Consider the following 127,897-nt stretch of genomic DNA (forward strand, 5'->3'; position numbering starts at 1 on the left):
CCTCATGCAGGGTCTGAAACAGGTTTCAAGCTGTTTTCTTCTCTCTTTTTTAGTTTGCCGTTTTAAGTTCAGAGGAGCTACCAGTAAATTCTTGCTAATGTCAAAATAGACTCCATAGGAACTAAAAGCCAAAAGTTAGGACTGGAACTGGCACAGTGGTGGCTGAGAGGGTCAGGTTCCCAAGGATTTGAGTCCCTGTTCTGCCACTGACTAGTTGGGTGACCCTGAACATGTTTCCTTGCCTCTCAGAGCTACAGTTTTCTCACCAGTGAAATGAGGATAAAAAGAGGACATATCTCACAGGTAGGGCTGTTGTGTGATTTAGTTGAGATTAATACAAATGAGGGCATAAACCTTGTGCCTGACACATAGTGCTTACTACCTACATGGGCTTTTTTTTAACATGGAAAATTATATATTATTATTTTTTTGTAAATTGAACTATAGTTGGTTTACAGTGTTGTGTTAGTTTCTGCTGTACAGCAAAGTGTATATGTATTCTTTCTTAGATTCTTTTCCATGATAGGTCATTACCAGCTATTGTAGAGTACCCTCTGTGTGTGCGTATTAGTCACTCAGTTGTGTCTGACTCTTTGAGACCCTGTGGACTATAGACTGCCAGGTTCCTCTGTCCATGGGATTCTCCAGGCAAGAATACTTGAGTGGGTTGCCATTCCCTTCCCCAGGGGATCTTCCTGATGCAGGGATCAATCCCAGGTCTCCTGCATTGCAGGCAGATTCTTTACTGTCTGAACTATCTGTACAGTAAACTCTTGCTGATTATCTATTTTATATGTAGCAGTGTGTATCTGCTAATCTCAAACTCCTAATTTGTCTTCCTGGCTCCTTCCCCTTTGGTAACCATCAGCTTGTTTTCTGTGTCTGTGAGTCTGTTTCTATTTTGTAAACAAGTTCATTTGTATCATTTTTTAGATATCACATATAAGTGATACCATTTGTCTTTCTCTGACTTACTTCATTCACTTAGTATGATCATCTCTGGGTCCATCTGTGTTGCTGCAATTGATGTTATTTCATTCTTTTTTATGACCAAGTTATATTCCATCGATATATGATATGTCGCAGAAAATTATGTGTTCCTAATAGCTGAAATAGTTGGTATCATTTATTTGTTATAGAAGTGGAGAAAAGAAAAAGAGCAATCACAGAGAGATATAAGACACAAATGATTCTGAGGATTCTTTGGCGACTTGGTGCATTTACATGCTTTCAAGTTAACTCTAAAGTTATCTACGAGACAAAGAGAATAATAGGTTTTCCCTTGAGGTGGATCCTCTGTAAATGAAATTTAAAGCAGTATTCCCTTTCCTTGCCCATCAGAATGGAAGGTCCATATGGGCAAGGCTGTGTCTGTGTGTACATCATGATGTCCCTGCTGCTGCTACTGCTGCTGCTAAGTCGCTTCAGTCGTGTCCGACTCTGTGCGACCCCATAGACAGCAGCCCACCAGGCTCCCCCGTCCCTGGGATTCTCCAGGCAAGAACACTGGAGTGGGTTGCCGTTTCCTTCTCCAATGCATGAAAATGAAAGTGAAGTCGCTCAGTTGTATCCAACTCTTAGCCACCCCAAGGACTGCAGCCCACCAGGCTCCTCCGTCCATGGGATTTTCCCTAGGGACCGAAAAATAATTGTTAAATAAATGGATGTGGAGTGAGGGAGCACTGTTCTCTAAAGGACAGTCAGATCAGTTTCAAGCAGTAACACTTTAAAACAATAGTATAAGACCCAGAACATATTAGCTAAGGATAGGCCAGTATTATAGGATCACAGAGTAAAATAAAGATCAGTTGACTCCACAACTCAAATGCTCAAACTTTACTCTAACCTTCTTAAAATGCTGATCTAGCTAGAAGCCAGGCATCTGGTAACCACAGTGATCCCCTCCTTGGCCCGACCTTAGCTATGTTTCATTCTTTAGCACGGACTCCTGAAACTCATTCTCTTTTGCCTCACAGGACTCTGGTATTGGAAAAGCATGATAGCTCTGTGCAGGGTATGTTTTTGTAATGCTTTTTAATCTTTGAAAAATTACACAAGCAGTATATCATTTTTTAAATGAGGGAAATGCTCATAAATAAAAAGAAAAATGAATTTTCAAAGATTGTTTTTTAATGATGTATATTTTTTTTCCTAGAGTGTACTTTTAAAAAGGAGTAATCTTCAACTCCTATATAAGGCAGCAGTGTGCTTTCTATATAGTGCATTTCTCAGTCTAGCAAAAGTAAAATGTTTCTTAGCACTTTGCCTTAGAGCTCAGCAACGCTTAAGGGCTTGCAGTTCCGTGTCTTCAAACATACTCAGGCAATCAATATTCTCCAATACTGGATGGCTGGACTTTGGCTGGAGAGGACTGTTCGGTGCTGAACATAATGGGAAGTCAGTAAATGTTCCAGACAACTGCCCAGTCACTAGTTTTCCAAGCACGCACTTCTTATTTCTGCCTCTGTGCCTCAGTGCACACTCACGGTGGCAGCCAGCCTCTAGGATGATCCCCACTAAACCCCACCTCTTCATATTCACACATGTGTATAGAGCTGGTCGATGTAGTCATTAGGATGTTGTAGAAATGATGGAGCCTGGCTTCCAAAGCTAAGTCATGAAAGCGCTGGCAGTTTCTCCTCTGCTCCCTCTTGGGCTTCCCTCGTGGCTCAGCTGCTAAAGAATCCGCTTGCAATGCGGGAGACATGGATTTGATCCCTGGGTTGGGAAGGTCCCTTGGAGAGGGGAATGACTACCCACTCCAGTATTCTGGCCTGGAGAATTCCATAGACTGTATAGTCCATGAGGTCGCAAAGAGTCAGACACGACTGAGTGACTTTCACATTTTTCTCTCTTGGATCGCTTGCTCTGAGGAAGAACAGCTGCTGGGAGGATACTCCAGCAGCCTTGTGAAGAGGTCCACATGGTGAGGAACTCCTGTTAATGGGCATGTGAGTGAGCCATTGTGGAAACATCTTCTAGCCCCAGTCAAGTCTTCAGGTGACAACATCCCCAGCAGATATCTTGATTATACCCACCCTGAGCCAGGGCCACCAGCTAAGCCACTCTGAAATCCCTAACCCACAGAAACTGTGTGAGATAATATTTATTTCTGTTTTAAGCTGCTAGTAATGTGTTCTGCTTTGAAAGTAATTAATACATTCACTCTCCTGCCTAGAAGGCTTACTCCTTTCCTTTCCTAATTCTCTCTCCCTCAAGGCTCACATCAAATTCCTCTTCCTGCCTGTATTCTCCAGCCCAGAGGGATCTCTCCTTCCTCTCTCCTTCCTTCCTCCTCTGATCACCATGCCTGCCATTCTTATTTGGCACTAACCAAAGCTAGAAGGAAAGACCGCGAAAGCCAAGGTTGACATCTGTTGTGGCTTTGTTAGTAGATGACCACATAATTTATCATCTATTCCGAGATACTTCTGGGAGTGAAAGGGGTAGCCAATAATAATGATCTTGGGGATCAGGAAAACCTAGGACAGTTCTAGGGCAAACAGCAATGTTTGGTTACTTCATTCATAAGAGGTGCCAGCACCTCCCCAGAAATATAGCAAGAGAGAAAAAATTGTTCAGTAGAGTTGTGGTTTTACTTGCTCAACACTTGAATGTACCAAAAAAAAAAAAAAAGGTAGCTTCTTTATTTTTCCACAATACATCTTCCCTACATGTAGTGAAGGGGGGATATATGATTTTATGCCAGCCTGGGACCTTCAGTCTTGACATGGCTGAGCAGAGAGAGAAATATAGCCAGAATTCCCAGCCCCATCTCCCTTCCCCCCGCCCCCCTCACCGAAAACACCTCAACTCCCTCACCACATGGGGGACAAGTAGAAAGTGAAAGAGAATCAGGGTCTCCTTTAAGGAATGCTTGGCCTTAGCTGCTACCTGCCCCAGGGACCACAGAGGGGCAATTTGTCCGGTGGAGCGATGTGGAACTGGAGCCACCTCTCACAGGAGTGGGGGCTATGCCTTGCACAAGGGAGCCCGCAGAGGGGCTGAAATCTAGCCAGAGCTTTACTAGGTGAGCTGTGAGCCCCGCGGCTGTGTATGTCAGGAGGAGGCTTTTTCTAGTTTGCACAAAGGCATTCCATAGGCCAGGACAGACCCTGGCAGCACCCAGAGTCCAGGTTATTTGCTGTTGGCTTTACACTCTGCTTGTGGCAGCTTGTTGCTCCTGATCGCAGGTTAGAGCTGGTTCCAAGCACTTTTGGCACCTCCCTGGCACCTCATCAGGCCCATGGGAGATTCTGAGTCTCCTCCCATGCCCTGTACAGGCCACAGAGCGTCAGGGCATCTTCTTTAGACTGCTCTACAACTCCTCCACATACCACCTGCACACCACTGCTGCTGGCCTGAGGGACACAGGGCTTTAAGCCAGAGGCAGGGCCCCACCTCCAGGGCCTGGCAGAGTTCCTTGCACTGTGCCCTGGATATGATCCATTTACCCCGATGTTCTCATACTTTTCCCATCATTTACTTAATGTTTCTGAATCTCGTCTCCCTGGAGTCATCCGATTTTATCAATGGTCTGCAGGTTCTTCCTCCTTACCACCCTCCCAGGGCAGCATGAACAGGTTACTGGGAATGACAAAATGCACTGATTAAGAGCCATTCCTCTCCAGGCTTTTCATGTGGTAGCAAACACCACATAGGAAGTAATGGGTGTGGCCCACTGGGTCCTGCAGAGGCTCCGAACCCCAGAGGGCTGCTCTGGAGGACTAATAGGGTCCCCAGCCACGCAGATCCTGCCGGGCTCTTCTGAGGGCAGAGGGGACCAAGTCTCCTGGAGAGTACAGAGGCACACACTCTGGCTGAAAAGCCCTTCTTAGAGCCCTCTACCTGACTTGGTGAGAAAGGAACTGAGTTATTGGGAAATACCTGCCCCACCCCCACAAGACCCTACCTTTCAAGGCCATTGTCTCCCTGCAGGGGTCAAGAACCTCAGCTTAGATGCTAATGCTGATCAATGGCCTCTTTATTCAGAAAGATCTTTCTTCTCCCCTGAGGCAGTAAGGGTTCTGGCTCAGCCCTAGAGCAGAGCAGCACCAAGAAAACAGTTTCCAGGATAAGTGGCAAGGTACTACGGTATAGCACAGAGAACTATATTCAATATCCTTTAAGTGTTAGTCGCTCAGTCATGCCCTACTCTTTGCAACTCCATGGACTGCAGCCCACCAGGCTCCTCTGTCCATGAGATTTTCCAGGCAAAGATACTGGAGTGGGTTGCCATTTCCTTCTCCAGGGGATCTTCCCAACCCAGGGATCAAACTGAGGTCTCCCGCACTGCAGGCAGATTCTTTACCAACTGAGCTACAAGGGAAACAATTCAATATCCTATGATAGACCATAATAGAAAAGAACATAAAAAAAAAGTATATATATATATATTTATAACTGAATCACTTTGCTGTACAGCAGAAATTGACACATTGTAAATCAACAAGACTTCAATTAAAATTTTTATTTTTTAAAAAAAGAAAAAATAGTTTCCAGTGGGAAACTGAAATACACAGGCATAATGTTGGTGAAATAGGATCCCTGATATAATAGTAATGATGGGACCTCCTCTCTTGGTGGATGGGGGAGCAAGGGGAGCAAGGGTTTGAGTCCCATTACCTTGCGGCTAGTTCAATTCAGTCGCTCAGTCATGTCCGACTCTTTGCGACCCCATGGATTGCAGCATGCCAGGCCTCCCTGTCCATCACCAACTCCTGGAGCTTGCTCAAACTCATGTCCATCGAGTCAGAGATGCCATGCAACCCATCTCATCCTCTGTCGTCCCCTTCTCCTCTGCCTTCAATCTTTCCCAGCATCAGGGTCTCTTCCAATGAGACCTGGAAAAGACCTTGTGGCTATTCTGCCTTCAAACGGAGCAGATTTCTGTTACCTCCAGGGCTTTTGTTTTGCTGATTGGTTTATGCTTCCCTGGTGGCTCAGAGGGTAAAGTGTCTCCCTACAATGCAGGAGACCCGAGTTCAATCCCTGGGTAGGGAAGATCCCCTGGAGAAGGGAATGGCAACGCACTCCAGTACTATTGCCTGGAAAAGCCTGGTAGGCTACAGTCCATGGGGTCGAAAAGAGTCAGACATGACTGAGCGATTTCATTTTCTTTCTTAATGCAAATGAAGGGCCAGTCAGTGGCTCTGGGTGAGGCAGGAGAGGGAGCCGCCCCACCCCGTACCTGTCCCAGGCTCTCCGCCCCTTTTCCAGTCAATACTCAGGCGTGAGCTTCACCTAAATACAATACCTAAGTAAAATAGGTGTACATTTTTGTGTTCTGTCCAGTTTCCTTAGCATTATGTCTCTGACACTCATCTGTGTGACCGTGGGAGGTAGTAGTCTGCTCTTTTGCCCTTGCTATGCAGTATTCTGTTGTAGCAAAACACCCTCAATTTATTTAGCCTTTCCCCACTTCATTTGGATGGCTTTAGTTCTCACACACAAAAAGGCTGCTCGGAGCATTTTTTTCATTCCCCTTTGTGGACCTCACTCATTTCACTCCTTATGTGGGATTTTTTTTTAAGAAAAACATTCTTATTAAAATAATTAACTTGTTTCTGATAAAAGTCATACATATTCATTTAGAAAATGGAATATGCAAAAGTGCAGATTTTTTAAAAAGTCATCATTGATGTACATTCAATTTTGTACTTGGCTGTTTCATTCCAAATACCCTGAGCATTTTTTAAAAAATGACAGTCCATGTAAGTCTTAGGCTCTTTTTCATTCCTTCTGCCCTCATTTCCTTGTATTGCCATCAGCTGATAATCCCAATGATTCTGAGAAAGTTTTGCCCAGGAGAGAAAGGAGAGACTACAGACAGCTAGCCACATACCCTGTCCACCCCCAGGTAGAGGCAGGCTCTCAGTCTAAAGTGAGATCGTGCTCTATTTGCAGAGCAGGTCCCTCCCTTCATCACCACTGCTCTGAGCTCTCACAAATGGACCTAATAAGATAGAAGCACCGGCTACAAATTGAGAAGAGAATGAGAAGTGTGGCTGTGAGATTGGAAAACAGAGTGTTCGCAAATAAGGATAGCAAGTGATGAGTATGGAAAGCAGTGTCACTGCCTTCAATCCGGCGCATGAACCATTCAGTTCAATAGGAGCCACGGATTCACGTTATCCTAACTTAGAAAATTACAGGGCAGACACAAAGCTAACGGTTTCCAAGTTCCTGTTTCTCTTAGCTCATTTCGAAATATTGGCAAACTTTTCTCCATCTCTTGTTTTGCTCATTTTGGCTGATTATGTTCGATTATAAACCTAAGATTCTTGAAGCACGTTTCTGAACTTCTGTTTCCTCACCTGTAAAAGAGGATTAAGCTCATTTTTATCTCTTAGATCAGGGTTTTTCTTTCTTTCTTTTAAACATTTATTTGGTTGCCCTGGGTCCTAGTCTCAGTACCTGCGATCTTCAGTTGCAGCATGCAAACTCTAACTGCGCCATGTGGAATCTGCAATAGTTCCCTGGCTAGGGCTCAAACCCGGACCCCTGCCTTGGGAGCATGGAGTCTTAGCTACTGAACCACCGGGAAGTCCCAGATCAGCACTATTGATTGACATTTGGGGCCAGAAAGTCTTTGCTGTAGGGGCTGTCTTGAGCATCATAGGATGTTTAAGCTGCATCCCTGGCCTCTACGTACCAGATAACAATTGCCATCCTCCCTTCCCCACAGTTGTGACAAGCAAAAATGTCTCCAGATAGTGCCAAATATCCTCTAGGGAGGGGAGGGGAAAATAATCTCTGTTTGAAAAGCACTTGTTTAGAGCTGCTGTAAAGCACTTGGAAGTATGTGCTGCAAGGTAAGTGCTGGGTGAACCTTCGCCATCAGTGTTGATGAGAAGGTCCTGGCAAGGGGTGGACTCGTAGCTGGGGCTACTTCGCAAACTGATCTGCTTGTTTATTTATTTCATCATTATTTCTTTTTGCATCTTCCATTCTCCTGTCTTGAAGAGTATGGTTTAAAAGGCTTTTTAAATTTTTTATGAAAGGTGCCTTAGTTTGTGGGTACAAGTATCAGAAGTAAAACTCAGAAGTACTGGCATTGGTAAGTGGCTTTTGAAACTGGAGAATGTCAAAGAAATGTAAATCACACTCTTCTAGGAGTGTCTATCTTTTTCCAAGAGCTTTCGCAACCATTAACTCATTGGACCCCACCACAGAGTGTTCTAGCTGAGCTCTAACAAACTGGATCGTTTCTGTTTGTGGAAAGGCAGCTGGTGGGAAGCCATAGCTTGGTATGAGGGATTGGGGTTGGTGTGGGGGTGTGTCTTTGCTTATTTCTGCTGATGGAAGAGAGGAGATTATTTGGTAGACTATGAGGCCTCGGGAACAGGAGATGAGGAAGAGGTGGGATGCCATTGATACTTTCATGTGGCCTTGAGGCATCTGAATGATGAGAGCAGGGTGAGGGCGAGTTGAATCCTGCAGGAGAATCCTGCTGCATCCCCAGAGAAGCTGGGGAGGGGTGTCCTCACTGTGCACCCCTCTGCCTCAGACACTGCCAGCTGGGGCTCCCAGGGCTCCCTGAACCCAGTTGCCGTCCAGACACCCTGAAGGCGAGGTGGGGTCAAGGCATTTCAGGTCACCTTCATGCTGGAATTCAGTGCCACAGCAGCGACAGAAAAAACCAAGGTGTGTGACTGGGGCCTCTTCTCTGATCTTTCAGACCCTCCTAGGGTCTGTTCTCACCTTTGGCTCTGCTGCTGCTGCTACGTCAGTTGCTTCAGTCGTGTCTGACTCTGTGCGACCCCATAGACGGCAGCCCACCAGGCTCGCCCGTCCCTGGGATTCTCCAGGCAAGAACACTAGAGTGGGTTGCCATTTCCTTCTCCAACGCATGAAGGTGAAAAGTGAAAGTGAAGTTGCTCAGTCGTGTCCAACTCCTAGCGACCCCATGGACTGTAGCCTACCAGGCTCCCCCGTCCATGGGATTTTCCAGGCAAGAGTACTAGAGTGGGGTGCCATTGCCTTCTCCACACCTTTGGCTCTAGTTCTATCTGTTTGGGGCCCAAGGACACCATCTGGAGTCCTGCCATGGGGTTACTAAGCTGAGGCCAGTCAGTCCCACAGTAACTGGGGGCTGCTGAGGCTGACAGCCACGCCTACAGCCCCCCTCCTCGGCTACAGCCACGCCCCCGACTGTGACCACACCCACAGTCTCTGTCCTGCTCCAGTCACACCCACCACGGGGCTGAAACCACATGCCAGGACGTTCCTCCTCACCACTGCTTTCAGCCGAGTGGCTGCCACCAAGTTTCTGAGAAATGAGTCACAGGAGACTTTAACTTGGGGGGAAATCTTGTGCCAGCTTTATTTGGATGTTGCAAAGGCCAGTATGATGAGGCCAACAGCAGTGTACCTGAACACTAAAGCTTTCAAAACTGCATTCACAACTTTGCACTTTCTAGGCTCTGCACTACCCTCTGCGCCGTCTGGGACCAGCTCCCTGTTTGTTCTCTTTGAGTGGAAGACAGATCAGCCATGAGTACCTGGCACTGTTTTATATCTCAGTGTGGCATTTGGTAAGGCACCTAAAGGACCTCTGGCCTTCCAGATGCGTCTGAGCAGCCCAATAAAACTTAATTGCCCATTCTGTCCCTTTGTACCTTGGATCCTCACCAGACCCAGCATACCAGAGCCAGCTCAGCCCTGAGAACTGTGCCATGCCCCTTGGAAGCCCTCAGTAGGATTTGGACTGGCTGGCCAGCTCCTGCCTCTAGAACATGAGCTCTTCAAGGTCACAGACTGTGTCCGCTTAAGTCCTTGTTTACAAGACAGAAATTGTTAGCATGCGAATGTTCTGAAGTCTTCTGCCTCAGCCCACCAGAACAACCTTGTAGTTGACAACACATCTCCTCCCTCTCGCTGAAGAGGAGGGATTCTTTCAGGTTGGTGAGAGACTAGGTTATCTGTATAATAAAGAAACTGAGAAAGGAATGGAAAGGAAAGTCTATAAGTGAGTGGTTCTCCAGCCATCTGCATTGGAACCACCTGGGGATCTTGTGAAAATGCAGATCACGATTCAGTGGGTCTGGGCCAGAACCTGAGACTCTGCATTTCTGAGGAGCTCCCAGGTGATGCAGATTCATTCACAGCAAGGGTGTAAAGGACTGGATAGCAAGGAGATTTGCACAGAACTGGAGATAGAAATTCTGTGGAGCAGCGTCAGCATGTGAGAGAAATGGATAGAAGAGAAAGGGGTTTGTTTTTTTTTTTTTAAACATTGTCACAGCCTCTGTACTGGGCTCTCATCATTCTCAAGAAATGCAAGTCCATTCATTGTTTGTCAGCTGCCCATATTCCTCAGCTAGTAGCTCTCCCATATCCTCTGATGGAATGATGAGCCAGGTACTGCCCATCCCTAGCACATGACTGCCAGAGAGGCCAATGGGAGCTCCTGCTCTGAAATCTGAATCATGGATTCAGGCCCAAAACACGCACAGTTGGAGTGTTCTCATTCCGGCTGAGGCAGCTGAGTGAGATTTTTGGACATTTTCTGCTGCCAAGAACCTTCTGGAGATACCGGGTGCCTGATAGCTGCAAGCCTGAGTCTTTAGTCCTCCCTTGTTCTAGCATACTCTCTAGTATCCTTCCAGGAAGTTCTTTTTTTGTCTAGATCCTCCAGAGTCCATTTCTGTTGCTTGCAATCAAAGCACCCAAAGAGATATGCTATTTAATCAGTAGGTCGTTTTGAGCTATTGTTTTGAAATTAGATTTCATTTCCTAATTCTGTGTGTGTTTTAATTAGAAGACCATTTCACCACTTCGGCTGAACCCATGGGTGCTGCCTTCACACTGTTTACATTTGGAGACCATGCTTAGCACTGTGCCTGAGAGAAATGCAGTAGATGCTCAATGAATGCCCGTGGAAAGAATGAGCAGTCACTTTACAGCATCTGCACTGAGCCCTGGCATCTGTCAGCTGCTCCTCTGCCTGGGGACATGTCAGAACGCCATCAGGCACTAAAATAGCAACAGCTTATAGGAGAGTGTGTTCAAGCTTGCACCAGCACCAGCTATTAAACTTCTGACCTTTCACTTGGATTTTCTTTCTCCCTGTATTTTTTACAAGCAAAGAGCTATAGGAGGTCAAAATGGAGTGAGGTCTTTGTTCCAATGAATATATTATGGATCAATTAAGATATTCCCACTTAAATGAGAAGCATGCCTGTATTTCCACTGTGGTATTTCCAGTTGTGGCAATTATTGCTAAAAAGAGGTGAACTGTATGTATACTATAAAGATCATTCTAGCCTGTGGAGGCATAAAGCTCTTCCCTCAAGTCCATCCCAACTGTGCTATGAACTAGCTGTCCTTGGGCAAGTTATGGTCTCAGAGCCTCAGTTTCCTCATCTGTAAAATGGGCACAGGGGGTATTAGCATCTTCAGTGGGTTGTTATAAGCACTGAACAGGGCAATGCATCTAAAGGATTTATGTTCATTAAGGCAATACATATAAAGAGCTTGGAACAGTGTCAGTACTCAGTAAGTGTAGCTATTATTAAAATTTATTTTTCACCAAAGCCGGAATGTATAATCCTTCTCTCCCACTCTTAAATAGAAGTCTTAAAAAAAGGCTTTTGATCCAATTATGGTAAAAAAATAAATTATCATATACATGGGGAAAAGACAGAAAGAAAACATACTACCATTTCAATGTTTGTCTATGGGTGTGACATTATATATAATTTTTCTTTCCTTCTTTCAGCTTTCTATGCTTTCCAGATTCTTTGGAAATGTGCATGTACATTACTTTTATGACCAGAGGAGAAGCCCTGACAAATGCTATCTTTAAAAGAGAAGAAAAAATATTGAGGCAAAGTGCAAGATGATTTTGTAGGAACTGGATGAAAAAAAAAATCCCAAGTTAGATGGAGAAACAGATGTTTTCTGGTCAAGAGCTTATTAGGAGAGAAGTGACATCAATTTGGGTTCACATCAGCTCAAGTGGCAAATCATAATGCAAAATGAAAGTACATTCAGAGGGGCTGAACCCACACTGGGATTTTGTCATGTGAATCATCAAGCTAGAAATGACCTCAGGACATATGACCCCGCCCCCTCCCCTCACCTCAGGAAAGCTGGCATGAGCTATGGTCCTCTAGGAACTGTACATATATTTCCTTCCTCCTAAGCTTCAGGCAGGCTCAATTTAGCCCTTGCAGGTGCCCCCAACCAGCGATCTCCAACCCAGTTCTCCTCCTGTCTGGGAGAGCCTGGGAGTTGGCCCAGAGCCTTCCTGCTCTCCCTGGGTCCTTCCTTGCACAAAACCTTGTCCCCCTACCTGCTCTCCCTGGGTCCTTCCTTGCACAAAACCTTGTCCCCCTAGAAGTCAGTAATGTCAGCTGTATGATAGGGATAGGAAGGATTCAAGGAGGTAAGGCAGAGCTGGGAGTTCAAGGGGTGGGGGTGAGGGAGGGGAGGGTGGACAGTTCTCTTCTGGCCTCAGAGCCCATGTTTTATTATGTCTATGTTACGCTGGTGGGGAAAGTGACTCACAGTAAAGGTAGCCTGTCTGCAAAAAAAAGGTGATGGAAATTTGGAGTTGGGGACTGCGAGCCAATGAAAAGGCAGTTGGGGGCGAGTACTGGGGATGGAAGGAAGGGAGAGATTGAGAGGAGAGGGTTCAGGGGAAAATAAAAGCAGCTCAGGGGAGCAGTGATCAGCAAGGGCGTCTACAGAGCAAGAGAAACCCTGACAGCTGAAGAACTCGAGGACCAGGCTGGCGGAGATTCCCTTTAACCCATCAGCTGTGCAGGACTGTCACTCCCCTTCTATTACCCACAAGCTTTTGGGAACTAGCCATGTGTTCATGGTGCTTTGGGACGTGGAGAAAGTGAGGTGGTCCGGAAGTAACAGAGAGGAGGACACAGGATGGCAGCCTCAAGAGCAATGAATGATGGTTAAGTTCTAGGAAACAGTAGTGACCAAAACTACAGCCCTCATGACCAGAGAAGGTAGATCTTTCTGAAAGTGTGTGGAGGTTTTGAAGGAGACTTGCCAAAGCACTACCATGGAGGTTGAAACCATTTCCCTAGTTTATTAAAGGAAAGGGTGATTACTGAATTCCAGAGAACTTGGGGCTCTCCAAAGGGGAGGTGTCCATGTGATGAGTGTTAGCAGAGATAATATGAGTAGAAGTGAAGAGTATTACTCTTAGTATTGGTACTGGCATCAGTATCATTATTCCTTTGCTTCCCTTAAATCCTCAATTAGCTCCTGCATCCATTCTCTTGGGGCCAAATCAATGAACCATGCTAAGATCCTGCCTCCAGGCATGTTGATGAGCATGGCATGTGGTATCAAATTAAAAGCCCCCCGAGGTCCGAAAGATATGTTTACTGCTCTCCCCTATCCCTTCCCTGTTCATATACCAGGTGACCTTATCATAAAAGGAAAAGAAATTGGCTCGGAAAGAATTTCCCTTCCCAAAGCCATGTGGGTCCCTAACCTTCCTAGATTGCTGCCAGCTGAAGGGTCATCTCTTGCTGCATAACTGATCACCCCACAACTGAGCTGCTTAGAGTAACGATACACCCTTGTTCTCTCACAGTTTCTGTGGGTCAGGAAATAGGGAGTGGCTTAGCTGGGTGGTTGTGGCTTAGGGTTGCTCAAGAGTTTGCAGTCGAGATGTTACCCTGAGCTGGAGTCATCTGAAGGTTTGAGACAGGTGGTTCTGCTTCCAAGGTGGCTCTCTTACATGGGTTGCCAGTTGACCTCAGTTCCTCACTCCAAGGACCTCTGCATAAGGACACTTGAGTGTCCTCATGACATAGCAGCTGGCTTCCCCCAGAGTGAGTGATGCAAAAGAGCAAGGCAAAGTAACAATGTCTTCTTTTATGACCTAGCTTCAGAAGTCACACTCTGTCATTTCTGCAATATCCTATTGGGTACACAGGTCAGCACAACTCAGTGGAGGAATATCCAAGGGCATAAATGCCAGGAAGTGAGAATCACTAGAGGCCATCGAGGGCTGGCTACCACTTCCAGATACCAGCTGAAACTGACTAAGCCACTATTCACAGAACCACTGTTTGTTTCTTCTTTCTACACAAACATGAAATAGGCAATTTTCAGTTATGTAAATAGTTATAATGATAATCCCACTTGACCTTTATGCATCAATTTCATCTTTTGAGAGCTATTACTGCTCCACGCTACAGATGAGAAAATGAAGGCTCATAGAAGTAAAGGGACTTGCCCAGTATCCCAAAGTTAGAAAGTTCTGGAAGCCTGGGAACTGAACTTGTGTGTTGTAGTTCCTAATCCAATGATCTTGTCATCATACCACGGCTGCCACAGGCTTCCAGGACACCAACCTGTGTCCTTGTCTTCCAGGGAAAATGTGAACTGGAGAGCAGTTGTAGTGGCAAAGGAAATCTCATTTTTATTTTTAATTTTTTTATTATGCAAGTGATCCATGCTCATTTGGAAAAGCTACAGAATAAAAATGATTTTTTAAAAAAAGGAAGAAAAGACTCTCCCATTCTTAGTGTATTCCCCAAAGAACAAAGGAAATGATTTTGAAGTACATTAACAGCATCTCCAGGGCAGACTGTGAAGGAAACCCCATCCACTTGGCTTCACCTGAGGGGAGACAGGATGTGAAATATGACCTTGTGAGTGCAGTGGGCTGTGCGTGTGTGTTTATGTGGTGTGTGTGCGCACATGTGTACATGCCTGGTACTTTTCTGCCCAGACCACTTGGCACATCAGCACTTAGACAAGTTGGTGGAGGATTTATTACAACCTTAGCAAAGAGTGTTTCTGCAAGTGAGAGGCAGGGCAGCCACGGCTCCAGGAGGCAAAGTGGCTCACCCTCTGGTTTGGCTCAAGTTCCTCCAGGCAGGGGAAGGTTGTTTCAGTTTAACTTCATCCATTTGGTTTCTACTCTGCCCTCTGAGAGGTTGGGGCCCTGCAGTGCTCCTAGAGCACTGCAGGGCCCCCTTTCATCATCTTCCTTACACATAAAATGTCTTACTTGTGACCAGCTCCCTTGCCTGTCTCCCAACCAGAAGGTCAGCCCTGAGGAGGGGGCTTCATCTGCACAGTTCACCTGCATCTACCTTGCAGCACCTGCCACTCTATTTGGCAGGTTGTCACGTTTCAAAACATGTCTGAATTGACTGCAGGGTTTGGGAGTATACGTATGAGAGTTGCTAAGAGCATCCACAGTGTGTATCTAGAAGGAGCTGGACCCCACTCAAGCAGGCGGTCAGCACCCTAGCACCTTCTTGATGTCATCTATTTGTAACCCCCCAAAATCCTGTGGTTACCACCTGGAGACAGAAGAGCCAGGCCTACATTTTTTTTTTTTTGGAAGAATTGTAAGAAGTATTCTATTGAATTAGGTACCTGTTCTGTCCTCAGCTAAAGAGGTGGAATAAAATTGACTCCATTTCATCAGTCTTGCTTAGTTTTAGCTTATGAAGACTCCTCCCTCCAAGTACAGCACCTTGGAGGCAATGAGACGCAGCATCACTAGCAGCAGACTTGGAGTCAGATGACTTGGTAATCAAATGCCATGTCATCTATACATTTCAGCTGTGCAAGTTGCACGAGTTTGGTGACCTCTCTGAGCCTCGGTTTCTTCATCTGTGAAATGGGAACAATAACACAAAATTTGTGGTGTTGTGCTGCTTCAATGAGGTAAAAGTGAGAGTTGCTAGCACAGTGCCTCGGCACACTGTCTATATCTGAGTATATGTACTTTTCCCTCTGGGTGTATCTCTTTTAACCTTGAAAATCTGAAAACAGTGCCAGTCACACGACACCTGAAGATTTTGCCTGAGGACTGCATTGATCAGTTTTATCCCTGAACAGCTCCCACTGAACTGCATTTTTATTCATGGACATAGAACCATCTCCTTGTGAAATTAAGAGATGCTGGAGCGCAACTCCAGAAAATGAGGCTAAGCGCCATCCCCACCCCACCCTCGGAAGTCCTGGAAGCCCACTCTCAGCACCAGTCAGGACCAGCGAGAGCTGGAAAGGATACCTGGGTCCTGAGGGAGAAAGTGAACAGGCTCTGCCTCTAGGGATCTCTTATCTTCTGCTTCGGCTGGGTTGGAGAATTCCCTTCTGTAGTGGAAGTCCAGGTTTGAGGGCTGAAGCTGAAGACCAAGGTTTGAGATGGTAATCCCCAGGACCAGGATGTTAGGAAGTGAGTTAAGTCTATGCCCTGTGGCTCCGCTGCCTCTGGACTCCTTCCCTCTCTTTGAGCATCTTTCCTGTTGAAGGGCCTCTGGGAGCTTCAGGCTCCTCACTGTGGCTTCTCTTCCCATTACAACTTATCCATACCAAGTCTGACTAATTGTTTTGATAATCAGATCCATGTTAAAGAGTTAATGGGTCACAGTTTGCAACATGTGACAACTTACCTAAGGTCTTCTTGAAGATCCCACCTACGTTCTTTGGATGGGAGGACTGGAAATCATGTCCATCCTGTCTCCAGCATCTAACTGATCCAGCATCTTTCCACGGCATCTGACAGAGCAATCACAAGGGTTCAGTATTTGTCATCTTTGATCAACACCAGTATCCCAACCCCAATTTGTGGATGAGAAATCTAAGAATTTGAAGGATGAAGTGACTTCTTTCTCCAAAGCCTCTTGGTACCAGAACCTGGGGATAGAGATTGGGGCACAGATCTTCTGATCCTTTTCCAACTGCCTGTCCCTAATTCTAAAATCATCCCACTCATACTGTGATCTGTAGACCAGCAGCACTGGTGTCACCTGGGAGCCTTTTAAAAATTCAGAATCTCAAATCCAGCCTGAGCCCTACCGAAACAGAATCTGCATTCTAACAAGATCCCCAGTTGATTCATATGCATTTAGACTTTGAAAAGCCCTGGGCCAGAACTCACTTTTTCCCCCTGGTTCCTTTCTCATCATTACTTCAACTCCAACAGTCTGCGAACCTCTGGGGCTGAATTTAGCTCAGTCTCAACACACAATATGCAAGGTGTTCCAGTGTCATTACTTACAGCACAGTTTTCCGGTGAAAAAGAGTCCTGCCCTGTTTTCTGACATTTTTTTCCTTTGACTTATTTAAAATTCTAAAAAGGAAAGCCTCATTAATGGAGTCCCTTTTAGAATGGACAGAAGATTCTACCACCTTAAACTTCTAGCAGAAAAGGTATGATAGACACTTCATAAATAATCATAACTGGGTGGTGACATGTATGTGAAAGCACTTAGTAAATTACAAAGCAGGGCAAAAATGTTACTGATTATAATTCCTAGGCTGTAGGAGCACAGAATGAGATCCTTCATGAGCCCATTCAGGGTGAAAATGTTTTTCAGGAATATGATGAGAAATTTTAAACTTTTCTAATTATTTTTTATTTTATTAGACATCCAAAGAGCTACACTAGTGGTTATCAACCCTGGCCATGCATCGGAATATTTGGGGGAGTTTCACTTTAAAATACGTGAGCCTGGGCTCTGGACCTAGATTCTCTTGTCTTGAGGATGGGACTGGGCAAGGGTCTATTTTTAAACTCTCCCAGGTGATTCTAATACACAGTGAAATTGGAGAACCGTTGAGCTGGAAAGTTGTTATTTCCAGGTTTACGGTAAATAAGTGCGAGTGAACATTTTATCCATATTTATGATATGGCTGAAGTCCAAGTTTTCTAATTTCTACATCTTAATGGTAACCAAACCACCAGGAGATATCGCTAGAATTGAAATACTAATGGCTGCCGATTCTGAAGGGTATTATCTTGATAATGACCATTTCATTCATTGTTCATTCTTTCACAATTTCATGTCATTGGCCAGTTAACATAACAATATTGAGGACTGAGTCAAATCCTGATTGTTTGTGTATAGACTTGTACTCCAGTGTCAGCAACCAAATTCTCAAATTCCATGTAGTTTTTACTCTAATGATTAGACATTTTGTCAACACAGGTTTGCAAGAATATCGATGAGAATTTAGGGACCTAAATTAGGGACCTAAATTCTAGGGAATGTTCTTTCCTGCAGTTTTCTGTTGAGTCAGTTTCCTGCTCTGAAAAATGAGGGTGTTGGACCAGTGGTTATAGATATCTGGCTGACACTTGGATTCACCTGAATAGCTTCATAAAGCCATAGATGTCAAGATCCCAGAGCTATCAAATCTAGAGACAGCTGGAGCTGGGGAGAGGAGTGTTGTAAAGAAGGGTTTTTAAAAGAACCCTGAAAACTTACTGGACGATCAGACATGTTTGGAGCCTCTGAACAAGATAAGCTCCTAAGTTCTCAGCTCTCAGAATCTATGACATTATACCTATTTAGTTAAATTCTTATGTCAGAAGAAACTGATCTGGGGTTGAGGCCTGACCAGAGGGTAGGGTCTACAGAGAAATAAAACAGAAAATAGGAAAAATAGTAAGAGGCATCATCTTTGCCTCCTCTATGTGTCTGAAGATTTGTGTTTGTGGAGCTTCTGTTCAAGTCTTATCATCATAGTCATATTGTTCAGTGATGAGGTTTCATTTCTTCACGTTGTCTTTAAAACTTTTGAAAAAGGTGCCACTTGGGAACAATGATTTTATAGGGAATAATCGCTTTCCCTGCTATCCACCTCATCTCACTTGTACTCTAAATCTGAGTTTCATTGTGCAAAGGACTCTCCTTGAAAAGTTTGTTTAAAATGCAGATCTCTGGGCCCTCCTCTGATTCTAACTCAGGAGATTTGGGTTGGGTCTCGAAATCTGCCTTTTTATGAGCATCTGAGACATCCAAACTGCATTTGATCTCCCTATGAAACTTAGTTTGCAGCCTTTCTCAAACTACCCTTCTGGTAAGCATCTCTTAGGTCCTTCAGCCAATGAATGGATAAATAAAATGTAGTAAATCCATACAATAGAATATTATTCACCCATAAAAAGGAATGACATGGCTACCTGCTACAACATGGATAAATCTTGATAACATTATGCAAAATGAAAAGTCAGACATAAAAGGCAACAAACTGTGTAATTTATTTATGTGAAATATCCTGAATAGGCAAACCCGTAGAGACAGGGGTTTGGAAGGAGAGAGGAATGCAGAGGCAATGCTAATGAGTAGGGGGTTCTTTATGGGGTAATGGAACTGTTCTTAGCGATGGCTGCACAAATTTGTGAATATATTAAAAATAGCTAATTGTATACTTTTAAAGGGTGAATTTTATGGCATGAGAATTCTATCTAAAAAAAAAAAAGTCCCTAGAAGATTGTTTAAAAAAGCAGATTCCTGGGTCCTACCCAAGATCCACTGATTTAGCACCTCCAGGGCAGGAACCTAGGAATCTGCTTTTTAAATAAGCTCCTCAAATGATTCTTATCAAAGCCAAAGTTTAGGAGGAGATCCTTGGTGCCCAGCAGGCCTTGAGCTGCCCTTCTTTATGGACGTGGATACTCCGTCTGTGGAGAGCAGCTCCTAACATGACCCCTGCGGCCCCTGCTTCTGACATCCTGCTCCCCTTGGGTGTGGACTGGGTTTACTGACTCCTTTCTAATAAACAGAATGCAACAGAATTGGTGAGATATTATTTATGATTTTAGACTTCTACAAAAAATGTAGCTTCCATCCAAAGAAGATGGGTCACTGTAAACACACACACACGCACACACAGAAAACATGTGATGGTAAGGATGTGGAGAAATTGAGACTTATATGCACATTTGGTGGGAATATTCAATGATGTAGCTGCTGTGAAAAACCAGATGGAGGGTCCTCAAAAACGACAAATAGAAACACTATCTGATCCAGCAACCCCACATTGGGGTATATCGCCGAAAGAATTGGAAGCAGGATCTTGAAGAGATATTTGCACACTCATGTTCACAGCTAGGCTATTCAGAATAGCCAAGGGGTGGGAGGAACCCAAATGCCTACTGATGGATGAATGGACAAAGAAAATGTGATATACACATAAAATGGAATATTATTCAGCCTTAAGAAGGAAATCCTACCACATACTACAACATGGATGAACTTGAAGACCTTGTCCTAAAGTGAAATAATCTAATTACAAAAGCCCAATACTGTGTGGTTCCACTTATATGAGGTACCTAGAGAAGTCAGGTTCAAAGGGACTGAAAGTAGAATGGTGGTTGCCAGGAGCTGAGAGTAGTGGAAAATGAGGTGTTGTTCAACAAAGACAGAATGTTGGTTTTGCAAGATGAAAATGTTTTGAAGATATGATATACAACAATGTGAGTATACTTGATATTACTGAATTACACCCTTCAAAATGGTTAAGATGGCTTAAAAAAAATTGGCTTCCATCTCAGCCTCTCTCACTCCCTCTTGGTACGCTTACTCTCTGGCTCTGGTTCTCATTCAGGTCATCGGCTGCCATGTTGGGAAGACCCTCAGACATCCTATGGAGAGATCCACATGGTGGGGAGTAGAGGCCTGCCAACAACTCTCTGTGTGAACTTGGAGGTAAATCTTCTGAGGACTGCCAACGTGTGAATAAATTTGAAAGTGGATCTTTGACACCCAAGTAGGGTCTTCCTACTAAACTTTAGCCCTAGAAAACAGCTTGACTGCAACCTCCTTAGAGATCAGAGGGCACTCAGGTAAGCTGCATGTGTTTTCTGACACATGAAAGCCATGGGATAATGAAAACGTGTTTTAAGCTGGTAAATTTGGGGCAATTTGTTATGCGGCAGTAGGTGACTAACACACCATCCAATGCATTTTGCTCAGTTAGATTGCAGTGCAGACCCCACCATGTTGGTCCACCTGTAACTCTGCTTTTCAGGATAGAAAAGTGTATGTATATCATGGTAGGTCAAATAGTAGAAATCCCAAAATGTCCACATCCTAATCCATGGAACCTATGAATATGTTAGGTCACATGGTAAAAGGGAAATTGCAGATGTAATTAATAATTAAGCAAATTGCAGATTGTAATTAATTACAAACTTTAAAATAGATGATCTGGATGATCCAGTGGGCCCAGTCGAATCACATGAAGCCTTAAAATCAGAGAACTTTCTTTGGCTGGAGGTAAGAGAGATTTGGCAGAAGTCAAAGATGGAGAGATTTGAAGTGTGAGAGGAACCCCGCCATTGCTGTGCTGGGGAGAATGTGTCCAGAGCGAAATTGAATGTGGGCAGCCTCTAGGGGCAAACACCAGCTCCCAGCCGACAGCCAGCAAGGAACTGAGATGTTGGCCCTGCAACTGTCAGGGACTGAACTCAGCCAAAAACCTGAACGAGCTTGGAAGCAATTCATCCAGAACGTCTCCAGGAGGAATGAAGTCCTGCTGACACCTTCATTTTGGCCTTGTGAAACCCAGAGCAGAGGAATCAGTCCAGCCAACTGGGACTGTGGATCTAAAAGGTATGAAAAAATACATTTGTGTTATTTGGGGTAGTTTGGGTAGCAGTGGAAAATTAATGTCTTTACATTATGATATTACACTATGAAAATGGTATTTATTGGGCTTGAGTACTTTCCTATCAAGCATCACAGCTATGCAGATGTTTCACAGTGTTATTTATCATTTTCTACTTAAGCCGCTAAAGCACTCATTCACTATTTCAGTGCCTCTCTGTACGGCAGGCTTGAGCGTTCCATGCATTGTTTTTCAAGGCTCTCTGGGAAAGACACTCCTTCTTTGGGAAACTGGTGTCTGGCTGGAGAAAGACTGAGTGCCTACTGGTTGTTTCTGAGGCTACTAATCAATACTTACCATTAGGACGACAACTCCATGCATCACTAAGCTTTGACCTCTGTGCCCCAGAGCAGTCCCAAGATGCCAATTGATGCACAGGCAATATACATATTCCTCAAATGCCATACCCATTTCATAGACTTCCATGAATTAAATTTTAGAGGCTTCAGTGATGGCAAAATAATGTTGCTAATGTACCAGCACGCCCAGAATATTTAGAAAGGGTGATAGGATGAAAGTAATTATGTTTGTGCCTTTTAGAAAGATGTTTTGGATGGATGCTGCATTTGGATTGATGGCCAGCTGTTCTTGTCTTCTACACAGCTGGGCGGTGCTGGCATAGGGTGTCTCTTAAGTCAGCCGTGAAAATAAGTACATACCTACAAGCCCAAGACCTGAAAGCAAACAATTGGCTCCCTCTAGAAATCACAAGGCAGGCCTAAAAAAGCCTAAAAGAGCTTTAACTGCACTTTCCCTTTATCTATAACTTTTGGCACTTTATTTCCCCAGAAGTATGTGTTTTTCAGCGAACTCTTCCTTATCGTCTACTATCATATAACATTGAGGTCTTCTGAGTAAGAAGGGGAGGATACTTCAGTGTTCCTGGATCTGTTCAAATGGGATCAATTGCCAAACAGTTGTTTGGATTAAAACCAAATGGTTAATCTAATCAGGCTTTTAAAAGGCAGTTATTTTGATTAAAAGAATCATATCTGAATGGCCTTTGGCAGCTTTTTATATCTAATCAGTGGGTCCCACACATTTAGCCCTTCTGTAGAACAAGGGGGTGTTGATTGCTCAGGTGAAAAGTGGTTTATCAGAAGAGAAGACTCATGAAACCCCATTGAAGGAAGGATAGCTGAGCCTCATAAGAACTGAAAAGCATTAAGAATCCAAAAGGGCAATTCTGTAAAGCAATTATACTTCAATTAAAAATAAATAAAAAATTTTAAATGCAAATAAAATAAAAGAAAATAAAGAATTCAAAAGGGCTACTGCCTCCGTCTCTTTCTGGAGCTGCCTGGCCTCCCATCATTGCTTTACTCTGAAATTCTCTGCTTAATGGTTGATGTGCCCAAGGCTAAAAATTCTGTCAGCCTTGAGTTTATATCATTGTGAGTTCTGTACCCATCACCGTCATGACAGACTTCATCCAAGTCTGAATTCAGATGTGTTCAATTTTAAGTTCCCAGGGAAGAATCTTATTGGTTTGGTGTGGTCAAGTGTTTAGTTCTGGTCTAATCAACTGTACCCAGGATGAGTCAGGTCATGAGACATGAAAGGCTTGTCCCACCAGGTGGTGGATGGGGCAAGGAGAAAATGATAGATGCTTCCAGAATTTTTTCTAAACTGGTAATAACAGATGCCTGTTTTCTACTTCTCTTCTTGGATGTGTGTGCTCAGCCATGTCTGACTCTTCGCGACCCTGTGGACTGTAGCCTGCCAGGCTCCTCTGTCCATGGAATTTTCCAGGCAAGAATACTGGAGCACGTTGCCATTTCCTGCTCCAGAGGATTTTCGCAACCCAGGGATCAAACCTGTGTCTCTTGTGTCTCCTGCATTGGCAGGAAGATTCTTTACTACTGCACCATCTGAAAAGCCCACTTATTTTCTTACCAGCCTGCAGACTCTTCAAGGGTAGACGAGCTTTTTTCATCTTATGTCTTCACCACTACTTCAGCACTACTTAACTCAGTGCCTTATATATAGATGTTCTATAAGTAAAGAAAGACAAAGTTGCTCATGCCAACTTCTAGTCATATGTACTTCTCAAAGTTCTAACCATACTGGTCATAACCTAGCTGAGTGTTTAGGCAGAAAAAGTAGGATCAGATAGGCTGACCACTCTTGCACTCTTCTCTCTAGCACTGCCTCGGTTAATAATGACTAGTATGTACTGCCCATTTTCCAAAGAGCTAACATAAAGTGCTTTATACATCATATCCCATTTATTTGCTGTGATAGTCCCATGAAGAAACTGGAGTTCAGAGAAGTTAAGTAACTTGCCCAAGGTCACACAACTCCAAAGAACTATGGCTAATTCTAAACCTAAATCTATAGCCCTGTTCTCTTAAGCACTGTCTATGTCTTCCTCCTGGGCCAGGAGGAGTTAAGAATGAGGCTGAGAGATGAAGCTAAGAGGAAAGATATTGGCTGAGTCAATGCCAATTTTGTGAACTAAACAAAGTTGTTCCATGCTAACAGGTTTTGAAAGCTTTTTGAACATGGCCTTGGGCCTTTCATGGTTCTGAGTTTTTCCTACAGCTCCTCTTGATTGAGTCTTTCTAGGTTGAGCTGCAGGACTTAAGTAATTCAACAACAAGAAATGAGTCCTCAGAATTCCCTTCCTTCCCTTTTAAGCTGGGTGAGAAGTTGTCCCTCATCTTTGTGCTTTTAACCGCTGGAAAACGTTCCAAGGAATCCAAGACAAGACCTGAGTCAGGGCTGTCATTTTTTTATTGTACTTTGCACAGTGAGAGCTAAAATCCAGGCTGCCCTCCACTTATCAAGTCATAAACCCTGATACTAGGCTGGCTGTATTGCTTAGAGGGAGAGGTGCCCTATTCTAATTCCAAGCTAGGGCACCATGTGGGTGCACTGTGGTCCAGAAGCAGTCTTGGATGGATTTAACATTGTTTCAGATCCTCCTGCTTTAGGTTTGGATTATGATCTGTGAGGATGCCATTTCTGGATAATACCTCTAATTTCTGTGTTGGTAAGAGGAATTCAAATTCTGTTAAGTTCTCAAGTGAAAGAGGTGTTGACATTCGTGCCTAGAACTGAGTTTCCACATGTTGGTGAGAAGGCAGGGTCCTCTCCTTGGCACTTCCCAGCTGGTCTCTCCACCCACAGCTCTAAGATTGCCACAGGGCAATCTTAGCAGTCTTGGCAATAGTGGGGAAAGAAATTGAAAACTTGGTTAGCAAAACGACTCGCCCCAGCCTTACAGCAGGCCAGTGTTAACCTAGTGAAAGGCTGGCTTGCCTTAGAGCTCTATCTTTCTGAGGACACTGAAAGTACTTCTGCCCAACCCCCAGGATACTATGGGCACAACTAAAGGGTTACATGGTATTTATGGCCTCATTTCTTTCGTTTCTAGATAATGTTAAGATGCCTTCCAACAGGAGGCCATGATTTAAATTAGGCATGTGTGCTCATCCTGAAATACACACACTGGAGTATATTTGGAACAGAGATAGGATTTTAAAGAAAGAGAATTTTGAGTTTCAAGATCCCCTCCCACCTGTCCCCTCACCCCAGTCTCATTCAATACCTGGAGATATTTATAACACAGCATTACCTTGGTATATAGTGGTTAATAAAACAATCAGTCTGCAGGGACAGAGCTGGGTGGATTCAGATCTCATCCCTGTCTCTCACCAGCTCTATGACCTTACGCAACATGCTTAAACACTCTCCAAGACTCATTTTCCTCATCTGAAAAACAGAGAGTTTCTTCTCTGTTTCTTCTCCATAACCGCATTGGGAGGTTCAGTGAGATAACACATGTAAAATAGTGAGGACAGAGCCAAGAACATTTGCATCCATAAATGACAGCTCTTCTACATCTCAAGATGGGAAACTAAATTCTGGTTGAGAACTTGTTGAACACCTGAGACAGTTTTTGTCGCCATTTGTTGGAGGTCCCCTGTACTCCATGTGAATGCTTTCAGAATTCAATCCTAGTCCCCCAAACCTTGTCTGCATTGCTTCTCCTACCAGGAAGCAGTTCTGGCTACTGTGATGTGCACTTAGCCGTGAACATGCCTCTCCCCCTTGGTCTCCAGGCCCCAGAAGTGCAGTGTTAGGCCAGTGAGCTTGTAAACAAGAGTGCAAAGCTGGAAGGAATGGGCTGTCCATTGGATGTACTTGGGATGCAAAGTTGTTGGAAAAATGAAATACTGAAAACGCAAAGCACTGGTGGAGAGAGAAAGCTCATGACAGCAAATTTTCCATTCTTAGATATGATCACTTCTACCTCCAGGATATAGTAAAACTTCCCAGTGGCTTCTTCTTAATCTAAGGAGGCAGTCAGTGAATGCACTGACTTTGGGAAGAGGCAGCCCTGAGTTGGCTGTTACTAGGGACCTCAGGCAAGTTATTGAACTGCTATGCACCCCAATTTTCTCTTTGATAACATGGGAATATTAATAACATCTATCTATCTCACTTATGTTTTGAGGATGAATTGAGATAATCAGTGTAAAGTGTGTGGCATATAGTAAGCACTCAGTAAAAGTACTTTATGGCCAGCATCATTGTAATTATTGCCTATACATCTTGGTGATGCCCTGTGTATGATCTGCAAAGCAATCAGCCTTCTGTCAAAAGTTGGTAAATAAACGGTGGATGTCATGTCTCTGTTGTGAATATCAACTGTAAAACCTAATTGTTCTTTTTAAACTGAGGGCTTGCCCCATTCTGTAAAGTCTCTGGTTTGCTGGCCCATGATCCATCCTCACCCTGTGAAAGAATGCTTTCCTACAGCAAACACTGCTGGTTGCCAACCCAACTGTTAATTGCCCTTTTTTCTTGTAAACAGAACACCAATTCTACTCAGGCAGCCATGTTTCATATGCCTAACCCTGAGGGAGGAACCATGATTTGGGTAAGCCATTTATGGCTGGCCCCTTTACCTTTTTCTTAACTGGTCTAGAAGAAGGCATGTGATTGAGTTTCCAATGAAACATAAGGGAAAATCTCCCAAGAAAAGGAGAGAGTAGTGTGGGGTGAGCCTCATTTTGGCCCCTGCTGTCTTCCTTTCTGCTTTAGGTACTGTCAGCTGAGGATGTGATGCTTGGAGCTGCAGTTGCCATTTTGTGACCATGTGGTTATAAGCATGAGGGTGTCAGAGCAGAAAGAAAAAAAGAGGCCAGCTTCCTAATGACATTGCTAAACTGCTAGACTGACTCTGGGGATTGCTTGCTTTCAAATTTCTATTTTCATACACAATAACTGTTCTTATGATTTGGCCTATTGTGAATCTGATTTTCTGCTACTTAATTGATACCCTCCTTTTCTGTTTGCCAAGTCTGGAAAATGACTGCTATACAAATTTTGCCTACATATAAAGACATTCAGTTTCCAGTTTCTTTTCTACATTTGGATAATCAAGTGTCTTTAAATAAATTCCACACTCACCATTATAGTGAAACTGTTCTTGAAAAGGTCACCAATGACCGCTTGATTGACATGTCCAACAGCTTCTAATTTTACATCCTGCTGAACCCCTGATCCATTGGACAGCTTGACCACTTTCTTATTCTTAAAGTGAGTCTCTTCCTTGGCAGATGTCACTGCTCTACTTCTCTGGTCCCTTCTCTGTTTTCCCTTCTCTTCCTGCCCTTCAACTATGGATGAACCCTGACATCCTGCCCTTTGCCTTTTCCTTCTCATCGTTCTCCAGGCATTTCCCCTGAATGCTTTCTCCAGTTCTAAGCCTCCACAGACCCAAGCCACCACCATAGTCTCCAGGTGCAGGTCTTTCCTCAGCATCTAATCCACCTTTCTCTCTGTGCAAAAAATGTGCTCATTTAGATGTCTCCCAGGACTATAAACACCATATTGCTAAAGTGAACTATGTCCCCTACAAATTACTTCTCCTCTATGACACACCTCACTACTCACACCAGCCCTCAGCTGGAAATCTCAAACTCATCCTCAGCACGCCTTCCCTCTCAACATTCAGCTAATCATGGAGTATAAGAAGGTCTCTACTCTCAGGAGTCTGTGGCAGGTTCTTTATGTTCATGGCCTCCATCTCCATTTGTCATCTCTGTATCACGAAAGCCGCTCTTGTGCCTCCAAGCTCTCCCCTCTCCAATCATCTGCATCATTGTTAGAGTAGATTTTCTCAAAGCAAGTGGAATCATATCTCTGGATTTGAAATTTTCCAAGTGGATAGATGTGTGTGTACGGGGGCGTGGGTAGGGGATTGTATCAGTCCGTCATGCCCTCCAAATAAAGTCCACACTGTACATTATGTAGCATAGAAGACCCTTTAGTCTCTCTGAGAACAGCCTGGGATTTGTGTTTCATCTCCTACCATCTCCCCTCTACCTTCCCTGCATCCTCAGCTTAACTCCTCTTTCCCTTTACTGTGTCCTCTGATTTCATGCCAGACCCCCATTTCCCAGTGTTCTGAACCACCCTCCAGTTCTTAAATCCAACTGCATTTCTTCCCCCAAACATTCCCTGAGCCTGGGACTAAACCAGAGTTTCTCATCTTTGGCACTGCTAACATTTAGGGTTGGATAGCTCTTGTTGTAGGGGCTGCCCTGGGCATTATAGGATGTTTAGTAGCTTCCCTGGCCTCTACCCACTAGATGCCTGCAGCTCCCTTCTCCCCACAGTTGAGACAAGAAAAACATGTCTAGAGACTGTAAAATATTCTTTGGAGGAAAAAATGCAACCATGTACCACCGAGAGCCATTGAATTAGATCAAGTTTCCTTCTTATCACCCCATAGCTCCCTGTTCTTTCCCCATTGTATCGCCTGTGGCACATTTTTAGAATGACCTCTCTGACTGTCTCATTTGTTTCAACAGACTTCTGTCTCCAAGAGGGCATCTCACAGGGCCTGTCCCCAAATAGGCATGCCGTGCAGCTTCATGAAGGAGGCGGCTTCATGATGGGAGCCACCTTGCCTGTGCTCACCCTGGTGCCCCGTGTGGCGCTAGCACACAGTGAGGCTCACAGATACCTGCTGAGTGAAGGAGAGACTGAAGGAGCCCATTCAAACGCTCTTTCTGTGGCGAAACTTTTGCCAAATATTTGAGTGAATGTTAGATTTTTTTTCTTCTCTTTACCCTGTAATATTGTGTATGTGCCCCAGCACTTATTCCATTGGATAATAATTACAGCCAAGTTGTTAATAAATGTTAGTAGAAATTAAACCATGCCCTCTCTCTTCAGGCCTCTTTCCAGAAACAGGAAAACTAGGTCCATTCCTATACCCAAGAAATGCATGATCTCCCTTTTCCTTAAACTGCTACCCTTGTTCTGTCCCCGGTTGCTCTCAGCCACACCCTCCGCACACGCTCATCCATCTTCCTTAGCTGACTTCAAAGAGAAGGACGGTCTCAGAGTTGCTGAGAATTAAGAACCAACTTCTACTTCAAGGCCCCATCTTGCCCTGCTCTTCTCCGATTGTGCTCCCAGCTCTGGCAATGAATTCTGAGAGGTCTTAATAACAGATGGTGCTCGCTCATAGCCTCTCCTGGGGATGGGAAACACCAGCCCTGCAGCAGACCCACCACCTGATGACTTGAAATACAAGAGGCTACGGTAGGCTCTTCTGGAAAGGAGCTGTGATATTATTCAAGCAGACAGACATCCAGACTCGTTCACAGCGCTTTTCAGGTCTGTTACATCCTTCTACTTCTCTGTATTCTATTAGTTTTTGAGAGCTTGATATTGGAACTCCAATCAAACTAAAAATCTTAATTTATTGACTTAAAAAAGTAATTGTAATATATACTGGAAGTATATGTAACCTTGTTCTGTATTTTACAAATCTCCTGCAAATGTGTCATCCCACTTCAAAATTTTTAAAAAACTGAAAAAAAAAAAAAAGTCAAAACAGGGATCAAAAGGGAGAGCAGCCTGCTTGGGCAAAGAGTAGGACTCAGAGAAGAGTTGGGTGGTTTTTCCTGCACAGTAGATGGTTAATATGCATTTTTTAAAATTCACAAAGGCCTATAGGGAGAAGATGCCGAAGTTATTATTTATATTTGGCATCCAACCGTCCACATAAATAAGAGCACAGGGCCCGGTGTTTGGTTTGAGGTCAGCTCCGTTTAAACAGTCAGGCCAGGTGCAGACCCACACGCTGGACCTTTGAACTCAGTGTGTTGCAATCCAGATGTTCGGCAGAGGTGATGGACTTGGGTCATGGACAGTGAGAGGGTGTGCAGTGTTCTTCTAGCATCTTCCACAGGGAACCCTGGACAGTAGACTTGGCCCGGAGCCCACTTTCCTCGCCAGAGTCAAGAAACAGTAGCAGCTGCAGTTGTTGCTAGGGATGAGGGATCATCCACTGGGGAGTTGAGATAGCCAGGAGGGGGAGGTGGGTAGCAGGAAGGAGGTCATGAAACTGACCGTGCTTAACCACTGCCCACATTTGGATTACTTGGAGACATTCTGCAACAGGAAAAATGTTAGGCTTTTAATGACAGCCCTGACAAACATGATCCGTATGACCAAATCAGTCTCAAAAGCAACTGCTATCATTTATTAAAGGAGGATTTGCCAAATTGCATGGTTCTTCTAGGGTTTTCCAAATCCCACACTTTTGCCTCAAAAATGTGCACAGAGTAAGAGGGGTTTGAACTTTTTGAATTTAATGCAAAGCACATCTGTTGTTTGGGTTTTGTTTGTTTGTTTGTTTTTGCAGTTTCAAAATATGTTATATAAAAAAGAACCATATAGCAATAAAATGGTAATGTAAACACAAACCCTCCAAAAGGATGCAACATATTTCTAATGAAAGGAAACAACCACCTTCGCTTGATTCACACAAAAATAAGAAAATGATGAAGAGGGGCTGTTTCATTCACAGATTGTGGAGTCCTACTGTTTACTGCTCTCTGAATGAGTATTTTTGAGGCAAGACTTAAAAAAAACAGGAATTTTCAGAATGAAGGAGCTCCTGGCATAGCAGAAAGGATGCTGATGTTGGCAGCCAAGCAACTTGAATTCCGGTCTTGACTGCTGACCCCTTGTTTCCTGGCTTCCAACCCTAGCACTCCATTCAAAGTGCTCTTGTCAAGGGTACCAGCGACCTTCTAATTGCTAAATCCAAAGGGCATTTTTCAGTCCACTTCTGACCCGACCTCTCTTCAGCAGATGACATAATTGCCCACTCTTTCCTCCTTGAAATCCTCTCACCCTGTGCCTTCAACAGCACCACCCCATCCTGGTTATACTTCAGCTTTCCCCGTCAGCTCCTTCTCAGACCCTCTCTAGGCCCTTCTCTTTTCCACCAGTGGCTACTAGCAGCTGCTGTGTGCTGACGTCACACAGGGCTCTCTTGAGTCTTTTCTTATCAACGTTTCATTCTGGGAGCTAGGACTTAAGGTTCCACTTTACAGACAAGGAAAGCAAGGCTCTGAGCAATGAAGTAATATTCACCCCAGATCACGTAGCTGATAAGTAGCAGGACTGGAATTCCCATTTAGGGTTCTTTGAATCCAGACTCAAATTCTAAACTACCACATAGTCATTTCTCTTCCCCAGGCAGCCCCCTAAAAACTGCTGTTCCCAGACCTCTGTTTGGCCCCTGTTTCTTCTCTCTGCCCCATCCCTGCAGAAGTTCCTCTACAGCCTTCCTCTCTCAGCCCCTCTGTGGTATCTTCAGCCAAAATCTGTCCTCTGATCCACGTTTCCAAGATTTCTCCATTTGCATATGCCACAGTCACCTTGTAGAGGTGGTGATGGTGAACTCACTGAAGGCCACTCCATTCCAGATACTTAGTCAAAGCCTACGGATTGTTTAAAGAGTGGGTGCATGACCTGATTCTGCCAGGAGAGAGTTCTGGGAATGTTTAGGAAATTTTTTTTCCCTCTTAAAGAGATACATGAAAAATGGTTCCTTTTCTTCTTCTAGGTGTTGTATTGCCTTGTAATACTGGAGTAGTGACAACCATCAGCAACCATAAGGGAAAGATGGAACCTGGGTTCTTAACAGCCAGTTGATGGCATCTTAACTAGGACAGGAGCTTCCAACTATGTTAAATAATACATCTTCTCATTGTTTGTATGGGTTTTTCTTTTGTTGTTTTTGTTGTTGCTACTTGCAGCCAAAAGCATCCTAAGTAAAGCATCAAATTCATCATATCCATAACTCAACTCATTATCTCTTCCTCCAAACAGCCTCCTCTCATAATACTCCATCGCTGTTAATATCGCTATAATTGACTCATTCACCCAAGTCAGAAAACTGGACATCATCCTTGATTCCTCCCTCTGCTTCATCCACAAAGTGCAATCATGAATTAAGTCCAAGAGATTCTACTGTTGAAAATCTCTCATTTTTTCCTTTCCATTAACCCTCTCCTGTTCTTTTCTTTGTCATTTTACTGGTTAATTGCCCCCTTTCTCAGTCTGACTCAAGTCACCACCATCTATACTACTCTCAAGAGATTTTTAAAACTCAGTACTGATTCTGCAACTTCCTTGATTAAAATGTGTCAATAGTCTACCCTTGTCTTCGATATGAAATCCTTCCAATCCACATGGTTTCTTAGATGCTTTAAGATGGGGCTTACTTCTCTGGACTCTCACTTCTACCACTCCACACACGCTCCGAGTTCTAGCACACTCGTATCTGTGGTCCACTAGCCAAGTATCTGGAGAAGGCAATGGCACCCTACTCCAGTACTCTTGCCTGGAAAATCCCATGGACGGAGGAGCCTGTTGGCTGGAGTCCATGGGGTCGTGAAGAGTCAGACACGACTGAACGACTTCACTTTCACTTTTCACTTTCATGCATTGGAGAAGGAAATGGCAACCCACTCCAGTGTTCTGGCCTGGAGAATCTCAGGGACAGGGGAACCTGTTGGGCTGCCGTTTTTGGGGTCGCACAGAGTCGGACACGACTGAAGCGACTTAGCAGCAGCAGCCAAGTATCACCGCATGTTTGGTTCCCTCGACCTCAGATGTCCTCCCTGACTTGTTGCCCTAGACAATCCTTGCTGGCTGGATGTTCTCATGCACCTTACTTTGCCGCTAATATAACATAGCAGGTGTGCATCTCAGTCATGTGAGAACAATATCTTTCCTTATTTTTATCTCTCTCGCCTTCATTTTGACCTGAGCCCCCATCCCAACTCAATCTCGGTCCGTTTGGTGCTTCCCTTTTCTCCAGTATTGAATCCAAGTTCTAGACTGTCTGGTGTCAGGGTGCTGAGGAATGTGACTCCCTGGTCTCAGGGCATCCATTCAGCACAGGTTGCCATAGAGACATCCCTAGTTTTCTCTTCATGGCCGCTTCCAGTCTAGGTGTTATCTTGGCAATGCCCACTCCATGCTGGGTCCCTGGAATCTCTACAAGGTGGCTTTTGGTATATCTGCATAGATGGCCCCATACCTGCTCTGAGATCTTGCCACCTTCCTGGAGGTCTGCAGACAGACACCCCTGCTGTTTGGCCCCTGCCCTCTCCATCTCATTACCTCTTTGCCTTCTGTCTCTCCGGCAGCACCTGGGAAGTTTTCTTGTCTCATAAAAACATTTCCAAAGACTTCCCTGGCAGTCCAGTGGTTGAGACTCTATGCTTTGACTGAGGACACACATCGGGGCACTAAAATTCCGCGTGCTGCATGGTGCGGCCCCCAAAAATAAAATAACACTTCTGTCTGCTTTCTTCTTCTGAAGATTCGCTTGTCCCACACTTCCCCTAAGCTTCCCTGGGAACATGGAGAGTTTATAATTAGGGAACACAAGAGACAGAGACTGACAGGCCTTTTTTGCTTCTACTGTGTCACACTGCTTCCTCTCAGAGAGGGAATTAACTGCTTGGGAAAGGGGGAAATGCCAGGAGACGAAAGAACACAAGGCCAATTACAATCACCTGGCCACCGCCGCCTTCCCCCACCCCTGTCATTTTCTGCTCAAGGCCCATTGCTCTCAGCCCATGCGCTCCAGCAGCTGAGGCCTGCCATGGCCTCTCTCCCAGGATTGTCAGCACCTGAAAGCTGGCACATGGTGGGTGCCTTGTAAACAGGCTAAAATCTAAAGCTAAAAGTAAGAGTGAACTTTGGAGTCAGGGAGAGCCAAACGAGTCCTGCCAGCTGCCTTCCTTTTTGAGTGACCTGGAGCCAGTTACTGCATCTCTGTCCATGGGCAGTAGCCACGGGGAGGCAAGAGGAGGTGAGAAACAGTGCTCCTCAAAGACAATGTCCCTCCTCCTAGCCTGCCCAGATTCTGGCTGGACAGTATCATCTCCTCTCAACCATCATGTGGCCCACACTTCCATATCAGATGCCTCTCCTCTGCAGATGTATTTAGTGAGACCAAAGCTTTGTGTCCTGACCCCTCGAGGTGGGTCCCTCCACTCCTTCCAATGAGTGACTTCCAGGATTCTTGAGTTCCAGGCATTTAGTTTGTGATGAAGGATAAAGAACTTGGAATTCTGGTTCTGCCACGCCCTAGCTGTGGGAAACTGGACAAGTTTCTGAGTCTCAGTTTTCTCATCTGGAAGATGGGAATGATGATAACTAACAACCCAGGCTGCCTGGGTTCACATCCCTGTGTGTGTGTGCATGTTCAGTCACTCAGTTGTGTCTGCCTCTTTGTGGCCCCATGGACTATAGCCCGCTAGGCTCTGCTATCCATGGAATTTTTCAGGCAAGAAGACTGGAGGAGGTTGCCACTTCCTATTGCAGGGAATCTTCCCCAATAAGGACTGAACCCGCGTCTCCTGCATTGGCAGGTGGATTCTTTACCACTAGCACCAACTGGGAAGCCCCTGCCACTTTCCAAATGTACAACTGACTTTTGTCTTAGTTTCCTTATATATAAAAGAGGCTCCATCACAGAACCTACCGCACAGGGTTTTTGTTAGCATTCACTGAGTTTAAAAACCTAAATTGTTAGGAATTCCCTGGTGGTCTAGTGGTTCAGACTCTACCACCCCCCACCCCACAAAGAAAAACCCAGAGAACGAAAACAAAACAAAAAATCTTAAATTGTTTACCATCTCAACTGTAAGTACTCTGTGTATGTTGGTTATTATGATCCTGCTGTGGCCTCTCTTTACTGCCCACAAACTCATGACACTGTATTAGTCTGCTTGGGCTTCTGTAACGAAATACCACAGATGTGGGTCAGGGCATGGCTTAGACAACAGAAATGTATTGTCTCGCAGTGCTGGAGGCTGGAAGTCCAAGATCAAGATGTTGGCAGGTTTGGTTTCTCCTGCTAGATAGCATATTGAAAAGCAGAGACATTACTTTGCCAACAAAGGTCTGACTAGTCAAGGCTATCATTTTTCCAGTGGTCATGTATGGATGTGAGAGTTGGACTGTGAAGAAGGCAGAGTGCCGAAGAATTGATGCTTTTGAACTGTGGTGTTGGAGAAGACTCTTGAGAGTCCCTTGGACTGCAGGGAGATCCAACCAGTCCATTCTGAAGGAGATCAGCCCTGGGCGTTCTTTGGAAGGAATGATACTAAAGCTGAAGCTCCAGTACTTTGGCCACCTCATGCGAAGAGTTGACTCATTGGAAAAGACTCTGATGCTGGGTGGGATTGGGGGCAGGAGGAGAAGGGGACGACAGAGGATGAGATGGCTGGGTGGTATCACTGACTTGATGGATGTGAGTCCGAGTGAACTCCGGGAGTTGGTGATGGACAGGGAGGCCTGGTGTGCTGCGATTCATGGGGTCACAAAGAGTCGGACACGACTGAGCAACTGAACTGAACTGAGGCCTCTTTCCTTGGCGTGCAGACGGCTACCTCCTGGCTGTGTCCTCACTTGACCTTTCCTCTGTGCATATACATCTCTAGGGTCTCTTCCTCTTCTTACAAGGACACTGGTCAGATTGGATTAGGGCCCACACTAATGGGCTCATTTTAGCTTTAACGCTGCTTTAAAGGACTCTCTAAATGCAGTCACATTCTGGGGTGACTGGGGTTAGGGTTTAACATATGAATTTATGTGGGGGACACAATTCAGTCCATGACAACATGTAAACAAATCCTACGATTACATGTTCTGCAGGGGAACCTCTTAATCTAATTCTTGATAATGAAGTCCAGGGTGTTTGGCTTTAGGGGATTTCTTCTGTGGTTTAGTACTGAGAACCTGCTCTCAGAGAAGCAGATTTTGAAGCCCCTGTTTAAAACTGGCTCAGGGGTCTGTGACTTGCCTGATCTTCATGGAGCATCTTCATGCTGAGGAAGAGGATGGTAACTCACATTGGGATAGCTGTGAGGACCAAGGGCATCATACGGGTGAAACACTCCATAACCTCCACACCCACAGGTTTTTGCCTCTGCCCTAAAAAGCAGAACTAGATGGATTGTCTTGACTCTCCTTTCCATTCTCAAAATTCTATGACTATGATTCTAAGGGTGGAAATGCAAGCATCAAGAACAAGCTGCTGTGGAATCAGTTTCTGGGCCCAAGGCATCAGTAGATATACTTGAATCAACGCAGGAAATCACACCCGTCACAGGGACCCCTTGCTCTGCATATTCTGAAGCCCCAACTGCAGCAGTGCTGATGTGTATCATTCAGTCCCATGGTCCTGGCACATGTGGCTTTTCTGCTTTGGCAAGAACTCACAGTAACATGGGACCATAAACTAGATGTGCTGGGGCAGAGAACCTCTTTGTCTTTAAAGGGACCCTGCAATGCTGTCAAAAAAGACCACCTGAAGTTCCATCTCTGCCACCTTCCTCAGGTTCCCTCTAAAACCGACTGGTTATTTTTCAATGAAAGTTTTGCTCTAGAAGCAGAGATGAAGGGATGGAGCTGGGGAATCAATGTTTAGTTTGAATTCAAACCCTGTCCCTGACTCTAGGCACTTCACTGACTCAGTTTCTTCATCCGTCAAACAGTCATAACAGTTCTTGGCTCACTGGGGTGTTTGGGGTTTCCATGGGGTAACAAAAGTGCTTCATTCATTCCACCAGTAATTTTTGAGTAGTCACGCACGACTTAGCAACTAAACAGCAACAACTGTGTGTAGGAACATTTCCTACCCTCTTTTAGGCACTAGGGATACAGAATGAAAGCAAAGCCATCATCCGGAGAGAAATTAAATTCTAGTGGATGCATCAGGCAAAAACAAATAATACATCATGCTATGCCAGGACGTGTAAAGCATAATGAGGAGACAGCACTGATGGGGGTGGTAGGGGGGTGATACCAGGTAAGATGGCTTAGTCAGAGAGATTCTCTTTGAAAAGGGGGTGTTTAGCAGATACCGGGACCATGAGAGAGATGGAGCCATTGGAATATCTGAGGAAAGAACAGGCAGGAACACCCTAAAGGATGGCTGCACTTGGCAGGAAACTGCAAGAGGTGCTGAGTTGGGAGTGGATGAAGTCAGCAGGCCTCGAAGACCAGGGTCAAAATTCTGGGTTTAATGCCATTTTAGAGCACTATATGTAATTTTTAGTTATTAATTCCATTTAGCTCATGAATCACTCAAGAAAATGTATGATTTATTAATTTTTTTATATACTGTGAGGTTGGAAAAAAAAACAGAATGTTTACTTTGTCATCTCAAAATTGATTAAGAAGAAAAGATCAACATCCTTGATACATTTTATATCAATTAAATGACTATTAAACGTAAAGACAGAAAATGTTAGGGAGGGAAAAAAAGGTTCTGAATTTTAACCAAAGTGCCACGAGAAGTCATTGGAGGACTCTGAGCAAGGGGAGTGACTCTGTCATCTACATCTTAGAAGGATCCTCTGACTACTGTTTGGAGAAGAGACTTTAAAGAATCATGGTAATCACTAAGCTGACTGTCAAGTATTGCTTGCACCTCCTGGGTACACGGTGGGTTGCATTTCCTATTGCCAAGTGGGGCTATCAGACTGAGTTGAGGGGGCAGAAGTCACAAGCGTCACTTCCAGGGAAAGCAGTCAATTGCAGGTACGAGACCCTCCAGGGCTCGTTTTCCTTCTGTGTGAGCAGTCAACAATATTGGAGGTGAAGCCTGGGTTTGGAGGTGGACAGAGCTGCAGCTGGCCTGCAGTGGGTACATCCCTTAAGTGAGAAATCAACCTTCATCAGGATAAATCATGAAGATCTGGGAACTGTAACCATAACCTAACTGAATCTATCCTAGCAGGTTCCAGGAGCAAGAGGGAAAGTAGGGAGCCATATAGAAGGCTGGAAAGTGATCCCAGCTTAACCTGGAGTGATAGCAATGGGGATGAAGAGGAGTAGTCAGATTCAGGATATGGATTTGCTGAAGGACGGGAGATAGGGTATAAGGCAAAGAGATGAGTCATGGATGCCTCCAAGGATTATGGCCCGAGTAACTGGGTGAATTACTGGAAAGAACACCTAGGAAAGCACAGGGCTTACCCACAGTGTTAGGCACACAGCAAAACTACAAAATTGTAGCTTTGCGGTTATTACTATAAAGAGGGCAGGCAATGTGGAGGCTGGGGACCTTTTCAATTCCAAATGATCAAAAGTCAGATTTATTGAGGCATAATTTATATGGGCTTCCCAGCTGGTGCTAGTGGTAAAGAACCCTCCTGCCAATGCAGGAGATGTAAGAGACGTGGGTTTGATCCCTGGGTTGGGAAGATCCCCTGGAGGAGGGCATGGAAACCCACTCCAGTATTCTTGCCTAGGCAATTTCACGGACAGAGGAGCCTGATGGGCTACCATCCATAAGGTCACAAAGAGTCGGACATGACTAAAGTGACTTAGTACAATTTATATACAGTGACAGCTACTTTTTTGGGTGACTAGATCTGAGTTTTATAGACATGCATTTTGTCTTAGCCACCTCCACAATCAAGATGCAAGTTACTTCCATTGCTTCCCCAATTCCCTTTTGCTGTTCCTCCTTGTGTAGTCAAATCCTCCCTCCACCCCTGGCAACCATTGATCTGTTCTTCATCCCTGTAGTTTTGGTTTTTCCACAATGTCACTTGAACAGAATCACACCCTATGTGACCTTTGGAGACTGGCTTCTTTCACTTAGGATAATGCATTTGAGATTCAACTGTGCTGCAGAGACATGTCCAGAGTTTATTCCTTTCCCTTGCTGTGTAGTATTCCATAGTGTGGAGGTACCTACTGCTCATTGTTTCTCATTCACCTGCTGAAGGGTATTTGGGTTGTTTCCAAATTTTGGTGATGAGGCATCAATATCTGAGTACAGGTTTTTGTGTGAACATATGTCTTTACTTCTCTTTGTAAATGTCTAGAAGTGGGATTGCGGGCTAGTGTATGTTTACCTTTGTAAGAAACTGTCAAATTGTTGTTTCAGAGGAATCATACCATATTGCCCTCCCACTAGTGTTGTTTGAGGGTGGCTCCATGTCTTCCCCGGCCCTTGGGAATGTCAGGATTTTTTATTTAAGCCTTTCTAAGGTACAGTGGTATCTCACTGTGGCTTAATTTGCATTTTTCTAATGAATAATGATGTAGAGTGTTTCTTCACATGCTTATTAACCATTCATACTTTTTTTTGACAAAATGTCCATTCAAATCTTTTCCTCATGTTTCATCAGATTACTTGTTTTTCAATTGTAAAAATTCTTCATATATCCTGGATGTAATTCCTTAATCAACTATGTGTTTTGCAGATATTTTCTCCCAGTCTTTGACTTTTCATTTTCTAAATAGTGTCTCTCAAAGAGCAGAAGTTTTTAATTTTGATGAAGTCCAAGCTACCAACTTTTTCTTTTATAGATCATGTGGTTTTGTTTGTTTGTTTTTTTGTGTGTGTGTCTAAGAAATCTAGGTCTATCCAAGGCCACAAAGGTTTTCTTCTTTATTTTCTTTTGGAAGTTTTAGGTTTTGCACTTAGGTCTCACCTATTTTGAATAAATTTTTGTAAATGTGACATGATATTTCCTACTGTGCAATAAGCAGATCAGTAAAACTTGCTATCTCTGATGAGCATGTGCACAGGTGACAGTGTAGCTTGTGGAAAAATCTGGTTAAGTTTCAAACACAGATGTTCTGGGAAGCGACACCTCTTTCTGACTCCAAGGTTGAGTCTTTAGAAGTTAATCCTATCTTCAATAACTCTCTACAGATGTCTTCAGTGGTACCAGCACAGGCCTGAGTTTTTCAGCGAAATGAGCTAGGTTTTCTCCAGTTCCTAAGATACTGTAGGTAGGTAGATGCTTCAAGAAACAATGTTTTCTCTTAAACCACCGATGGAATATTCAGTGCAAAGTAGGGCATTAAATCTTAGCAATTGCAATAGAAAAATCTTAATCTTCCTAGCTTCTGTCCTTCTTGGGTGACTTTTTCATTCAAGTGATACTGGTTTTTTTCTTCCTGTTTCACTCAATAACACTATCTTGGAATGTTTCATTAAAGTTATTCAGATCTTGGTACACTTAAAATATCAAAGATAAAATTAGTGAGGAGAGAGCGTTAGGAAGCCAACAGAGAATTGTCCACTTGTGATTTGGTCAACTGAGGGCATTTTAAGCAGGCAAATACCGTCTACTACTGCCAACACTCATTAAAAAAAAAAAAGGAGCATTTAAATGACCCAAACCTTCAAGAAATGAAAAAAATTGGAAGGACATAATATCAGAATAAAAAATAGTGTTTGCTGAGAACCAACCAATTGGTAATTTATTTGGACCTAGTATAGTATTCATACATTTATCCCTTTAGCTTTCTCATTTCACTGCAATCTCACCCCAAACTATAGTTTGCACTCAGACTAAAGGAAGATATATCATGGAGAGAGCAAGCCCTAAGGTATTGGAGAAAGGCTTTTTTCTCTCACTTAAAGTTCCAGTCTTAGTATTTAGATTTTCTGTCTGGGAGTAAAGACAGGAGAAAGCTGAGCTAATAACACTTCAGACCTTTCCTTTGACAGGCACCAGTAGTTTTGCATCTTTCTTGGGCATAAGAAAGGAGGGAAGTTCTTTATGAACTGCCTTCTTGTTCAACTTCCAAGGAGATCTAATCCTCCCACTGTGTCCCCGCTCCAAGGGATCAGCCTCTCCCAGGCCCTCATTCACGAAAACAGACCACAGACAGTCCCCAGCCGAGAGTCCTCTTAAACTCATCTGTGGCTTCAGCAGCACTTAGGATAAAGACTGTACTTTCACCTTAGCCCACCCCACCAAACAGGACATAGCCAAGGGCTACATCTTCAGTCTCGGGGCTCCTCTGTTGTAGGGCTCCTGGTACAGCTGCTTGCCTCAGATTTCTTCAAAGCTCCACATCCCTGAATGTTCTTCCTTTCTCTTCTAGGCAATCTCGCCTTGCATCCTGTACTTTGCAGTAGTTGTCACAATCATAACGAATTACTCAGATACAGTTGGCCTTTTCAAGTAGAATGCAAACTCCAAAAGAACAGGAATCAAGTCTATCTTGTTTATCTGATCTTCTTGTCCCTGGCATGTGGCAAGGCACCAAGTTGCTGTGCAATAAATTACTGTTAAATGAAAGAAATCCTCTTCAGTGCATGTTTACCAGGCACTGTTCTAGGCATTTATATATAACAGTGTGTGTGTGTTGGAGTGGGGATGGTGGTGCGGGGGAGAAAAAGAGGAAAAAAAAATCCTTGCTGCTACAGAGCTTCTATCCTACTGGGCAAAGATCTGCTAAACAAGATAAGTAAACGGCATGGTATGTTAAGCAGTGATAAGTGCAAAGGACAAAAAAAGTAAGGCAGTTAAAGAACACGTAGAGGGCTGGTGGATGATATTTTTAGATTAGATGACTTGAGAAAATCTCACTGAGAACGTGTCTTTTGAGCAAAGACATGAAGGAGGCAAGGCATCTGTAAATGTGGTTATTGGGGTAGGGTGTGGAGGAAGAGCATTCCAAGCATAGGGAATAGCAAGTGCAAAGGCCCTGCGGTGGGAACATGACAGTCCTGGAACAGTCAGTGTAACGGGAAGTGGTGACTAAGGAGGAAGGAAGCAAAGTGTCCAAATGTAGTCTTTTAATCTGCCCTGTGTATCCACGGAATCATTTACACCAGACATTTCTTGGAGAGTGCTTCTGACCATGTCTATTCTAAATTCACGGGTTTCTAATAGTTTTAAAGCAGTAGAACCTCACTTTCCAGCGAAATATGAAATGGAAGTTCAAGATAGGAAACAAGGGAGCAAGAGGGTGGGTCTCTGTCAACTCCCACCCATCCCTTCACCTCACACTAGTTCAAAGCAACATGGTGGAAGAAGATTTGCTCCCCACCCAGCTCAGGTTGAATGCACTGCTCTAGAATCATAGTCTGATGCTCTGTCTAGAGCCATGCTGTTCTCCAGCATGAAGTAGAGTTGTCTGGCTCCTGTAACCGCAAGGAGACTCACAGTACATATTTACCTCCAACATGTGAATGAACTTAGCTTCTACAGTTACAACCACATGGTGTGATGTGTGGGTGTGATGTGTGGGTGTGATATGTTCCCAGAAACTAGTTCTCTATTCTGGAACTTCTTTTTTCTTCAAATCAGGTTTTAAAACTTTTCTTTATTTAAAAGAGGTAAAACAGGTCAAACACACAAACACAAATACACTAAAAGGTTGGTCTCCTGTGGATAGCTAAATGACCGTGTATTTGCAGTGGAATTCTACACACTTAAGCAAATGAAAATGAACTACTAGGACAGGCAACAGTATGGATTAATACCACACATATTTTGTTGAGCAAAAGCTGCCAGCCAGATACTTCAGTGTATACCGTATGATCTTCAGGCAAAGCTAGTCTGCAGGGAGGAAAGATGGAAAGATTCTATATCTTGATCTGGATGTTGCATGCAAAGGTGTAGTGGATACATGTAAAAATTCATGGAGCTATCAAAAACAATTTGTGCGTTTTACTCTAGGTAAACAATAATAAAATCAGTGTCCTTCCCACTACCTGTGGCTCCCAGCTACCCTCCCCAGAGGCGGCTACTCCAGCTGGGATTTCTTAATTCCCTTTTTCTCGCTGTACCTTCATGCTAGGGGCAGAGTCCTGGGAGCATGCCAGGCAGACACCAGAGGCCAAGGCTGTGGGCACCCGGCCATGGCTTGTGTACATGCCCCTTGTCTTTCTCTGGCCTCTTTGGCCCTCAGCCCCATCCCTCCCTCCTCCTCTTCCTCCTTTTCTCCCTGAAGGTTGGCCGGGGAGGTTGCTGACCCTGCCTAACAGTGTTGTCCCTCCTGGCCCTCCAGGGTGTGCCTCCCCGGCAAGGACACCGTGTGCTGATCAAGGTTATCACTGACACATTCCCTCCCTCTTAATGTTCTCTCTCTTCTGATCCCTGGACTGATCCTAGGACTTCTTGCTCCGTGGGTACTCTGTCTCAGGGAAGTTAGCTTCCCCGGTGTCCTGCCCTGGACAGCTTCCCTTTTATAGGGCAGCCTTGATAGCAGCCCATTCTGCGTTTGCATACAAACTGGGGGGAGGGGAGCTATCTCAGTGGAAGCTGAGAGCCCCTCTTATTTTCCCTCCACACCCCTATCCCCACCCCTCAATTTTTAGCAGCATCCTCTGGCCCTGTCCCTACCCCCACCCAGGGCTTCCACCCAGCCAAGCTTTTTATCTTATCATCTGGGTCCTACCTCTACCATGATTCCCCATTGCCTGAGGGCAGAGGGGCCTGAGTCACGTTCAAGTCAATTTGGCAAGCCTTCTTGGAGCAGGCTAAAAGGTAAAGGGTACTACTTGTTCCTGGCCTCCAAGAAGCTTCTAAAGCAGGGGAAATGGTGCACAACCCAGGCCCAGTTATAATAGTTCTCAACCACTACTTTCTATTGGTCCTTTCTAAGTGCCAGGTACTGACCTGCTTGCTTTCGTGCATTAAGTCCCTGAATTTTCCAAACAACCAAAAGAGGAGACGGGCACTGAGGTACAAGGTTTAAACTGCTGGCATGTGGCTGCTGGCATTTGAACAGTAACTTCCCTAGGGAAACGCCCCATTTAGGCTCGGGGGGTGGGGGTGGGGGGTTCAAGCAGAAGCAGAGTGTCGGGCCCTGGGGGACATTTAGTTGTGCCACACCTCTTCCGCACAATTCCCTCCTGCTTCAAGGGCTTGGAAAGGGGCTTCGGGGCGGTCTATCGACTCGAGGCAGGGAATTTACGAGAGGCAGGTACAAAGCTCAGCGTGGCAGAGGAGCAGAAGGGAGCACGGGAACCCGGGCCAAAAGAGGCCCTGCCAGCTCCGGGGGCACTGCAAGCCTCGAGGCGTTGCGAGCGTCGCGGCGGTTGAAAGCCCTAGCGGCTCGCGCAAACTGCGCCCAACTACTTCCCCGGGGCGGCTTTGGGGCCCGGGGCCCTGCGACAGCCCTACGGGGCGGCCGCGCGGGGGCCAAAGCCCAGAGTGGGTACCCGGGCGCGGCCACGTGCGCCCTGCCGGGCTCGCACGCTCCGCCACGCCGGGCCGCGGGGCCACCAGCAGGCACGCGCGCCCCCAGCGCGCACACACTCCGGGGCACGCACACCGACGGCCCGTCCCACGTCCACCACGCCCCGCCCTCCCCCGCGCCCCGCCCCCGCCCTCGCGGCGCCGGCCGCCGCCTTCCCATTGGCCGCCCGGCGAGTGACGCGCGGCGCCCGGCCCCGCCCCTCGTCAGTCACTCGGCGGAGGCGGCGCTGGCGGGGACTAGTCTCGTCCGGAGACTGGCAGCGGCGGCGTCGGCGGCGGCCGGAGCTCGAGCCCCAGCGGCTGAGGGCGGGCGGGCGGGCGCGGGGGAGGGAGGGGGGCCGGTCCGCGACGACTCTCCGGACGGCGTTTCTCCTCCGAGCAGCGCGGGTGTCGGATTTGGGGGGGGCGGGGGTACAGCCCATCCATGACCATGGGCGACAAGAAGAGCCCGACCAGGTACCTGCTCCGAGCCGAGGGGGCGGAAGGGGAGGGAGGGCTGGGGGCGGGCGGGGGCCGGCGACGACTAGGCCCCGGAGCCACCCGGGGCGGGGGGAGGCGCTGCTAAGATGGAGATCCGGGGGCGGGGGGAGGCGGCGGCGGCGGGCGGTGGCGGCGGCGGCGGGAGGCGGTGTCGCTCCCGCTCGGGGCCGGCGGCCGTGCGCGCCGCAGCCATGGCGGCTCCTCCTCAGCCGCCCTCCGCCGCCGCCGCCGCCGCCGCCGCCGCCACTCCTCCCAGACAAAGGGAGATTTAACCAGGTGGGGAGGGAGGGAGGGCGCGAGCATGGGAGGGGAGAGGGAAGGAGCCAGCCCACTCCCCGCCGCCGGCCTCGGGCTGCCCCTGCGCGCCCCCTCCAGATCCGGCCCGCGGCTCCCCTCCCGGCCCCCCCAGCCCCACGCTCAAGTCCACAAGTCCGCCCGCTTCCTGCGCCCGCCGCGGCCCTTCCCGGGGCGCCGCCGCCGCCTACTGTGCGAGGCAGCACAGCCCGGGCCCGGAGGCTGCAGGGTGCCGGTGGGGGCGCCCCGTCCCCTCCCCCGGTCCCTCCTCTTGGCCCTGAAAAGGGTGGGTGGGTGGTCGTCTTAGAGAAGTTTCCAGCGCCGGATTCCTGGGAAATTACGACGGCTCACCAGCGCCTGTGTTTTTGCTGTCGCTCCCCCTTTTTCCTGCTCCCTGACTCTTCCCTCCCCTTTCCCCCTCTCCTCACTCTTCTGAAGGCCAAAAAGACAAGCAAAACCTGCCGCAGACGAAGGCTTTTGGGATTGTAGCGTCTGCACCTTCAGAAACAGCGCCGAAGCCTTTAAATGCAGTATCTGCGATGTGAGGAAAGGCACCTCCACCAGGTACTTGAAGATCTCTATTACCTTTTGTTAGAGGACTTTTTTTTTTTTTTAAATCAAGATTGGGGAGAGGGTTGTGAGCTCTACTTTCTGCCCTCTTTCCAACTTGTTGATTACAGCTTTTTCTGCATTTGCAGGTTGGGGGGGTGGTGTTGTGTGGTTTTGATTGTGTGTAATTTCATGTTGGGTGCAAAGCCTCGTGTTCACTGAGTGATTTATGGGAGAGAATTTTCCCAGGTTTCGTCTTTTTTCAAACTGACGCTGGATTTATTTGACACTTGTATCCATTGGCTTATTGGTATTGGCTCCAAAAGACAGGAAGCAGTACTTTTGCTATGGATTGTAGGACATTGGACCTTTTATTTTTGCCATGTGCAGAATGTTTTTAATTTGCCTATCCTGATTTATTTTTCTCTTCCCTGAGAAATTTGGTGGTGGTTGTACAGTAATGGGGTTGTTGTGCTTTTCCTGTCTTGAACTGCAGCTGTCTCCCCCCACCCCTTGCACTTGACAATAAATGGTGGGGTTTGATAAAGTGCGTTTTTTGAAAGACCGAGCTGCCAGTTTGTGTGTGTCTGTGTTTTTTCTGATTAGCTTATGAGGGATGGTGATGGAGGACGGATTTTTGGAAAATGTGTAATGAATAGTGTGGATATACTGAAGTTTGTTTAGAGCTTTATTATAATGAAAAGAATGTTGAAGGAATTCCTTTTCATTCAAGTGAAGGTAGTAAAGTGGTATCAAAACGAGTTGAACTACTTCAGATTTAACATTTAGATATACTTGAATGAAATCTCAAAGCTGATTTTTTAAGTCTTTCGGTCCTCTTTTAACTTTTATCTTGTATTGTTTCGGTGATTTTAGTTTGAAGTTAAACTATTCTTTATGTCATTTAATGGGCAGACATTGGGGGAGTGTGTGTGTGAAAATGAGATGGAATGAGTGATTTTCCTGTGCATCTTTAAAGTCGATTGCTGAAGGTCTCATTTAATCAGGTACTTGTTTTTGAATTGGTAATCTTCCAACACAACCGTGTAATAGTACTGCACAGTTCTAACTGGATGTTGTTCTTTGACTAAGTGAATGTGTCCTGTTAGGGTTTGGTTGCTTTGTTTATACCTGGAACTAAATAGGATATTGAGCAACCTAAAGAATGTAACTGGGATGAATTGGTCCAATTACTGGTGGAACACTTCTGTGAATTTCACTGACTGTAAGTAATGAGACCTTTAAGTAAAAATACTCCAGGGCTAAAAGTATTTCCCCATAGGTACTTTTTAAAGTAAATTCATATCAATATTTGGTATTGTTATAGAGCACATTTAGTTAAAAACACCCATTGGGAGCGCAATAGATCTTGTTTTGCTACTTAAAACAGGGAATTCCATCAAATGACATGAAAGTTTAGAAATGTATTTGTTATTTAAAGCAATAGTGATTGTATTTTATTTGAGTAATGTTTTTTTACGTGTAGAATCCCTCAGAGGCCAAACCTCTTTATTGTGGTTTTGCTTTGAGTGTTACCGTAGATGATGTTAAAGTAATGACTAGGAAACTCCTAAGAACTTGAGAACTTCACTAGTGAAGAGAAATAAATTCAAAAGTTTACATCCAGTGTATTGCTGGGAATAATTATCTCATAACAAAGTGCATTTCAGTTTCTACATGTATTAAAAAAAAAATCTGACTCATCAGCTTTTGGAAGCACGTGGAAGGTGTTGATTTTAAAAACAATGTAGATGTTTAAATTTTCTTCAGACCCATAGATGACAACATTAGAATTAAGTTTTTTAAACAAATATATTAAATTCTTAATAATGAAAATACAGGAACATGATACTCATCCGTTGTCTTTAAGAGTCTATGATTTTTTGAGGTCTGTGGTTGTGTAGGATTTGAACACAGATTTAAGAGATCTGAGGATTTAGATTCTTACCCAGCTCATGATACTTTTACATAACTTAATTTCATGTTGGTGGTTGTCAGTATTTTGGTGTGTTAGAACTAAAAGTCTTTATAGAAGACTGTTCTAAAAGTCATTAATAAGGCAAATAACATTTTGGCCTTCCTATGCTGTGAATGGATTTCATGTAGAAGGGTGAATTCGACAGGTTTTTGTCTTGTGCTATCCAGTGTATTAACTGTTGGCTGATTTCTCTGTGATACTAGTTACTACTGCTTTGTCTTTCCCCCCGGCCTTTTTTATTTGTAATTTAATTGATACAGCAAAGGTTTGACATTTGCTGCCTTTTATAGTTTTATTTATTTAAAAAAAATTTTTTGCCAGACAGCATGTGGGATCTCAGTTCCTGACCAGGAATTGAACCTGCATACCCTACAGTGGAAATGTTAAGTCTTAGCCACTGGATCACTGGGAAGTCCCATGCCTTGTGTAGTTTTAATCAGATGTGGTATTAGAAATGGCAGTTGAAAACTTGTTGGGTTTTGGATACTGGGTAATAAGCAAATTTTTTTTTATTTTTAGTGTAATTTTTAAGTAATGGAAGGACTTCTAATCTGCTGACTGGTATAGTAATTTGGTTTTCTCGCTCTGGGCTGATATTTTATAACAGCCTTGACAGTTGGGTAGCTCGTGGTAATTCTGGAGTTTGTTCATCATTCATGTCATTGTTGTTGCCATCATCTGACAATCAAGTAAGGAAGTCAGCTTTGAATTAATGGTAGTCCAGTAGGATCCAGACTGTATTCTTTGAGAATAGAATTGATATTCTTCAGTTTGATTTGGAAAATACTGTCACTCATCCAAAGAACATTTATTAAGTTGCTAGGATGTGAAAGATTCCTGCTCAAGACATTGAAGACAGGAAGGGGTTTTTTTAGAAGGTTGGTAAGACATGTATAGGAATGACCATAATCCAAATTATAAAGGCTCTAGGAGAGGTATGCATAAAATGCTACAGGAGGTCTGAGCAATCTGGCTTGGGCATCAATTAGAAGAATTCCCCTCCCTTCAGTTCTTCTGGAGAAGAATTGATTTCTACAGAATTACCTGCCATCTTTCACTGTTATTGCCATGTGTACCAGATAAATTTAATTCTGCAGGTAGAGTCATGAAAGTGATTCAGAAGGTCTTTTCTTCTTGTAGCAGCACAGAGCAGAATGAAAGGTCAGAAGCTCCAAAGGAATCTGTTAAGGGAAGAAAGAAGAAATACTTTGTTGGCTACTTGGAGGTTCAGAGGGCAGTGGAAATCTTTATTTTGGATTTGTTTTGCATCTCTTTAGTTCTTAAATACACTCCTTTTCCCAACTATTGCATTCCACTCTTTATTTTTTTTAATAGCTTTATTAAGACATACTAAAAGATTGACCAGTTGTATAAGTTTTTAATTCAGTGATTTTTGCTAATTTTAAACATTGACTATACAGCCATCACCACAAACCAGTTTTAGAACATTTCTGTCGCTGTGAATGGCGTCCTTAAGCCTGTTCTGTGATACACTTTTAAAAAATTACTTATTTAGTGAGTGATTTATTTTTGGCTGTGCTGGTCTTCTAGTTGTAGCAAGTGGAGGTGCTCTCTAGTTGAGGGGCTTGGGCTTCTCATTGTGCTGGCTTCTCTTGTGGAGCATGGTCTCTAGGGCTTGTGGGCTTCAGTAGCTGAGGCACCTGCAGCTGAAATGTTCGTTTTCCCACCATGCTGATGTACTCTGAGCTTTTCAAGATAGAAAATAAAGGAGTGTGTATGGAAGGTGGTGGTGAGTGGGAAGAAACACTATCCCTTCCCTAGGTGATAGCCTAAATAGTATTTGCCAGCCCACTTTGCAAATCTCATGAAAGAGGATATCAGCTTTTAAAAGGGAAAAAAAGCCCAACAAAACCACAAACTCACAAATTTACCTAACCGTTGTTCTTCTAAGTTGAAGTTCTTGAGTACTGGACAGAGTAATAACTTCCTAGACATCTTGATAAATGTATTTTACTTTTGGTCTTGTTAATTCTCTGAATGCAATTATCTGTAAGTAAATATTGTAAAATAAAAATTACTAGGATACTGCTGCAGCTCTTCTTGATTAGTGGTGCCTTGATAATAGTGCTGCACTGAATACTATCCCCCTGAAAAATGCACTCTATTTAGAGCTTTTACAGACAAGTAATCAAGTGAGGTTAGGTGTGTAATAAAATGGTGTGGCCTTAAAGAAAAGAAAAAAAAAAAAGCCTGGTACTCGGGATATTGAATGGGAATTGGTAGTACTCAGTTGTCTGTGTGTAAAATAATTCCCTTGTCCAGGAACTCCCTGATTCTTTGCAGTTGCAACTTTGGAGGTTTTCTCCCCCTAAATTGAGATACCCTGACAACTTTAGAGTCTCTTGACTTGTCATGAAGTTCTTTAGAAGTTTTAGGGGGAAAATGCACGTATTTAGTGAGACATGAAAAGTTTTCGTCTTTGCCGAAAGCTTCAGAGGTGCATCATCCTGTGATACTTTTCAGATAGGAAGACTCCCAGAAAGCTGGAGAGTCTCCGCTCTGGCCTCACCTAGAGTGGAGCAGGGCTTCCTTCCCCAATAGTTCTGGGTCATCTGCCACCGCGGTTCTGCTTCTTAGACCACGTTGGGTTTTTTTTTTTTTAGTTTTACAATTTTTATTAATGTTTGGCTGCCCTGGATCCTTTGTTGCTACGCTTGAACTTCAGTTGCGGGGAGTAGGGACGACTCTTGATTGTGGTGATTCTCTTGTAGAGCACAGGCTCTAGGGTGCATTCGCTTCGGTAGTTGCAGGATGGGTTTAGTCGCTCTGCGGCATGTGGGGTCTTCCCAGAGCAGGGATTGGGCCCATGTCCCCTGCGTTGGCAAGTGGATGCTCAACCACTGGACCACCAGGAACTCCCCGCACTGGTTTTATTTTAGTGTTTGCCTTTTCATAAAATTTCTCCATAAAGTACATAGAAAATGATCCGTCTTCCAAATCATCAAACTTTGTTAAACATTTCAGCCTCATAGTTGGTGCAAAAGCGGGTACAGGTTAGAGATTATTCTTAACCCAGAAACGAAGTGATAATTTATTTTGTGTTTGCTGTTAACACTGGACTTAACTGATTTATTGTTACTGACTTGATCTTATGTATACTTGGTGACCTTAAAGTATCAATAAATTACCTGGGCAGTTGTGATTGACAAGCTTTTATTGAGTACACAGTCATCTGGGCTCTGTGTACGTGGTGTACAGACAGATGAGATCTTTGTTTTCATGAAGCTTAAAGTACTGTGGAGAGGAAAAGAAAATAAACAAGTGAACAGAAGAAAAAGATCGTTTCAGCTGGAGATCAGTGCTCCAAGGAAATTGGAGCAGGATAGGGAACTAGAGTGGTGAGAACTGGCTGGAGCAACAGCTTTACAGACAGTATTGAAATGCACACTGGCCTTTTTAGGAAACACTCATGCTGCTTTCTTCTGGAACAAGGGGATAACTTTTTTTTTTTTTTTTTTTGGAGGTTTACCTGCACCAGTTTGCTCATTTGGTTGGGGATAGTTTATAGAGTTTGAGCCTTTATGCCCAGGCTAATAAACTTTTAGTTAAACTTGTAGACGAAAGTCTGGCCAGCTGCCTATATACTGTTGCAATTGACCCTTGAACAACTGGGAGATGAGGGGTGCTGATTGCTATGCCTCTGTGTGTAGCTGGACATTAACATTTAACAGTTGTCCCTTGGTATCCAGAGGGCATTAGTTCTAGGACCTGCCTTGGTGGTGGTGGTTTAGTTGCTAAGTCGTGTCCAACTCTTGTGACCCCATGGACTGTAGCCTGCCAGGCTCCTCTGTCCATGGGATTTCCCAGGCAAGAGTACTGGAGTGGATTGCCATTTCCTTCTCCAGGGGATCATCCCAACCCAGGAATTGAACCCAGGTCTCCTGGATTGCAGGCTCAGTTTTGCAGCTGTGAATTCAACCACGCACGGAATGTGCAGTACTGTAGTATGTGTTTATTGAAAAAATCCGTGTATAAGTGGACCTGTGTAGTTCAAACCCATGTTGTTTAAGGGTTAACTGTTCCTCAAATAGGAGATGTTAAATGGATTCAGTTATGTGTTATTTTTTCATGCATCATGTATTTATTGTGTACTTTCATAGATGCTGAAGAAATTCCAACTAATTGTATGTAGTTTAGCGAAATAGTTATCAGCACTAACACTGTTCTTAGTACTTGAGGAAATAGTGGATCTCTAAACGTGAACTAAAACATTTTGCAATCACTGTAGTTCTCATTTGCCCTCTTGACCCATCGCCAGGGCCTTTTCTCTTTGTGACATCTTTTATACTATCATTTGCTCTTCTGGTGGTTTTTTTTTTTTTTCTTTTTGCTTGTTTATTTTTAAGTGAACTTTGTGAATTGTAGCATACATACAAAGATGTGCAGAAACCATACTTGTAAGACCTGATGACTTTCACAAAGTGAGCATACCTGTGTAACTAGCAGCCAGATTAGGAAACAATATTAACAGGACCCAAAAAGCCCTTTGGGCCCCCTTCCAGTCACTTCCCCCATCCCAACCGTGTGCTTGCTTTTGACACTGCAGATGAGTTTTGCTTGCTTTTACCTTACAGCATGTACACTTCTGGGTCTGGCTTCTTACACTCATTCTTACGTTTGTGAATGTTCATGTTGTGTGTGGTTCTTGCTTATTTTACCAGTGCTGTTTTATCGTAAGAATATCTTAAGTGTTGAACTCTGCATGCAGACCTCTAACACGTTCTAGAGATAGAATCTCTCTTCAACTTCTGTTCATTACCTACATACTTGAACTCGGCCATCTCCTTCCAGCAGCAGCATAAATCCACATATCATTAGGTGAAAGGAGGAAAACCTGGTATGTGGAACTTTCTAGAGTATATAAATAGAGTAAACTTTTGCCTGTCATGAGTAATATTGTTCATCAATCATTTATATTTCAAGGCTTTGGTTAAATAAACACAAAATTCCTGCTCTGAAGGAACCTAACAAACTTGTTGAAAAGATAAGACTATAAAAAGATGACCAGTGGTTGTGAATGCAAGCGATTGTTTTAGAGGAGGTGGAGACCCTGTTTTGAGGGGTATTTGGGGGAAGACCTCCTCACTGAATCTGAGATTTAAACTATGCCTTTTTGGTTCTTGATATGGGGTTTGTTATACAATTGGATGCAAGTTAGTTCTGTGCCTTCTCCTTTTTAACTGTTCACACTCAGATGTCACCCGTACCTTCCCACTTGTCTTTACAGCTTGATAATTCTCAGATACTATTTATTAACCACCTGTCACCACCCCCATGCATGAATACACGTGACAAACAGATCCAACTGGTTCTTGGGCCTCACCACTTGGACAGCTTAGATTATCTCCTGGTTCTCATTGTTCTTAGGGTAAAGTCCAAATCCTTAACTATCACAAAGGCTTTCTGATTTGGTCCTTTACTGTTCCTTTAGAGTTGCGGGATGCAGCCTGCCCCCACACCGTTTGCCTCCCCCACACAGCACTTGTGTCTTTCATACTGAACTGCCTGGTATTTCCCTGTATGGACCATACTGTCTCATTTCCATACCTCCACACATTCTTTTCCCCTGGATTTCTTCTCCGATGTGCCTCCTTCCTTAGCTTGGCTGGCTCCTGTTTGTCCTTCTAGACGTCTTGGGAAGTCTTTTTCCAGTGCCCTACAGTCATGTATGCCTCTTCATAACATTTGAACCGTATTTTTCCTTGATTGCCTCTGTTATGTTTTCACCTTTTTGAGGGCATGGTCTTTCTTTGTGTGTGTGTTACAGAGCCAGGCGCTCAGTAGGGGTTCAGTAAATGTATATAGAATAGATGAAGACTGGAAGTTTGAATTGGAGTTGCCTTTAAAACTGTTCCAGTTAAAGAGTTCTGATACATATTCCTGCACATTAGGGCTTGCGTTTTGTCTGTAAAGTTATTGAATTAGGGGAAATTTGTCTTTATAAAGTATGTCCTTAAGAAGTAGTATTCTCATTTTCTGGTTTTGTTTCCTAAACATGTTCTAGAAATTAAACACAGACTGGAACCTTGGAGACCCTGGCCTGTGCATTTAAAGTACTTCCTGGAGTAGTTTTGGGCTTCAGAGATTTAGCACACTTACCTAAACAATAACTGTGACCATTCTTCTTCTCTTTTTGTTGAGCATTTGGTGATTTAAGCTGCCAAAAGTCATATGGAAAAGTGTGCAAATAAAGCAGAGGATCAATCGTATAAAACCAATTTTGAGGTGTGTTAAGGAACTAGGTAGCAGTCCATGGCATTGCAAGAGTCAGACACCACTTAGCGACTAAGCAAGGAACTAGGTGAGTGTGCTTGTAAGCTGGCACCTAAAGGCAGTTTAGAAATGGCTACAGAGCATCTTAAGTGTTGTTGCAAATGTTAGGCTATGCTGTCCACTGTGTTAACATACCCATAACTTGATAGTTGCACCTTCTACGTGGTGTACATTACTGTTATTTGAATTAATTACTGCTGTTAAGTTGAAGTGTTGACTCATTCATTTATTTATTTAGCTATAGTTTCAGTTCTGTGCAGTGATTGACACAGATGGATGCCAAAGATGAATTCTCAGTAAAGGCATTGCAAATAAACCCCTGTGTAACTCAGGAATCAGAAGTACAGACCTTTTTCGACCTAAAATGGGATTATGTCCAAAACCATCATAAGTTGAAAATAGTGAAAGGTGAAATGCATTTAAAACGCCTAACTTGCCAAATATCACAGCTTGGCTTAGACTACCTTAAACACCTCAAAACGCTTATGATGGCCTACAGTTGGGCAGAACCACCTAACACAAAGCTAATTCTTTAATGAACTGTTGAATGTCTCATGTAATGTTTGAATACTGTACTGAAAGTGAAAAACAGAATGGTTGTCTGGGCACAGAATGGTTGTAAGTGCATTGATTGTTTGTCTTGCCGACTGTGTGGCTGTTAGGGAGCTCCAGGGCCTGCCCTCTGCCCAGCATCACCAGAGAGTACTGGACCCCATGCCTCTGGCCCAAGGAAAGATCAGAATTTGAAGTGTGGTTTCTACTGACTGTGTACCACTTTGCTCCATCAAAGTCGAAAAATCCTAAGTTGTGAGCCATCATTAAGTTGAGGACCGTCGATAGTTGAAATCACAGGGTAAACAATGAAATTTTTATTTTTAAATATAATTAGATCTTTATTGCTCCTCTCCTTTCCTCCCTCAGTCAATTTAGAAAATCTATGTAGGTTATTCTTTGATTGGGAAAAGAAGCTAGGAAGCGGGGATGTAAAAGAAGCATCTTAAAACTTATTTATAACATTTTCTCTATAATTTGATATCATTAGCAATACAATTGAAGAGAACATTTCAAAAGCCTTTGGAAGGGACAAGAAATTAAGGGTGATGTAGGATGCAAGTTTCATCAACTTACTGGTCTTAAAATATCAAATGTGTGGTGGTTAGTTGGAGAGAACAAACCTGGTGACTGGTTTCTAAGAACAGATATGATTTCATATGTAGGCTCTCAGTTTTTGATTAAGTAGGTCTGGGGTAGCATTGCATTTCTTACAAGTTCCAAGGTGATGTTGATGCTGCTGGTCTAGGGAGCATACTTTGGAAACTGGTTTCAGTTCAGTTCAGTCGCTCAGTCGTGTCTGACTCTTTGCTACCCCATGAATCGCAGCACGCCAGGCCTCCCTGTCCATCACCAACTCCCAGAGTTCACCCAAACTCAGGTCCATCGAGTCAGTGATGCCATCCAGCCATCTCATCCTCTGTCGTCCCCTTCTCCTGCCCCCAATCCTTCCCAGCATCAGGGTCTTTTCCAGTGAGTCAACTCTTTGCATGAGGTGGCCAAAGTATTGGAGTTTCAGCTTTAGCAGGGCTGATCTCCTTCAGAATGGACTGGTTGGATCTCCTTGCAGTCCAAGGGACTCTCAAGAGTCTTCTCCAACACCACAGTTCAGAAGCATCAATTCTTCGGCGCTCAGCCTTCTTCACAGTCCAACTCTCACATCCATACATGACCACTGGGAAAACGATAGCCTTGACTAGTCAGACCTTTGTTGGCAAAGTAATGTCTCTGCTTTTTAATACGCTATCTAGATTGGTTATAACTTTCCTTCCAAGGAGTAAGCATCTTTTAATTTCATGGCTGCAGTCATTCTCCTTTAAAGAGAAACCACCCAGTCCTCTGAAGATGAAGATTGTTTGTGATGTTTGTTATGGAAAAATTATGTCTTGGCATTTAAAGTGAACTTAAGGAAGTGATAACATTCTAAGAAGCATATTTTTAATCCGGAGCTGGCATTAGTGTCGATTCCTCCACATTGTGTGGAATATAGGAGTACTGATAAGTTGGGGGACCATATCAGGTAAACTAGTTTATTTTTTGCATCCTAAAATCAGTGATTATCTTGCATTAGTAACACTTGGGTTGAATTTCACATATATTTATTTAAACTCCTCTTTCTTTGCACCATAAGTCAGAGACAGAACCAAGTCTTAAAATCAATACACCAACATTCCAGTAAAATGTTGGCAAAGAATATGAACAGATAATTTATGAAACTACTACAAATTAAGTCAGGAAATGTGGGAAATGTATACAACCTTCCCATTATTCATATATATACCAAACAAGATAATGTTTTTTGCAAGTAAAAAATTAAAGATGGGAAAAGATATTTTAGTGAGATTAGGACGTGAACATTCTCACAGACCATTGGTGGGTGGTGTGTATGTTGATTTAAGTTTTTTGAAGGTCATTATGGCATTTGGTAGCAAATGCTGTTAAAATATTTGTATCTCATTACCCAATAATTTATCATATAGGAATTTATGTGATCTGTATGCAAAAATTTTTGTGTATGTATACTAATGGCATCATTTTAACAAAAATGAAGTTCCCTGTGTGGGAATTGGCATGGAATTGTTCGATTCAGTCGCTCAGTCGTGTCCGACTCTTTGTGACCCCATGAATCACAGCACGCCAGGCCTCCCTGTCCATCACCATCTTCCGGAGTTCACTCAGACTCACGTCCATTGAGTTGATGATGCCATCCAGCCATCTCATCCTCTGTCGTCCCCTTCTTCTCCTGCCCCCAATCCCTCCCAGCATCAAAGTCTTTTCCAATGAGTCAACTCTTCGCATGAGGTGGCCAAAGTACTGGAGTTTCAGCTTTAGCATCATTCCTTCCAAAGAAATCCCAGGGCTGATCTCCTTCAGAATGGACTGGTTGGATCTCCTTGCAGTCCAAGGGACTCTCAAGAGTCTTCTCCAACACCACAGTTCAAAAGCATCAATTCTTCGGCACTCAGCTTTCTTCACAGTCCAACTCTCACATCCGTACATGACCACTGGAAAAACCGTAGCCTGTTAGAAGCCGTCAAATAGCTATAAATATTTTGCATCTCTTAAAAAATGTTTTGAGATCTCTCATACACTGGTGGTGGGAATGTAGAATGGTACAACTACTCTGAAAAAGGTTTGGGCAGTTTTTTTTTTTTTTTAAAAAACAAAGTAGAAATTTGACTCCTGGACGTTTATCCCAGGGAAATTAAAACTTGTATTCACACAAAATGTGTTTACAAGTGTCCATGGCAGCTTTACTTGTAATAGGCTGAAACTGGAAAGAAAAGTGTCTTTCAGAATGGTGCATCCGTACCATGGACTATTACTCAGTTCTTAAAAAGGAGCAAACTGTTGATGCATACAACTGGCATGGATATCAAAGGGCCCTTGTGCTGAGAGAAAAAAGCCAGTCTCCAAAGGTCACCTATTGTAGGATGCTATTAACATTCTTGAAATAACAGAATTAATGGTTGTCAGGCATTAGGGATGATGGAGAAAGGAGGGAGATTGATGTGACTATAAAGGGAATAGCAAGAGGGAGATGCTTGTGGTGATGAAACAGATCTGAATCTTGATGGTAGTGATGGCTTCATGAATCCACATGTGTGATGAGATGGCATAGAACTGTTTACATGTATTATACCAATGTAAATTTCCTGGTTTTGATACTGTACTATAATTAAGATGCAGTTTTGAGGAAATTAGGTAAGGTTTATATAGGACCTTGTACTATTTTTGCCACTTCCTGTGAATATATAATTATTTCCAAATAAAAATTTAACTCAGCATTAAAAAAACTAAGATCATGACATCCAGTCCCATCACTTTATGGCAAATAGAAGGGGAAAAGTGGCAGCAGTGACAGATTTTATTTTCTTGGGCTCCAAAATCAACTCAATGGACATGAATTTGAGCAAACTCCAGGAGATAGTGAAGGACAGAGGAGCCTAGCATGCTGCCATCCATGGGATCACAAAGAGTTGTACATGACTTAGTGACTGAACAACAACAAAAATTTAAGGAAAAAAAATTGGAAATAATATGTAATAAAAGAAAATGCTCTTAATTTATTAGAGAAAGCAAGTTATAAATGGTAAACAGTATAATCCCACGTTAAATATTATTTCATGTGATTTCATCTGCTATACATACCTAGAAGTAATGACTGATCAAAATATTAATTCTGTTTGGTGGGATGATGGGATTTTTTTCTGTGTGCTTTTCTGTAGTTTCTGTAGTATTAATGAGCCAGTATCAGTTTTCTAGTTGGAAAAACCAATGTTCATGATAGATTTTAAAAATAATTATCTAATTCTAGAAATTGAAATTTAAATAAGCAAAATCATATTTTAGGTTAAGGAAATTTAAAGTTCTGTTCATATTGATTACACTAACTTAGTGGATTTTTTTGATGTTTATTTTTACTTATTTACTAATTTTTGTCTGTGCTGGGTCTCTGTTGCGGCACAGGCTTTCTGTAGCTGTGGAAGGATGGATCACTCTCTAGTTGGGATGCACAAGCTCCTCATTGCGGTGCTTCTCCTGTTGTGGAGCGCAGGCTCTCAGGCATGCAGGCGTTAGCAGTTGCAGCGCATGCACTCAGTGGTTGCAGTTGCAGGACTCTAGAGTGCAGGGCCAGTACACACTTCAGCACATGGGCCTAGTTGCTCCGCTGCATGTGGGATCTTGGATCAGAGATCAAACTCCTGCATTGACAGGTGGATTCTTTACTACTGAGCCTCCAGGGAAGCCCAGGTTAAACTAACTAAACGGCAGCTAGGATGGGAAAATACCTGTATACTCTAAAACATACTGTGTTTATAAATTTAAAGTTGTCTTGTGCTCTTGTTGTATGACATCACTTAGATGTGGAATCTAGAAAAATAGTACAGATGAACTTACTTGCAAAGGAGAAATAGAGATACAGACATAGAGAACAGACGGGATACCAAGGTGGGCAGGAGATATGTGATGAACTGGGAGATTGGGACTGCTGTGTATAAAATAGATAGCTGGTGAGAACCTACTGAATAGCACAGGGAACTCCACTCGGTGCTCTGTGTTGACCAAAATGGGAAGGAAATCCAAAAAGGGGGTGGGGGGAATACATTGGATTGGTTGTTTAGAAACGTTGTTTAGATTTTTCCATAGCATGGTACAGAAAAACTTAAATGACCTTTTCTGCCAAACCAATTTGTATATGTTAGCTGATTTTCTTTGTTGTACAGCAATAACTAACACAATATTGTAAAGCAACTATATTCCAATAAAAATTAATTTAAAAATTAAAACATTTAAAAAACTGCTCTTTTGAGTCACAAAATCCTGTATGATATTCTAAATCATTGTTGTCCAGTATAGGCATTATAAGCCACAAGTAATTTTAAACTTTCTAGTAGCAACAATAAATAAAACTAGGTGAAATTAGTTTTAGAATATATTTTATTTAATCCATTATGTCAAAATCATGATTTCAGCTTGTAATCAATATAAAATTGCAGTGAGATACTTTACATTCTTTTTTCATACTAGGTGTTCAAAATCCGTTGTGTGTTTTACAGCACAAGTCGATTCAGACTAGCCGTGTTGCAAGTGCTCAATAGCCACAAGTCCCTCGTGGCTCTTATATTAGAGAGTAGTAACAGTAGGAGTTGAAAGTCAGGGCTTTGGTGTCAGACCGAAGTTTGAGTAACATCACATCTGTCATATGCAATATTGAGACCTTGGGTGTGTTAATAGATTGTGTATTAAACGACTAACCATTCTAAAGGCACAGCTGATTTCTTAGTATTATTACTAGTGAATAAATATGTAAGAAGTATATGAGATAATCTTTGGTTCCAGAATTAAAGTTTTGGGCACTAACTTTTAAATTATGGCTGAATGAATGGACAAATATTTGAGAATTTATGTCCAAAATACTGCATGAGGCACTCAAACATTTGGACTGTAAGTTCTAAGATGATATCCTCAAATACAGTGTATTTGCATAGTACTTTACGTTTTGCATACCAGTTTTATGTCTGTTTTCTCAGTGCAGTACTCAGAGCAGTCCTGAGAGGTAGTTGTTATTCCAGCTTTCACTGTTGAAGAAGCTGAGACTCAGAAAAGTGAAATAACTTACTTGATTTCATACCCAAGTTAGTAAAATAGAAGAAATAGAAAAATGAGTATAATTAAACAGGCAAATATGATACCAAAGTGTTCTAACTATATTCTTTTGATTCTTTCCCTTCCACATTTTCCACCTCAGAGAAGAAACACATCATCCTCGTCTAGGGCCATTTAAATTAGGAGAGGGTGGTGACAGAATGTGAGTTGAATAGCTACTACCTCTTTTAAAATTATCCTGTCATTATTATCAGCTGAATCAGATCACCTATGTAAAAATGTTAATATAAGCCTGTATAGACAAGGTGATATATTTTGCTCGTTGTTATGTTTCTCATAAAGTTGCAGGTTTATCATTCTATCTCTTGGCTAAATATACCCATAAAAATGGGCTGAGTATGCTATATGTGCTGACCGCCTTAAAATCATATTCTTTAAGTGCTGTTTGTCTGAAGTGCTGTTCATCGTTTGACTTACTCAGAATATTACACAATTCTTTGAAAGAACATTGCATGCCACCATTAAAAGTCAGTGGTGAGAGGCAAGGAGTTTGTGAACGATTGACTCTCGAGGCAGTGGTGCAGTAGAAGGCAGCCGTCTCCTGAGTGGAGTCAGGTGGAACATGTATCATCAGGTGTTCAGTTTCTGTGTTATAATATGTAGATTCTCTTTACACTTTGTGCATTGTGGAACTTCTGGTTTCTTCAATTAAATTGAAGTCACAGGACCTCCAATTTGTTGCTATCAAGTCATCTTCACACAAGTACTTTGGTGTACATCATTGAAGCATGTTTATAAGAAGGGGAATTATGTTTTGGTGCTCACAACAAGAGGGGAGGTAGGTGAAATGTTCTTTGCCCCTTAGTTTTCTCTTTGCCTTCTCAGTTTTCCTTTGGCTTAGCATGATTTACCTGACAATACCTCTCTTCCTGTCTATATTATCTTTACTGTAGGTTGAGGGCTATGAATCTTTCACAAAGAACCCATCAGAACTCCTACAAAAAGAGTCATCATTTCTGATCTTGGTGATACTTAACAGCATGAAATTCTGCTTCAGTGTGTGTTTGTTTTCCTTTATTGGAGGGGTGTGAGAATTGTGGGATGTAGCTATTCTGATTGACTTTGGGGATGAAATTTGATATAGTCATGTTTCAAAGATTTCTACTATTTTGTCAGGGGCAGTCTAGAATTTCTTAGAAGTTTCACTGTACACAGTGTCTGCTGCTACAGTTACATAACTAAATAATAATACAGTGTAATAAAACATACCTGTACAGATTTGTGTACAAGGTTAAAATGTAGAACTGGATTGCAATTAACACTTGAAATACCCTGAAATTCACAGAACTGAATGATGTCTGTGTTTCCTCCAATTTTGAAATACTGTGATGTATGTCAGTTTTGGTAGCTTATAATGACTCTTAAATATCATGGATGCCAAATACTTGTCTTAAAATATATGGAAAATAATGTATTTGTAATGTCTTAACCCTCCACCCACAAGCTATAAAACTGGCTGCACATTTCACAATCTCTCAATAGGAGTTCTTTATTTGTGAAAACTTTCTGGTATTGTCGAGTTTGTATATGGCTATGTAGTTTCCTATTTAAGTTATAGTTAATCTTTTTATTTTTAAATTCTTCATTTATGAGTTAACAAATCCTTGTCCCTGATTTTGCCAGATAGATTAAGCTCATTGCAGACTGACCAGAACACTAGATTCAGTTAATCTAGTAAGGATCTTTAAGATGTGGGCTTCCTGACAGAACACCTAGTGTGGAAGGTGATTTTTTTTTTGGTAAGACAGGTACTGCAGCCCTAGGGGTATTCTTACTTACTCTTTGTTATAGCATTTAATTAAAAGAACAAGTTTAAGGAATGGATAAACAAAGTCCTATTGTATAGCTCAGAGAATTATATTTAATAAGCTGTGATAAACTAATGAAAAGAATATGTGTATACACACACATATATATAACTGAATCACTTTGCTGTACAGCAGAAATTAACACAACATTGTAAACCAGCTATACCTCAACAAGATGTTGCTGATGCTTTTTTTTTTTTTTAGTTTGTATTATTACTCAAATAGTTAACGCTTGTGTCATACCCCAAGTCAAAACTGGGTTCTTATAGAACAAGTGTACTTTTGGACTTTCTCATGCTTAGCGTTTATTGGACAACTTTATCAAGTGAGCTGCTGCTGCTGCTAAGTTGCTTCAGTCGTGTCCGACTGTGCGACCCCATAGACGGCAGGCACCAGGCTCCCCCGTCCCTGGGATTCTCCAGGCAAGAACACTGGAGTGGGTTGCCATTTCCTTCTCCAATGTATGAAAGTGAAAAGTGAAAGTGGAGTCGCTCAGTCATGTCCAACTCTTAGCGACCCCATGGACCGCTAGGAACTGTAAATGTAACACAGATCCAGAAGGAGCTTCATTAGGGGTAACAGGAAGGACAGTGGGATATAGCTCCTCAAAGACTTGATCAGTTCTACACTCAACCCAATAATAATGCTGGTAAGGGCCACCATTTAATGCCCATTTAACGTATAGCAGGCCCTGTTCATTTCATACATTGTCTCAGTCAATCTTTACATGGCCATGGTGTGTATATGGTTATATTTCCATTTTACAGATAATGAATCTTAGAGTTCACATTCCTAATGGAAGTTAAAATAGCAGTTACACTTGACTTGGATCTTCCAACCTCACAGGATTTCCTTTTGTTTTCTATTTATTTTTTTTATTTTTATTTTTTTTTAAAAGGACCTCCAGGGAAGCCCCTATAGCATCTTTTATTCTTATTTATTTTGCCTGCAGTGGGTCTTCATTGTTTTGTACTGGCTTTCTTTAGTTGTGATCAGGGGTTACTCTTTATTGTAGGGAGTGGCCTTCTCTCACTGTGGTAGCTTCTCTTGTTGTGGAGCACAGGCTCTAGGTGCATGGGCTTAAGTAGTTGCAGCACACGGGCTTGTAGGCTTAGATCCATAGCATGTGGAAACTTCCTGGACCAGGGAACGAACCTGTGTCCCTTGCATTGGCAGGTGGATTCTTATCCACTGTGCCACCAGGGAAGTTCCTTGTTTTCTATTTAGTCTTGTCTGAAAATGGCATTGCCATCTATTTTGCCATGCAATCCAAATATATGAATTTAGACTCCACCTGTAGCAGTCAGATACAGAATTCTGTTGATTTATTTCTTTTGTTGTTATTACCTTAATTTAGTTCCTGATTATTTCATGTTTTATTTAATTATGAACTTAATTAATCACAAGCCTGTGGTTGAGACCTGCACCTGGACCATTGCATCAGCCTTGAGACTTGTCTGCCAGTCACATCACACGCCCAGAAAACATGTAGCTGGTGTAGCTTATCTGCTTAGAATTCTTGGTTGTTGCCTTGTTGCCGAAGGAGGTATTGACTTGTTTCCTTAAACATGACATAGAAGGCCCACCTTGGTTTGGCGCTATCCTGCCCACCTGCTCATCCGTGCCGTATCTTACTGTGCACCTTCCAGTCAAACTTAGTGTTCCTTCAGCGTGTTCTTTCATGCTGTTGTGCTGCCTAATGACTCTTAACAGCTGCCTAGACCCAGCTCCTGTGAACTCTTTTGGGAAACCTTCCTTGATTCTTTTCTTTTGTGATCATTGAAGCACTTTGTATGCATCTCTAGCATAGCATCATTCTGTACCAGAACCTCTTGTTTGTGTTTGTTCCCCAATTTTTCTTTTGAAGCTTTCATGAGCATGCACAGTGTGCATATGGTTACATTTTCAGAGGCAGGTTCTTCTGTGCTGTTGCTGTTGTATTCTTCATTGAACCCTCTAGGGTGTAATCCATTCTCCTAATCTCTTTTTTAAAAATCCTGTTTCCTTTGTAAAATAATTGTAGAGTATTTGTTTACCCTCTCTGCACATGTCCATTAAACTAAAAAAAAAAAACAACCCTTGGTAAGTGACTAGGAAATACTGCCAACTGTAGTTTACTTCCCCCTCTTTAGTTTCTAATTTTACATTTATTCTTTGCATAGTCTGTTGTTAACTGTTAAGTTAGGTCTCTTGATTTTCTCCCTTTCAAGTTGATACGTGCTTTTCTGCTCACAGTTAAGACAACAATTGATTGTAAGGTAGAATTCTTCTGTAGTGGTGTCTGTTTTAAAAAGATGATCCTTCTCAGGAGAACTAAAGAATGCTTCCTCTTAAATTCCGTTCTGTTCTGTGCTTGCTGGCTCAAAGGTTTTAGAAACAGAGTTATCTTGAAAGTTTTGTAAAACAGTGACTAGAGGGTCTAGACTCAAAAGTATGGCTGAGGAGGAAAAGGTGGATTAAAATTGACAAGATCACAAAGTCTTATTTCTCCTAGAAAGTTTGCAGCTGTGGGACTCAGAATGATTGTATTTCTCTTAGCAAAAGGATCTTCAAGAGGTGGACTAGAGAATTTTTTGAATTGCTTAATAATTTAGACATGTTTGAATTTTACCTGTTAGTTTTTCAGGAGTGAAGTCCCACATCTTTCCCTTTTCAGCTGGTAAGCCTCTGAATTAGTATTTTCAGAACTCTTTGATTTAATAATGAATTTCATGTGAGAAGATGTTTTTCCTGATGCATTATTATGTTTTGGTAAAAATGAATTTGTTACATTTTAAATAACCTGTTAGCTAGTAGTGAACAGTTAATAACTGGAGCATGAATTCTGAGACTAAATTCTCAGTGAAAATAGAGACTAAAAGTTTCTAAACAGATGTTAACATGGAAACTTAATACCTAGTTTTAGAGGATATTTACAAGCAGGAAATGTCCTATAAAATTTGAATAATTTTAGTATACAGCAACTGGGCTGATGAGTAGAAACTTTTGCTAAATTTAGTATTAGAGTTAATCCTAGTACTTAATCAGTGTACGCTAACTTGACAAGTCATTGTGATCCTCCATGGTTTTGAAGGTGTATTTTCAGAATTAATTCTGTCTGTAACCTGCTCACAGAAAGTTGGTATGAGGGTATTGCCTTGTTTTTCTCAGTGACTCGTAGAATGCTGAAATGTCCTTTTTAGTTTTGTTTTGCTGGCACCAAAGTTTGTTTTGTTTCCACTTCAGTGATTTTGCGAGTAAACAGGTCTTGATTATCTTTTCCCATTTCCCTTTACTTTTATCTAGGGTCTATATAGTTTTATATGAAATAATACTTGAGAAATTTTTGTTGGTAACTTGTTCAGATGTCTATAGAGTAAAATTCAGATTTACATTAGTTTAGCTTCTTAGTTGTAGGCAGTATGGTGAAGTGGAAAAACTTTTAATGACAAGTATATATTGAATACTTTTGTGTCATTTAAACTTTTCAAACCCTGGTGCTAATGGATGAGATTTTCAATATAGGTCAGAGCTAACTTCCAACTTGGCTTATGGTGGTGGCTGCTATGAATTTCATTTTAAAAGTCTTTTATGTAATTGAATAAACCTACCTGGATTGTAGAATGTAAGATACAGTATGTAGATTTTTTTCTGTCCTTTGTATTTTTTTCTTTCCTTTAAAGAATCGGCTTTTGAACTTAAGAATTGTTCTTTATATTCAGAATATTTGTAGTGTGCAGACAAATCAGACTTCTCTAGTCCTGTTCTTGGGTATATGATTTGACCTTCAGTTTAGCAAACATTTGTGGAATGCATTTTATTGCCTGTGAATGAAGACATTTGTAACTCATTCCATTGGCTGTATTTAAAATCAAAGAAACCAGTATTGTTGGCCTCCCCTACTTCTGCCCTGTGAGATGAGGCAAAATAAGCGTGATGAATGTGGAGTGATGAATGCATCAGTTTCCAGTTGTCTTACATGATTTAGAATTTCCTCATCTAACTCCCAAGTTCATTTTAATCATTTTAGTTTCAACCTTTTTATCACTGCTGTCACACACACCCCTGCCCGCCCGGAAAACCCCCCAAATAAAACACCAGACAAAGCCAGGCCCTGGAATTAGACCAAAGAGGCTTGTGGCAAATGGAAATTGATAAATTAGTACTTTTCTTTGCTTACCTCTGAGTTTTCCAGACTCAGAGCTGACTAGATAACTGACCTTTAGGTAAATTCAGCCTAGCTGAGTATTGTTCCTTTCATATCTTTTCTTGTGCTGGACATAAAATGGTTTGGACCAGATACTGGTGTGGACATAGAAAAAGAGTAGGATTTCTGTATATAGGGAATATGAGAAATAGCATAGTGACCCCCAAATCACATGAAGTTGTAAACAAGCCTGATGTATGGTCTCTTCCAGTCATCAGGAAAACCACTCTATGCCTTGGTGAAACTCTGGCAGTGCAGATGGTTTCCTCTGGAGAGATGCATGTTATAATTTATAGGGTGTGTTGTGTGTGTGTGTGAAATGGTAATGATCATATTGATACTAGATTTACAGCTAAAATGTCAGGCTCTGTTGCCAGTTAAAATTACTAGGAATGAATATAGAGTATTTTGAAAATACTTAAGAAGTTAGTGAGAAAATAACTCTGCTCTACAAGAAGATGACCTATTTGTAGCATTTCTAGAATGTATCATCAAATAGTACTGAACAGTTAGATTTTTATCTCCTGATTTAAAAGATGATGAACAGTAAAAGTTGTGTAAATTTTGTACACTAATGTATAATTTCTGCATAAACTGTTATATGTAATCCTTTGTATTGATTATTTAAGAGAAACCAAGAAGTATTATACTGCAGTCAGGAAATAAAGCACAACATCTTGTCATTTGTGTTTATTTTTTCTCAGTTTTGTTAAGGTGTATTTGGCATATAAAAAACTCCACATTTAAAGAATATAAACTGGGAAACCACCAGAAAGAAGATAATGATCGTCTGTTACTACTAAAAATTTCCTCTTGCCCCTTTGTAATTGCCTTTGCTCCTTTTTGTCTCCAGGCAACTACTAATCTGCTTTGTGTCACTGTAGATTAGCTTGCATTTTCTTGAATTTTATCTAATTGTTATCATACACTATGTATTTCTTTGGGTCTGATTTCTTTGAATTAGCTTGCTTATTTTGAGTGTCATCCGTGTTAAATACTTTTGACTGCTGAGTAATATTCCATTGCGTGCATATTCTGCTGTTTGTTATTCCTTCACCTGTTGATGGATATTTGAGTTTACATTTTCTGACCAAGTCTTGAGTGTAGACCTATGCTTTCACTTCTCTTGAGTACATATCTAGGGGTAAAATCAGTGAGTATGGTTAACTTTTTAATAAGCTCCCAAACTAGCTTTTTCAAAGTGATTATATAATTTTAAATTTCCAAAACAGTGTTTGAGAGTTCAGTTGCTCTACATCTTTCCCGCTTTGATGTGGTCAGTCTCTTTACTCTTAGAGGACTTCGAGTGGTATCTCATTGTGGTTTTAATTTGTTTCCCTAATAAGGGATGATGTTGAGCATGTTTTCATGTGTTTAGTTGTCATCTGCATATTTTTTTTAAAGTTCTTACTTTCTTTTTTGTATCTTTGTTTTAAAATTTAGTTGCTTGACTTAGTGAATTGTAAGGAGTTCTTTATTCTTGATGTGGATATATGTTTTGAAAGTGTGTTGAAGAGAAGATTTAGTAATATTGATGAAGTTTTAATTTCTTTTTTCTTTTATAATCTTTGTGTGATTTAAGAAATCTTTGCCAAACATTATCAGTATAGTTTTCTCAGGTCATATTCTGGAAGCTTTATAGTTACAGTGTCCACACTTAAGTGTTATTATTCTCTTCATCTCTTCCACTATTGATGTTATCTTTGGAAGTCTATGGTTTGGTTGCTTGATGGGTTGCTTCTTATTTGAGATGAGGGTTTCAGGGTGTAACTTGCTTTCTCTTGACATGTTTCTATTCTTGAACCCATCTAATTTCCCTCAGTGGGAAGCATGTAAAGGAGATTAGTGTGCCTTCTTTTTTTTTAAGCTACCATCTATATGATATCCACTTCTTTTCCCTTTGTAAGATGTCCTTTGTTTTGAATCCTTTCATATTGATTATTCTTCTTCATGACTTTAAAAAAATATTTATGTATTTGGCTGCTCTGAATCTTAGTTGTAGCACATGGGATGTTTGATCTTTATTGCGGCAGAGGGATCTTTAAGTGCAGCATACGAACTCGTAGTTGCAGCATGTGGGGTTTAGTTCCCTGACCAGGGATTGAACCCAGGCCCACTGCATTGGAAGCAGTCTTAACCACTGGACCACCAGGGAAGTCCCTTTGATGATAAGCAGTTGTGCAACAGCTGGAATACTTTTACAGATCTAGAATGCTTTACTTCTCTTTTTGGAGGTCATCAGATTGTACATTTCTTTGCATTAGAAACATACTGTCTAGAAATATGGACTATTAGAAGCATGCTGTCTAGAAATAGGGACAGCTCACCTTGTCTGGTAGAGTTGATGTTTGATGAAGCTGCTTATATGAGACTCCTCATCAGAAGGCCATCTATAGGACATGATGAAAGGAGAATTGAAATGATTTAAATGTTTTGGAGAAAATACTTAAGGAAATATATGAGAATTTTTTAAAAGTTAGGTTTGTTGTGGTATTTGTATATAATAGTATCAGAACTTTTCATGTATATGTCTGAACTTGGTTTTGTAATTACAATCAAGGGAAAGATTATTTCCATCATCCCAAAGGTACCATTTAGTACTTACATCAGCAGTATAGGAATTCCATTTCGGTGTGTCCTTCTCAGTAGTTGATATTGCCAGTTGCTGTTTTGAGTAGTAGGTTGTAGTGGTACTGCATCGTAATTTTTATTTTCATTTCACTAATGAATAAGGATAAGCCTGTTTTCATTTGCTTATGTAACTCACCCATGTATCTTTGATAAAATGAACTCAAGAAGGTACACACTTCAGTTATAAAAAAGGGATGTAATGCACAGCATGATGACTATAGTTTCCACTGCTTCATGATACACGCTAGTTCTCCGCTTATCCATGGGTGATACTTTCCAAGACCCCTAAAGGATTCCTGCAACTGTGGGTAGATAGTACTGAACCCTTATCGTTGTTTAGTTGCCAAGTGTGTCCGACTCTTTGTGACCCCATGGACTGCAGCACGCCAGGCTTCCCTGTCCTTCACCAACTCTTGGAGCTTGCCCAAACTCGTGTCCGTTGAGTCTGTGATGCCATCCAACCACCTCATCCTCTGTCATCCCCTTCTCCTGACTTCAGTCTTTCCCAGCATCAGGATCTTTTCTAATGAGTAGTTGCTAGTATGTAGATACTAAATTGATGATTGTATTCACTTACTTTAGTAATTTTTTTGGTATGTTCTTTGGGATTTTCTGCATATACAGTCATGCAAACTCTGAATAAAGACAGTTTTATTTTGGTCTGTTTAGAATGTCTGCTCACTCCGTGGGCAAGAACCTCCAGTACAGTGTTGAATAGAAGCCTTAGTTTGCTAGTTTTTTGAAAATTACTACAGTGAATGAATGTTGCTTTCTTACTGCATTTATTGAGATACTGGGTTTTCTTTTTGGCGGGGCGTGGAGGGGTGGGAGGGTTGCTGCACAGCTTGTGCGATCTTAGTTTTCTGGACCAGGGGTGGAACGCGACTTCTGTAGTGAAAGAACAGAGCCCTAACCACTAGACTGCCTGGGAGGTCCCAGCATACAGTTTGTTTGTTTAATCTGTGAACATGGTGAATTATTTTGATTTTTCAAATAGTGAAACAACTTTGCATTCACAGTATAAAACCCACTTAGTCATCATGTTTATTATTTTTATGCATTTCTGGATTCAGTTTACTAGAAATTTGTTAACAAGTTTTGGGTCCGTATTTGTGAGAAAGATTGGTCTGTAGTGTTCTTGTGTTAGACCTTTGTCTAGTTTTAGTATTCAGATAGTGCAGGCCTTTGATATTCTAGATACTGAATTGAAAAAAAAATGTTGGTTTTTTTCTGGATGAGATCTGTAGAATTCTTTTCCAGGAGAGACACTAATGAATTATCTTGGCCTGGAGGGTTTCTTCTGGATTTGTTAATTGCTATAGGTTATTTAAGTACAAATCAGTTAATTTAGTAGATACAGGTCTATTTATATTCTCTCTTCTTAAGTGAGCTTTGATTGGAAAAGTTCCTTGACACATAGTTCATCTAAGCAGCAGTCAGTATTAAGCATAAAATTGTTTGCAATTTTCCCATAAATTTCTAATTTGTAAGAGTTTGTAAGAGTTGTAGTGATATCTCTTCTTTCATTCCTGATAGAGATAATTTTTTTATATTCTTTTTTTCTTGGCTTAATATGTTAACCCCTTTCAAAAACGTAACAAACAGCATAATCCTGTAAGTTAATAGAAAAGTACAGAAGAATAGTAATAAGTACCTGTGTACTCTCACCACTCGGTGTCAATAATTGTTAACATTTTTTTTTCCTACATTTGCTTTGTGTGTGTGAATCGGTCAAGTTGTGTCCGACTCTTTGTGACCCCCATGGACTGTAGCCTGCCAGTCTCCTCTGGCAGGGGGATTCTCCAGGCAAGAATACTGGAGTGAGTAGCCATTCTCTTCTCTGGAGGATCTTCCTGACCCAGGGATTGAACCTGGGTCTCCCACGTTGCAGGCAGGTTGTTTACTGTCTGAACCACCAGGGAAGCCCCAAATATTTAAATAGAGAACATTTAGTTGGCGTTGAAATGGTAAGTACACACGCCACTGTTCCTGGAGCTGGTGTACAGCATTCATGTGCACACTTTGCTATTTCTAGTACTTGTTTGTAAGAATTGATTATCAGTGTCAACCTTTTTTCTTTGGAAAATATGCCTAAATGGGGCACAGTGCCTCTCCTTTTGCATCTTTCTTTCCATTCAGTTTTGTTTGAGATATATTCATGTTGAGACTAGATCTGACTTGCACGTTTTAATTGCTGTGTAGTATTTTATTGGGTAAAATATAGCTTGTCTATTCTTAAATAAGTTGCTTCTCCTTTTTCTTTATTACGGATAGCACTGTTGGAAGCATCTTTGAAAATTTTTCTTGTGATAAGTATGTGAGTTTCTTTAGAGATCTTTAAGTGGAATTGATGGACTGTAAGATATGAGCTTCTTCAGTATTAAGAATCATAGTCATCCCTGGGTATTACCAGGGGATTGTTTCCAGGAACCCATGAATATACTAAACTCTGAGAATACTCAGATATCTTAAATAAACTGACATAGTATTTGCATATACCCTACACACATCCTCCTGTGTACTTTAAATCATCTCTAGATTAATTTTAATACCTTATACAAAGTAAACGCTATGTAAATTGTTGCTGTCACACTGCAAAGTGAAGTTTTGGGTCTTAGAACTTTTTGGAGAAATATTTTCCTTTTTTGCAAGTAGTTTCGGTTAGCAGTTGGTTAAATCTGTGACTGTGGAGCCTGCAGATAGAGGGCTGACTGTGTATTGGATTGTCCTCCAGACTCTTTGCCGGCAACAAAATTCCAGTTTTCCTGTATAAGGCAAACCTTGTTTCATTGTGCTTCGCAGGTAATGCATTTTTTTTTTCTTTTTTGACAAATGGAATGTTGTGACAATCCTGTGTCAAACAAGTCAGTTGACGTTATTTTTCTAAAAGCATTTGCTCAGTTTGTGTCTCTGTCACACTTTGGTAATTATTGCAGTATTTCAAACTTTTTCATTGTTAAATGATGATTGTGATCTTTGATGATACAAATCAAAGATTTTACTATTGCAAAATTTTATGATGCACTGAAGACTTAGATGATAGCATTTTTAAGCAATATTTTCTAGTTAAAGTGTGTATTTTTTCTTAAAGCCCATAACATTTAATAAACTACAGTATAGTGTAAACATACTTTTATATGCACTGGAAAATCAGAAAGTTCATTTGACTCACTTTATGGCTGTGTTCTGGAACTAAACCCAGGATATCTCCAGGATATGTCTATAATGCCAGCAGTGGGATTATCAGATTTAAATTTGAGAGGAGAGAATGGAATCTAGAGGATGGGGAAGAATTTTTCATGGTTTTGATTTACATTTCCTTTGTCAAGAAGGTTAAACATCTTTTCAAATGTTTGTTAGCTATTTGAAATCCATCTATATTTGTTAACTATTGAAATGTTGAGAGGGCTTAATCTTCTGAACATACTTCCCTGAGTTATAATTTTGAACTTTGGCATTCCTTTTTTTGTTTCTTTATAGAATCTCTTATGTTTTCTCTCCTTTTGTCTCTAGTTATCTGTTTAGTTCAGGGTGCAAAGGACTATGTGTGTGCCCATTTTGATTATCTTTCTGTTGTTATACCTACCAGGTAATGTTTATAGTTTTAAATGACTACTTTACAGCTGCTCCTTTCTTTGAAACGGACAGGAAATCTTACCCACTTCTGTCCAATCCTGCTGTTCCTGGCAGCTGTCCATTCCATCTGAAGACTACGTAGTGCCATCAGCAGGTCACCAAGTTCCAGGCACTGAGTCTCACAGGCTTTTGTTGTTGTTGTTCTTCTTCTTCAGTTGCTAAGTCATCTCCAACACTTTGCAACCCCTTGGACTGTAGCAAGCCCGGCTTCCCTGTCTTTCATTGTCTCCCAGAATTGGCTCAAATCCATTGAGTTGAGCCAGTGGAGTAGTCCATTGAGTCGGTGATGCCATCCAACTATCTCATCCTCTGTCGCCCCCTTCTCTCAGTCTTTCCCAGCATCAGGGCCTTTTCCAGTGAGTTGGCTCTTTGTCCCAGCTGGCCAAAGTATTGGAGCTTCAGCATCAGTCCTTCCAGCGAATATTCAGGGTTGATTCCTTTAGGATTGACTGGTTTGCTCTGCTTGCTGTCCAGGGAACTCTCAAGAGTCTTCTCCAGCACCACAATTTGAAAGCATCAGTTCTTCGGCACTCAGCCTTCTCTATGGTCCACCCCTCACATCTGTACCTGACTACTGAAAAAACCATAGCTTTGACTATATTGACCTTTGTCACAGGCTTTTAGTGGGAATAAAAGTGAAAGAAGATGAGATCAGATTTGCAGAAGACAGGTGGAAGCAGAATGGCAGTTTATGGTGATGCGTCTTTATACTAACCAGAATGCCCAGATACCCTTATCACACGCACTTTGCCACATGCCAGGGTACTGAGAGCCCAGGGTAGTGATTTGGACTTGTTTGGTAAACCTGGAATTCGTAACAAAAGGTGTGTCTGTTTGTGTGCCTTACAGTTTTTTTAAAGGCATGGCTTATATACCTTTCTGATTGATAATGAGATTGTTCTTGTTTTTGGTGAAAATTTTAAGTCTACCTCCAGAAATTGTTTCACGTAACTTGGTGTAGAAGTTTTAAGTGCTGAATTTCTTTCTGCTGAAAGTTAATGATTGATTTTTGATCAAAACTTTTCTTATGGTGAGGAGGCTTATGCCCCATAAAAAAGGATAATGTATGGCAAGATTTAAACATAATGCCTCCTCAGAATATGTGATACATTGGTATTGCACAGTGGTAATATATAGTGTGATTTTATTTTTACTTAAAAACCTTTATCTAGAAATACATGTAGATTCATATGCAGTTTTAAGAAATACTACAGAGAAATTTCATATATCCTTTACCCTGTTTTTCCCAGTGGTAATATCTTGCATGACTAATACCACTTTTAGAAAATCGACATTGATACAATCCGTAGACTTTTTTCAGACCCCTGTGTTGGTGGTGGGTGTGAAAGAATTTTGTGTATTTGCTTTTTTATAATATTACCACATATGTAGTTTGTGTGACCGCTATCACAGTCAAGGTGCAGAATAGCCCTATTACAAGAATCCTTCATGCTACTCTTTACTAGCCATAATTATCACCCGTACCCCAAGCCTCTCTCACAACTACTCAGCTGTTCTCCATCTCTATAGAATGTTATATAAACGGAGTCATACATATGTAATTTTTTGAAATTGGATTTTTTTACTCATCGTAATTCCTTTGAGATCTGTTCAGGTTGTGTGTATCAACAGTCCATTCCTTTTTATTGCTAAGTGGTATTCCATGATATGAATGTACCATAATTGTGACATAGACCCATCGAAGGACATTTGGGTTATTACACTTTGGGGCTATGAACAAATAGTTCAGTTCGGTCACTCAGTCGTGTCCAACTCTCTGTGACCCCGTGGGCTGCAGCACACCAGGTCTCTCTGTCCATCACCAACTCATGGAGTTTACTCAAACTCAGGTCCATTGAGTCGGTGATGCCATCCAACCATCTCATCCTCTGTCGTCCCCTTTGCCTCCCGCCTTCAATCTTTCCCACCATCAGGGTCTTTTCAAATGAGTCAGCTCTTCGCAGCAAGTGGCCAAAGTGCTGGAGTTTTCAACTTCAACATCAGTCCTTCCAATGAATATTCAGAACTGATTTCCTTTAGGATGGACTGGTTGGCTCTCCTTGCAGTCCAAGGGATTCTCAAGAGTCTTCTCCAACACCACAGTTCAAAAGCATTAATTATTCGGTGCTCAGCTTTCTTTATAGTCCAATTCTCGCATCCATACACAACTACTGGAAAAACGACAGCCTTGACTAGATGGACCTTTGTTGGCAAAGTAACGTCTCTGCTTTTTAACATGCTATCTAGATTGGTCATAACTTTTCTTCCAAAGAGTAAGCATCTTTTAATTTCATGGCTGCAGTCACCATCTGCAGTGATTTTGGAGCCCCAAAAATAAAGTCAGCCACTGTTTCCCCGTCTATTTGCCATGAAGTGATGGTACCGGTTGCCATGATATTCGTTTTCTGAATGTTGAGCTTTAAGCCAACTTTTTCACTCCTCTTCCACGTTCATTAAGAGGCTCTTTAGTTATTCACTTTCTGCCATAAGAGTGGTGTCATCTGCATATCTGAGGTTATTGATATTCTTCCTGGCAGTCTTGATTCCAGCTTGTGCTTCTTCCAGCCCAGCGTTTCTCATGATGTACTCCCGCATATAAGTTAAATAAGCAGAGTGACAATATACAGCCTTGATATACCCCTTTCCCTATTTGGAAACAGTCTGTTGTTCCATGTCCAGGTCTAACTATTGCTTCCTGAACTGCATATAGGTTTCTCAAGAGGCAGGTCAGGTGGTGTGTTAGGAGACTTGCCTGTGGGTGTCCGGGAGTCTCTGGTGAAGGCATGGGTTGGAGGTGGCCTGCTGCAGGGTTGGGGGCACAGACTGTAACAGTACATGCCTGGGGTCTTTTGAGGGAAGTCACCATCATCATCATTGCCTCCACCATAGTTTGGCCCCAGGTAAATAGCAGAGAGAGAATACAGCCCCACTCATCAACAGAAAATTGGATTAAAGATTTACTGAGCATGGCCCCACCCATCAGAAGACCCAGTGTCCCCCTCAGTCAGTCTGTCCTGTCAGGAAGCTTTCATAAGCTTCTTAATCCTTCTCCGTCAGAGGACTGACAGACTGAAAACCATACTCACAGAAAACTAACCAATCACATGGGCCACCGCCTTGTCTAACTCAGTGAAACTAGGAGCCATGCCGTAGGGCCACCCAAGCCGGACGGGTCATGGTGGAGAGTTCTGACAGAATGTGGTCCACTGGAGAAGGGCATGGCAAACCACTTCAGTATTCCTGCCTTGAGAATCCTATGAACAGTATGAACAAATAAAACTGGTATAAATGTTTGTGTGGCTTCCCTGGTGGCTCAGATGGTAAAGAATCTGCCTACAATGCAGGAGACCTGGGTTCAGTCCCTCATTTCCCCTGGAGAAGAGAATGGCTTTCCACTCCAGTATTCTTGGCTGGAGAATTCCATGGACAGAGAGGAGACTGGCAGGCCACAGTCCATGGGGTCACAAAGAGTCAAAAGTGACTGAGTGACTAACACAAATATTTGTGTCCAGGTTTTTATGTGAACCTAGGTTTGTTTCTCTAGGGTAAATGCCCAAGAGTACAATTAGTAGCAATGCATTAAAAAAAAAAAAAAAAACACTGCAGTTAAGACTGAAATATGTATGCTGTGTAGAATTTTCTAAACAACATGTCTTAAATGATAAATTGCTACTATCTTGAATTTACTTTAATTCTAATTTATATTTGTAAAACAGCCTATTGCTTAATTGGTAAATAATAAGTGAGAAAATTTTGAAAATTTATTTTATAATTTAGAGGATTGGGTTTAAAGTTAATAGCATTATTGCATTATTTACTATACAGTTCACCCATGAAACGATTCAAGTCCAGTTTTAGAACATAGCAGCTTAGAAAGTTCCCTCAGACCTGTTTGCCGTGAGTCCTCACTGTCCAGGTAGCCATTGATAAGTTTTTAATCTTTCTATATATTTCATGGCAGTGGAATAATTCACTATATAGCCTTTTGTACGTGGCTTCTTTCACTTAGTACAGTGTTTTGGAGGTTTGTCCACCTTGTTTCATTATTGTAGTAGTATTTGGTTGCATGGTTAAACCAAGTTTTCTGTATTTTCACCAGTTAATGGGTTAGGATTGTTTCCAGTTACGACTATTAGGAATAATGCAGCTATAAACATTTGTGTGGTTATTATTATTATTTGTGTGTTGTTTCTCTTGAGTAGATAACTTAGGAGTGGATTACTGACTTGCATATTTAGCTTCTACAAGACTGTCAAAGAGCTTTCCAAAGGAATTATACTTTTTTTATATTCCCACCAACAACGTATGAGGGTTACATTTTCTCCACATCCTCACCAACACTTGGTTGTACTATATTTTTTATTGTAGTCTTTTTAGTGAATGTGTTGAAACTTCATTGTGGTTTTAATTTGCAGTTCTGAAATGACTAATGGAAGAGCATCTTTTCTTGTGCTTATTAGCCATTTGTGTATCTTCTTCAGTCAAATGTCTATTTAGATATTTTGCCCATTTAAAAAATTGAGTTGTCTGTGTTTTTAGGGTTGTAAGAGTTCTATGTTGTGAATATATGTCCTTTATCAAGTATATGTGCCTTTTCTTTTTCTTATTGATATGTTTTGAAGGGCGCAAGTTTTATATTTATCATTTTCATCCTCATATAGAAAAACATTTTTTTCAGAAGGCAGTCTTGCCAGTGGAAGAAATATACTTACATTGTGACCTTTATTCGTCTGTTTCTAAAATATACTGAGTTCCAGCCTTGATTGTTTTCTTGGTTTTAGCTTTTTTTCCCAACAGTGAAACAACAGCTTATAATACCCAGAGCCTTCTGAATGTATTATAAATCTTGTGTGAAAAATTAGGTTTTCATCATTTTACTTCATAGTGAAAAAGTAATAAATAATTCTCCCCCAGGTCTGTTTCAGACCATTTTTTGAATATCAGGTAATTAAACTTGATTGAGATACACAATATACATGTTAAAACTAAGGCCAAATGCTATCAGAAATTCAGGGTGGTGGGGAACCACTGTCTCTGAACTCTGGAGCTCAGTCACAACAATGTAATTCTTGCTTGAGAGGGATCAAGTTTTTTATCATCATTTTTCCTCTTCATATCTCACTTCTGTCTTAGTTTGACATTGGCTCACTAGTAGTAAATTAAGTGCAAGGTAGATCTTGAGTAAATCTGTGTTTTGTTTTTTTTTTTCCTTAATTTGATCAGGAAAGGAATGCAAACTACACCTATTATGGCATTGGAGTTGAATTTTTTACACACTCATTTTCATAAGCAGAAGGCAGCAGAATGATTCTGCTTAATTGAAAGTGAACTTCTCAGGTGGATTTCAAGATGGGTTCAGGTTAAAGATTATTGAGTACTTTTTCACTGCTTTGCATCAACCATCTTTTATGAATCTCCCTATTCCAGAACAGTCCCGGCATTGGGTCAGTACGTATTCATAAATAGATAGCAGACCATATAAGAGACTCTGATAATGAAGATCAGAAGCTTAACCTGTGATCACCTCTCAGGACTTTTTAGTATGAACTGTGTGTAAACTTCCTATGCATATTTTTGCCTGTAACAGTTAAAATTTTTCTTGCCAAGAAGTAAAATGACATATCTAAAGTTGATAACATGGAAAAGTTAACAGGGATTTAGTTGTGGCTTCAGTGAAAGCCTCTTAACCGAAATAATTTAATGAGGGAGAACGTGTGTAGCATCCAGGGTGTTGGTGGAGTAACATGTTAAGGTCTCGAGCAGGACCAATCCCAAGAGAAAATTGTTGTTCAGTTGTGTCTGACTCTTTGCAACCCCATGGACTGCAGCATGCCAGGTTTCCCTGTCCCTTCCTGTCTCCCTGAGTTTTCTCAAACTCGTATCCATTGAGTTAATGATGCCATCCAACCATCTCATCCTCTGTTGCCCCATTCTCCTCCTGCCCTTAATCTTTCCCAGCATCGGTCTTTTCCAGATGAGTCAGTTCTTCGCATCAGGTGGCCAAAGTATTGAGCATCAGCATTAGTCCTTAACAGTGAATATTCAGAGTTGATTTCATTTAGGTTTCACTGGTTTGATCTCTTTGCTGTCTAAGGGACTTTCAGGACTCTTCTGGGAAGTTGTCTTTGTTTTGCATTGTACGCCATGCCATGGAGGTTGATCTTGCAGGAACGCCTGTTTGTGCAGATATTTACTTGTTGCAGTTTCCTGCAGCTTGGTTGATTGCACAGAAGTGAAAATATGGGAAAGTGTTTTAATAAGCATGCTATAATCTTTCAAACATCTACTCTCTAGAGGTTTTGCCAGAAATGTATTTCAAGTAAGTAATAGTCCTCAAGCCTTCTATGGTGACAGATCCTGCTGAGTTAACCACAGACTTTTTTGGTTAGGCTGCAGTTAGCCAAGCAGCACTTAGTTGTATAGGCAATCTCATCCTGTCCTGTTACCAACCACATCTAGTAAGCTGAGGACCCTCCAGCCTAGTTTGGATGCCTTCTCTCAATTACGAACCAGGGTGCGTGTTTTGCAGACTGTTGAGAAAATGTGGAGAGTTAACAAGCAGGTGAGTGGACTTCCTGTCTTTAATTCTCTTCCTCAAAGTAATGGTGTTGCTCTCACTGATCATGTTTTAACTATATGAGTTAATGAGGTTTTCTTCACAGCATTTACAGCTGGTGGTTTTTATCTTTCTGTTGTTGAAGAATATTCTCTGATACCCTTGTTTGTCAGTGTCAGTACCAGAGTATGCCGGCAGGGTGTTTGGGAAGGAATTCTGATTTGATCAGGAAACTAGAACTGCTGTATCTTTAGGCTGCTCTTCTCCACTTAAGCATGAACATGCATTAAAAAGGTGGATCTGCTAATAAATAATGGAACCCCATTTGCTGCAATATAGAAAAAATGTTAGATGATCTATTGTCCTTTATTTGTACCATTAGTGTAGCTGCGTAAGGGTCAATTGGGATCTTTCTGAGTCTGAGTGATAAAAGTGTGACCCATCTTCCCTTTGCCTCCCTAGAGATCTTGTCCTTTATAGTTGCCAAGGTGTGTATATCATCCTGCTCACCTGTGAAATGGTTTTATGGGCCGTGGGGCATCCTCTGTTTACATTTGGTTCTGGAGATAAATGTTGAGGTGACTTCTCATCACAGATTCACAAATTGGCTGAATCATCCTTAATTTTTGCTGTTGGTCTTAAATTTGTCTCTTGGGCTAAAGTTGATCAGTTGCTCATTTCTCATATATAAGTGGTATTTAAGTTTGTGTTCTGAAGTGTCTGTATATTAATAGCTTAAAATACATACTTTAAAGTTTCTAAATCATGGCAAAAGTTTGAGTAATAACCACTATTAAAACCTGTGACACCGAAAATAAATGGCTTTGGCTTGAGCCAAGTAAGTTCAAACTTAGCTCGTTCTAAAAGTATAAATGAGACATGAGATGTTAATAAGTTGAATTTATAAAGTATTTTCTTATAGAAGCATTAGAGATGAGATTCACATTTTATTTCTAACTTTTTCAAAAATTACTACAAATGAGATACCTATAGGTTTGATGATCTTAGCATATTTTTCCTGATAGTAATCAGTTTCTCACTGACTTGAACAACAGTGTCACTAATAAGTAAACAAATCTAAAAGTATTTTCAGACTTTAAAAAAGTTGACATTGAAATGTAAACAGATAAGCTTAGTTCTTACAGTGTGTGTTCAAGTGGATATAAATGTTGAATTTGGGAAGCGTTATAAAGTAATGCTGTTTCTTCCCTATCACCACTATTGCTAATTATCACTCCATTATAAAGTCCTTTTTTTTTCTTTGAAGTGGTGTGTATCACCTGTAAAGAGGACTAATAGTGAAGGGAAATGGAGAGTGGCTGAAAAGGCCTGAATATGGGATGTGACTCTGAACTTGCCCTGGCTTTTGTTTCTAAGCTATAAAATAAAAGACTTAACCTTTACTAGATCTCAGTAGTGCTTTGCAGCTCGAAATCCTTAAATTCATGAGTTCTAAATGTTTTTTACCTAGTTTTATTCTAAATAAATAACATCATCTGAGATGCTCAGCAGTTAAATTATTTGCAAATATTGTACAGGTGTGGATTAGCATATCTTACTGCTTCCCCCCACCCCCACCTCTAAGAAAAAACTGTAACACCATTGGAAATTTCTTACCATCTATTAGCTTTAGCAGAAGCCTCAGGTTGAGTTTCTATACACATACTGTGTATAGAACACATACACATTCTGTGTACAGTCCTACGATAACTAAATGCACAGAATTCTTAAACCCAACTAACTTTCTTAATGGTTCTGAAGAGAGTTGAACTCTACTGCTCTAAGGCTTCCATTGGCGGTAGTGAATTACCTTCTCCCTCATGCACTCACAATCATATTAGTTTATGTATGTATACACACACACACGTATTCTTGTCTGCATCTCTGGGAGACTTGAGAAAATAATAAGATCATTTTTTGTGTGCTCTGTGGTTCAGGTTGAGAAAGGCTGTGGACACTGATGTGGTGTAATCGATTCTCATGTGAATTTACAAATGCACGGCAAAAACCTGCAGCAGAGATGTTCTGTGTACTTAAGAAATCAGCCCCTGGCATAAGCTTTTAGTTTTCCAGGAACCCAAACACTCAGTGAACACCTGCAGTCCTTTCTATCACTGGTGATCGTGTGCTTTGGCTGCCCAGATTACCCCACACTTAAAAACTTGTTTGTCTCTCCCCTTGCACGTTTTCCCTCCTCGGAATGTTCCCTTTGTTCACTGGTTCATTGGCTGAAAACTCCCTAGTCAGCTTCTGTTAATCATCTCTCGGTACAGAGTTGGTTTTCCCTCTTTTGTGCCCTAATACCTGGCCTTGTAACCATCTTTCACATTTGAAAAATAGTATTTTATAGCAGCATCTCACAACCCCATCCTTATCCATCCCCAGAGGGACTGTTAGACTTGTCAACATCTGATGTGTTGGTTGAATATGGAATAATCCATTTACAGTCTCTTGCTCAGTGTAGGTATGATAGGCATTTATAGTACAGTTTTGCAGCAGTGTATCTGGGTAGCAAACAGCAGAGTGATTTGGTCCATATGCATACAGAAATGCAATCTTGGCTTTGTTAATACCACACTCAAATCACCTGAGCCCCAAAACTGCTATTACCATGAAGACATTAAAAAACAGCTCAAGTGATGTAAAGGCTGTGTACGTCAAATACAGGTATGTTATCAGTGGCATAGGACAAGGCAGAAAGAACTTTAAAAAAATAAATAAAATAGAGCTTCAAAGGAGGTACCTACCCAGGAAACCTAAAGTGAGATGGCCTATACTGTCACTTTGAGGCCTTCCCAGGTGGCTGAGTGGTAAAGAATCTGCCTGCCAGTGCAGGAGATGCAGGTTCAATCCCTGCGTTGATCCTTGGGTTGGAAACGTCCCTGAAGGAGAAAATGGCAACCCGCTCCAGTATTCTTGCCTTGAGAATCCCATGGACCGAGGAGCCTGGTGGGCTACAGGGTCGCAAAGAGGAGGACCTTCCGTAGCGATTGAGCACCAGCACATGTTTTCATTATATAGAACGGCTTCAAAAAGTCAGTACCATTCTTGGGCCTTTCATAGTTTTCTCATTTGTGAAACTGTTGTTTTGAGAGAATTGTTTGAGGATATATGAGCAAGTGTGTTGAAAGTGAGAAAGCAACAAAATAGAAGTGTGAAATATTAGTGAAACCGGAACAGATTCTGAAGTTTGAATTGTTGAGAAGTTTCTAGAATTGTCACCTCTTTTCTCAAAGAGGTTAATACATAAGACCTTGCATATAGTGAATGTTCAATAAATATTTCTTGAGTCAGGGGAACAAGTGAGGCTTGGGGATATAATGAACAAAAATGACACCATGGCTTGGATTGGAGTGCAAAAAGAGTGGTCCAGGCCAAAGAATCTTCCGGAGAATGTCTAGAAGTGCCAGTGCTACCCGGCAATGAATTGTGATGGTAAGAACTTAGATCTGGCTTCTAGGGCATGAGGGAACTCATGCTGACACTTTGAGGGAGCTGCTGCTGCTGCTAATTCGCTTCAGTCGTGTCCGACTCTGTGCGACCCCATAGACAGCAGCTCACCAGGCTCCTCTGTCCCTCGGATTCTCCAGGCAAGAACACTGGAGTGGGTTGCCGTTTCCTTCTCCAAAGCATGAAAGTGAAAAGTAAAAGTGAAGTCACTCAGTTGTATCCAACTCTGCGTGACCCCATGCACTGCAGCCTACCAGGCTCCTCCGTCCATGGGATTTTCCAGGCAAGAGTGCTGGAGTGGGTTGCCACTCTTCTACTTTGAGGGAGGGAGTGGTGTAACCAGTGACAGTGAATGAACTTTGACACTCCTTGTGATAAACTGAAGACAGGACAATACTAGAGGCCTGAAGGTTTGTAGTAAAAATAGCTCAGGTGAGCTGTACTTTGATCCACAGTGGGAGGTGGAATAATAACCATTTATTGAGGGACCATTATATGCTAGACCTGGTACCAGGCGTATACTTTTTTATCTTCACAGCAGCCATGGAGGCACCTAGTATTACTGCCATTTTAAAGATGAAGATAGACATAACCCATCCCGAACATACGGAGTCAGTATGATGTATTAACTCCAGTTGCAGAGGAAGGTGTTACATGACAGGGAAAAGTGGGAGTGGGTGGAAATTCCTATTTGTTTGTTGTTATAGTGAACATTGTCTTACTGTGAGGAAGAATCTTTAACCACTTTGGAAATTCATACTACCAGTTCATTTGATAATGAATGGTGGGGTAATGTATTGGGGGAGGAAAAATAACAGATACATACATTGGAAAGTAAAACTAAGAGCTCTGTCCAGTAACTAACTTGGCACTTGAGTAACCTAAGTATATGAACCACCCAAAGAAGAAATGAAAGTAAAATTTTAATCATGCAAGTATTTGATGGTGTTCACTGTGTGTTTTATTCTGCAGAGCCCCTACCTAGAACAGGTGATGTTTTCCTCTCTGATGTCTTCACACTTCTTTACTTTATGTAGATCTTAGAGGTTTATACGCAGCAATGCACTTCATTTAAGCTTTCTATTCCTTCATGCAAACCGCCTTTCTAATTGCATTTCTTTCTGAACTGCTTATGTCAGCTTGTCACCTTCCTTCCCTCAGTCACCCCAGAGATTTGGATCAAGAAGATTCCTGTTGTATTGAGGTGCAGCTGTTCTGTAGGGAGTCATGTGATTCATTGCAGCACACCCGCTAGTACTCTTGCCTTGTTTATTCACCAGTTTACCGAATGAGAATCCGCCTGCCTGTGCAGGAGATGCGGCGGATTTGCAGGTTAAGAGTCAGATATAACTTAGCGACTAAACAACAAAACGCAGTGCTTAGCTTGCTTAAGATACTTTATCTTGTTTTTTTTACTTTATATGTTCTGAATATTTTTATTTATATGTCTAGACCATCATCTCCAAAAGGAAACTGTAATATCTTCCACTTGTTTGCCATTGAATCCAGTGTGAGCAGGCTCATTTCTTTTCTTTTTTCTTTTTTTTTTTTAAAGGTGTAATAAGGAACAAACTTAGTCATTCTAGTTTTGTGTGTGTTTTAAGCTACACCAATTGGATGAAATAATAAAGGCAAAGGAAATTTGCCTATTAAATTACTGAGTTTATAGAAACAACTTTTAAGTACCACATGAAAAGCACTATATTTGTAAAAGATGCCTGATGTGTTATAAAATAATTTTGACTTCTTTCTGCCAGTTCTAAGATTTATATTAAGTTAAAAATTTAAACACAAAAGACATACTATTGCCTTAATGGTTTGATGATGGAATAGAACACATTTCCAAGAATGCAGCTGTTGTTAAAAAGAGGACTTCTACCGGATGGCATTTTCAAGTCATCTCATTTTTTCAAAGTGTAATTTTCGGGAGGAAAATAACTTGCATGAAAAGTGTTATTATGTCATCAAAATGTGGAATGGGATATTCTTGTTAATAGATTTAAAGAAAAAAAAACATTTTATGTATGTTTGCAACTTAGAAGTTTGGGGGTGAGAGGCATTTGGTGACCAGACATTGTTTTTTATTTCATTAATTCCTTCAAGGCTCCTCAAGACACGTGATGTTAGGCTGGCAGTTCATGTGCTCGTCTTTCAGGCACACGCCCAGGGTCCAGCCTGTCACTAACAGAAGTTAAGGATCCCAGTAATCCGCTGTCACATGTGTGTATTCTGATCAGTGGAACTGGGAGAAGTTGTGGGCATTAAGGGCTACAGACAGTGAAAGGTACTTCTGCCATTGAGGTGAGACTCTTTAAATGGAAAACGACTTCAAACAATAGTGCCAAGATGGTGTCGTTTACAGTTGGCCCAGGTTCATCTTAGAATGGGAAGTTCTTGGAGAGAGCTCATTTTCCTCATTGTGTCACCTATAATTGTTCTTAGAATGGCTTCACTTTTAAAATAGAGAAAGTGAAAACTGCATTGCATCTTTTGAGATAATTGTCACCAAATTCTGATTTTTTTCGTATGTATAACTGCCTGCTTGAAATCTTTATGCTTAGTGCATAAACCTCATATCTCTGGAGAGATGCACAGAAAATCCACAGTTGCCAGAGAAATCTAAAATTACTCTGAAGTTGCATTTGACTTTGAATTATTAGAAACATTACCATTGTCTATAACCAGGATTGGGGGATAGAATCCTATTATTACAGATAATATTGACTAGCAGTTCTCTTATATAACAAACATAAGCTATAGTTAAAGTCTCTCTGCTTAAACTCAGGCAATTTTAACAGCTTAAGAGTTGACCTACATTACTCTGTATTGAGTTCCTAAGACTGTTCCATGCTTGCAGCTTCAGGAGCAGTTTTGAGTGCCCTTCTTTCCTCCCATTCTTGGCGTCCTTAATATTCTCTGTTGATTTCTCAGAGCTTTTTGCCATAGACGGCAAGTAGACACATCCAGTGGTTTCCTTTTCCCTGTTTGTGTGTGTGTGTGTGTGTGTGTGTGTGTGTGTTTTGCTGATAATGGAGGCTGGGGGGAAGTTTTTCTCTTGAACAGAAGTCACCCTTCTTGTTTTGTCTGACATTTATAGATTTTACTCCTTTCACACAGTCAAGAGTTTTGACTCGTATTCAAGACTGAACTTTTCAGGGTGGTTCTTACTACTCTAGCTCAGCACCTCACTCCATCTCCACCTCATTTTTTATACCAACTTGCTTGTTGGAAAAGGATCTGAAAAGAATGAGTGTGGTTCCTGGGACTCAGGTACTCAGATCTATGTTTGGGGACCCCAGCAATTGGGTTAAAGCTAGGAGGAATTAGGGGGCAATGTCTAGCAATTAAGGAAGGCCGATGAGAAACATGGGGCTATTTCTGAGAAGCTTGTTAGGAGAGTTTGTTCCTAAAATGGCTCTCCATGTAGACTTCACAGTAGAGTCTCCTGGGGAGCATGGTTCCTTTGCCTAGATGGGCTCCATCTCAGACCCATTAAATCAGTGTCTCTGTTGGTGGGACCGGAGCCTCACTATGCTTTCAAGGCTGCCTTGTTGATTCTATTGAGAGTTATATTGAGTTATATATATAGTCAGTCTATATTGAGAGTTACTGATCTAAGGGTAAACATAGTAGTTGGCAATCAGTGATAGGAATCTGGTAGGATTGTCTACCAAAGCTATTCCTCCTTTAGCAGTTTCTGTGTCTTTTAATATTTCGGTGTATTCCTGTTGTTGAACTCAACTTTTCATTAAGCTAGTGAATTTTACTTTTCTATAAAATAGTGTATAGAAGACAGTACAGAGGACTTAGGGTAGTTGAGTACCTGCTCCCTGAATAATAGTGGAGATCTGGCTCCCTGCCTGGCCTTCTGGTCTCATCTTCTGGTTCCCAGTCTGCAAATCTGCCACCTTGGTCTTCCTTGAGTATGTCCTACACCGTACTATTTTCCTCCTGACCATAGGGCCGTTTCCCGTGTTTTCCCTACCTGAGGCTGCCTCTGTTTGACTCCTCCCCCGCCATCCATCTCTGGTTCACTCCATCAGCCTACCCCAAAGCCACTTTCTTTGAATATGCTCTCCATGTTCCTGTGCTTTCTCAGTTGTAATTTTCTATGCATGTGTGTGGTTATTTGCTACTTTGATTCCCTGTTTAGACCTAGCTTTTTACGAGCAGAAACCAACCTGTTTTTACCCACTATTGGTTGTGTCTAGCATCTAGCACAGGGCTTGAGACACTGCATGCATTGAATGAGTGGATCAAAGTGGCAGTGGAACTGGACGCAAATTCTGTAATCTTGTGTGTGTGTGTGTAGAACCAAATAAATAGGACAGCTGTTAGGAACTCAGAGACTTCTGAGGCTGGAGATACTGAGTAGCATATAGGTTTTATCTTAAAGCTTTCAGGAGTGCTGTTTTGAGAATTCTGGAGCCCCATTTGAGCTCTGCACATTTGCTCTGGTTTGGAAGGGAGAGAAATTGTGCTAATTGTTTATCTTCCATGGGCTTTGCAGGATGGAAGGTCAAGAGTCAGTATGGAAAAATCGTGGTTTATAAAGTGATTATTTTTAGAGGAATTGTTATTCAGTGGTAGCAAAACTTATGGACACAGATTAGTTAAAACTTTTTTGGGTGCTTTTTTTCTTTTAAGGAAATAGGGATAATTCACACCTTAGGTTTAAAATTGGCAGGCAAATCAATTGTTTATTAAACCACCTGTTTATTAGTAGCAGAGGAGTCTGGGGATACATGTCTAATATTTAGGAATGTATTTTCACGTATCTGTGAATGTTAATTTCAGAATATTCACATGAGTTTTATAAGGAAGGCAGTGTTACGGAATAAAAAGAGCAAGACCACTATACCCAGGAGTTAGACAGTAAATAACAGTTAAAACCTCTGGTAGATCACTGATTATCTATATTTCATTTTTGTCATCTGTAAAATAGAAGGAATTGAACTAAATATTTCCTAACTGGGAAGAACTGAGAGAACGTTGTTACCTACAGCTCTTTTTTTGGTCTGAATTTACCCTACCTTACAGCTTAAATGAAAACAGAATGAAACATAATCGTAGATGCACCTCCCTTATCTATTGTCCAGGGAATGAAATGCAATGTGATTCATCAGTGTTGTTTGCTAATGACCAACTTTGCAGGAAGCCTGAGGCTTAAGCTCACTGGAAAGCATTAGCAAAGCCATGGTATTCATGACAGTAGAATGAAGACCTTTCTGTGATCTTGGTAGCCAGCTCTTCTGAGAAGTTTCCAGGCAAAAATCACCCTCCTTGGCTTAGGTAGAGCTTTAGGGGGTCAGTTTAGAACTTGTGCACATACTGAGGTGGGCTTTTCAAGTAACAGAAAATAACTATAGATGCCTCTGCTTGCTCACCCCGCAAGGGGATGGTTGACCTGGTCTAAGCGCCTACATTGTTGTCGTGTTTCAGGACTTGCCTCTGTATATGGTCGCTTGTATCTGGGCCCTCATCACAAAATTCCTCCTCCAGCTTATTTTGTTCAACTCTCCCCCCAAATCTCCCCTCCCCCAAATTACTGATAATAATATAAACAGTCTGTTTGTCCCTAAATTCTCTTCTTAAGGGTCCAGTGACCCTAAGTGAAGACTGTTGCCCTTTGGTTTTTAAAAGTACGAGGAAGCCATGGGAAACTCAGCCAAAATTTGAATTTCAGGTGATTAGAGTGACAATGTCAATGCCGTATATTCTTTTTCCTAGTCCTAACTCTCTGCTTTGATCTTTCATTATATTTTAGATTTATATATATATATATATATATTTAATCTCAGATTAAGAAAATTTATAATCCACTTCCTCCTTTGTGGTATACAATGGAAGTAAAATAAAGGTTCGATTTTTAAAGAAATTTTTAAGTTTTCTTAAAACATTGAATTTCTCTAAGGTACTTCATATTTTTTAGATTTTTTAAGAATTTTACTTCAATATGGACTCCAGATACATACACAGCTTTATGTTAAGTATATTTAAAATATTAAAAGGCTTAAACAGTATCCATATCATTCTTGGATTGAAACTGGATCCTTACCTGTCACCAGATGTCAGAGATAGACAATAGGGTCTTTCCTAAAAGCTCTCAGCCACTAAACAGGAAAACTGTGTTAACCAAGGGAATGCACGACTATGTATAATTTCACAGTGAGTAGCCCGCTATCTGTTTGTGGCAGATGTAGCTTGATCCTGTTGTTTTTCCTGTGGGGGTTTTCAGGGTCATTGGCCCACCAGACTGATTTCAAGTGCCGTCAGTGATACTTCCACTTAAGGAGGACTTTTACCAAGAAACCTTTATTGGGGAAAAAGATTTCTAATGAGAAAATTAATGGCTCTCTAATTTTAAAGACAGAGACAAAACATTGTCTTAAGGCAAATTAAACAGTGAGAATGGCAGTCCCTTTAGATAACATTTCACTGACTTTTTAGAGACTTCCGAATAAAAGAGCATAAGCAAATTGTTTGTTTTTCAAACCTTAATTTATTTCCGTTGTCCTGCAACGCTCCCCTTTTAACTACAAGAACACCTGCTTACCACCTAGTAACAGTTAAGTAGACACAATGAAATTATTTTAGGCTTCTTCATATATGTTTTAGATACGAGTCATGAGTATCTGAAGAGTTGACATGAGGTCAGAGCTGAGTTACTTACATTAATTATTGAATAAGATTCACTTCCAGCTTGCTTGAATTAACCATTATTCCCTCTAGAGTAGATCTGATGAGACTGTATAATCTTAAAGGTTTTGTAGAAAATAGATGTATTTTAACGTGGAACATGGATTCTCTTTCCTAGACATTTTTCTTTTAAACTATTGTCTGTTTGGGAAATGTAGGAGGCATGTGTCCATGCGTGAACTATTGATAGCTATTGCTGTGTAACAAATTATCCCCCAAATAGCAACTTAAATGTTATCTCACAGCTTTTTAAGTTTTACTGAGACACAATTGAATTATGTATAAACACATACAAATAGCACTGTATATAAGTTTAAGGTATATAGCATGACTTGACTTAAATATATTGTGACGTGATAATCACATAATTTTTATTAGCATCCATCATCTCAGATACCAAAAAAAAAGAAAAAAAAATATTTTTTCCTCGTGGGAATTTAAGATTTACTCTCTTAGCACTTTCAAATTACCATGCAAGAGTGTTAACTGTGGTCATCATGTGTGTTACATCCTCAGTACTCGCTTAATTTTATTACTGGAAGTTTGTGCCTTTTCACCACCTTTATCCAATTCTCACACCTTTAAAAATGCTTAAGAATCTGAGAGTGGCTTAGCTGGGTGATTAATCTGGCTCAGGGTTGCTAATGAGATTGTATCAAGATGTTGGATGGGGCTACAGTCATCTGAAGGCTTGACTGGGGCCAGAGGATCTGCTTTTCTAGATGACTTCTTGTGTGACTTTGCTGAAACCTTCAGTTCCTCTATAGCTAACGGTTGGCAAGGCAGGAGGTCTTGGCTGCTCATCACATGAACCTCTTCTTAAGGCCTTGTAAGCATCCTCAGTACATGCCTGCTGGCTTTTTTCAGTGGCCCAAGAGAGAGCAGGGGGGATGCTGCAGTCCCCTCTTACTCTCAGCTCAGAGCACTGGAGTCCCATTCTGTTCGTTAGATGCCTGTAATGAAGTGAAGTGACAGAAGGAAGGTATAGCAGTAGGTATCTTTTGGGTGGAATTAGGAGCACTAGTTTATTTGGGTGGTATGTTTGTGTCTGTATTTTGTTGGTGCCATGGTATGTGAAGAGCCTGTGCTTTTGAGGAGTGTGTGGTTTTCTATGAAGTGGATTTGGGAGATTGTTCAAGGGGTGTGAGTGGACATGTATATGTGTCTGTCTGAAGGGGTGTGTGCTGGTATATGTGAGATGAGATTGAGGTAAGGTAACAGTGGGATGCTGTTTTTATCAGGAAGGAAGACTGATTGATTGGCCGGATAAGGTAGACTCTTGTCTCTCAGGTGGGTTGAGATTTCATTTGGAGGCCTCCAAGAGGCATTTCTGCTTTTGGACGCTGCCTTTGCTGTGAACTGGAAATATTTTGTTACGCGCATGCGTGCACACACACACACACACACACAGTGTTGATAGGCCCTTGGACAGCAGGGAGATCAAAGCAGTGAGTCCTTAAGGAAACCAACCCTGAACATTCATTGGAAGAACTGATGCTGTAGCTGAAGCTCTAATACTTCAGGCCACCTGATGTGAAGAGCCAACTCATTGGAAAAGACCCTGATGCTGGGAAAGATTGAGGGCAAGAGGAGAAGGGGGCAACAGGATGAGATGCTTGGATGTCCTCACCGACTCAGTAGTCATAAGTCTGAGAGAACTCCAGGAGATGGTGAAGGACAGCGAAGCCTGGAGTGCTGCAGACCTTGGGGTCACAGAGTCAGACACAACTTAGCAACTGAGCAACAACAAAAACATGTATTTAATATGGATGTCTTTGTACAAGCATGTTGAATTTGTCTCACCCAAGCTACCCATTTTCGCCTGTTTCCATCAAGGATCTGTTTGAAGTATCACCAAACTCTTAATTAACATTTTCATATTGGGCCTAGTGGATTTGGTTATAAAAGAGATTAAATAAATCTTTTTATAAAGACTTATTCCCTCATGTTGAAACATATTCCAAAGCATTTCTATTTTGAGAGAACTTTAAAATGCAGATTTTGAATTCAGGGCTATTTGCCCATGGTGTCACAGGAGAAAAGAAACAGAACATCCTGTAATACTAGACAATTGGTGATTTTTCTTAGTCTTCAAGCTAACAGTTTATAGAGGCTTAGATTTCAAAAGAGAATAAGTAAAAACTGTTTTTACATCATAAAATACTTGCAGTTTATTAGTTAGGGAAATTAATATGCAAGCAGAAACTCAATTTAAGAATAGACAAGCAAGTTTGAACTTAAACTCTGTTAATTCTTCTCTAATGAAAGGTAATGATGGGGCCAAAGTGAAAGGGAAAGATGGAATGATTCTGGGATATGGGTGTTGTGTCGCACCCTAATGGTGGTAAAGTCAGTGACTATATAGAAAAAAGATAGGATGGCGTTGGTGTTCAGTCATGTTTAGTCATTTTCATTTAGCTGAGTTTTTGGATACTGTTCAAGGACTGTCTTAAATTCAGTATTTGTGGTTTTCATAGTTGATAAAGAGAAAAATTGGACAGCTTCAATGATACCATCCTAAGATTTTGTAAGTCCCAGATGGAATCTTAGCCCATCTCCCTGTTCTTGTTTGTTTTTATATAAACTAGTGTTTGTTGTACCTGTCTTAACTGTGGGATCTACAAATCTTTTGAAGTTAAACCCTCAAATTTACTTGTGGGCACTTTTTTCTGAGTAGATTAATAGTTAGCATATTTGCAAAAGTTTGCAAGAAGGACCCACAAACCCACCCAGGTTAAGAACTGCTGAAGAATTTATTTGCAGCATGCATAGTGTTCTTTATCTCTGTTTCCTCAGCACTTAGCACAGTGACTAAGTATGTCCTAGGGATATGAGTCTGGTATTTTTCTGGGAAAATTTATTGCTATAGATGTCCCATAATTCCCTCTACTAACGCATGTTTTGCTTCCTTTTTCTTCTTGGGCCCCAGAACCTCAGAATAAAATGCAGAGCATCTTCAGGAGAGCAGTTCTCTTGGATCATTTTGAGAATTTTTATTTTTTTAAAGTCCCTAGGTAGAGACATGGCACCACTCCCTAGAGCTTTAGGGGGTAAGTATTAACCAAAGTTAACTATTCCGGTCAAGTGGGTGTAGAGAGGAGGAAATCTAAGCAGACCTTGAAACGAGAATCGGAAGTGTATATAGGGCTTCTGTGGTGGCTCAGCGCAGGGCATCGCTTCCATCCCTGATCTGGAAAGGTCCCGATGCCTCAGGGCCACTAAGCCTGTGCTCTAGAACCCATGCTCCGCACACAGAAGCTGCCACAATAAGCCTGCACACCACGGCTGGAGAATGTGCGCAACAACAAAGATCCGGCACAGCCAAACATAAATGTTTTTTAAAACGGTATTTAAAAATTAATTCCTTTTTTAAAATCCAGTTTTGTTTTTAAGCACTATGTGTTTTTATTGCAGTGGTAGCGACACAAGTGCTGAGTGATCCAAAGGAGTAAATCAAATTATACACTGTTTTTCCTGTTCTGATATGTCACATTCCCGTATTTTAACCTTCCTGACATGGTGACATATACTAAAATTGTTGACATTTTACTTGGTGTTAGCAAGTAGAGGTGTAAAAATTTCCCTTTGACATCTAGTAAGAAAACATGACATCAGTTGGGGCTTGGAGTAGATGAATAAGAGTTTTAGTTATGCACTGACCCTTCTCTTAAAAACTCTGAAAAATTTTTTAAGAGTCTTGGTTAGACACTTGCCTGGTAGTTTACTGTGTGGAGAGGCAAATTAAAGCCAGATTCTTGTGACAATGACTAGTTTTCTCTAGGCATACTGCTCCTCTGTAAAATAAATGAAATTTTTCATTATTATTAAAAACCAATTACTTTGAAGCTAAGCAGAGGAGCAGCCAGTGTACATCAGCCGCGTTTGCAGGTGTTCCCCTGTCTCCGTCTGCATTCCTGGATAATCATGCAGCCACAGTAAGGTTACCTTGCGAACTGTAATATGTAAAGTGTATAAACTCATTACCATATTGGTTACTAGCTCGGACTTTATCACAGACACAGCACTTAGAGTAATTTTTATTACTAGAAAAAAAGGACAACAGTGAAACACAACTTCTCTTAGAATAACAATACCACCCCTACTCCGTTCTCCTAAAGGAAAAAAGCACCAGTCTTCATACTTTAATTGACTTGAGTGGTGAGACGGATGGAACACGAGAATACCGTACGAGAGTTACAGACTCAGGGAATATAGTAAGGAAAGCCAGAGAAGGTTCTATCATCAAGTAAATGTGGAATCACTGGGTAAAAACAGTGCTGTGCAGATTCAGTACAGATGTTTCTTTAATGTTTGCCGTCTGTTGCGAACCCTAAAGGGGGTGTGATGACATGCATTTCTCTGCATAACCTAACTTCTCAGCTGAGAAGCTGAGCGGAAGCCACTGCCATGTGCTGTGCCTCCACCATGATTGAGCCTCTTGTTCTCTTTACTATTTCTTTTATTTTAAGCATGTTCATATTTTTCTTAACTCTATGGGAGAGTTTTTGTTTTGCCAAAACATAGTCAACAGATTGTTAATCATATTCTTCAGTAGTGGAGAAGATTAAGTGAAGCTGATTCTGTTAAAAGTACACCAAGCAAGATAAATTGGGAGTTAGTGAATATTACCTAAGAGTTTCACGCAGTTCTAAAACTTCTGAATTGAATTTGCTCATTCTTCAGGAGTCATTTGTTGGGTAGGAAACACCACTTCTCTGTTGAAGGTATTAATGGTTAGTCCTAATGTCCTTACAGATAGCCCTGCCAGTCAAGAATAGATTTCCTAGCTTCTCTGTGAAAGGAAAGGGTTTGGTCTTGATTTATTGTGTTTGTTGTTCTCAGGAGATGTTTCCTACTTAGAGAGTGAATATGACTATTGATGAGTTTGTGTCTTCCTGAAATTTTTCTTTCCAGGTCTCCTGAATTGCAGGCAGATTCTTTACTGACTGAGCCACTTGGGAATTGCTGAAGTGTTCCTTATTAGATTTTAAGTTTGGCGAGATTGTGTGTCTGTGGCTTACTTGTTAAGAACAGTTAGGTATGGGAGGAAGTTTTAAATGAATTTTTTGTGATCGATGAATTTGATGCAGTAATAACTCATGTAAAAAAGCAAATTCCTTTTAAAGACATTTGGACAAGACTCTGAATTAGTGGTTAAAAATTGAATGCATTGTAATCTGCTTCTAAAAGAATTGTGTTCTCAAGTCTGGGCATGTTATTTTAAGAGCATTCCAGTTTCTCAGAATGAGGCCTGGTTGTGGGTGTGGATGCTCTTATTTTAACGGGAAGAGTGGACAGCTGTTAGGGCGACAGAGATGGCAGAAGTACAGGATATGGTCATCGATTTATAGGCTGTGTAAACGCTGTATGGGGACTGTACAGGACTGGAGCAGCTCTGTGCACTTCTCCAAGGAATTTCAGTGTAATAGCGAACTAAAGTAACCAGAAGATAAATTGTTTTCTATGTAATGTTTAATAATACTGGTAATTCAGAATACAATTTTTAAAAACCTTTGAAAAGAGAAAACTATTTGGCAGATTCGCTCGACTCATTAGTGGTGCTCAATAACTGTAGTGTGGCAGTTAAGACTTGTCTTTTTTTCCTTAGCGAATGATTATTTACATAGTATCAACCCTCTGAGGCATATATTGGTATGAAACTTAGCAAAGCATTTTTTTCTGTTTTTACTAAACCAGTTTTAAAAATTTGGATTTGCTTAAGACTGCATACAAAAGTGTGTGTGTGAAAGTGAAAACCAAAATAGTTCTGCTCTTCTACACCCAAGTGTAGGTTTTGCTTTAACATTTTGTCTCATCTGTATTGAGACAGATGTAGGACATGTATTTTTCTCTCTGTTAAGTGGTTGGGAAAACTGAGGCTGAAGGCTGTGGTTGTTAAAAATCATTCTGCAAATTGATGAGAGAACTGGGGATAAAATGCCATTTTCTTACCATCTGTGACTCTTCACTAGACCAGCTACATTCAGATTAAGAAATAGAGCAAGCAGATTACCTGCATAAATACTGTTATCCTGTGAAATCTTACTGTCTGATCCCATATCCATTATTCCAGTTCACTGAAACCCTTAGATTTCCTTAGACTTCCATTCTGTCATCCAAAGTGGTAGATCTCCCTCCAGCTGTCCTTTCTAGGCTGGCCACCTGTCTGCTATGTCCACATCTAATCAGTTGATTTTTACAGACCTTGATATAGTGCATACACTCTTATTCGTCTGGGTCCACTGGGTAACTTTTAAGAATTGGTTGATAGCTCAGAGTCAAAATGCTTTTTATTCCATTACTCTACACCTAAATTAGACAAGTCATTGTCTTTTTTCTTCTTTTGGAGTCCAGTACCTCAATTAAGGTAGACAGTCCACCATCCTTCTGGTTTATTTATAACTTTTTTCAGTGGACACAACTTAAACACAGAATTCTAATTCTGTAGAGACATCAGCCTCCCTGCCCATCACTCAGTTTCTGCAGTTACCATATTGACAAGCTTCTTGATCTTCACAAACACTGCAAAAGTTACTGTTTCTGGTACGCCATCACCCGCATTTGTGTAAATGTGCATCCTGGACAAAAAGTTGGCTCAATGTCATTAGTCATGGGGAATTGCAAGTTAAAGCCACATTGCGAAGCTCACATACGTGCACTAGAATGGCTCAGAGAGACTGACGGTAGCAAGCGCTCCTGAGGATGGGGAGCAGTTGGAAAATCCTGCAGTCACTTTTGAGAAAGAATTTGTCAGTTTCTTATAAAGTTGTACTTGCCATGGATCTTTTTAGCCAAGAGAAATGAAAACATGTCCACACAAAGACTTGTAGATGGATGTTCATAGCAGCTTGATTCATGAGAGGTGAAAGCTGCAGATAGCCCAGCTGTCCATCAGTAGGAGCCTCGGTAAACAAAACACACAGCAACAGGGATGACTCAGAAAACACTGTGCTCACTGAAAGTAGCCATATAAAACAGCAGATATATGCCATGTAGTTCCATTTTATGTGAAACTCCAGGAAAGACTCATTGAATCCACAGTGAGAGGGAACTCAGGCCCTCCCTAGCAGCTCCGCTGGTAAAGAAGGCACCTGTAATGCAGGGGAGCCCTGTTTGATTCCTGGGTCAGGAAATAGCTTGGTGGTCTCCTGGAGCTGGGAGTGGAGATTGTCTGGGAAAGGACACTGAAGAACCTTGATCAGGAGTGGTGATTTCATCTCTGTATGTATTTGTCGAAACAAACTATACTCTTAAAACAACGTGTGTTTTGTTGTATGTAAATTACACCTCCTTCTTAAGATTTGTTCTAGGCAGAGATTGTCCAAGTCAGCAGACCTCAGCACTGGCTCCTCTTTCTAGCTCCCCCAGCCCTTCCCTTTTTTGGTTGTTTGGATGGCAGGTGAATAGGCACCTGTAAGCAAACACAAAGGAATCTGGGAAGCCCCACTTTTCTTTAGGGCTTTTAGAGCTGTGGAGAGGGCAGGGTAATGCCTGAAGGAACAGCGTCTTTGTTGCTTTCTTCCACCACAGGCTGTTTATTCTTTGGAACATGCACTCAGCCTCAGGTCTTGTACCTTTATTCCTGTGCAGAAGACCTCCAGTTTCTTCCAGAGTCTGAAATCTTTTCCCTTTCCCTCTGCAGAATGCCAGAAAAATATGTTGTGTGTTTTTAGAGGACACTTTTGTCTGACTACAATGTGGGAGACCCGGGTTCAATCCTGGGATCGGGAAGATCCTCTGGAGAAGGAAGTGGCAACCCACTCCAGTACTCTTGCCTGGAAAATCCCATGGATGGAGGAGCCTGGTAGGCTACATACAGTCCATGGGGTTGCAAAGAGTCGGACATGACTGAGCAACTAAAATTTTGTCTGACTAACTGGAATTGTATCATCATTCCACCTGGAATTTTTACCACTGGCTACAAAATGTTTGATGATTAAGTATGTCTTTAGAACACACAAGTTTTCTGTTAACAGAAGCATTAGATTAATGACTACATTCTGAGAAAATGTATTGCTTATGATATCCAGAGCTCTAATTTGCTTAGATATCACCCAGCTTCTGTTAGTGGTTATGCTGTGTGGAATATATCCTGGATTGGGATAAGATGTAATGATATATCACTTCGAATGATGGACAAGTGTTTTATTCCTTCTCTAACTGGACTATAAGGATTTTCTTTGAGTATAGCACTTAGAAATAAAAAATAGTCCAAGGAACATTTGATCCTAAAAACTTCTGTACTTTTGGGCTTGAAAAAGGGCGGGAACCTATCAAAAGAACTCAGCCTGAAGAAAGAGCTCCTGATGACCAAAGCTGGGACAATTTGCACAACAAAATAAATAATGATAGAATTGGGTTTTAACCTGTAGGATATGAGAATAGCCATGAATTCATACTGATTACAAAAATGAAATAAATGAATTCAAAGAGGCAGCTCTTATTTACAGAAAAATTCCAGTTAATAAATGTAGAAGACCAAATCACCATGGGGCCAAAACAATAGCAATATTTGCAGAATCCATGTTGGAATGCTAAAGTTAGTGGGTGAAAGTTTGTGGAGAAATGGCATATTGTTACATACATAGTTTGAAGATAACTCTTTTAAAGTCTTTTATTTAATCAGTAATAACTTTAAAGTGAAGAAACCTGACAGACATCACCTTATGCACCTCATCATGGTTAACATCAGTGGGGATAAGACATGGAAACTCAGGAACTCCTTGCTGTGATGCCGCCAGCAGAATGCACGTCTTTGCTCTGGTATTGTCAGAGCGTATAATGTCATCGTGATCATGAGATAAACCCAAATTGAGGGCGATTTCTCCACAATAAGTGACTAATACTCACAGAAGTGTCCAGGCCATCAAAGATACGAGGAACTATCAGAGATAGGAGGAGGCTAAACATGAGGAAAAGCAAACTCTGCTGTGGATGCCTAGATGGGAGTTTGATGGTGATAAGAATATCTGTGGGGAAACTGGTGCGACTTTTCAGAAAAAAAGTGTCCTGTTCAGTTAACAGAATTGTACCAGTGACTAGTTTTCTTCTTTTAATAATTATACTCTGTTTCTATAAGATGTTAACATTAGCCGAAGCTGAGTGAGGGGTATTTGGGAATGCTGTACCATTTTTGAAACTCTGAAAATTAAAATGAAACATTGAAAATTTCATTTCAGACTTCAGAAAAGACCTTACAAATCTCCATTGTACCTCTGCAAATGAGTTAATCAAATTTTCAGCAAATCTTTGTTTGATGAAGTGCACTTGCAGCAGTTTAGTTTAAGAAGAAAAAAGTCCCTTTCAAATGAAGGCATTTCAAAGTTACTTTTGGCACACACAGAATCCTTACCTTGTTGGAAACTTATTATCGGCATGCAAATTGGCTTACTTTGATGCCAAAGGCAGATGCTTTGGAGTGGAATGTCAACTTGAAAAGTGCCTGTACCAGAACGATGCAGATACATGGGTGTATGCAGAATATCAGCACCCCAGTTTAAGTACCCCTTTTTATAAGCTAAGGATGTAGATAAATCTGTGTAATTGAGGAGCTTGCTGGTGCTGTGAGAATCCCACTTGGTTCTGCATTACTTACTCTGGTGATAATGTGGTTTCCCTTAGGTGGAGTAAGCAGACTTACTAAATGTGCCATGCTTTGAGAAGTCAGTTGTTGCTACTTACAGGTCTTTTTTACTTTGATAGAGAAACAGGAAACCAAGGGCATTCCTGAAGGACTTAGACTTGTCTTCCTAAGAATTTTGTCCTGATTCCCTAGCCCTCGATATTTAAAAATACAGGCAATGTAATACAGCATGTCACAGTGTGCTTTTTTCATACCTGTAGTATGGTTGTGACTCTAGGGTGGGGTATGTTGAAGTAGTTGGGATATTTGAGGTTAAGAGGAAAGGTGAAGGGTTAGGGGGCACATGTGATCTAGTGAAGGATTAGAAGAGAATCAAATCACTCCGTATGGAAGGGTACATCCCTGAAGTGCCCTTCAGGCCGAATCAGAGACCTGTTTTCAGTCTTCATTTGTAGCAGTTTTCAGTACTACTGACTACTTCATGAAATCTTTCTCCTGCTCTTTTTAGTGGTTATACCATTCTCCTTTGTTTCCTCAGTTTTACTGGCTCCAATTGAATTCCCTTCCTTAAGGTTCTTTGGGTGGGCCGTGTAGGTTAGTGGAAAGAACAAAAATAAACTTGGAGTAAACTGATCTAGCCTATTTGCTATTGGACCTTTGGGCTTTGATTCCACCAAAAACATGAAAAAGTTGTGAGAATTATGAGTTATGTATGTAAAAACTCAACACAGTGCCTTGTCATAGGAAGCATTTCGTCATCTGTTTTCTTCCTTCACCTCTGACAAACTGGGAGCTGTTCTCTCTGGGATAGTGTTCTATTCATTGAGAATGTGCCATGTCCTGGGTGTTTTTGCTTAGTCTTGGAAGTATGAAAGATGCGTTATATGGCGTTCCTCAGTGCAGAAGCCCAGAGAGACAGTTCAGTATTAGAATACAGTGTTATGGCACGTGCTGAGGCAGCATCTGCTCTCTACACCACATTGTACAGAGAGTCGAGAACAAATAATTCCTTTTCAAGAACAAATGATTACTTTGAAGCAAGTTTGGAACTTAGAGCATAAAATGTAAACCGTGGAGACTGCTGCAGAGATGTGCATAATCTGGTGCAAAGCAACATAATATTGTACAGATATACAGATCCTATAATGCAGAACATTAAGTGGTAGCGGTATGTCCTGTTTTGGGAACCCTGAGAATGTGACCACAAACTCTTGTTTGCCAGGAGAAATTGGGAAAGCAGTGGCATATGAGTTGGGTCTTAAAATAGGTATGACTTTTGCAAATGAAGTGTGAGGTTCATTCAGCAGATAAACAAATACAGCCATTGGTTTTGATGTCCCCGGAGGTCCTGGAACCAGCCCCCACTCAGATACTGAGGGATGACTGTGTTGACATATTTAAATTTCTGTTTTTATCCTCCAAATTCTAATTATTTCCTAGAATTCTGAGAAATGTTTCATTCATGAGTAGCAAATATGACCTTATTTAATTCAGAGATTATATGTGAAATCCCATCGTTAACCTGTTCACTGTCCTAGTACAACAAAATCATGTATATTGAGTTGAAGGGCTTCTCCAACCCAGTCCTTGTGTCTCTAACCAATAACTGCAGGTAGTTTCAGAGTCTTCACCTTCATTCACATCTTGTTTTTTAACCATTTGAAATGGTTGAAACCTAAAATTTTTTTCCTTCTCTCCCTGGAAATAAAGACCATGATTAACGTCAAGTGCCTGGAGTATGAGATGTTAGTTGTCAGAGTTGTAATTGTGTAGAAACCATCAGATGGTCTTCCCTCAAGCATCTGTTTGGTGATTAAACAGACTGGTCTTGTGGTGTATTATACTCAGAAGTTGCTTTACATTTTACTTAGTGTTTTTCCCTTAGAAAAGCCTCTGCATATTAAAACAATGTTACTTAAAATCTTGAGCAACTGATATGTTCCTGAACAAATGTGTGATAGCTGTTTAGAATTACCAAAGACATCGTGTTTAATCATTGTAACTGGTCTATCTTATGGTGGGTATGTATATTTCCCTGCTGCTATGCAGTGTAGAACTTTATTTAATAAAACTTTTGTAAATTATTTGAGAAGAGTGATAGTTTTTAAAAAGCCCCACAGTATCAGTGTATGAAAAGCTCTTAGGATTCTTCTTTCTGAATCCTACCTACCCTCTTATAATCCCAAGCAATTAGAATGATGAGTTATATCATATCTATGTTTTTGACATGTCTTTTGGTAAAATATTGATGGGCCAAGGGCTGTTTTCTGCTGGGCTGCCTCCCTTTGTTTGTAAATATTTATATTCCTTTATATTATATTCTTGTATAAACCAGTGATTCTGACCTGGGACTGATTTTGCCACTCAGGAAATATTTGGCAATGTCAGTCAGAACTTGGGAATGGAAGTGCTCCTGGTATGTGGTGGGTAGTGGCCAGGGATGCTGCCAAACACCTACGATGCATCAGGACAGCCCCCACAGCAAAGAGTTGGGAGCTCTCTAGCGTATCACCACTGCTGCAGCTGGGAAACCCTGCAGTCGACGCCCTTACAAGGTGATGACAGGCTTTAAGAAAGTTTTGACTACCAACGATTTAGATTTAGGAAGCCCATTATAATTTGACCATGAACTAGCCAGTTTGTTAGAACTGTTATTTTCTAGTACATATGTTTTTGTTTTAAGATTAGGCTTGAGAAAGTTCTTAAGATTACATTAATTTAGTCCAACCCTCTAATTTCACAGGTGAGGAAACCAAGACCTGAAGAGGGCAACTTTGTTAGACCTTGATTTCTTTACATTATCTAAGTAGCCTTTTCCCCCCCGTCTGAAGAATTACTAATTTTTCTGTGTGCTTTATAAGTGCCCAGTTTTGTGACTTGAACTGCAATTTCAAAATGGTTAAAAGCGTTTTAAATGGGATCTCTGACAGCTGTAAAGTAATTTGCAGAGCAGATTGATTGCTTTAGTATAGAGTTTCTTGGAGGAAGACTTGATTCGTCATCAAGTTTACTTGCATCTGAAGATACAGTTTGCTAAGAGATTTGTAGTGTCTGTGATCCCTCTGAAAATCATTGACATGATTTACAAGGTAATTTCGGTTATCTTTGGGCGGTGGTGAGGAGAGGTCATTATCAGAGTCACTAAACCAGCAGCATAGTTTGTACAGTGTACTTCATGCAGACTTGCTTGTACTTTAAGAACAACTACTCTGTTCATTTGTTTTTATTAAATACTGAATACAAGTATCTGAGCCATAGAGATTGCTTACTTACTCTGTTCTCATCTCTCTTATCAGTGAGGAAACTGAAGTTTGGAGAGAGTATGTAATTCATCCAAAGTCATGGAGTTAGATTCCAAAATAAATGCAGAAAGCAGAGGAGAGACCCAAGGTGTCTCACCTGCTAAGTCCTGGGATTGCAACTTGTGTGACAGGGACCAGTCCAGAAAACACAATGGACCCTCAACAGATATCTGGGCCAGTGAAATCTAATGCATTATATTTTACCAACTCTTTGGAAAATAAACATTTCTGTACCTAGAATGCATAGTGCCCTGCCTCTGCATATAGTTGACATCAGTTTAATGAATTTGGAAACATAAGCCAGAATGCCAAAGATGAAACCAGGATAAGAGACAACGCAGGGACTGTTAAAATTTCTCTCTGCTCCTTTACCCAGTTGGGCTTTAGGAAGCAGAGATGCTTGCCCAGAGAGTCAGGATTTGGCACCTACATGGACTTTCTTCCTTAGCGAGCTGGGCAAGGGGGAGTGTGCACCTGCCACTCCTGCAGTCGCGGTACCAGCAGCTCCTGTGATTCCTACACTGCCTCAGGCTGCTCAGCCAGCGAAAGACCCTTTTCAGTCTTAACACTGAAGTCTTCTACGATATAATAAAATTTGTGTTGAAATAAGGAATGGCAGGTGTCAAAAAGAAATGCGGTTAGCCATCTTCAGAAAAGGTCCATTTTGAAAACAGTTTAGGAAACATTTCTCCGTACATGTCAATTATTCCATTCTTTGTCGGTGGACTGACTTTTTGTGAGAGATCTAAAGGACATATTTATGGGACATTTACTTTAGATATTTGAAGGACCATGATGAAATTCTGTTGTTTTAGGCACCACCTGGGTGAGGAAATGGAAGTAAGCCAGATTTATAGTCTGTGGTTAAACTACTTTTAAGCCTCCTTCTTGGAAGTTTTTCTTGTGCTTGATAAGTTTAAAATGTGCAGTTCTTAGGGTTTTTCGGTCAGAGGATCTCTTGCACTGTTTAAAATTATTATGGACCCAAGTAAAAGTCCTTTTGTTCCTGTTGGCAATACCTCTAGCTACTTTCTGTATCAGATAAAACTGAGCAATGTTTAGAACACAAGAATTTGCCACATTAGCTCTCAGAGTGGTGATGTCACTTTCCATTTAAGCTGAAAAACGAAAATGCAAGTATTATTATGGAGATGATGATTATGGAAAACAGTTTGCGAGTTGTAGACCTTCCCCAAGGGGTCTTGAATACCCCCAGGAGTCTCTGGATCACAGCCTGAGAACAGTTGGACCAGAATCTCTCTCCACTGCTGCCAGGTTGGTTTATAAAATAGGGATTTTGTTCTCAAGAATTGTAACCACTTGTAGCTCCTCCCACTTTCTGAATATATGTTCCTGAGTTACAGAAAAGTTAGTAATGCAGTTTTTGTTGCTCAAGTGTGTTTTCAGAGCATAAGAGACATTTGACTACTCACAATGACAATTTTGAATATGAAGTAGAACATTTCTGCTGTAACGGATGCTTATGTTAGTTCTTTTGGAGCCAGTTTCCAGCCAGGTTGTATCTGGTGAATTTGTGCAGTACCACGTATATTGGGAGGCTTCCCTTGTAGCTCAGTCAGTAGAGTCTGCCTGCAATACATGAGACCTGAATTTGATTCCTGGGTAGGGGAGATCCCTTGGAGAAGGAAATGGCAACCCACTCCAGTATTCTTGCCTGGAGAATCCCGTGGACAGAGGAGCCTGGCAGGCTATATCTATGGGGTTGCAAGAGTCGGACACGACTGAGAGATTAAGCATGTGCACACACATCTGCAAAACCCAAATTCTGTCTGAAATAATGCAGAAAAACTGACAGCTAAGTCAGTGAGGATCCTTAGTTCTGCTGTTGCTGCCAGACAGTGTGATTAACTTAGGGACAGCTACATGAAGGATGTCTGTTGCTGGAACCATTATCTTGGAGCAAGGCTTACCAGCTTCTTTCACTTGTATATCTTTCCGTTGGCCTCACAGCTGAGCAAGGGTGGTAGATGTAGCTCCAGCTGGGGAGATAGTGCTTCGAAATGTATCTGTTACTTTTAAGGTGATTTATGAATATTTTGGATACTAGAGAATTTCAGAAAAACATCTTCTGCTTCACTGACTACACCAAAGCCTCTGATGTGTTCAGTTCAGTTCACTCAGTCGTATCCGACTCTTTGCGACCCCATGAATCGCAGCACACCAGGCCTCCCTGTCCATCACCAACTCCCGGAGTTCACTCAGACTCACATCCATCGAGCCCGTGATGCCATCCAGCCATCTCATCCTCGGTCGTCCCCTTCTCCTCCTGCCCCCAATCCCTCCCAGCATCAGAGTCTTTTCCAATGAGTCAGCTCTTCGCATGAGGTGGCCAAAGTACTGGAGTTTCAGCTTTAGCATCATTCCTTCCAAAGAACACCTAGAGCTGATGTCCTTGAGAATGGACTGGTTGGATCTCCTTGCAGTCCAAGGGACTCTCCAGAGTCTTCTCAAACTGGGGGAAATTCTTAAAGAGCTGGGAATACCAGACCACCTTATCTGCCTCCTGCGAAACCTGTGTGCAAGTGAAGAAGCGACAGTGAGAACCAGACGTAGAGCAATGGGCTGGCTCCAGATCGGGAAAGGAGCACAGCAAGGCTGCGTATTCTTTAACTTACATGCAGACAACATCGTGTAGAATGCCAGGCCGGAGGAAGCACAAGCTGGAATCAAGACTGCCAGGAGAAATATCAGTAACCTCAGATATGCAGATGACACCACCGTTATGGCAGAAAGCAAAGAGGGATTAAGGAGCCTCTTGATGAAGGTGAAAGAGGAGAGTGAAAAAGCTAGCTTAAATCCCAACATTCAAAAAATGAAGATCATGGTACCCAGTCGCATCACCTCATGGCAAATAGATGGGGAAAAACAGTGCCAGACTGTTTGGGCTCCAAAATCACTGCAGAATGGTGACTGCAGCCATGAAATTAAAAGTCGCTTGCTCTTTGGAAGAAAAGCTGTGACCAACTTAGACAGCATATTAAAAAGCAGAGATATATCACTTTGTCGACAAAGGTTGGTATAGTCAAAGCTGTGGTTTTTCTCCAGTAGTCATGCACAGATGTGAGAGCTGGACAATAAAGAAGGCTGAGCGCCGAAGAATTGATGCTTTCAAACCGTGGTGCTGGAGAACACTCTTGAGAGTTCCTAGGACAGCCAGGAGATCAAGCCAGTCAATCTTGAAAAAAATCAACCCTGAATATTCATTGGGAGGACAGATGCTAAAGCCGAAATTCCAATACTTTGGCCACTTGATGGAAAAAGCCGGCTCACTGGGAAATACTCAGATGCTGGGGAAGATTGAAGGCAGGAAGAGAAGGGAACAACAGAGGACAAAATGGTTGGATGGCATCACCAACTCAATGGACATGAGTTTGAGCAAACTCCAGGAGATGAGATGATGAAGGACAGGGAAGCCTGGCATGCTTTAGTCCATGGGGTCACAAAGAGTCGGACACAACCCAGCAACTGAACAACAATCAGTATTTTGTAAGAATGTCTACATGTTCTGTGTACATGAACTATGACAAGAGCTAAGTGAACTTGTCTTCCTTTAATCTTGACTTAAGCCCTGTTAAGTTAGGTGTAGCCCCATTCCCACTTAGAGAATTTACCCAGGCTCAATAGCAGAGTCTGGATAAAGTCCAGAGCCTGTCCTAACTCAGAAGTCTGCACTCTGCCTATCATCTGTGAAATCGAGGATGGAGAAGTTGGTGAGAGAAAGGAATGACTTGGTTTTTTTTTTTTTTTTTTACATGATAGTTGGAGTCCAGTTTGAAGGGGAAATTTTTGTTTCCTTATGCAGAGCAGAGTGGTTCTCCTGAGTCAGGGAGAAGAACTCAGACTGCTTAAGGCCCTCCAATGGCTCATTCTAGAAGATAAGCCAGAGGATTTGAGAAACTTCATGTTCAGTTCAGTTCAGTCGCTCAGTTGTGTCCAACTCTGCGACCCCATGAATTGCAGCACGCCAGGCCTCCCTGTCCATCACCAACTTCCGGAGTTCACTCAGACTCATGTCCATCGAGTCGGTGATGCCATCCAGCCATCTCATCCTCGATCGTCCCCTTTTCCTCCTGCCCCCAATCCCTCCCAGCATCAGAGTCTTTTCCAATGAGTCAACTCTTCGCATGAGGTGGCCAAAGTACTGGAGTTTCAGCTTCAGCATCATTCCTTCTAAAGAACACCCAGGGCTGATCTCCTTCAGAATGGACTGGTTGGATTTCCCTGCAGTCCAAGGGACTCTCAAGAGTCTTCTCCAACACCACATCAATGCTTCAGAAGCATCAATTCTTCAGCACTCAGCTTTCTTCACAGTCCAACTCTCACATCCATACATGACCACTGGAAAAACCATAGCCTTGACTAGTCAGACCTTTGTTGGCAAAGTAATGTCTCTGCTTTTCAATATGCTACCTAGGTTGGTCATAACTTTTCTTCCAAGGAGTAAGCGTCTTTTAATTTCATGGCTGCAGTTGCCATCTGCAGTGATTTTTGGAGCCCCCAAAAATAAAGTCTGACACTGTTTCCACTGTTTCCCCATTTCCCATGAAGTGATGGGACCGGATGCCATGATCTTAGTTTTCTGAATTGTTGAGCTTTAAGCCAACTTTTTCACTCTCCTCTTTGACTTTCATCAAGAGGCTTTTTAGTTCCTCTTCACTTTCTGCCATAAAGGTGATATCATCTGCATATCTGAGGTTATTGATATTTCTCCAGGCAATCTTGATTCCAGCCTGTGCTTCTTCCAGCCCAGCGTTTCTCATGATGTACTCTGCATATAAGTTAAAAAAGCAGGGTGACAATATACAGCCTTGACGTACTCCTTTTCCTATTTGGAACCAGTCTGTTGTTCCATGTCCAGGTCTAAGTGTTGCTTCCTGACCTGCATATAGGTTTCTCAAGAGCAGGTCAAGTGGTCTTGTATTCCCATCTCTGTCAGAATTTTCCACAGTTTATTGTGATCTGCATAGTCAACAAAGCAGAAATAGATGTTTTTCTGGAACTCTCTTGCTTTTTCCATGATCCAGTGGATGTTGGCAGTTTGATCTCTGGTTCCTCTGCCTGTTCGAAAACCAGCTTGAACATCAGGGAGTACACGGTTCACGTATTGCTAAAGCCTGGCTTGGAGAATTTTGAGCATTACTTTACTAGCGTGTGAGATGAGTGCAATTGTGCGGTAGTTTGAGCATTCTTTGACATTGCCTTTCTTTGGGATTGGAATGAAAACTGACCTTTTCCAGTCCTGTGGCCACTGCTGAGTTTTCCAAATTTGCTGGCATATTGAGTGCAGCACTTTCACAGCATCATCTTTCAGGATTTGAAACAGCTCAACTGGAATGAAGACGAGTATTTACTTGAGAGAGGGGAAAAACTCTTTAGGAGAGAAAAGAACAGCAAGAAGAGATACTATTTCGGGAGCAGAGAGAATTTAAGAATGCCATGCAGTGTATGCTCCTCGCAGTGAAGGTCCCAAGGTCACAAACGTTCCGCACTGCTTTTTGGAGTAGCCTGCCTCTGTGCCAAGAGCAACTCTAGGGAAGGCCAAGAGTATCCCTCTTTCCAAAACAAAGCCAGCTAGGTCTGAGTAGTAATGAAGTGAAGTGAAGTCGCTCAGTCGTGTCCAACTCTTTGCGACCCCGTGGACTGTAGCCTATCAGGCTCCTTTGTCCATGGGATTTTCCAGACAAGAGTGCTGGAGTGAATTGCCATTTCCTTCTCCATAATGACCTGGGCCTAAACCAGCAAGCTGAAATGGCACCCTAGTCACTGGGACTAACAACTGTATAATAACGTCTGATGTTTCTTCTATTAAGGGAGAATTTGGTTGGAGTACTGTGTGGTTTCATCTTTCCGTAACTGAACAGATGTGTGTTTATTTGTCTGTTGGTCTGTCAAGATAATCAATCCTTTAAAATAGTGACAAAGAACGTACTTACATAGACACTCGCTTGGAATTTACTAAACTAGATCATCTGCCATATTTTCTCATGTGTTTTTCTTCATTGGGCTAGATTGGCTCACATGGGTGATTCTTAGTAATAACTGTACTCTAGCAGTGCATCAAATACAAAAATGTATGAAATTTTTATGAGATTAAAACCCTGTATTCAAAAACTCTCAGCCTAATTTGGTACACCTGAAAGACTACTGGACTAATAGTCCTTGGTCTGGTTGTAAATCCTCTTTCTCTTTTTTTAACTCAGAATACTAGAGATTGTGTAACATACCTGTTAGCGTTGTTGCAGATAAGCAGTAGTTAGTTGTTGTTGGATTTTGGTGGTTTTTTTTTTTTTTAAAGAAGGCTAGGTAAAGGGGAAGGAGGCCTAAAGTAGTCTGACTACTTCAAATTTGTTTCATCTGTGCATGGTAGATTTTAAAAGAAGTCTCGTATTCCCGTTTAAGATTTTGTGGTCATTGATGTTGGAGCCAGAATCCTGACTTCTGTATTCTGCTCACAGCACTTCTCCTCTGCTTTGTCTTTGGTCTTTAAAATATAATGGATCAGGAGTGGGCGGGTGAAATGGACAGAAAACAAGTTGTTCTTGAAGGACCTCTTTTCTGCTTTGCTGGGAAAGCCAGGAGCCATTAGTGTGTGGTTGACAGTGTTGGGACAGACAAACTATGAATCTTAAATCGCCTTAAAAGGTAAATACAGGCATTAGCCCATGTAAAAATGGATTGTATCCCACAGATACGTTTGCTGTTTGATTGCTTTAACTTGGAATACATGTTGTATGCAGACAAGTCCAGACTTATTTAACCTCATTATGGCTTTATCAAGGTACTCTGCAAAGGAAAAAAGTTTATAAAGCATTTTTACGCATTTGGCCCACCCAGTTCCTTTACGTTTACTATAGTGGTTACGTTTACTATTCCCATTTCATTTTCAAAATGTAGTCGGAAGTAGATATGCAGAGTACTTTGCTTTGTTCCCAGCTGGTGTGTGTGTGTGTGCTCATGTATGTATTGTGGAGCATCAGTAATAGAAAAATTCAGTCATTGTGGAGCGGGAGGATGCATCCTAGTTAGTTCAGTGCACTTGTGTAGACTCTTGAGTGTAGGGGCAGGAAAGTGGGTCATGTGGGGAAGTCCCCTTGTAATTAAAGAGTCATGATGTGATCTGTCAGAAAGAATGGTCGGCTTTCCTAATAGTGTGAGCTAAATGGACAGGCATTTTCAGAGTAGTTAGATCTTGAAATTGCTAATTCTTCAACTAACAGGTTGCCAAGGCAAGGAAGGGGTTGGCTGGCGGCAAGGGTGTACAGGCAATGTTCAGAGACCTTAAGGGCAATGTAAGTTAACTTGGAGGAGACATTTTGTAAGTTGCAGAGTAGTTTTTTTGTTTCTTTTTTTTAGTGAATAATTTGATTGTCTGATTCCAGAGCCTTTGAGGTATTTTAGTTGAAGAGAGTTCCGTAGGTGAGCCAGAACACGAGTGATAGTTTAGGAAGAGCTGGCCATCATGAAACAAAGGAAACCACGTGTTAACTGCAGAAGTAGTTGTCTCTTTTCTCTAGTTGTGGTAAGCAACTAGTTGATGTAAGCAATCCAGGAAGATGGCTGGCTTTTCTGTTTGTCTTTTGCTCTCATTTGTGTTCGTGTGGGCTCAAATAGACAAGATTTCCTGATGATGTCTATTTGAAATGTCACAGCAGATTTTCTTTTGTAAACTATTGTAAAAACAATAAACACAAAATTTTTGAGAAAACTAAAAATTTTGTTATTGACAGAATGTAGTGTTGAAGACTAAGATAGGCTTGCTAAATGTACTTGAAAGGAAACCAAGCCCCCTGTTATATTTTAGCATTTCTGGTCAGGCTGTGTAGCATTTTTGTTGTTTGTTTTATTATTTTTAGCTGATGGACTTTGAGGCTTAGACACTAAAAGCAGTAAACCACGTTCATTGACCTGAGGTTTCCCCTATATTATGACGGCTGTTGATTGCTTATTTAAGATTTGTTTCTTGGGAAACTTAGGTAATTTTGGAGAATCCAGACTCTCAGCTCCATATTGAAGAACTGACTTCCCTACAACATGCCCATTAAACAAGCTATTTACGGTGTGTTGTGTAACATTTAAAAGACTGCATTGGGCAGTGTAAATCTGTGAGTAGTAACTATTTCTCACTGATCAGCAGTATTAAATACCGTGATAAGGGTTCATTCCTTATGGGAAATGTTCCATAGACATTGGAAAACATTCTCACCAGCTTTTCTTCCCCTGCCCTTTTCCCTTAAGGATAACCAAGTAGTCCTCCGCTTGCTCCAGTGAGGACGGTGGGGTTATCAAGTGTGCTGGAATTCTTGCGCAGGTGTCTGTCGAAATCGTAGCCTGGATTGACCTGGTCTTTCATTCCTAGCACCCTGTGCCCCCTCCCCACCCAACCCACCCCACACACGTGCGTGTGCACACACAGCACGGGTGGTGGAGGGAGGGACATTGTGGAATTATTTTCATAAGGGGAGTTTTTGAATGATGGTTCAGTGGGGTCTGTGTTGAAAACCCCAGTTCAGCCATTAGCTGTAAGCCTTAGACAGGGGTTTTGATCTTCCTGATCTAGAGGACGCTGCACTGACTATGGTTTCACAGTGTGCCTGTCCTGGGATGCCTGGGAGGTGGCTCTGCTCCTGCTGCTTCACAGGCAGTGAATAGCGTTGAACTGGGAGAGCCTGGCAGGGTGGGAATGGGGTACATGTGGCTCTTAGTGGAACTGGCACATCCCCAACCCTCATGCCACTGGAGCGTGCTGGCCGAGAAATGCGGGGACAGCTGGCAGGGACTGCCAAGGCAGATCTGGCAGGGTGGCAGCTTTGGAGGGCCTCCCACTGATGACCCCTTCTTGTTTCTTCATCTTCGAAAGTTACACATTTTGTTCAGTAACACTGCACCATTTCAAAATGAATTAGATGCATTTTCCTACCTCACCACGTTCCCTGATCTGAGAAAGACTGAGGAATTTATTGGGGGAACTAGTTTCAAAAAACTGCTCTAATAATTAAAATGATGATTGTCAACTTGTTGATGAGGGTTTTTGGGGGGCAAGGGGCAAGTGGTGATGGGAGAGTTACTAGGTTGTTGCCTGAGGACATTGAAAATGTACTTCTGAAACAACACAGGTGCCTTTAGTAGACACGCCATATTTCTTGGTAATCTGATCTCAGCCTTGCTGCTGCTGCTAAGTCACTTCAGTTGTGTCCGACTCTGTGTGACCCCATAGATGGCAGCCCACCAGGCTCCCCCGTCCCTGGGATTCTCCAGGCAAGAACACTGGAGTGGGTTGCCATTCCCTTCTCCAGTGAATGAAAGTGAAAGGTGAAAGTGAAGTCGCTCAGTCGTGTCCAACCCTTCGCGACCCCATGGACTGCAGCCTACCAGGCTCCTCTGTCCATGGGATTTTCCAGGCAGGCGTACTGGAGTGGGGTGCCATTGCCTTCTCTGAGTTAGCCTTGGGTCCTTTTCATTTGTGAAGTTTCGGTTTGGTTACACATTAGAGGGGAGGAACATTTATTTCACCATTCTGGTCAGACATTCATTTCCTTAGGAGCATGTGAGGACATCCTTACGGTTTTGCTTGTGCGTGTGCATGTAGGTTGTGTCCGTTGGGTACCGATTGTGGCACACGCGCTGCAGCATTCTGAGGGGTTGCTTGCTGCGGTGTTAGAGCGTGGTCGTCCATGGAAGGAGCGCGAGACCGGCCCCAGGCCTGCTGCCTGTGCACACTGTGCCTTTGGCCTGGGTGAGCCTCCGGCAGCAGCCCCCAGGGCTCCGTCGTGGAGCAGCACGTCCAGGTGCTGGCGAGCTGCTCTCGGTCGCACCAGGCACCTGGTGTAAAGGGCTGTTTGTGAGACAAGGGTGCCTTCCTTTGATCTCTGCCTATTCCTAGCTCTCTGTTCTGGCAGTTCCAGCTGCTTACCAGCCTAGGCACCATGTCTGATGTCCATGGTTTCAGGATCTCTTCTCTGATTTCTCATTTCCGTATCCTGTCCATAACCCCCAGTGCCTCGCATCGCTCCCCTGTCTCAGAAGACTGTTCCTCTGCCGGTGCTTTGCTTGGTTCTGTGCTTTCTCTTCTTTGCCCCATGGCTGACATTGCTGTCTTGCCTGCCTTCCGTCTTTCTCCCTCTACAGTACATGTGACTTCAGCCTCCCTTTCCTGTGGAAATCTCCTCCAGCCGTGCTGACCCCTCTCTGTAGTGGCAGGACCATCTTTACCTCACTGCGACATTTCTCCAAAAAAATCCTGTTGGCCACCTCTAGGTTATTCCGCTGACATCCTGTCGTCCTTTCACTTTTGCAGTCCCAGTCTCATGTGGCTTGCTCTCCTAAAAGTCAGCAGTGACCTCCTGATCACCAGAGCTTGGGCTTTTTTCTCAGTCCTTATCGTACTTTGTCTTTCTTTGCAGTGTTTGTTTATTCTTCATTCAACCAGGAGGTAATTTTATTGGGTTCCTGGTACTGTGCTGAATGCCTTAGTGACAAAGAAGATTCAGGTGCAGTCGTGCCGTTCAGGAGTGTACATTTGATTGATAGTTACATAGTGGTGTGGGAAGTAACCTTGTAGAACATCATAGGATGTGCCTGGAGTGAGACAGGCCCCCCATAACTCAAATTGGGCAGGCCTGGTGGGTGAGCCTAGGGGTTCTTTGGGGCAAGGGTTTGGTGTGCCATTGAGTGTCTGTTGAAGGTGGTCTTGGACTGCTGTCCCGCTGTCCTCTCGTCATTCTGTGTCGTGAAGTATACATATGAGCTTAATTGAAATTCTCCATCAAGGTAGCTTTTTGTTATATAGTTAGTTAGTTAAACTCTGATTAAGTTGTTTCATCTTGAGTATTGGTTAGTGTAAGACAATTCTATTTTGTTTTTTTACTCTGATTTAAACTGCCTGGTAACCCCTGTAGACAACTGATCTGATCTGTTTGTGTCCCTGGTGAGTACTTGTGAAATGACTTGTAGTGGTGATTATCTTCTCTCTTAAGTATTAACAGATACACTTCCTCTTTAAAGGAGTAGAATAGGCTGCTGCTGCCTTTGTTAAGTAAGTGTCTGACTTTGCGACCCTGTGGATTGTAGTAGCCCGCCAGGCTCCTCTGTCCATGGGATTTCCCAGGCAAGAATAGGGAAGTGGATTGCCATCCCCTTCTCCAGAGGATCTTCCTAACCAGGGCGCGAACCCGGGTCTCCTGCATTGCAGACAGATTCTTTACTGTCTGAGCCACCAAGGAAGCAAACCTGTGAAAAAGGAAAGTTCCCTCTCACAGGATAGGGCAGAGCCTTAGCGTGAGCACCTCCTCCCATTGCCTGCTGCACTATGCATCTGTGTTTGAGTCCCTGCCCAGCAGCAGGTGAGGCTGTTGGTGGTTGTGGTCCAGCCTGAGGTGGCTGTGCCTGTGACTGGCTTTCATTGTGTGCCATCCATTGCCAAGGCATGTTTGCTGGAGCCCATAGGAGACTTGCCCTGGGATTGATGCTTTGTTCATCGGTTTCCTGCAAAGCCACATGACCGTGGAACCAGCACCGAGACGCTCAGACAAAAGCCAGGGACTTCCCCTAGCAGGGCCCTTGATGAAGCTGTGGAGTAGGCGGCCGTCCCCTCTTCATCCTGTATTTCTCCTTAGCCACATCACACCCTCTCCCAAGAGCTACTTCAGACAGTGTGTCCTGTTCCTAGCAGTTTGTTTTTTTTTAATGGCATGATTATTTTTAAAAGAAACTTGTTTTTCCTAGGTTTGTTTTTGATTTTTTCCTTCCGTTTCCGTTCCTCTACCACTGGCTCTTTCATGGATGAGCCAGAGCTCATCTGTCCAGTTACTTTTCTTCGGCCAGTGTCTCATTGTGGAGAGCAGAGTGGGATATAGGGTCTGAGGGGGGTTGTTACATGGTGTTACATGGTGGCCGGCAGTTGCTTCACCTCATTAGTGAGCCTAATTTAGATATATGTGTCCTACCTTGGGCTTCCCTTGGGGCTCAGCTGTTATAAAGAATCCGCCTGCAAAGTGGGAGACCTGGGTTCTATCCTGGGTTGGGAAGAGCCCCTGGAGAAGTGAAAGTCTACCCAGTCCGGTATTCTGGCCTGGAGAATTCCATGGTCTGTGTAGTCCATGGGGTCACAAAGAGTTGGACATGACTGAGTGACTTTCACCTTCACACCTTATACTTAGAGAGTTTATTACATTGTAAATGTCGATCTAGATGCTAATGTCTTTGAAAATTAATATTGTGTGCTAAGCTTTCCTTTCTCCCTTTGCCACTTGGGTCTGAATGGTCACGAATTGTGAGAAACATTTGGCACCCTTTAAACTTTGTAAACAATAGTGCTAAAAACCAGTGTCAGTTGGAGACTGGCGCACACATAATGGTTGATGGCACAATGACTGTATCACTTTTCTAAGATGTTTTTTTAATAGTGATTTTCAGTGTTCACCCCTTGGGAGCTTGTATGACCACAGTTGCCTTCTATTGCTCTGTGTTGTTGGTGGTGCCAATCACAGAACTGCAGGGGACCAGACCAAGTCGGAATAATTAGATTGAGGAATGAATGTCACACTTCTAATTTCATTCTCTTTTCAAGGGATTACCAGTGTCCATTTAATAAAATGAGATTAACCCTCTGCAGCAGCAGTATTTGAAAGCTGTCAGTCAGTATAATCTTGACAACTGAAAGAAGTGGTGTTCTCAGCACTCTTAGAAGCAATCGTGTTTTATTGGCTGAAAGTCTTGACTGCACAGGGGTGTGTGTATTTGTTTGAGTGCATGTGTCTATGTCATTAAAGGTATACAGAGTGGATTTGAAAGAGGAAAGGTTTTATGGACTTAACCATACTACCTAGAAATAATACCATATAATTTAGTTTGAATTGCCAGATACCAGTAATAAAATACCTAAACATTATGAGACCAAAATTTTAAAATCAAAGAAATATTTATAAAGCAAATAATGAGGCATCTTTTCTTGACTGTTGTAGAAAACCTCGGATCAATTCTCAGCTGGTGGCACAGCAAGTGGCCCAACAGTACGCCACTCCACCACCCCCTAAAAAGGAGAAGAAGGAGAAAGTTGAGAAACAAGACAAAGAGAAACCTGAGAAAGATAAAGAAATTAGTCCTAGTGTTACCAAGAAAAATACCAACAAGAAAACAAAGTAAGTTCTTGAGTGACTCAGTACAGTACTGTGTTATTTTGCAGGCAAATCAAAGATATCTTTTAAATGCCTCTTTTTCTGTCTCCCCATTTAGACCAAAGTCTGATATTCTGAAAGATCCTCCTAGCGAAGTGAACAGTATACAGTCTGCAAATGCTACAACAAAGACCAGTGAAACGAATCACACTTCAAGGTATTTGAAACTAGACTGAAATACATCACTGCCCAGATTCAGCTGCTCATAATCAAGAGTCGAGGGTGGTTTTGTGCCTGTGGGTTTATAGGCTAAGGGGTGGGATGAAGAGCTGGGGTGGGACTATTAACTTTCAAAATACATGCACATATATATGAGCTATTTTTTTAATTACTGAGACCAAAACAGGAGAAAGATAAATTGACTTTAATTTTGCAGTGGTCCAAAGCTTTGCTAACTGATCATGGTTTCCATTCTTGCTGAGCTTTTCAGCAGATCTGGTAGTAAGCATTGGTATCCGTGCTGGTGGTTTAGATTCATTGCCACGGTGTCATGAACTGTGTGTGCGTGAGAGAGAGAGAGATTTATTGCCACAGTGTCATGAAGTGTGAGTGTGTAACATTGGAACCAAAGTCCTTTGCATCCATACCTGACTTAACAGGCTCTTCCCCTGTGCTGTTGCTTTCAGGCCCCGGCTGAAAAACGTGGACAGGAGCACCGCACAGCAGTTGGCAGTAACTGTGGGCAACGTCACCGTCATTATCACAGACTTTAAGGAAAAGACTCGCTCCTCCTCAACATCCTCATCCACAGTGACCTCCAGTGCAGGGTCAGAACAGCAGAACCAGAGCAGCTCGGGGTCAGAGAGCACAGACAAGGGATCCTCCCGTTCCTCCACGCCAAAGGGCGACATGTCAGCAGTAAATGATGAATCTTTCTGAAGTTGCACATGGAATTGTGAAAACTATGAATCAGGGTATGAAATTCACATCCTCCACCTGCCCATGCCGCTTGCACCCCCTGGAAAATCTTCTGTGGACATCGACCTCTTAGTGATGCTGCCAGGATAATTTCTGCTTGCCATGGGCATCTGGCCACCAAGGAATTTCGCACCCTGACGATTACTCTTGACACTTTTATGTATTCCATTGTTTTATATGATTTTCCTAACAATCATTTATAATTGGATGTGCTCCTGAATCTACTTTTTATAAAAAAAAAAAAAAATCTGCTGTGCACAATTTTCCATGTACATTACAACTGGTTTTTTGTTTTTGTTTTGTTGGGGGAGGGCAGGGTGGGAGGGGGAGGGCGCTTTTATTTATTGTGTTCACAGACTCCATCCTTTCAGCATATCCTTTTAAGTTTAGTTCTTTCTTCCAGTTATACTATGTACTATCAGTTTTGATATAACTATATATATATAAATATAAAATTATATATAAAAGGTTATTTGAAACCAATCCATGGCAACGCTGGTGCTTGATACACTGTGAAGTGAATACAACATTGAACAGTTACAGATCTGGGACAGTCCCTTCTATGAAAGTGCTGAAATTAAATTAAAATCAGTCTTACATGAAGTATGTTCCAACCCACGTGGGAACTTGACTCTCATCTGTCTAAAGAGTACTGGATGATACGAAAATATATATTTTTTAAACAATGTGATCTCAAATTTAAAGACTGCTCCAGATAGCCTGCATTTGTGGTGGAAAGACTGACAAATCACAAGTGGTTTAGTTGGGAGGGCTTTGATCATTCGAAAGTAAACTAGCTCCAGAATGCCAAGTATTCGTGTAAATTACGGTTACATGTTCACTTTGCTCTTCTTACATAAGCACTCATGAAAATATGGTATTCTGTAACTCGAATTCCATCCATATTCCAGACCTCTACTCATGTCTGAGGTAAATCGATAAATTGTCTCTCAGTTTTAGGGTTCAAACTGTCTAACTTTTACTTTTGGTCCATACAAGAAGCAAATCCCTGTTTCCACTTTGCGCATGGTGTTTTGTTTAATCGAACTTTATTTGCCTCACAGCCCCTTGTTTCCCTTACCATTCAGTGAGAATTCTTTTCCTTTCTTTAAGTCTAGTCTTGTTGTTTGACTGAACAGAGGTTATCAACCAACACATCCAGTCCCCAGTCCTGACATGAAGCTTTTCAGTTCCATGATGTGTCTCGGTTCCCTGCTGTGGGAAGGAACGCAAGAGGTGAAGAAATGGTTGAGGGGCTGGCAGCTAGAGTTGCAGGGAAAGCTCCTACTTCCTGTGAGCTTTTACTTCCTCAACACAAAGACAGCTTGAGTAAACTCTTTTATAAAAAGATTCTTTTCACTCTTTTTTTTTTTAGATGCCTTGCAAAAAAAAAAAAAACACGTGTAAAAGACCACTAATATGAACCCACCCCTCCTCATTTAAAAAAAAATGTTGCTTTGCTTTGTTTGGATTTAGGATCTCTCTTCTGTCTGACTCTTACATCCATATTCGCAGAGTTCGTAGACTTGAGAGTCATTTCAAGCATGGGAACTTGATGTCACCTTCCTTTATTCGACCTGGGAGGGCAGCAGATTAGTGGTTTGGTGTGAAAAACCTGGTTTGCTTAAGAATAGAAGTAACTTCTGTGTATGGAGGCAACGAGTAAAGAGAAAAATTAACAGCTTGATTTGAGTAGCCAACAGGAAAGGCTCCTTTCACGTTTACATTAAAACTATTCTGTAGTCACTGATGTACCATCATTTAAATTCTGTTTTCAAAGGTATAGATGATAAAGCAGTGCCATTTGTTGCTGTGGTCCTATTCTCAAATGCATGGACAATGTTTCCCCTCTTTTTAAAAAACACTGCTTGTATCTGGGATGCAAGCTATACTTACCTTTTTAAATACATTTTTAAAGTATTTATTAATGAACCAAAGGAAATCAGATGCTTTCTATAAGCATCAGAATATATAATACATAGTGATTTGACTATGAATTTTAAATCCACATTTTAATATTAGTGGGGTATTGCAAAGACATTCCTTCTAAAGTTTTAATATTCCTTTTATTAAGGGTCTCAGGGAGGGTAAATTAGTCAGCCATATTTATTTTCCAGAGATGTAAGGAATTGCTAAGTTTTTTAATTAACTTTTTAAAAAAATTTAAATGCCACCAAACTCATGTGGGTTGCACTGCTTTTGGAACCAGTAAGTGTTGGTATGCACTTTGTTCAGAAACACTGTGTACTTTTGCAAAATTAGTTTCATGTAAAGTGATTGGACCCCTAGACTAGTGGAAAAAGCTGATTAACCAGCTACTCAGAGGCTGCTAATTCATTGCCAATGTCCTGGTTTTCAGTTCTGCCTCCGTGATAAATTTAAGGATAAAGAATAGGGAGAGGTGAAGGAAGGGAGGATTGCTTTAGAACCGGTGAGATGATGACGTTGCCAGTTGGGTAGAAGCTGCAGCGCGTGGTGGGAGTGCTCTCAGCAATCAGATGTTTTTGGGCCCGTCCTTTAGCTGCTGTTGTGTATTGTGTTATGATAGTGAGATGATAGGTACTTTAGACTTTTAATTTCCAAAATGGATGACATCCCTCAGGCATGTATTCTGGAAATGGAATTCCTGTAACTTCCTGCTTTTGCTACCCTATAATTAGTAGGCAGCGTGTAAAAACACTAGTGTAGATGATAAAAGGTATATATTGAAAGAGGACCAGAAATACTTGGTATTCAGCGGCACAGTAAGCAGGTTATAAAAGCAAAACAAAAGCACAGTGTTAATGCTTGCAAGTTTCCATTTGTTTTAATGCCACACGATCTTTCATACTCGTGCGTGAGCTCGCGCACACAGAGCTTACCCAACCTGCTCTGCTTGAGTCATGCAGTTCAAAAAGCAAAAAAAAGGTAAAGACATCCTGATACCCTCAAAATACTTTCAATCAAAATCTTTCAGTTTTAATCTGGACGTTTAAAACATTGGCAGAAGCTTCTGTGAGTTTAGTTCCACTAAGATGTTTCACCTGCCTTATCAAGACCATTCTCAGTCTACTTTTTTAAGCTACCGTATCTTAAATTATTGAAAATTTATTAATTGCTGATATATAATAACCTTTGCTTGTATGTAACCGAAAATGGTTTAAGAGCCAACATTTAGAGTATGACAATGGAGCTGAACAGTTTTTAATGCGCAAGCAGTTCTGTTCTTGTGTATGACTTGTAACCTTAATTTACTGTGTAAAGATGGTTACATTATTTCCTTAGCTTTGTTTGTTGGAGACAAATAGAGAATGCTTGTTAAGTATGTCAAAACATAATCTTATCTTGTGAATTTTTGTTAATGTATTATACGAGCTATATTTTTCATTTGCTCAGAAAGACAGCTTGTATAACGCTTTTGGAAGTTTCTGCTCTGTAATGTCTTTAGAGCTGACAGTCTGTTAGGTTTGTTTTTTTCTTCATGCTAAAGTGTCAGTGGTTTTGTGAACTGGTCAAATTCACAGGTCTTAAATGTTTGGGGGAAATTTATATTGGACACTGCTCTTTGTCTAGCAAATAAAAGATGTTAATATATTCCTGTTACTGGCATGTGCACGACTATGTTATTAGAAGCCACTTTATCGTTTTCCTGCTTTAAATAGAAATGTCTATTTATGAATTCTGCTTGTAGTTTTTTCACAAATAAAATAGTAAACTTTACATTGAAATCTTTATTTTTGTCTGTGTAGACATTAGCAAGTGGGAGGTTACTTTTTGTACTCAGATTTTTCACTTAGGTAGTATTTCAGGAGAGCTTGAGTTTATCAGGTGCTGAAGTTGATTTGGGTATCTCAGTACATGGCTCAGAGCTGCAGCAGAAAATATAATGGAACAAAAGAATGCCCGAATTTTGGAAGAAAGCAAACGAGTGTCTCTGAAGGAGTCCTTTGAGGTAGGCAGTGATGATTTAATGAAAGAAGTGAAGATGGTAGGTAACTGGTTAATTCAGTGCCTGACTGAAGAACCCTGGAAAGAACCCATTTCTGGCCAACTGCAGGTAGGTTAACTATGACCCTCATGTAAAGGAAATATTGTCATACCTAAAAGCTGCGCAAAGCCGGCATCTTGCCCAGTGCTAGGGAGGTAGTCACTTCCAAAGAATGTGGAAACCACTTAGGACACTTCTAAGACTCACCCGATTACTCTTAGTCTGTACTTGAACTAGCAAATGGGAAGAGTGTAAATGGTGCAGGATCGTAATATGAAAATTGATTTGTCCTGGGAAAAGAAAGCAAACTTCATTCTGTTTTGTCTTCCAGTACTGGGTCATAACCCGAGTCTGGCTCTTCAAGAGTCTTGGAAAGAATCTGGATGGATCAAAGAGTAGGGAACAGATAGTGCCTCGTGTTTCCCAGCACCCTCAGTCAATGGGCTGGCTGCACCCCGACTCTCAGCTTTCCTTGGTACCTGAGGAATCTGAGGGTCCCCACACTGGCACTACCATTTGGGGAAGCTAGAGGCTGCCCCCCATAATAGATGAAGGCATACAGTTGAAGGCTGGTCCCTACCATGGAAATGCAGGCATGTCTTTTAGTGAATTCCTTCAAGTTGTGAAGATGAGAAGGAAGGTGAAGTCTAACACGTGTCTACACCCCTACTGAGGAATACCATGGCCGATGTATTAACATCACCGTGGTAGGAAGCTCTTGCTGAGTTAATCTTGGTTGAGGGTAGGATGATGTCTTCAGCTGAAAAGTTGTGCATTCATCGTCCGGTAACATGGAAACCGGCCAGCCCCTTCCCCAGAGCAGTGAGAAGGAAAGAGCTGTCAGTGAGGCCCTGTATCTCTTTCATCCATGACCTCCCAGCAGTTCTGTAGAGCTCTTGAAACTTAACATCATAGCAAGGAAAGCTTCAGAGCCACTGGTGTGTTAGGTGTAAAAATTCTTGATCAAAGTCTTGCTTGCTAATCATCAAGAGAAGCCAGGTTCTAATCTGGCCACCCTTACTGGTGCTTGTCAGGAAAGGTCAGTCTGCATCTGGCAGCCTGAGCTCTGTTACACAGAGTAGTTAAGAGCCACTGAATACTGTTGAAAGGCTCGGATTTTTCTAGAAAAGATCATTGGCCTTGTCTGGAGAGAAAGGGACTGAAATCTGGAGTGAAGGCTGTTGTGTTCTGCCTGGTCACCCTGCCTTCTCTCCCAGCGTTAACTGCAAGGCTAGGGTGGAAGCCTGCTGTGGGGCATCCAGTGCCTGGTTATACACCGGGTGCGGTTCTGATTGCGAGTGGGACTGGCTGTGTGGAGAAAGGGCACAGGCTGAGAGTGGCCGCTCCTGCACGTGTCTTTAGACCATGCACACCTGGTTTCCCTGCCTCGCACGTGCCTGGCATCACAAATCGATCACAGTACTCTTCGGCTGAATTCAGACTCAGAAATCTCAACACGGCTCTCCAGGCATCCCACGTCCGTGGGAGGTAAATGCCTTTGCCCTTCCTGCCCTGGATCAGACCTACCGAGGCAATCGGGGAACCCTACAAGGCCATTTTTAATCAACTCTTCCACTGTGGAGCACTTCCTGGAGCCGTAGGAATTCCAGGCAGAAGGCAGCTGAGAGGCTCGAAGGAGTCAGGGAGGAGTCACCAATTCTTCAATAGCTCAGCACGGGACAAGAGAAAGAGGCCCATGGTGACACTGTCACTTTAAATGCCCGACGCCACGGTGCTGCCATGTAGGCTGGACCAGAACTTGCCCAGGCTGCTGCACCGGTTCTGCTAACCTCCAAGACTCTCAGATGACAGGGCAGAACACCAAGCGGATGTGTTGCTTGGAAAGAACAGGACAAACTTTAGGAGCCAGAACTGGGTGAGACTCCCACCTCCACCTGACTGGGTGACCTTGGGCAAGTCAGCCTCCCTGGGCTCATTTTCCTCACCTCTGAAGCAAACCACTCCTGCCCTGTTCTCTGCTCCAAAGTGGCCCATTCGTTGCTAATATTTTGCTATGTTTCTAGTAAGGGAGAGCAAAAATTTTCCTGCATGTTCATTCTACTGCTTCACTGATGTTAATAGCGGGAATGAATGAGAAGCGTTTTGTTTTGTTTTGTGATTGTCTTATCTTGTTTTTAAATATTTCCTTATCTATCTAATCTTTCTGCCACTTCCCACTGTGGAGGCCACATTTGAAACCACAGTAGCTTTGCAAGGGTATTGTTTCTTTCACTTTCAGGTTCCAATTAATCACAGAGATAGGGCCATTCAGAGCTGTAAACCAGGTCCAACCGCAGAAGAGGGAAAGTCCTGGCTCCCGCAACTGTAACCGGAAAATCCTCCCGGAGTGTCTGCGTGCCAGCATCGTGGTCATGGCAGGGGGCCGGCTCCCCACCCTGTGGGTTTGTCCTCTGTCACTTTCCGGGAGGATTTAACAGCGTGCTCCGCTGTCAGCTGCGCTCTTGAATCCTCTCTCATCTTAGTGACACTCCTGCTTAAGTGAGTCATTCTTGACTCCCTGGACACCAGAAGCCTTTCTTCCTGACAGCAGGTGAGATGCTGGCAGCCTCTCAACGTGACCATCCACTTCAGTGCCTGTGAAAATCCCCACCACCCTGCGACCCGGACATCTGAAGATTTTGCTTAATAGAGTCGGCTGCCGCTTGAGGGAGGTGTGCCCGGCTGGCTGGGGAGCCCAGCATGAGACCCCCTCTGCCTGTGCCGGGGACCCTCCATGGCTGCTGCCTGGGAAAGGCTGGTGCAGCTGGAGGGCGCGAGGGGAGGAGGCAGGCCACCCGGCATGCCTGAGGAGCCAAATACACAAGACAAAATTCTGGAAGCATGGAGAGGGGGCATGAAATGCTACTTCAACGTGAATTTCAACAATAGAACACAGGATCTCAAAGAAATTTCAGTTCTCAGTGTACTCTGCTGCCTGATGAGTGCTTCTATTGAAAAGTTCCAGGAAGCCTGCTATTTTCCTGCCCTCCAACCGCATGAAGCCTAGTTTGAAGAGAGGACGGAGGAGATGGTAAATAGGTATCTGACAAGGTGTGGGCTCCAAGGCCCTACTACAGGCATTTTCTCGTCTCTGTCAGTCGGCAGATAGAGCCAGGGGCCTTCTCTCACAGATGCTCCTGAGCACCTCTAAAAAGCCTGCCACTCAACCACGTGATGGCCTGCCCATAACCCGCTTCTGTTCTTAGCCTGTGTCTCCCGCCATGAAGCCATGCCCCTCACAAAGCCCAGCACTGACTCTGCTGCTGTTTGATAGTAAAGGCCGTAGTTCCAGGATAGAGAGTAGCTATAACCTCACCCCTCTTAACCCACTCCTCCCCACGTGGAGGGTTCTGGCTTCAACTTACAATTCCCTTGGAGAACAGGCTCTCCCAGTCCAGGGGCACTAGCTGTGCTTCTTGGGTCCCAAGAAGCATCAGACCCTGTGGGATGAGCCGAGATGGTGGCCAGCCTCTGCCCGTGTTGAAAGACGTAACATTTTATTTCCTGACTCTGTTTGGATGGCTGGCTGCAGCATGTGTACCTTCACTTCTGGCCACTCTTAACTCTGCCCAAAAGGAGTCTACCCAGGAAATGACACCCTGATCTGGTCTCCACTAAACTATTGCTGTGGACCACACACAAGCAGAACCGTTCTTACATCTTGACAGCCTTCGCCCACTGTCACAAAGGGCATAGCCAGCCTTAGCCCAGGTCTGTCTGATCAGAAGGGTCATATGTGAATTTAAGAACAGTGACATGACCCAGTCACCCAGTAGAGACTCTTAACATCCTTGGATGATGGAAGGGAGGCAAACATCCTTTAGCTTTGCCTGATTCCTCAAGCTTTCAGCTTGGGACTTGAATGTGATGGCTGCAGTCATCTCAGTCATCTCAGCCTATCAGATCACCCTAAGGTTGGAAGCTACGCAGTAAGGATAATAAGAGTTGAAAGATAGCAGTCTGGATGCCCTGTGCACCTCCTGACCTCACAGGTGAGACAGAAACTTCTCTTTTATTTAAGCTGTTGTGTATTAGTTAGGATTCTCCAGAGGGAAAGAACCAATCGGAGATAAACAGGTGACCCTTGAACAACATGGGAGGGTTAGTTGTTCAGTCACTCAGTTGTGTCCGACTCTGCAACCCCATGGACTGTAGCATGCCAGGCTCCTCTGTCCTCTACTATCTTCCAGAGTTTGCTCAAATTTATGTCCAATCAGTCGGTGACGCTATCTAATCATCTCATCCTTTGCTGCCCCCTTCTCCAAAAATCCAAGTGTAACTCACAGTCAGCCCTTTGTATTAATATCTGCGGCTCTGCATCTGCGGATTCAACCAATTTGAGATTCAACCAACTACAAATCGTGTAGTGTTGTATTGATAGTATTTATTGAAAAAAATCTGAGTGTAAGTGAACTACCTGAGTAGTTCAAGTGTATCTACCTGAGTAGTTCAAGCTGTGTTGTTCAAGAGTCAGCTTAGCTCAGTTCAGTCGCTCAGTCATGTCCGACTCTTTGCGACCCCATGAATCGCAGCACACCAGGCCTCCCTGTCCATCACCAACTCCCGGAGTTCACTCAGATTCACGTCCATCGAGTCCATGATGCCATCCAGCCATCTCATCCTCGGTCGTCCCCATTCTCCTCCTGCCCCCAATCCCTCCCAGCATCAGAGTCTTTTCCAATGAGTCAACTCTTCGCATGAGGTGGCCAAAGTACTGGAGTTTCAGCTTTAGCATCATTCCTTCCAAAGAAATCTCAGGGCTGATCTCCTTCAGAATGGACTGGTTGGATCTCCTTGCAGTCCAAGGGACTCTCAAGAGTCTTCTCCAACACCACAGTTCAAAAGCATCAATTCTTCGGTGCTCACCCCTCGTCCAAGGTAAGGAGCAGCGGCTGTGCTTTGCTGGAGCAGCCGTGAAGAGATACCCCACGCCCAAGGTAAGAGAAACCCAAGTAAGATGGTAGGTGTTGCAAGAGGGCATCAGAGGGCAGACACACTGAAACCATACTCACAGAAAACTAGTCAATCTAATCACACTAGGACCACAGCTTTGTCTAACTCAATGAAACCAAGCCATGCCCGCGGGGCAATCCAAGATGGGCGGGTTGTGGTGGAGAGGTCTGACAGAATGTGGTCCACTGGAGAAGGGAATGGCAAACCACTTCAGCATTCTTGCCTTGAGAACCCCATGAACAGTATGAAAAGGCAAAATGATAGGACACTGAATGAGGAACTCCCCAGGTCAGTAGGTGCCCAATATACTTCTGGAGATCAGTGGAGAAATAACTCCAGAAAGGATGAAGGGATGGAGCCAAAGCAAAAACAATACCGAGCTGTGGATGTGACTGGTGATAGACGCAAGGTCCGATGCTGTAAAGAGCAATATTGCATAGGAACCTGGAATGTCAGGGCCATGAATGAAGGCAAATTGGAAGTGGTCAAACAGAAGACAAGGGTGAACGTCGACATTCTAGGAATCAGTGAACTGAAATGGACTGGAATGGGTGGATTTAACTCAGATGACCATTATATCTACTACTGCGGGCAGGAATCCCTCAGAAGAAATGGAGTAGCCATCATGGTCAACAAAAGAGTCCAAAATGCAGTACTTGGATGCAATCTCAAAAATGACAGAATGATCTCTGTTCGTCTCCAAGGCAAGCCATTCAGTATCACAGTTATCCAAGTCTATGCCCCAACCAGCAGTGCTGAAGAAGCTGAAGTTGAATGGTTTTATGAAGACCTACAAGACCTTTTAGAACTAACACCCAAAAAAAGATGTCCTTTTCATTATAGGAGACTGGAATGCAAAAGTAGGAAGTCAAGAATGAGCTACAGATAGAGATATACATGGTTTCCAAGCATGGCTATAAAGAGCTGAATTCTGGGAAGCCTACAGTGGAGTTTTGGCGAGCAGGGAAGCTCACTGGTGCAGGTGATGGTGGGGAAGGGGCCCAGCCTTGGTGCTGGGGGCCTGCTCTATACTGTGCACTCCCAGTGCTTGCTAGGAAAATGAGTCCTCTCCTGCTTCCTCGAGGCTGAGGAATGCCATGTGGTATGCATTACCCACCAAGTAATAGGCCATTTACCTTCCCCAAGGCTGGGGGCAAATGGACCTAATTGGTGCAGCCCCTGGAATATTGTATGTCTCTCATTGTGGTCCCAGGACTTGAGACCCTCTTACTTTTGCAACTAGGACAACATGTGGCAAACATGGTGGTCTTTGGTCTCAACGGAAAAAGCAACAAAACCACATTTTAGACGGTGTGTGGAGGGGGGGGTTTGAAGTGGTTTCTGGTTAATCCTAGCTGCATCAGGCCATCTGAGAGGTTGGCTCGAGCTGGGGGCTGCTAGAATGAGGAAACGATTTTGCTAAGCCAGCCTGTGTCTGCATTCCCAAATATGGAGTTCAAGGATTCATCTTGGAGAAAATGAAACAGAAGCTTCCAACAAAGGGTTCTTGAAAGTCGGTTTGTAATTAACCTTTCTGTGTAACATGAGATTTCTCAACTAGATGGAGGGGGGGAAATAGATTCCATTTTAATAATTAACAGATACTTGTAAACAGCAGTTCCAACATGCTTAATAGAGTATTGATAACCATAGGCTGGGGTGTTAGTCGAGAGGCATGTCTCAACTGATCCAATCTATCTCTTGCCTTGAATTTGGGTTTTCTCCTGTACTTGATAAAGAGGCTGGGCCTGGCCTGGCTCTGTGTGGGGGCTGCCGCACAGCTCCTGGAGCCTGGGGCCTCGGTTACAGGCTCTGCCCTTGTTTAATTAGCGACCTCGCAGACTCGTCTCCAAACCATAATTGAATTCCCACTTGATCCGTTTGACCCCAGCTTCCCCCTGGAGCCAACTCTCCTGTGGACGGTGTGCTCCGGGAACCTGTGAGGGTGGAGGGGTTGCCACCTGTGCCCTCCTGGGCGGAATGCAGCTCCTGGACAAGTCTTGTGTGACCCAGAGGAACTGAAAAACACTGTGGTGTGTGAAGGCCGTCCACGTATTAGTTTGCTAGAGCTGGCCGTGATAAAGGCTCCAGACTGGGTGGCTTAACAACAGATACCTCGCAGTTCCTGGGGCTGGAAGTCCAAGGTCAAGGTGTGGACAGGGTTTCTTCTAGAGCTGTGAGGGAAGGACCTGCTCCAGGCCTGTCTCCTCGCTTTGTCGGTGGCTGTCTTGCTGTGTCTGTCTATATCGTCTTCCCTCAGTGTGTGTCGGTCTCTGTCCCAATGTCCCCTTTTTATGATGAAACCAGTCATAGTGGATTAGGGCCCACCCCAACAACTTCACTTTGACTACATCTGCAAAGACTCTGTTTCCTTATAAGGTCGCATTCTGAGTTCCTGGGGGTTAGGGCTTCAACTTGTGAGTTTCGAGGGGACACAGTTCAACCCCTAACAGAGGCCATGGCACCCCATTTGCCATGGTGCTGTCCATCCACTGGTCCCTTTTACTGGGTGCCTGTCATTAAGTACAGGCTTCTCAGGTAGTTATAGTGATAAGGAACCTGCCTACCAATGCAGGAACACAGGCAAGCGACTTGGGTTTGATCTCTGGGTTGGGAAGAGGGCACAGCAAGCCACTCCACTATTCTTGCCTGGAGAACCTCATGGACAGAGGAGCCTGGCGGGCTGCAGTCCATAGTGTTGCAGAGTCAGACACAACTGAAGCGACTTAGCACACATCATGAAGTGCATTCGCTCCTGGCTTCTTTGCGCTTTCGGATTGTGGCCCTGCCCTTGTTTAGAAGTTTTCTCATCCATTCATTTGTTTGTTCATTCATTCATGTGTCAGTCAAACATGGTAGTGCTTACTTTGAAAGACTGTTAGAAAATAAAATATTTTTAGCTTCATGCCTGACAGATGCTAGGTACTCAACTGCATTGATTCATCCCTGCATTTACTGTCGTTTATTAAGCAGCACTAAAGCAGCCCAAGGCTGGGCTGAGCCTGCAGAGCTGGGTGAGATATCTGCCCTGACCAACACACAGGAGGCAGCGGTGTGTGAACAACACTGCTGAGTGCTCTGTGAAGATAGGGGTCGCGGGAACCTGGGGCTGGAGCAGAAAGATAGGGGCAAGAGGGCAAGGATGAGCTCCTAGAGGCAGTTCTGCAGAGCCCAGGGTCCACGGGAAGGCAGCTGAGTTTCCTTTTAGTGTCCCAGATGACACTATTGGTAGTTTTTCAGCAGAGCGTGACAGAATCAAAGTTGTGCTGAGGGCATCGGGTTGGACTGGGCAAGAAGGGATTCTGGCAGAGACCATGGCAAAGCTGCCGCTGGTGTCCCAAGGAGAGAGATGGGACCTGGGCCAGGAGGATGGTGGTAGAGACGGGGAGAGGCGGTTGACTTTGAGAGATGAGGGTTAGAAGTGGCAGGATGTGGTGATGGGCGAGTGGGTGTGTGGACTGGGGGCAAGGATGGACTGGCTTGTGGCCC

The 127,897-nt window shown here is 42.3% G+C and overlaps 1 protein-coding gene across 1 annotated transcript; it reads left to right on the plus strand.

The window, feature by feature from the left end:
* The first annotated feature begins 43,895 nt into the window (after positions 1–43,895).
* On the plus strand, positions 43,896–116,966 carry RYBP (RING1 and YY1 binding protein). Its single transcript, XM_069561639.1, has 5 exons — positions 43,896–44,165; positions 44,922–45,047; positions 114,358–114,534; positions 114,629–114,727; positions 115,197–116,966. Exons 1-5 carry the CDS (start codon positions 44,134–44,136, stop codon positions 115,447–115,449), a joined length of 687 nt encoding a protein of 228 aa, XP_069417740.1. The 5' UTR covers positions 43,896–44,133; the 3' UTR covers positions 115,450–116,966.
* The last annotated feature ends 10,931 nt before the right edge of the window (positions 116,967–127,897 follow it).

This window comes from Ovis canadensis, chromosome 19, assembly GCF_042477335.2.
Source record: "Ovis canadensis isolate MfBH-ARS-UI-01 breed Bighorn chromosome 19, ARS-UI_OviCan_v2, whole genome shotgun sequence".
NCBI classification, from domain to species: domain Eukaryota; kingdom Metazoa; phylum Chordata; class Mammalia; order Artiodactyla; family Bovidae; genus Ovis; species Ovis canadensis.

Bases quoted from the DNA above. Each gene is read 5' to 3' on its own strand.
- RYBP (XM_069561639.1), top strand. From the start codon at position 44,134: ATGACCATGGGCGACAAGAAGAGCCCGACCAG. The intron at 45,048-114,357 runs GTACTTGAAGAT...TGACTGTTGTAG, and splicing joins AGGAAAGGCACCTCCACCAG to AAAACCTCGGATCAATTCTC. The intron at 114,728-115,196 runs GTATTTGAAACT...TGTTGCTTTCAG, and splicing joins GAAACGAATCACACTTCAAG to GCCCCGGCTGAAAAACGTGG.